Source organism: Oncorhynchus clarkii, chromosome 2 (genome assembly GCF_045791955.1).
Source record: "Oncorhynchus clarkii lewisi isolate Uvic-CL-2024 chromosome 2, UVic_Ocla_1.0, whole genome shotgun sequence".
Taxonomy (NCBI): Eukaryota; Metazoa; Chordata; class Actinopteri; order Salmoniformes; family Salmonidae; genus Oncorhynchus; species Oncorhynchus clarkii.
The window spans coordinates 31,081,544-31,225,722 of NC_092148.1; positions in this window are offsets into that span (position 1 = coordinate 31,081,544).

The following is a 144,179-nucleotide window of genomic DNA, read 5'->3' on the forward strand; positions in this document are numbered from 1 at the left end:
TTGTTCTTAACTGACTTGCCTAGTTAAATAAAGGTTAAAAAAAAATATCAAAGCAGTGGGTGAATTTTCTCCTCTAGTGCATTAAAGAGCAATCCACCAACAATCTGGAGTCCAAGCCGAAACCTTTCTAGAGGAAATCAAAAGAAAAAGCAACACTGTTGGATACTGCACACTGCACAGCAGTCAACAGTCGATTAGTTTTTGCTGAATAACACAGAATTATAGTTTTAATTGGCCGGTATCCTTGTTGGTAGAGGGATATAGCATTGCACACTCAGCAGAAATGATTCCAAGAACAACTCCAGCATCGTTGGACAATGCCTTGTAACTGTGTTGACAGGCAATGTCAATGTTTTTAGAGGACCGGTGGTAAAAGTGAATCTGATGGTCTGACATTCTTAAAACAAGAAAAGAGAGCGTTCCACACTTTTTAAATTAACAAAATGGTAAGCAGATGGTAGGACTCATGTCGTTCCAATAGGATTTCTGTTGCGTAGGTTGATTATTTAGTGGAAGATTTTGTACATGGAATGGAGCTTCCATCCTAGGAGCCTGTACTTCCTGCTGTGCACTATAGGGTGACATAAGACATTTTTGCTTGTCACAGTGTAACAACGGATGATAGCCAAGCCTTGCATGTAAAAATGTACTTCAATCAACAATGAAATGTCATTAGATCGCAGAGTCAGGCGAGGGAATTTACTAATTGAATTATATCCATCACACCACTCAATTCACATACTGGAATTTAAAGCCAATAATACGCACATTCCTTGAAAATGTAAATTGAATAGGTTTGCATTACCATAAGGACAGGTATGAGGAAAGAGAAACGTAATCCCGAAAACAACAAAAGAGAAACCTGTTCATAAACGCTCATTGATAATATCCTTCTGCAACATACAATAAGAAACTCTCTCATGCATACATAATCACATCTTACACACACACACACACACACACACACACACACACACACACACACACACACACACACTCACACTCACACTCACACACACACACACACACATCCCGTAATTAAGTGAGAGTCATTTCAATGTGAATGACCCAAACATATGTTTCCATGCCGATCCTCACACGCCAGCTCTCATCTTTAATCAGGTGTTTTGTTGTGCTAAATTACTCTGTACTAAAAAGCAAAGAGTGAACAGGGGACAAACAATGCAGCGGACCTTGATTGCTGTATCACCTCATGTCAGCAGCAGCCTTACAGTGGTGCACAATCACGGCAGTAGCCACTTTAGTAGTCAGCCATTACGAAACATCCACAATTACATAAATCAAAAGAGTCCAGATGTCGATTGCTTTTTGTCTACCAGAGACAGTATATAGCGAAATAGATGCATCCCTCTTGAGAGAACTTTTGAGTCAAAGAGAAATTACAATGTATGGTTTGAATAGAAAGGATCTAGGTTTGATAAAATGCTATGATTTTCCCTATTGAGGACAGCCGAGACAAAAGCGGCTTGATGAGCAACATAAACGTGGACTCTTTTCAAAAGCCTTTTCACAATTTCAATCGGTCCCACTTTAGACAAACTTAAAGTGGGAGCATTCAATTTCAAATCCGCCAGAAAAAATGCAGACACACAAACATCTAGCACAATGCCAAAACCCTAAACTATGGTTTGACAATATAAAACTTTACAGAGCCTATCATCTTTGCATTTCAACAAGTAGAACAATCAACAAGTAGAAGGGTGGCAGGTAGCCTAGCTGTTAAAAGAGTTTGAATAAATATCCAAAAGATCGCTGGTTTGAATCCCCAAGCCAACTTGGAGAACAATCTTACAATGTGCCCTTGAGCAAGGCACTTAACCCTAATTGCTCCTGTAAGTCACTCTGGATGAAGATGTAATAATCCATAAACAATAAATGTGTTCTCAAATGCGCAATAATTTAGTGCATTAAACACAGGCTCATAGGGGTTTAAAATATTCATAATTCACTTTTTCTTCCCATAGTTCTTTGCTGCGCATAATATTTCATATTTGAGAGTGATATGCTGTCAAGGGAGATTTCTGATGTGCCTATTCTATTCTAGGCTACAGCCTGAACACATGGCCTGCTTTACCCAGCATGCATGTGTTTTCTCTCTTTTTTGTGTGTTTCAGTAACAAGTGAATAACAACTCCAACCGAAACAATTCAAACAACAATGGGTTGATGTGCCAAGAGATTTCATCAAGCGAATGATGGAGAGGGAGTTTAGCATATCCAGGAATTAGTATGCTAAAGTGGAGTGCGAGTGTGTAACAAGCCGTTGGATGGGAGAAACAGTGACATTGCCTTCAAGTGGAGTTAATGTTGAATATTTCAGTTCCTCTTTTTACACTGAGGAGCGGGATCCTCTAAAGAGCCGTGGTGTGCTTTGATTGTGAATGGCTCCACCTGCCCTTCTAGATCAAGGTAAGTAAAGGAGGAATATCGATCAGAAGGAGGAATCAATCCTCCTCATAGCCTAGCCTAGCGCCTGTTGGTTCATTATTCATCATTCTCTCTGTCCATCTATCTTCCCATCTATCCTCTATCCATCCATCGTACCTTGTGATTTCTCCTAACCATATTTGAAAATATAGAAATATAACATGTTCTATGTCATTCTATTTCTGTTTGAAACCTTGTTAGATTTTTTTCATTTAGATATTGTGTACCCTGCATGGTGAACTCCTTGACGATGGTCAAGAGGTCATAGGGCAGATGAATATGTGTCACGTCCTGACCTTAGTTCCCTTTTTATGTCTCTATTTTAGTTTGGTCATTGCGTGAGTTGGGGTGGGCATTCTATGTGTTGTTCTATGTTTTGTATTTCTGTTTGGCCTGGTATGGTTCCCAATCAGAGGTAGCTGTTTATCGTTGTCTCTGATTGAGAACCATACTTAGGCAGCCTGTTTTCCCACTATGATTTGTGGGTAGTTGTTTTCTGTCTCTGTGTCTGCACCAGACAGAACTGTTTCGTTTTAGTTCGTTCTCTTGTTATTTTGTTTTCATGTTCAGTTTAAATAAATATTAACATGGACACGTACCACGCTGCATATTGGTCCGATCCTTCCTACTCCTCCTCAGAAGAGAAGGAAAACCGTTACAATATGACTGCGCTTCAGAAATGCGTCCTCTAATTGCTAGTCAGCAAGTTTGACCTTGCTCGAACCCAGCCTTTGGAAAAAACTGTGCCAAATTGTGGTGCCTGCGTGATGAAAAACAGGGACACCATAGAAATGGCTAGTTGCCAGAAGGCATCACAAACAATTTCAGCTGTTGCCTGTAATTGAACAGACTGGCATAGGTTTAGAATTCCAGTTAAAGATATGTATTATCTGCAACAATAATTTCTGGGATTTATTATTTTGTCCCTCAATGTCACGCCACGCCACGCCACGCCCCGCCCCCCCCCCCCCCCCCCCCCCCCCCCCCCCACATCTTAATCAAATCAAATCAAATTTTATTTGTCACATACACATGGTTAGCAGATGTTAATGCGAGTGTAGCGAAATGCTTGTGCTTCTAGTTCCGACAATGCAGTAATAACAAGTAATCTAACTAACAATTCCAAAACTACTGTCTTGTACACAGTGTAAGGGGATAAAGAATATGTACATAAGGATATATGAATGAGTGATGGTACAGAGCAGCATAGGCAAGATACAGTAGATGGTATCGAGTACAGTATGTACAAATGAGATGAGTATGTAAACAGAGTGGCATAGTTTAAAGTGGCTAGTGATACATGTATTACATAAGGATACAGTCGATGATATAGAGTACAGTATATACGTATGCATATGAGATGAATAATGTAGGGTAAGTAACATTATATAAGGTAGCATTGTTTAAAGTGGCTAGTGATATATTTACATCATTTCCCATCAATTCCCATTATTAAAGTGGCTGGAGTAATCAATGTCAAGCTTGGGGTTGCACTGTGAGTAACTGTCCCTCATTATAACATTGAGTAGACAGAGCGAAAGAGATCAAGGCACATATTCAAAAAGCATCTCAGAGTAAGAGCGCTGATCTCGGATCAGCTCCCTCCTGTCCACAAATAGTTACCCGGATGATCTGCTTTGACTCTTTTTGCACTAACGCTGCTGCTGCTGTTTATTATTTGTCACTTTATTCCTAGTTACAGTGATTGTACATATATACCTCAATTACCTCGTACCCCTGCACATCGGCTCAGTACATGTACCCCATGCATATAGTCAAGTTATCATTACTCCATTTGTGTTCAGTATTAATTTTATTATAACGTGTTAATACTTTTCTATTATTTCTCTATTTTCCTTCTCTCTGCATTGTTGGGAACGGCAAGTAAGTAAGCATTTCACTGTTAGTTTACACCTGTTGTTTAAGAAACACGTGACTAATAACATTGTATTTTATTTGAGGCGTACATGTAAGCTCAACCCTAATTGATGTGCTATCTGTCACCTGGAGCTGCATGGCAAATGGTCCAGGAACATAAGGATAGGACAATGCCCAAGGACTAGTGAACCCTTCCCTCTATGAGGGGCAAAAATGTGTAGACAGGGTTACTCTGTCCAGTGTGTGTGTTCTTTTGCCCATCTTTTATTTTAATTGGCCAGTCTGAGATATGGCTTTTTCTTTGCAACTCTGCCTAGAAGGCCAGCATCTCGCATTGAATAGCTTTAATTTCTCAGAACAAGAATAGACTGACAAGTTTCAGAAGAAAGCCTTTGTTTCTGGACATTTTGAGCCTGTAATCGAACCCACAAATGCTGATGCTCCAGATAATCAACTAGTCTAAAGAAGGCCAGTTTAATCAAAACAACAGATTTCAGCTGTGCTAACATAATTTCAAAATGGTTTTCTAATGATCAATTAGCCTTTTAAAATGATAAACTTGAACTAGCTAACACAACGTGCCATTGGAACACAGGAGTGATGGTAGCTGATAATGGGCCTCTGTAGATGTTCCATAAAAACCTGCCATTTCTAGCTACAATAGTCATTTACAACATTAACATTGTCTACACTGTATTTCTGATCATTTTGATGTTATTTTAATGGACCAAAAATTTGATTTTCTTTCAAAAACAAGGACATTTCGAAGTGACCCCAAACTTTGTACGGTAGTGTACATAATATACATTATATGCACATACCAAACATTACTCCACTATATGCAGTGCCAGTCAAAAGTTTGGACACACCTACTCATTCAAGGGGTTTTCTTTGTTTGTACAATTTTATACATTGTAAAATAATAGTGAGGACATCAACACTACGAAATAACACATGAAATCACATAGTAATAAAAAATTGTAAAAAAGTAATGAACAAAAAAGTAATAAACAAAACATATTTTATATTTGAGATTCTTCAAAGTAGCCACCTTGATGACAGCTTTGCACATTCTTGGCATTCTCTCAACCAGCTTTATGAGGTAGTCACCTGGAATGCATTTCAACAGGTGTGCCTTGTTAAAAGTTCATTTGTGGAATTTCTTTCATTCATAATAATGCGTTTGGGGCAATCAGCTGTGTTGAGACAAGGTAGCAGTGGTATACAGAGGATAGACATATTTGGTAAAAGTCCAAGTCTATATTATGGCAAGAAGAGCTCAAAAAAGCAAAGAGAAACATCATTACTTTAAGACATGAAGGTCAGTCAATCCGGAACATTTCAATAAGTCACAAAAACCGTCAAGTGCTACGATGAAACTGGCTCTCATGAGGACCGCCAAAGGAAAGGAAGACCGGGAGTTACCTCTGCTGCAGAGGACAAGTTCATTAGAGTTAACGGCACCTCAGATTGCACCCCAAGTAAATGCTTCACAGATTTCAAGTAACAGACACATCTCAACATCAACTGTTCAGAGAAGACTGTGTGAAGAAGCCATTTGTGGTTGAATTGCTGCAAAGAAACCACTGCTAAAGGACATCAATAATAAGAAGAGACTTGCTTGGGCCAAGAAACACGAGCAATGGGCATTAGACTGGTTGAAATCTGTCCTTTGGTCTGATGAATCCAAATGTGAAAATTTTGGTTCTAACCTCCATGTCTTTGTGAGACACAGAGTAGGTGAATGGATGATCTCTGCATGTGTGGTTCTCACCGTGAAGCATGGAGGAGGAGGTGTGATGGTGTGGGGGTGCTTTTCTGGTGACACTGTCTATGATTTATTTAGAATTCAAGGCACACTTAACCAGCATGGCTACCACAGTATTCTGTATTAATATGCCATCTGGTGTGCGCTTAGCGGGACTATCATTTGTTTTTCAACAGGACAATGACCCAAAACACAGGCTATTTAACAAAGTAGAGTGATAGAGTGCTGCATCAGATGACCTGGCCTCCACAATCAACCAACCTCAACCCAGTTGAGATGATTTGGAATGAGTTGGACCGCAGAGTGACGGAAAAGCAGCCAACAAGTGCTCAGAATATGTGGGAACTCCTTCAAGACTGTTGGAAAAGCATTCCTCATGAAGCTGGTTAAGAGAATGCCAAGAGTGTGCAAATATATTTGGATTTGTTTTACACTTTTTTTGGTTACTACAGGATTCCATCTGTGTTATTTAATTGTTTTGATGTCTTCACTATTATTCTACAATGTAGAAAATAGTCAAAATAAAGAAAAACCCTTGAATGAGCAGGTGTGTCCAAACCTTTGACTGGTACTGTATATAATCGTATTCATCATGATCTAAAAGTCAAAACTCCTAATTTGTGAAAATGGGCCTTGCAGTTACAGTAACAGCTGCAATATATATTAATTATGGTCAAACCCTAACCCTATGTCAATATGCAGAGTGGATTAAGACTGAACCAACCCTGCTCCTACACACATTTCAAATGCTCTAGCAAGGCTGCTTAAATCACTCACTTCAATAGAGGGGTATCATTTATTGATGTGGTGTGCTGTCACCTAGGGTATGCTTAAGCTCAGGGAACTAGGTCCCTTTGTAGTGCCTGTGATTGAATGCAAAACAACGACTGATTAAAAGCTCAGTCATTTAGCAATCAAAGAAGAATGGGCTCTCGGGTTAAATGAATAACATCTCAGGATCAATTAAAGCAAGTATGTCTTGATTAATTCATGGCAGATTAGGACTGAATATACATTAGGAAAGCAGGGTCAGAGACAGAACATATTGCATGGCAGACATGTAAAACATTGAATCTGCTAAGACATACAAAATGAGCAATTGCTGTAGAATTGATTCTCACACATCATCCCAAACGTTCTTATTTTACAGGGAGGAGAGAGTAAACCAATTAGAATCCAGTGAGTCAATTGATTTATCTTGCTGTGTTAACTGTTAACTTTCCTTTTACAACTCATCACCTTCAAGCTCTTCATTCTGGCCCCTCTTCCAGTCGAATTCATAGAAACAAAAAATACTTTGGTACAATATTCTCACTTCCACAACAATCAGAACATGCTTTGACTAAAATGAGTACTTTCCATGTACGTAATTTCTATCAACAATCTTGAAACATACAGACACATAACTTCCATGCTGTGACTACACCTTATACTGGCGTATACTGTACATTATCTCATTATAATTTTGAAACTTCAATGTAAGCGAGAGACTTTCCTAATGTGGACACTGTACTTAAAGCCTTTTATGTTCCTAAGCATATTTAAGATTATTTATCAACTGATTGGAGCTGCAGATGGGTACAGAAAAAAACTGTTCCTCTTGTTCCCTCATTATCAATGCTGTCTCAGTTGAAAGTAACAGCCAAGTCAGTCTCTGTGTGCTGCGCTGGTGCTTACTCTCCCTTGGCTCCCTCTGCTCTCTCTCTCGCTCTCTCTGTCTCTACCATTTCATCTTCTTTCTTTCTCTTCTCTCTCTTTCTCTCTCTCTCTCTCCCTCTCTCTCTGTCTCTCCGCAGGCTCCCTCCAAAGAAAGGCCTCCTGTCGTCAGCGTGCACACACCTCCATGATTTATGAGCCATCTGTCACGTCTGATGTTCCTGTCGCCTCAGACAGGATGTGAAAGGCTGGCATGCGGAGACGCTCTGCGCGGGCACCGCATGGGCACAGCATGGTTAGGTCCACTGTAATTAAATTACAACCAAATGTGCACCCAGAAGTCCCGATGATCCTAACCATCACAAAACAAAAGACATTGGTGGAGAAAATCAAATGGTTAGGAATGTTTGATGTTGTCAGAGATCCAAGATATTCTACCCAGAATTGGACTCGAATCTTTCAAAACTAATACCTCACTGACCAACACAATCTCACACTGCAAATATGTAAAAAAAAAAAAAAGAAAGTATTTCAACAGATTTCGTGCATTTATGTGTGGATTCATTTGTGTGAGAATTGTTGTGTGACTTCATTGATAGGAAAACACATTTTTTTGAGGGCAAACTTTGGAACAATCTTTTGAAAGTTATTAGAGCAATGCATGTTCGGCATTGGTGTTGTTCGACACTGACATTTTTTTGTATCCCACATTTATTTATATATACAGTACCAGTCAAAAGTTTAGACACACCTACTCATTCAAGGGTTTTTCTTCATGTTTATTATTTCTACATTGTCGAATAATAGTGAAGACATCAAAACTATTAAATAACACATATGGAATCATGGAGTAACCAAAAAAAGTGTTAAACCAATATATTTTATATTTGAAATTCTACAAAGCAGCCACCCTTTGCCTTGTTGACAGCTTTGCACATTCTTGGCATTCTCTCAACCAGCATCATGAGGTAGTCACCTAGAACGCATTTCAATTAACAGGTGTGTCTTGTTAAAAGTTAATTTCATATGTTTGAGCCAATCAGTAGTGTTGTGGCAAGGTAGTGTTGGTATATAGAAGATAGCTCTATTTGGATAAAGACCAAGTCCATTTTATGGCAAGAATAAGTAAAATAAGTAAAGAGAAAGGACAGTCCATCATTAAATCAAATCAAGTTAAACCATATTTGTCACATGCGCCAAATACAACAGGTGTAGGTAGACCTTACTATGAAATGCTTACTAACAAGCCCTTACGGATTAGCCCCTTTTTTCATTTTTTTGCCTAAAATGACATACCCAAATCTAACTGCTTGTAGCTCAGGCCCTGAAGCAAAAATATGCATGTTCTTGGTACCATTTGAAAGGAAACACTTTGAAGTTTATGGAAATGTGAAAGGAATGTAGTAGAATATAACACAATAGATCTGATAAAGGATAATACAAAGACAAAAGAACCGTTCATTTTAACATTATTTGTACCATCATCTTTGAAATGCAAGAGAAAGGCCATAATGTATTATTCCAGCCCAGGTGCAGTTTTGATTTGTGCAAAGTTTTAGACTGATCCAATTGAATTTCTGTTCAAATTGTTGTATCAAGACTGCCCAAATGTGCCTAATTTGTCTATTAATAACTTTTCATGTTCAAAATTGGGCACTCTCCTCAAACAATAGCACGGTATTATTTCACTGTAATAGCAACTGTAAATTGGACAGTGCAGTTAGATTAACAAGAATTTAAGCTTTCTGCCAATATCAGATATGCCTATGTCCTGGGAAATTGTCTTGTTACTTACAAACTCATGCTAATCGCATTAGCCTAGGCTTGCTCAACTATCCTGTGGAAGGGACACCAATCCCAGAGAAGTTTAACCAACAACGCAGTTCAAGAAAGAGTTAAGAAAATGTTTACCAAATAAACTAAGGTAAAAAATATTAAAAAGTAACACAATAAAATAACAATAATGAGGCTGTATACAAGGGGTACCGATACCGGGTCAATGTGTGGGGTTACAGGTTGTAGGTAGGGGTAAAGTGACTGTGCATAAATAATAAACAGCGAGTAGCAGCAGTGTAAAAACAAATGGGGCGGTAGACTGTTCAGCAGTCTTTTGGCTTGGTGGTAGAAGCTGTTAATGAGCCTTTTGGTCGTAGACTTGGCGCTCCGGTACCTCTTGCCGTGCAGTAGCAGAGAGCGGTACTTTAAGACATGAAGGTCAGTCAATCCGAAAAATTTCAAGAAGTTCGAAAGTTTCTCCAAGTGCAGTCGCAAAAACCATCAAGCGCTATGATGAAACTGGCTCTCATGAGGACCGCCACAGGAAAGGAAGACACAGAGTTACCGCTGCTGCAGAGGATAAGTTCATTAGCGTTACCAGCCTCAGAAATTGCAGCCCAAACAAATGCTTCACAGAGTTCAAGTAACAGACACATTTCAACATCAACTGTTCAGAGCAGACTGAGTGACTCAAATCAAATTGTATTTGTCACATGCGCTGAATACAACAGGTGTAGTAGACCTTACAGGGAAATGCGTACTTACAAGCCCTTAACCAAGAATGTAGTTTTAAGAAAAATAAGTGTAAAGTAAAAAATAGATGAGTAAAAAAATAAGGTAAGTTAACTTATGTGAATTGAACAGTTACAGAGGATTTTCTTCTGAATCTGCTGAAATACTTTTTTTTTTACATATTTGCACGAATTGAGTGGTCAAAGAAATGTAATATAAGGACCAATTTGAGTAAGTAATGAATGCTAAATGTTAAATTCCATTTTACTTACTGCAATTTGTTTATATTGAGAAAAAACAGAGCAGCATATACAGTGCATTCAGAAAGTATTCAGACTCCTTGACTTTTTCCATTTTTTGTTACATTACAGACTTATTATAAAATTGATTCCCCCCCCCCCCCCCCATCAATCTACACACAATACCACACGATGACAAAGCAAAAACAGGTTTTTAGAATTTTTGCAAATGTATTAAAAATAAAAAATGGAAATATCACGTTTACATAGGTATTCAGACCCTTTACCCAGTACTTTGTTGAAGCCTGTATTTGGTTTCTCCCATTCTTCTCTGCATATCATCTCAAGCTCTGTCAGGTTGGATGGGGAGTGTCGCTGCACAGCTATTTTCAGGTCTCTCCAGAGTTGTTCTATCGGGTTCAAGTCTGGGCTCTGGCTCTGCCACTCAAGGACATTCAGGCACTTGTCCCGAAGCCGGTCTTGTTCTTTTTTGGCTGTGTGCTTAGGGTCGTTGTCCTGTTGGAAGGTGAACCTTCGACCTAGTCTGAGGTCCTGGAGCAGATTTTCATCAAGGATCTCTCTGTACTTTGCTCCGTTCATCCTTCCCTCGATCCTGACTAGTCTCCTAGTCCCTGCAGCTGAAAAACATCCCCACAGCATGATGCTGCATCCACCATGCAACACCATAGGGATGGTGCCAGGTTTCCTCCAGACGTGACGCTTGGCATTCAGGCCAAATAGTTCAATCTTGGTTTCATCAGTCCAGAGAATCGTGTTTCTCATGGTCTGAGAGTCCTTCAGGTGTCTTTTGGCAAACTCCAAGTGGACTGTCATATGCCTTTTATTGAGGAGTGGCTTCCGTCTGGCCACTCTACCATAAAGGCCTTATTGGTTGAATGCTGCGTAGATGGTTGTGCTTCTGGAAGGTTCTCCCATTGCCACAGATGAGCTCTGTCAGAGTGACCATCATGATCTTGATCACCTCCTTCTCCCCCGATTGCTCAGTTGGGCCCGGGTGGCGAGCTCTAGGAAGTCTTGGTGGTTCCAAACTTTTCCATTTAAGAATGATGGAGGCCACTATGTTCTTCGGGATCTTCAACGCTGCTGAAATGTTTTGGTACCCATCCCCTGATCTGTCGCCTCTAAACAATCCTGTCTCAGAGCTCTACAGACAATTCCTTCGACATCATGGCTTGGATAAATAGACAGGTGTGTGCCTTTCCAAATCATGTCCAATCAATTTAATTTACCACAGGTGGACTCTAACCAAGTTGTAGAAACATCTCAAGGACGATCAATGGAAACAGGATGCACCTGAGCTCAATTTCGAGTCTCATAGCAAAGGGTCTGTATACTTATGTAAATAAGGCATTTCAGTTGTTATGAACTTTTTTCTAAAAATCTGTTTTCCCTGTCATTATGGGAAAAATGATTTTATCCATTTTAGAATAAGGCTGTAACGTAACAAAATGTAGAAAAAGTCAAGGGGTCTGAATACTTTATGAATGCTAGCCGTGAAGTATATATAATCTGCATATAATATCTGCAGCATTACAGAAGTTAGAATTTTCACAGAAGTTACTTTCACTGACCTGTAGACTTTTTACAGCTGTGCAGCCCAGGTGTGACATCCTAGGTGGAGGAGGGTGACATCAGCATGCAAGACATGGCATTAGAAACTGCAGAGAGCGAGAGAAACATAAACCCCATAGCGAGCTCACTGAGAGGAAAAAGTTAGATGATTCACAATGTACAGAACTGAAATAACAGTGTTCATAACAGTGTTCCCAGAGCTCCCGCCTGCATACCACGTCCTTGTCTTACCTTGTGTAGCCACCGAGAATATCATTACATTGCTGCAAGGTCACAGCATCGATTCCTCCGCCAAAATCGTTAGTGAAATGAGTGTTAGCCTTGAGGGGGTGTCACAACTAACCAGTGTAAATTGGCCCGCGGGAGCACGACTCGCATTTGTTAAGTGGAGGTGCTGCAACTGCAAACTCCTCGTAGGCTTTCTCGTGGTCATGGTGTCGAACATCTGGCAGCCATGTAAACAGGCTGAGGATTGATAGGCCCACCTGTACATCGTCAAAAACAATCCTCCCGAGACTCCTTCTCTGACTCAGTTCCACGGCTCTCTGTCCATGGAATTAGCTGGCACGGTGTTTACAGTACGTTGGATTATTTATTTTCCTCCACAAAATGCCATATGTTCGCTGTTACTTTTGCTTTTAATACATAGTTTGGAACATTATTTCACATTGGATGAATCAGTGATTACCTGAAATACAACACAAAATACTGCAAACCATATGTCTTGGGAATATGTACAGGTAACAGCCAAAATAATGGAAACACTTTCGTAAATGAGGGATACAAAATATATCGAAAGCAGGTTCTTCCAGACAGGTGTGGAACCTGTCAATTAAGCAATTAGCATCCCGTTATGCTTAGGGTCATGTACAGTATAAAAATGCTGGTCAGGCCATTATTTTGGCTACCATGGCTATTCCTCCATAAGATGACAATGCCCCCCATCCACATGGCACGAGTGGTCACTGAATAGTTTGATGAGCATGAAAACGATGTAAACCATATGCCATGGTCGTCTTATTCACCAGTTCTCAACCCAATGGAACACTTGTGGGAGATTCCTGAGAAGAATGGTGTTGCATCCCTCCAACAGAGTTCAAGACACTTGTAGAAACTATGCCAAGGTGCATTGAAGCTGTTCTGGCTCGTGGTGGCCCAACACCCTATAAAGACACTTTATGTTGGTGTTTTCTTTATTTTGGCAGTTACCTGTATCTCTGCCTGTATTCAGCATTGAATGATGAAAACTATCCCCTAATTTTTCAGAGTATTCCAGAGGTTATGACCACAATGCCTTTCTACAATGGAAAAACATATAAAAACTACTGACTGGCTACACGGCCAACTGATTCCAACCATTCAGAATCAGCATAAGCTATTTCTGCTCTCTTTTAATGGTTATTACAGCTTGTATAATGGGTTTACATCTACACTAAGTACAATACAGTGATATTCATTTTGATTTAGTCTTCCTGGGTATAGCCTTCTTGATCTAGGTCACAGAAACAGAATAATACTTTGCAGTGGTAGGAAACGTTGCGAACAAACTAATGAACAGGCCCACGACAGAGCTCCATCTCTGGGCCCTTGTTTGAGCTGCCCGAGAGGGCACATGGGAGGTTAGCCCTTTAAAATTCAGTCAGCCTGAACCGAGCTGGTCTCCACCACCCAGTGTTGGCTTCACCTTCTCTGTTCTGGTTATTCTCTGGATGACACCCTATTGATCGAAGATCACTGAGTGCTCAGATGGAGATGCTTCATTATTTTCACCTGAAACGCCAAACTGACTTTCTATTGATGCCATATTTATGAAGAAAGGTCGCTCGCGGGAGAGTGTGAAAAAGAATGATGCGAACGCGGCCCTCTCGCCCGTGCTGCCTGTCTCTATCCTTTTTCCTTTCATACAGACATTCACAGGTTTTTATGCTCTATTGTGAAACGGTGGTATAATATTTACAGTACTGATGTGCATCAGGCTACACAGTACATGTGAGAGGAGGGTGTGTGATGTGGAACTGGAATATTTACAATGTCTCCAGCAGCATACAGATGACAGCCATGCGTGGTGAGCGAGATAGTTACAGTAAAAACAGGCAGCAGCTTATTAGGGTCGACCAGATCCTTTCAGGGCCTTGACAGCTCCACTCCAAGGCAATGCCTGGTCGGTAGACCCATCATCCCCCCAGCCATGATTTCAAAGAGAGGTCCCATGGCTCCAGAACTCAACTCTCTGTTAAGAGATTGTTGCCCCGGGCAAACCATCCAACTCCTCACGAACCCAGAAGTGCAATATGACCTTCAGCGATCCGCCCACACATTCATTATTCATTATTCATTCTGATTGGCGATCGACAAACAAACAAGCCCTGGAAGCTCTACAATACAAGCCGAACTCTCAACAGAGGAGAGCAACTTTTAAAACTCTATTTGAAGGAATTTATTTGACAGGGACAATGCACATGAATCAACATTTCAGTGTTATATAAAAAACTATGTAAGTGTGCAGTATTTAGCGAAATAGCTACATTTGAACATTTTTGATCAAACATTGATTTAGATTTCAGGTTCACTATGCATGACTGTTACTGATTTCAGCTTACCCAGATATCTGCATCTTATTATTTTTGCTGGATAAAGGTAGTAGGCTTGGGGGGAACAGTAGGATTAACCATAGTCTAGTGCAATTGTTGCTTACTTTTAGGTTGTGTGTATTGTGTGTATTGTTGTGAATTGTTAGATATTACGGCACTGTTGGAGCTAGAAACACAAACATTTCGCTACACCCGCAATAACATCTGCTAAACATGTGTATGTAACAAATACAATTTGATTTGATTAGATTTTTTAACTAATACCACATTCAAGTGCTATCGGGGTTCATTCTGATACTTTAAAAGCAGGAAACTCTTTCCAAAATGAGTTGCCAAGTAAGAAATGTAAGTGTCCTAGGTCCGACTAGCACGAGAACGCAGCAAGAATGCAATGGACTCAAGCTATTTGCTCACACACTAGAGTACAGCAACTGCAATGTATTTAGCTTGTAAAATGCAAGAGACTAGCAACTGTTCTTAAATATGCTAATCTAATTTAAAGTGCCTTCAGAAAATATTCACACCCCTTGACTTTAACCACATTTTGTAGTGTTACAGACTACATTTAAAATGTATTCAATTTAGATTTTGTGTCACTGGCCTACACACAATACCACATCATTTCAAAAGTGGAATTATGTTTTTCGATATTTTGTTTAACTATTTAATACGAAATGAAAAGGTGAAATGTCAATGTCTCAGTCAATACACTGAGTATACCAAACAGCAGGAAAACCATCCTAATATTGAGTTGCACCTCCCCCCTTTTGCCCTCAGAACAGCCTCAATGTGTCGCTGCATGGACTCCACAAGGTGTCGAAAGCATTCCACAGGCGTACTACAGTAGACCATGTTGACTCTAATGCTTCCCACAATTGTGTCAAGTTGGCTGGATGTCCTTTAGGCGATGGACCATTCTTGATACACACAGGAATCTGTTGAGCGTGAAAAACCCAGCAGAGTTACAGTTCTTGACACACTCAAATTGGTGCGCCTGGCACCTACTACAACAGTCCATTCCAAAGCACTTAAATATGTTGTCTTGCCCATTCACCCTCTGAATAACACACATACACAATCCATGTCTCAATTGTCTCAAGGCTTAAAAATCCTTATTTAAACTATCTCCTCCCCTTCACCTTCACTCAATGAAGTGGATTGTGACATAAATAAGGGATCATAGATTTCACCTGGATCCACCTAGTCAGTCTATGTCATGGAAAGAGCAGGTGTTATTTTTTTTCTTAATAAGTATTCAACCCCTTTGTTATGGTAAGCCTAAATAAGTTCAGGAGCAAAAATGTGCTTTACAAATCACATAATAAGTTGCATGGGCTCACTCACTGCAATAATAGCCAAATACATTTAAACTCAGTTTTTCACAATTCTTAACATTTAATCCTAGTAAAAATCCCCTGTTTTAGGTCAGTTAGGATCACCACTTTATTTTAAGAATGTGAAATGTCAGAATAATAGTAGAGAGAATGATTTATTTCAGCTTTTATTTCTTTCATCCCATTCCCAGTGGGTCAGAAGATTACATACACTCAATTAATATTTTGTAGCATTGCCTCTAAATTGTTTAACTTGGGTCAAACTTTTTGGCTAGCCTTCCACAAGCTTCCCACAATAAATTGTATGAATTTTGGCCCATTCCTACTGACAGAGCTGGTGTAACTGAGTCAGGTGTGTAGGCCTCCTTGCTTACACACACTTTTTCATTTCTGCCCATAGATTGAGGTCAGGGCTTTCTGATGGCCACTCCAATACCTTGACTTTGTTGTCCTTAAGCCTTTTTCCACAACTTTGGAGGTATGCTTGGGGTCATTGTTAATTTGGAAGACCCAGTTGCGACCAAGCTTTAACTTCTTGACTGATGTCTTCAGATGTTGCTTCAATATTTCCACATAATTTTCCTGCCTCATGATGCCATCTATTTTGTGAAGTGCACCAGTACCTCCTGCAGCAAAGCACCCCCACAACACGATGCTGCCACCTCCGTGCTTCACGGTTGGGATGGTGTTCTTTGGCTTGCAAGCCTCCCTCTTCCTCCTCCAAACATAACAATGGTGATTATGGCCAAACAGTTCTATTTTTGTTTCATCAGGCCAGAGGACATTTCTGCAAAAAGTACGATCTTTGTCCCCATGTGCAGTTGCAAACCGTAGTCTGGCTTTTTTTATGGCGGTTTTGGAGCAGCGGATTCTTCGTTGCTGAGTTGCCTTTCATGTTATGTCGATATAGGACTCGTTTTACTGTGGATGTAGGTACTTTTGTACCTGTTTCCTCCAGCATCTTCACAAGGTCCTTTTGATGTTGTTCTGGGATTGATTTGTACTTTTCGCACCAAAGATTAATCATCTCTAGGAGACAGAACGCGTCTCCTTCCTGAGCGGTATGACGGCTGCGTGGTCCCATGGTGTTTATACTTGCATGCTATTATTTGTACAGATGAACGTGGTACCTTCAGGCATTTGGAAATTGCTTCCAAGGAAGAACCAGACTTGTGGAGGTCTACAATTTTTTTGGCTTGGCTGATTCTTTTTTTTTTTCGCATGATGTCAAGCATAGAGTTTGAAGGTAGGCTTTAAAATACATCCACCGGTACACCTCCAATTGACTCAAATGATGTCAATTAGCCTATCAGAAGCTTCTAAAGCCATGACATCATTTTCTGGAATTTCCCAAGCTGTTTAATGGCACAGTCAACTTAGTGTATGTAAACTTCTGACCCACTGAAATTGTGCTACAGTGAATTGTAAGTTAAATAATATGTCTGTAAACAATTTTTGGAAAAATGACTTGTGTCATGCACGAAGTAGATGTCCTAACCGACTTGCCAAACTATAGTTTCTTAACAAGAAATGTGTGGAGTGGTTGAAAAAGGAGTTTTAATGACTCCAAAATAAGTGTATGTAAACTTCCGACTTCATCTGTACATCTAAACCTGCTGAGGGAAACAACTGACTTAAATCAAGCTGTCACGTTCTGACCATCGTTCGTGTGTGTTTTCCTTGTTTTAGTGTTGGTCAGGACGTGAACTGGGTGGGCATTCTATGTTGGATGTCTTGTTTGTCTATTTCTATGTCTGGCCTGATATGGTTCTCAATCAGAGGCAGGTGCTAGTCATTGTCTCTGATTGGGAACCATATTTAGGTAGCCTGGGTTTCACTGTGTGTTGGTGGGTGATTGTCCTTAGTGTCCTTAGTGTTAGTTTGCACCAGTTTAGGCTGTTTCGGTTTTCATTACGTTTATTATTTTTGCACTGTTTGTATTTAGATTCGTGTTGCTATAGTCACAATAAACATGGATCGTAATCTACACGCCGCATTTTGGTCCGACTCTCCTTCTCATCAAGAAAACCGTTACAGAATCACCCACCACAAAAGGACCAAGCAGCGTGTCAACAGGCAGGAGCAGCGCGAGGAGATGCGCAATAAGGATTTCTGGACATGGGAGGAAATCCTCGACGGGAGAGGACCCTGGGCTAAACCAGGGGAGTGTAGCCGCCCAAAGGTGCAGCAGGAGAAGAGGCAACAGGAGCAGCCCAAAGAGGAGGTATGGACATGGGAGGACGAATTAGAAGGAAGAGGACCCTGGGCTCAGCCAGGAGAATATCGCCGCCCCAAAGAAGAACTGGAGGCGGCGAAAGCTGAGAGGCGCAGATATGAGGAGGCAGCACGACGTAGCGGATGGAAGCCTGAGAGGCAGCCCCAAAAATTTATTGGGGGGGGGGCTAACAGGGAGTATGGCTACGCCAGGTAGGAGACCTGGGCAGACTCCCTGTGCTTACCGGGGGGCTAGAGAGATCGGACAGGCACCGTGTCGGCCGGGCTAGATTGAGCGTCGAGCCTAATGCCATGAAGCCGGCTCTACGCAGCTGGTCCCCAGTGCGTCTCCTTGGGCCGGCTTACATGGCACCAGCCTTGCGCTCGGTGTCTCCGGTTCGCCTGCATAGCCCAGTGCGGGCTATTCCACCTCGCCGCACTGGCAGGGCGACCGTGAGCATTCAACCAGGTAAGGTTGGGCAGGCTCGGTGCTCAAGAGCTCCAGTGCGCCTGCAAGGTACGGTTTTCCCAGTACCACCTCCACACCCCAGCCCTCCGGTAGCAGCTCCCCGCACCAGGCTTCCTGTGCGTGTCCTCGGCCCAGTACCACCAGTGCCAGCACCACGCATCAGGCCTACAGTGCGCCTCGCCTGTCCAGCGCTGTCGGAGCCCTCCTCCTCTCCAGCGCTGTCGGAGTCTCCCGCCTGTTTAGCGCTGTTAGAGCCTTCCTTCTCTACAGCGCTGCCGGAGTCTCCCGCCTGTTCAGAACTGCCAGTCTGCAAGGAGCTGCCAGTCTGCAAGGAGCTGCCAGTCTGCAAGGAGCCGCCAGAGCTGCCAGTCTGCAGGATGCCGCCAAAGCTGCCAGTCTGCAAGGAGCCGCCAGAGCTGCCAGTCTGCAAGAAGCCGCCAGAGCTGCCAGTCTGCAAGGAGCCGCCAGAGCTGCCAGTCAGTATGGAACAGCCAGGGCCGCCAGTCAGCATGGAGCAGCCAGGGCCGCCAGTCAGCATGGAGCAGCCAGGGCCGCCAGTCAGCATGGAGCAGCCAGGGCCGCCAGTCAGCATGGAGCAGCCAGTCAGCATGGAGCAGCCAGAGCAGCCAGTCAGCATGGAGCAGCCAGAGCAGCCAGTCAGCATGGAGCAGCCAGAGCTGCCAGTCAGCATGGAGCAGCCAATCAGCATGGAGCAGCCAGATCTGCCAGTCGACCAGACTCTTCCAGATCTGCCAGTCGACCAGACTCTTCCAGATCTGCCAGTCGACCAGACTCTTCCAGATCTGCCAGTCGACCAGACTCTTCCAGATCTGCCAGTCGACCAGACTCTTCCAGATCTGCCAGTCGACCAGACTCTTCCAGATCTGCCAGTCGACCAGACTCTTCCAGATCTGCCAGTCGGCCAGACTCTTCCAGATCTGCCAGTCGACCAGACTCTTCCGGATCCGCCAGTCAGCCAGGATCCTCCAGAACCGCCAGCCAGCCAGGATCTGCCGGATCCAACCACCTGCCTGAGCTTCCTCTCAGTGCTGAGCTTCCTCTCAGTGCTGAGCTACCCATCAGTCCCGAGCTACCTCTGTCCCGAGCTGTCCTTCTGTTCCGAGCTTCCCCTCTGTCCCGAGCTGTCTCTTAGGAGGGTCACCTATCTAGGGACGCTAAGGAGGTGGACAAAGACTATTATGGAGTGGGGTCCACGTCCAGCGCCAGAACCGCCACCGCGGACAGATGCCCACCCACACCCTCCCCTATAGGTTTAAGTTGTGCGTCCGGAGTCCGCACCTTGGAGGGGGGGTACTGTCACGTTCTGACCATCGTTCGTGTGTGTTTTCCTTGTTTTAGTGTTGGTCAGGACGTGAACTGGGTGGGCATTCTATGTTGGATGTCTTGTTTGTCTATTTCTATGTCTGGCCTGATATGGTTCTCAATCAGAGGCAGGTGTTAGTCATTGTCTCTGATTGGGAACCATATTTAGGTAGCCTGGGTTTCACTGTGTGTTGGTGGGTGATTGTCCTTAGTGTCCTTAGTGTTAGTTTGCACCAGTTTAGGCTGTTTCGGTTTTCATTACGTTTATTATTTTTGCACTGTTTGTATTTAGATTCGTGTTGCTATAGTCACAATAAACATGGATCGTAATCTACACGCCGCATTTTGGTCCGACTCTCCTTCTCATCAAGAAAACCGTTACACAAGCACAGAGTTATAACCACCTAACATGATAACAGATGGTTAATTGAACACTGAGTGTGCTAATGACACATGCCCCCATGAAAAGTAAACATCAAGTTAGTTTTCAACTCTATTTCCTCTGCTCCATGATATCATAAATAAGTTAGATGAGAGGTGATCATCCTGAGTGTTCTTATCCTGAGCTTATTTAATATGCTGCTTGAAAGGGGCTCCTGTGTAAGCTTGCTTTCTGTTTGAGGGGAAGTCAAATATGAGGGATTTTCGAGATGGATCGATACTTCAAATTCTGTGTGGTGCACATTTTAGGACACTCTCAGCCAACAGTTGGAGGGTTGATGATTGACTCAAGGAGGGGTGAAATGTGACACTGGGGATGTCCTAAAATGTGCACCATACATTTGCCATCACAGCCACATGGGAGACAAGGGTGGGTTTGGTCCCTCAGGAGAGCTATCTACAACATGCTGTGAATGAACTTTAATCATAAATCATATTTCTGATGGAACACAGGCATGTTTTGCTTCATCAAATACTCTTTAAATAAAAACACACATGCAGGCGGTCACACATAGAAATATAAAAAATAAAAAGACACACACACACATTGATCAATGTTCACACACACACACACACACACACACACACACACACACACACAGTGTAAATGCGTGTATGTCATACATTCTTATGAGGGCCTGTTGAAGTCTGCTGGGTGCTAGTCTGCAGGGAGAGGTTCCTTTGCTGATATAATTAGCTGGCATTTCTTTGTCAACGTTGCTCATGCGTGACTAAACTAATTTCATGGGCAAAGGAAACAAATCACTCTCTCAAATGCCACCGTCACAGCAGGCGCGAACCTTTAGCATTTCCGAAGTCAAACCCTTAATTACAAATAAATCTGGAACAAATGACATTCCCTAACCCCTTACCCAAACCCCTTTCAATGTGTCTGATAGTGATGGAGGGAGCAGGGGTTCCCGCCTTGTTAGAGCATATTTGTTAAATACATCCGGTCATACAAATTGTTAAGGGCAATAGCTGATCACCTGTTAAACACCTGGGAGATGGTTTAGCAAAGGTGCCATGGATGATGTTTGTTCTCTCAAGGCCTTGTGCCTTGAAATTCCTTTACCAAAAACCCAAATATCTTAAAAATATTTTCTAATTTCTCTCCCTCATGAGGGAAGATAATAACAGTTCACAGATGTAACAAGTAAAGGTAGACCAATTAGTTATAGTGTTTTGACTGATATCAATTTTCTTTATGATTAATTAAGTGATTCAAACTCAAAAGTCTGTTAACAAATCGGTAATGGATTTCCCAAAAATCAGTAAAGGAATTTATGCAATTTAATTGGCTACAATGGGAAATCATAGTAGTCGCAGACCACAGTTGGGTTCACAAGTTTGGACAGTATAGTACAGTACAGTACAGTACAGTACTCTACTGTAGAGAGGGGTTCAGTACAGTACACAGTAGAACACACGAGTTGTGTACACTATAATGCACTGTATTGTACTGTACTGAACTCTACTGTACTCTACTGCACTGTATACTCTACTTTACTGTACTGAACTCTACAGTTATGTGCTGTACTGTACTATACTGTTCTGTACTGAGCTCTACCGTGCTGTACTTTGATGTCCAAACTTGTGAAACATTAACACCTATGATTAGTTCAGATTTGGTCCACTCAGGACCAACCAAATCTGGTCTTGTTTGGGAGCAGAGCTCATTAAACTAATAGCCAGTGTGTAGAATAATACCAAAACATTGCAAATATATGTGTTTGTGTACCTATTCAGGATACATCACCATGAAGATATAACATTCATATCCATAGTTATGCATTCATGTGTAGTACCGATCAAAGACCCATGATGAAATTCCATTACCGCAATTCCGTTACCAGGTGTAAATCCACTTCACTTACTGTAGTTCAATAACCAAAACGTTTTCACAGTCAATGTGTCGTGTCATAGCTGACACCCCATTCTTTCTGCAGACAACGTTGACTTAATTTGGAGCAGACATTTAACAGAGCAGAGTTTTTGGAAAACGTGGATACAAAACTGAGGGAGATTTGATCAAAATTCTGTTACAAAACTTTGCATCTGCACAGTTCTTCCAGTAAATGTGTTTTTGTCAAATGTCCTGTGTAAATTGCTAAAATGTAGTCCTGGTGCATAGAGTTGCATTGTTTGTGAAACTTTTATTGTAAGAGAAAAATCTGAGCCAGAGCGCAATTCCGTAACTGTGGATTTACCCGTAAATTGAACTATGCAAATACTGGTAGACTGTTATATTAGTGTGTATATTATGTGTCACCATTATCCAATAGGTTTTTTGAGCAGATTAAGTGGGGAAAAAAACCTTTAGCGACTACTCAAAATCATTACGCATGGAGTCACAAACACATTGTGACATGCACCCACAGAAGGACTAGCAATGTTGGACAAATCATAAGGCATATGACTGCAGGTATAACAGCTCCCAGCATGCACATGAAGCATTAAACATGTAATATTGCTCTCGGCCAAATATGAGCATAAATGACAACAGAGGAAAAGGTTGCCAAAAAAAACAACGCTCAACACTGAACCCTTTTCAAACGTGACATTCTTGGCACTTCCACTGCCACACAACCTTTAGTAATTTCTATTTACTTCATATTTTCTCAGCTCTTGATCTTGCTGACAGAATGGACCCACTCTGGAGGTGACTGTGTTCTTTCATATAGCGCACACTTTATGATTGCATCACATACAGCATTCTCATGATTCCAGAGAGGATCAGCGGGAGATTAGTATCACAGAAAGAAGCCGAATCCGCAATCAGAATGACACTTTGCCTTCTTGCCACCTGATGAGAACCTCAGCATGTGTGGATGCAGAAGTCATCTCTCACCACCCCCAATACCCAAACGCACACCTGCAGAAAACGCCGAAAACCCTGTGACTCTTGATCTGTGGTCTCAACTCTCCATACACCTGCCTCCCCTTGCTGTTGCTTACATTACCTCTAGATGGCAATGTGCAGCTGTTTCTAAAATGTTGAGAAAGTAAATAAGTGCAGCTTGTCAGTTTGGGTCCACTGCTGTGAGTTTGGACTGGGAGCCACACTTGAATGCCTCATTTCACTTATGCTACCCCTCTTTCAGTTATTTTTGGTTCTCATTACCAATTGTGCTAAGATAAAAATGGTCTGCGGTCTAAGGGGTCAATGAGAGATAAAACATTGCCCATAGTCGAATTTGGAGAGCACTCATGTCAAGGGCATACTCAGAATGTTTGTCAGTGTCAATACAATGATAAGCATTTTTTTACTCAACACGTGTGATGGTATATTTTTGAAAGAAGATAAATAGATAGATACATTCATGCAAGATGATGAACATAAGGTTTACCTGTGGGCATCACTCCAGTTAACCCCTAAACAACCCAAACAAGTCCTGTCAAGGTCACGTTATTTGTCCCTGATCCTTTTCTACACACTAAATTAAATCTCATCCTGCTTATTATACAGATATAGTTTAGCTATGACCCTTATGGATACATTAGTCCCTTTCTCACCCCTCTGTCCTCTCCTTTGTCCCAACGCCTCTCGCTCTGCACCAGGGGACAAAGAGAAGAGGGAACTGTGGCATGCAACAAAAACATTATTTTCAGACCTTTACAAACCGAAAATAAGAAGTCACACAACATTTTCTTTGACAAAAGTGCCTATTTCATATCTGATTTGAGAACGCGTGTAAGAGTGTCCATAAAATACATAACATGGCTTCACTACCCTATAAATCAGTCTGCAGATATTACAGTGCACATCATTCTGGCTTCATTTGACGAAACAGCGGTTGAATAAGAGCGCTCATGAAAGGGCTGAACAAAAAAGCCTCTAAAATGTCGTGGGCTAAAGTCCGGTGCTCCACTAGCCCTTATAACATCCCCCCTCTCTTCAGCATGTCCACCAGTCACAGGCACCCCTCTGGCCCCCCTGTTGAAGCTGAGCTAATTCTCCAATAACAAATTCAGTAGCTTACAGAGTAAGAGCTTCTGGTGGTAACAAACAGTCACGCTTCTTTATCGCAGCATCTCAGATTGCCAACTTATTAATAACATAGTGCTGTGATGTTAAACCATATTCCTTAGATTAGAGGCAGGTTTTGAGTGTGATATACAGTATCTGTCTTCATTCTACAATAGATGGGTGGAAAGCCCTGCAGAATAAAGCAGAAGAGACATTACAAACATGCTGCTTCATGCACATCCATCTATAGTGCCTTGAGATAGTATTCACACCCATTGACTTTTTCCACATTTTGTTGTTGTTACAGCCTGTGATGTTGTGTAACCGGCCTCCGCACAATACCGCATCATGTCAAAGTAGAATCATGTTTTGAGATTATTATTTTTTTTAAACAAATGGATTCTAAATTAAAAGCTGAAATGTCTCGATCAATAAGTATTCAGCCCCTTTGTTATGGCAAGCCTAAATAAGTTCAAGAGTAAAAAAATGTCTTAACAAGTCACATAATAAGTTGCATGGACTCACTCTGTGTGCAATAATGGTGTTAACATGATTTTTTAATGATTACCTAATTTCTCTACCCCACACATACAATTACCTGTAAGGTCCCTCAGTTGAGCAGTGATTTTCAAACACAGATTTAACCACAAAGAGAGGTTTTCCAATGCTTCGCAAAGAAGGGTACCTATTGGTAGATGAGTAAAAACAGACTTTGAATATCCCTTTGAGCATGGTGAAGTTATTAATTACGCTTTGGATGGTATGTCAATACACCCAGTCACTACAAAGATACAGGTGTCCTTCCTAACTCAGTTGCCAGAAAGGAAAGAAACCACTTAGGGATTTCACCATGAGGCCAATGGTGAAATTAAAAGAGTTACACAGTTTAATGGCTGTGATAGGAGAAAACTGAGGATGGATCAAAAACATTGTAGTTACTCCACAACAGTAGAGGCTACTGAAGGGAGGACAGCTCATAATAATGTCTGGAACGGCTGGACTGGAATGGCATCAAGCCATGTGGTGGCGGCAGGTAGCCAGGTATTGGGCCAGTAACCGAAAGGTTGCTAGATCGATACCCTGAGCTGACAAGGTCAAAATCTGTCATTCTGCCCCTGAACAAGGCAGTTAACCCACTGTACCTAGGCTATCATTGTAAATAAGAATTTGTTCTTAACTGACTTGCCTAGTTAAATAAAGGTAAAATAAATTTATTTGATACCATTCCACTCCACCCATTACCACAAGTCTGTCCTCCCCAATTATCGTGCCACCAACCTCCTGTACTCCACAATACTAACCTAAATGAAATTTTGAAAAGAAGAATGAATGCCTGTACAGAATACAAATGTTCCAAAACATGCATCCTGCTTGCAAGCATGGTCGTCGCAGCATCATGGTTGTGCTTGACAAGGAAAAGGGAGTTTTTGCGGGGTATAATTGGAATAGAGCTAAGTACAGGGGAAATCCTAGAGGAAAATATAGTTCAGTCTTCTTTCCAACAGACACTGGGAGACATTCACCTTTCAGCAGGACAATAACCTAAAACACAAGGCCAAATATACACTGGAGTTGCTGACCGAGACGACATTGAATGTTCCTGAGTGGCCAAGTTACAGTTTTGTCTTAAGTCAGCTCGAAAATCTATGGCAAGATCTGAAAATGGCTGTCTAGCAGTGTTCAAAAACCAACTTCACTGAGCTTGAAACATTTTAACAACAATAATGTGCAAATATTGTACAATGCAGGTATGCAAAGCTCTTAGAGACGTACACCGAAAGATTATCAGCTGTAATCACTGCCAAAGGTGATTCTAACATACATTGACTCAGGGGTGTGAATACTTTTGTAAATCAATAAAAACATGTTTTCACTTTGTCATTCTGGGGTATTGTGTGTAGATGGGTGGGAACAAAAATCGATTTAATCATTTGGAATTCAGGCTGTAACAAAACAAAATGCGGAATAAGTCGAGGCGCATGAATACTTTCTGAAGGCAATGCAAGTAACGTGAAAGTTGAGTTGAGTCCTAAATACACAAGTTCTCACCAACATAATGGAGGGATGATAGCATGTGATACCGGAAACAAGGCTCAGCAGCTTTCACACCTTACAGATACAACACTCTGGGGATGAAAAAAGCATGGTCCATTGTTCTTGTCAGTTTCCCCTGGTGTTGTGGCTGCGAAGGAGACAGATAAGAAGCCAGAAGAGACTCACCAACCTTATCTCTCTCTCACACACACTCCTTGTTCACATACAGTAGAATATTCCCCTTCTCCTTGTTTGAGCAACACAACGTTATAGTTGGTATTCTTAATTCATATAATCTGCCTTTGTTAAATATTGAAAAGAATAGGAGAACTTGGTTTACATTAGAAAGAAGGAAATCCGTTTCATGTTTACATTTTGCTGTGTTTTCTTCAATAGATTGCCCATGGACACTGTGGAGCTTTGCATCTGCATGAGGTCATCAAATATATTGTTACAGATTTATGTCGGTTGATAACAGATAACAGATAACAGTCGGTTGATAATAGTGGGCTCAATTACACTTGCCCAAGCATTCATTGTGCCATCTTAAAATGTAGACCACAACAACCTCACTTAATTTGTGAAGACTGATTTTAGCATCCCCTGAATTTTACAGCCCTGTGTTGTGGGTCATTAAGTCCACTAGAATAGAGAGCTGAGAGAGAAATGATGCCCAGCTGGGAGGGGGTCTGTAATAAATGAGTGGCTATAGCATAATTCCAAAAGACTCTCTACACACCACTGGACATTGGAGCTCTATTCATTATTGGATACTAGAGTGTTCACCATATTAGAGTGTTCACCATTTGATATTAGAGCTCTATTCACCGTGGGGTATTAGTGCTCTATTTATTGCTGGATATTTAAACTATATTCATCTCTGGATATTAGCGCTCTATTCACCGCTGGCTATCAGAGGTCTATCATCGCTAGGTATCAGAGCTCTATTAACCACTGGAAATTGGAGCTCTATTCACCGCTGGCTATCAGAGGTCTATCATCGCTAGGTATCCGAGCTCTATTAACCACTGGACATTGGAGCTCTATTCATTATTGGATACTAGAGTGTTCACCATATTAGAGTGTTCACCATTTGATATTAGAGCTCTATTCACCGTGGGGTATTAGTGCTCTATTTATTGCTGGATATTTAAACTATATTCATCTCTGGATATTATAGCGCTCTATTCACCGCTGGCTATCAGAGGTCTATCATCGCTAGGTATCAGAGCTCTATTAACCACTGGAAATTGGAGCTCTATTCACCGCTGGCTATCAGAGGTCTATCATCGCTAGGTATCCGAGCTCTATTAACCACTGGAAATTGGAGCTCTATTCACCGCTGGGTATCAGAGGTCTATCATTGCTGGGTATCAGAACTCTATTAACCACTGGGTATCAGAGCTCTATTAACCACTGGAAATTGGAGCTCTATTCACCGGCGGGTATCAGAGCTCTATTCACCACTGAATATTAGAACTCCATTCACCACTGGGATATTGGAACTATTTGTCTACAACGTAACTACACTGTTATCAAACATGCCAATGGTTTGAGATTCAGCATGGTTTTCGTGTTAATATAATTTTGGCCTATTAAAGCTTTGAGTCATTTGAGACATGAGCCTAAAGCAAATACAAAACTATTCCTATCAGTTTGAATCTCTCAACGGGGATGACTTTTAGTACGGTACACTACCAATAAGCACTCAGTTCTATTTGAAAGACAACCAACTTGCTTTCATTCGTTCCCCAACAGTAATACGGTTCTGGGCAATTTTTTTCATGCCCTCAACATGCTGAACATTGCGTCAGCTACCGTCTTAGCCTCGATGATAAGACAAATGTAATCATGGGTATAACAATGTTTTACATGTAAATCATTCCTACTGTCGATACTACCCTATGAAACATGTCTACTGTTGCTCTGGTTTTAGTTACAAGTACTACACTGAACAAAAACATAAACGCAACATGTAAAATGTCAGTCCCCTGTTTCATGAGCTTAAAAAAAGATCTCAGAAATGTTCCACATGTAAAAAAAGCTTGTCTCAAAATTATTTACATCCTTGTTAGTGAGCATTTCTCCTTTGTCAAGATAATCCATCCACCTGACTGTTGTGGTGATTAATTTATGTATTATCAAATGAGGAGAGACAAACTTATCACACAAGTCAGAGTTATACTTAAACTGAATCTTTATTAGTGAGAGCTTTGCAATAGCGATGGCTGGTCGACGAATCACCCTCAGATGATTCGTTGAGAGCCACAACACAAAGGCTACTGAGATATTTTGTAGCAAAGATCCACCCCCTAGTCTACATAACAAACCACAGATGTTTGGAACGGGTCACAAGGTGAGACTTTTTAAATGAGAAAGGAGTATCCCATAGCCAGATAGCATTCGCTATAAATTATCGTTCAGTTTGGCCCCTAAGACGAGGTTCCGATCTCGGTCCTGGTAGTTCATAGCACAAAAACACCAACTCATCCAATGGCGTATATAAATTGTCAACTCCAGATACTCCCATCTCAAGTAAAACCCCTTCTTGACCCCTCTCCTAGACAATCTCACTGAGGGGAGTGAGCCTCTAGGTCATGCACTATCCCAGGATAAGTGCAACATCAGAGATGACATACAATGGTTCCAGACACTACCACACACATCTGTTGTCTCAAACCTTATCTCCCCTAATGCCAAAGGAGGGAGTGACTGGCGCACAGACATTGTAGAGACAAGTTGCTTCCTCATTAATCACACCATCCCTTCACATGGTTTAAGAATAGGTAAAGACACATTCACATATGAAGACAATGCTCCCTCCTGTCCTCTTCCCTTTCCGATATTCTGCATAGCACGAGGTACATGTGAAAGACAAGCCTGACCTCTCCCCTCTCTGGGCCCCAGGTGACTGGGCCCCAGCTGAGTGAAGAAGTGCAACTGCCAACACCAGAGTCCGAAGGGATACATTCTAATAAGTATATATCATATAAGCATACTATGCAGATAAGACATCTTAGTTATCTATGTTACCCAACTAATTCTGAATCTTCCACCACACAGGTGTGGCATATCAAGAAGTTGAATAAACAGCATGATCATTTCACAGGTGAACCTTGTGCTGGGGGACAATAAAAGGCCACTCTAAAATGTGTAGTTTTGTCACACAACACAAATTGGCATGCTGACTGCAGGAATGTCCAGCAGAGCTGTTGCCAGATTAATTGGATGTTTATTTCTCTACCATAAGTCCCCTCCAATGTTGTATTAGAAAATTTGGCAATATGCCCAACCGGCCTCACAACTGCAGACCACGTGTAACCACCCTAGCCCAGTAACTCCACATCCGGTGTCTTCACCTGCGGGATCGTCTGAGAGCAGCCACCCAGACAGCTGATGAAACTGTGGGTTTGCACAACCAAAGAATTTCTGTACAAACTGACAGAAACCGTATCAGGGAAGCTCATCTGTATGCTCGTCGTCCTTACCAGGGTCTTGATCTGACTGCAGTATGGCATCGTAACAGACTAAAGTGGGCAAATGCTCACCTTAGGTTGCCACTGGCACACTGGAGAAGTGTGCTCTTCACAGATGAATTCTGGTTTCAACTGTACCGGGCAGATGGCAGACAGCAGGTATGGCATCGTGTCAACGAGCGGTTTACTGATGTCAACTTTGTGAACAGAGTGCCCCATGGTGGCGGTGGGGATATGGTATGGGCAGGCATAAGCTACGGACAACGAATGCAATTACATTTTATCAATGGCAATTTGAATGTACTGTACAGAGATACCGTGATGATTTCCTGAGGCCCATTGTCATGCCATTCATCCATTGCCATCAGATGTTTCAGCATGTAACTTTGGCCTCGCACAGATGGAAATATTTCACAGGCTGTGTCTAGGATTGATGTCTGAATTTATTTCTTCAGTGTTACTGAGTAGAGGGAGGGGAAACATTAAACACAATTCCCACAATGCCCTGTCAGTACTTGTCATCGAAACCCAGTAATTCTTGTTGATATGAGGTGCATTATTATCAGAATATGTAGTCTACTTTATCCTATTCAAATAGTAAGATATTGCCACATACCTTATTAATTTTATTATCGAAAGAGCCATGGGTATAAATGAACAACCTTAACTCCTCTGAACTTCACCATTTGAAGAAATTATTATTTAGGACTAATTTCATAATGAAGAAGATTAATGGAGGGTCATAGGGAAGGGTTCCTAGGATGGTATAGTGGGAACAGCAAACCCTTGTCGCGAGGACTGGTACACAATTTCTGGAAGGAGAAAATGTCTGAGTTCTTCCATGGCCTGCATACTTACCAGACATGTCACAAATTGAGCATGTTTGGGATGCTCTGGATCAACGTGTACAACAGCGTGTTCCCGTTTCTGATAATATCCATCAACTTCACACAGCCATTGAAGAGGAGTGGGACAACATTCCACAGGCCACAATCAACAGCCTGATCCACACTCCTACCTTTTTTAAGGTATCTGTTACCAACAGATGCATATCTGTATTCTCAGTCACGTGAAATCCATAGATTTGGGCGTAATGAATCTATTTCAATTGACTGATTTCCTTCAATTAACTGTAACTCTGTAAAATCTTTGAAATTGTTGCATGTTGCATTCATATTTTTTGTTCAGTGTAGTTACTAATGTTTGTTTGTCTGGAAGCTCTACTGCAGGTGAAACATTGTATGCATGCACAAACCCTGCATTAAGACTATGCTGTACACATACATCATAGGAATATATGTCTTATTCATCATCCATGCAAACTGAATGTGGTCTCATTTATTTGAGCCCAAACTGACATAGCAGTTAAGCTAAAGATGTCTGATGCAATGTTGAGTGACTGTTTCTACGTTAACTCTTCTCACAAAGATAGAGTTGGGTAAAGGGATATCTCTGTGATAGTCAAAGATGACAATTAAAACAACAACAACTGCTCTACAGGACATTTAGAGAAGCCATACTTACACCTCTGACAAATCCTCAACTGTCATATGCATTCAGTGGCACGTTGATGGTCATGGTAACAGCCATATGAAAAAACTTGGACACACTTGAAGCTGAATGAACTAAGTGGTGATCACTTGGAAGCACACTTAAAGTGTACCCTGTGGGGTCTGAAAGGAACTCTTCCTCTCTCACTAATAGATGGACAGACCTGAGATGTGATTGGCCGCACTGGCCTGGGGGGACGTGTCTGAAAGTGTGACATTCATTAGTGTCCCCATGTCCTTATCATTAAGATCCCATTGGCTGCCCACGCCAGTATGGGGTAAAGATCCATCTTCACGTGTTGCTACGATGGGTTGAGGAGGAGAATATGTCTCTCTCTCACTTCAGGGCAAAGATAGCACCAGTGAGACTTCTTGAAGTACTCCTCTACTACTCCTCCTCCTCTTTCAGTAGTTTAGTCTAATTTGTTCACAAGCAGCTGTCATAGAGCATCTGCTCCTTACGAGGGGTTGAATTAGACATCCGTCAATCAGCCCACTGCCACAGACAAACTCCCTGTAAAAATGCTAACACAGATATCCCAGGGCAAGCTGTAACTTTGGCCTCGCACAGATGGAAATATTTCACAGGCTATGTCTAGGATTGATGTCTGAATTTATTTCTTCAGTGTTACTGAGTAGAGGGAGGGGAAACACTGAACACAATTCCCACAATGCCCTGTCAGTACTTGTCATCGAAAACCCGTAATTCTTGTTTTTATTATGTGCATTATTATCAGAATATGTAGCCTACTTTATCCTATTCAAATAGTAAGATATTGCCACCTACCTTATGAATTTTATTACCGAAACAGACATGGGTATAAATGAACAACCTCAACTCTTCTGAACTCACCATTTTGAGATTTTTTTATTGGGGACTAATTTTATAATCAAGAAGATCAATGGAGGGCCATAGAGAAGGGTTCCTAGGATGGTGGAGTGGGAACAGCAAACCACTGTTGTTTACTGCTTCGTGAATGAGGTGGGATCCCAATAAATATGAATGCATCTCAACAACTATGAATATCATCTACGGCAGGGATCATCAACTAGATTCAGCTGCGGGGCGATTTTTTTCTTGAGTGGATGGTCAGAGGGCCGGAACATAGATAAGCAATAAGGCCCGGGGTGGGTGTGGTATATGGTCAATATACCACGGCTAAGGGCTGTTTTTATGCACGACGCAACGTTGGTAAACTGGTTACCTATTTCATTAGAACAGTAAAAATAAATATTTTGTCATACCCGTGTTATACGTTCTGATATACCACGACTGTCAGCCAATCAGCTTTCAGGGCTCGAATCACCCAGTTAAGAACAAATTCTTATTTACAATGATGGCCTACACGGCCAAACCCAGACGCCGCTGGGCCAATTGTGTGCCGCCCTATGGAACTCCCAATCACTGCCGGATGTGACACATTTTTTTTAGACTTCAAATTGACTGCAAGAAGCCCAAACAGCTATAATGTTTGATTAAAACATAATAATTTCAAAGCTTGCTCACATTTGTATCACGTGTCTCTCTATTATGCTTGGGAATACTTGGGAACAGATTTCTTAAATTAAAATCACTTGGAGCTAATTTCCTGGTGTTTTTACAGTCTTTTATGTCCAATAATAAATCAAATGAAACGAATTATACAGTATATATTTATTTTTGCTCAGAAAACTTGGGGGACCAAATAAAACCATGCAGTCCACCAGTTGTTGAACCCTGATCTACAGTGTACATTTTAGGACATCCTCAGCCTCACGTCTCGGGGTTGAAGCATGGCGCTGAGGGTGTCCTTAAATGTACACTGTTGTTCCATTTCACTATACACCCCAATCACCAGTTCTAAACTATAATGATGCTGCGATAACAGCTATTATTATTTTTTCGATGGGTCATTCCAAACATTAAAATGTGTTAATAATAACTTTGTTAAAAACAAGTGTGAAGGGACACCTGCAACGTCTCATCTGCCTCCCTGCAAATGAGAACTGTTCCATGTGTCGTGACTCGTGTCACATATCGTTAACCACGGATAACTGAACTGACTGGTCATCAATGGTCATATCAAACCCTACCACATATCAGATGATGAAGGAGGTGGGAAACGGGGGTAAAGCTTCAAGGCTTGAGGCCCTGATGTGAATTGCAGTCTCACAGTGACAGGGCGCTGAGGTCTCACTGTTGCCCTTCCCTGAGTTTTGAGCCGAGCCTGACACTTTATTGATCTCCCTCTGGTCTAATCAGTAGCTCTGTCACATTATAACAAAGGGGAGGCGAGACAAAATGAAAGCAATTTACTTCAGCAGGGCGAAGATTGCGAGCCAGCATCAAGGGTTTTTCCCTTTCGTGGGCAATGTGATATTTGTGGTGGTGGGGTTGGTGGGATTGAGTTTTGCAACCAAAACAATGCCTCAGTGCATTGAGTTCAGCTGGGTGAAGTCGGGGGCAAGACAACACTCAAAATGGTTGACTGTGTTTCATTCATCCATGAGAGACATGTCATAATGGACTGACACTCAAATCCTGCTTGTCAGGTTGAACGTTAACCTACTGTAAATGGATCACATAACAAGTGTTTGCAGAGGGAAAGTTTTCTCCAGACTTTTAGACATCACATATCTAAAAATGTTTATATTACCTGAAACGATTTAGTACTTTGTGGGAAAAAATGATGTTCATAGATGTTCACAGATGTGCATAATTTCTGTATCTCCTGCTAAACATAGTCAGGCTACTTACCTGGTGGAGCCCGGGTCTTCTGAGGGATTAAACATAATCATGAAGTTAACAGTTCCGCCTGTGTAGTAATGAGGATGTGCCAGTGGAGGAGTGGAGGAGCATCCTTGCTTGGAGCCAATAAAACTGCAGCTGGAGGCCCCTGCCCACAAAAAAAAGTCTCTCTATTACCATTTAGATTGTGCACCCAGACCGCAGGCTGGATTCATGCACAAATAAATAATTGAATTTGTACTCCCTCCCTCTGGAATGAGAAACCTGTCTGGAGACCATTTCTCCCCATTTCCCATTTCCACGTTGGCCTGTTGTCATGTTTTCCAGGGCCGTCAGTTTAGTCCTGCAGGCAGCTTAAATAATAATCAGGAGTCAATGCTTAGACTAAATAGGCCCTCGTTTCTCATCCCACCGCCTCTTCACCCATTTTTCATTCCAAATGAAGAGGGGCTTTCCGAATTAATGGGTATTCCTTCCCAACCAATGGACTACTTAAGGAATGCTCCTTTGATGTACAGACATTTTTCCATCATTCTGTGGCATCCAAATCAAATCAAATCCAATTCCATTGGCCACATACACATGGTTAGCAGATGTTAATGTGACTGTAGCGAAATGCTTGTGCTTCTAGTTCCGACCGTGGAGTAATATCTAACAAGTAACCTAAAAATTTCACAACAACTATCTTAAAGTAATGAATTAGAATATGTACATATAACTAACTATATGGATGAGCGATGGCCAAACGGCATAGGCAAGATGCAGTAGATGGTATAGAGAAACAGTATATACATATGAGATGAGTAATGTAGGCTATGTAAACATTATATAAAGTGGCATTGTTTAAAGTGACTAGTGAAAGTCACTTATTACGTCCAATTTTTAATTATTAAAGTGGCTAGAGATATGAGTCGGTATGTTGGCAGCAGCCACTCAATGTTAGTGATGGCCTTGAGATCCTGTTGTAAGTGTTATCTTACTAATCATGTACGGTATAGATCTGTAGGTGGGCCAGGTAAAAGAGGAATTGCAGTACACAGATTAACTAATTGACATTATTTGCAGACTAGACAGTACGTCTGAGGACAGATTGGTTTCCTTTCTTCTCCTGCTAAGCTTGGGCAATGTTCGGGCAAATTCCTTACATTCTTTTTGTTTTTACATTGTGTGGTTATGAATACGGAATAAATTATAGACTAAATGGTTAACTCTCGGTTTTGGGGCTTCTTTACAGTGACTTACAAAGTCATCCTGATCCTGAAAACGTTAGAAATTACATTGAAAAGCAGTCGCTACGCAACAGAGGAAATGGTGGTTTGTTTAACCTACTTGATGACATCTCCTTCTGGCTCGGTAAGCAGAAGTAAGCTGACATAGCATCTTCAAGTAAAGAAAAATCCAGCACAAAATCTCCCTCTGCAACATTCCTCTGCATTTGTCTGTGTCACCCTGTGTCATACACTCTATCATTAATAGCATTCCCTTGTGAAAATGTTGACCACACATTCCATTCATCACAGGTTCCTCAAAAATAAAAACATTCTCTCTAAGGCTTCTTTCCCTTCTTCAGATGTAAAAAGTAGAATCGATTTTGATGGTTTGCCCTTTGGTTTCACTGGAGCCCCTGCTCTCTTCTCCCCCACGGGAGCGGTATCTCCTTGGACTTCAGGTTCAGAGAGCAAACGCAGTGAGACTATGGTGGAAATAATAAAGTAAGAGAGGTGAAAGCTTTGAGTTTGATAAAAGCTACAGGGTCCATCGGTCACACACGGCTTTGTGTGTGTTGCCGGGCTTAATGCAAACCGACGGAGGAGAGAAGCTAAGGAGTAGAAACTTGAGGACATTTGGAGGGCATCACGCCACCCCTCTCAAGGAGAATGAATTGGCCTACAGAGATATGGCTTAAATTGCTGCTGTCAAGAAAAAAAAGAGGTATAACTATGTATTGATCTGAATCTATTGTTTTTGCATAAAAACATTTCAGTAACTTCCTCTAATCTTGGCGCAGTCATTTATATCAGCTACTGTGCATCTACACTACTGTTCAAAAGTTTGGGGTCACTTAGAAATGTCCTTGTTTTTGAAAGAAAAGCAAAAAAAATTGTCCATTAAAATAACATCAAATTGATCAGAACACAGTGTAGACATTGTTAATGTTGTAAATGACTATTGTAGCTGGAAATGGCAGATTTTTATGGAATATCTACATAAGCGTAAAGAGGCCCATTATCAGCAACCATCACTCCTGCGTTCCAATGGCACGTTGTGTTAGCTAATCCAAGTTTATAATTTTAAAAGGCTAATTGATCATTAGAAAACCCTTTTGTAATTATGTCAGCACAGCTGAAAACTGTTGTTCTGATTAAAGAAGCAATACAACTGGCCTTCTTTAGACTAGTTGAGTATCTGGAGCATCGGCATTTGTGGGTTCGATTAGAGGACAAGTACATTAGTACCTGCAAAACACCAGTCTCAGCGTCAACAGTAAAGAGGCGACTCCGGGATGCTGGCCTTCTAGGCAGATTTCCTCTGTCTAGTGTCTGTGTTCTTTTGCCCATCTTAATCTTTTCTTTTTATTGGTCAGTCTGAGATATGGCTTTTTCTTTGCAGCTCTGCCTAGAAGGCCAGGATCCCGGAGCTGCCTCTTCAATGTTGCCGTTGAGACTGGTGTTTTGCGGATACTATTTAATGAAGCTGCCGGTTGAGGACTTGTGAGGCGTCTGTTTCTCAAACTAGACACTCTCGTGTACTTGTCCTCTTGCTCAGTTGTGCACCGGGGCCTCCCACTCCTCTTTCTTTTCTGGTTAGAGCTAGTTTGCGCCATTTGAGCGTGTAATCCAACCCACAAATGCTGATGCTCCAGATACTCCACTAGTCTAAAGAAGGCCAGTTTTATTGCTTCTTTAATTAGCACAACAGTTTTCAGCTGTGGTAACATAATTGCAAAAGGGTTTTCTAATGATCAATTAGTCTTTTAAAATGATAAACTTGGATTAGCTAACACAATGTGCCATTGGAACACAAGAGTGATGGTTGCTGATAATGGGCCCCTGTACGCCTACAGTATGTAGATATTCCATTAAAAAATCTGCCGTTTCCGGCTACAATAGTCATTTACAACATTAACAATGTCTACACTGTATTTCTGATCAATTTGATGCCATTTCAATGGACAAAAATGTGCTTTTCTTTAACCAAAATGACATTTCTAAGTGACCCCAAACTTTTGAACAGTAGTGCAGATGCACAGTAGCTGATATAAAAGACTGCACCAAGATTAGAAGAAGTCCCTGAAAGCTTTGCATACAAAAAATAATAGATTCAGATTAATACATAGCCCACTGTAGTAGGTACAACTTTGTTTTCATGTATTTTGAAATACTGTATGTAATGGATATCTAAATGAATATACCACAATAAAATTATTCCTATACTAGGAACATTTGTGTAGTATATTTCGTAGACCTGGTCCACCTGTCGTCCTGCCAGATAAGATACCTTCCCAACCCCAGTGGGAATTGAAACACCTGGAGCTTTTCTCTGTCCTGAATCCATTGTGTCCTTGGTTCAGAGGGGAACATGCATCATCATCAATGTCACACACATTTTAACCATGGCAAGACTATTTCACTGGCAAAGGGCAAATTCAACATGTCACACTGTCTGATAGACAGAAAATAAGCAAGTTGTCATCTTCAGGAAGAGTTGACATTGTTTATTTTTGAAAACTAGGGGAAGAGAGACAGAGATTGAGAGAGGGGGGAGAAGAAGATAGAGGGGGAGGGAGAGAGAGAGAAACAGAGAGACAGAGAGAGAGAATGAAGGCAACTGAACATGCTATTCAAAGTTGGCCACATTTTTCCTTCGAAACACAGGATGATCATTTACTTTTAAGCCACTACCAATTTCACACGGTACATTAGATTTACCCCCGAGCTTTCTGATACATTTTCATTATAACCTCCTGTGCTGAACAAGACGCTGTTGATACTCCAATTCAATGATAATTGTTTGAAATTAGACTATTTACATATACATTTTACAATTTAGCGATAGCATGAGGCAGCAAGAAAAAAAAACATATGAATGGGATTTGTTGTGATGTTCCAGAGATGTTTCTGTCACTTTGTAACGTTTTGTTACTAAAGCACCTTATACCACCCACCACTGCGACCTGTATGCTCTAGTCGGCTGGCCCTCAATACATATTCGTCGCCAGACCCACTGGCTCCAGGTCATCTACAAGTCCATGCTAGGTAAAGCTCCGCCTTATCTCAGTTCACTGGTCACGATGGCAACACCCACCCGTAGCACGCGCTCCAGCAGGTGTATCTCACTGATCATCCCTAAAGCCAACACCTCATTTGGCCGCCTTTCGTTCCAGTTCTCTGCTGCCTGTGACTGGAACTTTTATCTCCCTCACCAACTTCAAACATCTGCTATCTGAGCAGCTAACCGATCGCTGCAGCTGTACATAGTCTATTGGTAAATAGCCCACCCAATTTACCTACCTCATCCCCATACTGTTTATATTTATTTACTTTTCTGCTCTTTTGCACACCAGTATCTCTACCTGTAAATGACCATCTGATCATTTATCACTCCAGTGTTAATCTGCAAAATTGTAATTATTTGCCTACCTCCTCATGCCTTTTGCACACAATGTATACATACTCTCTTTTTCTTCTTTTTTTTTCTACTGTGTTATTGACTTGTTAATTGTTTACTCCATGTGTGTGTTGTCTGTTCACACTGCTATGCTTTATCTTGGCCGGGTCGCAGTTGTAAATGAGAACTTGTTCTCAACTAGCCTACCTGGTTAAATAAAGGTGAATTTTTTTTTACAAATTTAATTCCCCCGCCCCTTATGTCCATCTGTGGTCATAATCCTGGAAATGTGTGAAGAACCTAATGAAGCATCTGCTCATCTCCTTTGGGGTCAAACTTAAATGAACTTCAGCCTCTATCACATCTTTTCTTATCGCAGAGCAGTAGTAGCCACAGTACTTTGGTGCTGTGATGTTCACACATAAGTTTCCCCCACATGATGAAAAGATGAATATGGTCATGTCTCAATCGATATCCATCAAGGAGCATAGCAATGAACATGAGTCTCCATCACCTCCTCTGTTGTCACTAGACAGTAGCCACAGAGCTGTGGGTTTTCACACCTCTGTGTGACAACCCTCATGAGCATGAAAAGATGAATACATCACAGTATGGATACAAATCAAATTAATGGATATCAATGGATATAAATCAGATGTACACATGGGTAGAAATAATCCATTACAATATGGACACATCTAAATCCATCTAAATCCACCTAAATCTTTAATATGAATAGTATTCATAGGCTGGATAGCCTGTTGGATATTTCGTAGTATTTTGTCAAATATTTTTGTATGTGGAGCTCTGTGTTTTGTGTGGGTATGTTTTCGTGCACATCTGATGGGTGCAAAAGATAATTATACAATCGACGACACCTCTTGAATGACAAATAGATGGATTAGAACAAACTGAGGCTCGAAAAATCCCTGGACCGTGAACAGGTTACAAAATCAAATGGAATGGAAGACAGGCCTGGGCGCGATACAGAGATGAAGGTTACAACGAGAAAGACAACATTTTGCACCTCATTTATGTAGCGTTGGAAACAGAATGGTTGTCAGGTCAAAGCCTTTAATGAAATGTGGTTTATAGCCACTCTGCTTCAACAACTGTACATTATTACTACGGTATTAAAACGTTAAAAATAATTCCCTGACTACACCACTCGCGTCGTGTGCGCAAGCGAGCGTTGCAAAATAAATGTAGGAATCTATGTTATTAAATTATTGCGCGTGTCAATGAGCGTCTGTGTTGCCAAGGGCTAAAATAGAAGTCATGCTAAGTCTTGCCTTTCCCATCTCATCATTGGTTTATAGAAGCAGGTACCCACGTGCCATCTCCTCATTGGTTATACCCACGTGGATGATCGAAAGACGAACTGTTGCCCGTTGTCGTGGTAATACTATGAAAGTTTAGATGCCAATCACCATATAATTAAACGATGATAAAGCCTGGAAGGAGGAGAGATGACTAGAAACGATTCAGTTGATCGTTTTTATGTGTGGATTAATTGTCGGAGTGGAGGACCTTGTGCATTTCAGGTAAAATATCAATATACCAGGACAAATTAGCTAGCAACAGCAAGCTAGCTAAATAGGACAAATTAGCTAGCAAGTGCAAGCTAACTAGTTAAATTGCCAAAATGTTTAATGCTTTTCGACCTGTCCCCAAATTAATGTAACCGGTTCAGAGGTTGTTTTGATATTTTAACCTGCGTGTCGTGATCGTGTTTGGTGTAGGGGGACAAAATACATTTATGCATGATGGCACACGATGGCGCAAGAGTGAAAAGTCAATGACCTTTAAGTTATTAGCGTGGTGAAGAAAAGGGACCTAAAACTAATTTTATTCAGATGTTTAACTACACGTTCATTTGGATTATATTAATGAATCAACGACTGATAGGCTTTTATATTCTTCTTGATGGATTTTATCAGTTTGATCTCATTAGTGGGCAATGTAATGGACTGTCCATATGAAACAATTGCTCAGTATTCATTCTCTGTCTGTTTCACAAATGAACCTCAATTAACTGGCATCCGCAAGCTTCTGGAACTACACCATAAATGATAGCAATAGAGTGACTCAAGTGGAAGGAGAACGTAAAGAATAACTGTCATCGTCATAATTGGCGAAATGTAATAATGGAGAATTTGACCTACCCTAGGAAAGACATTGGTAATGATTCGGCAGTGGAGTACAAAACAACTGATTCAAAAGAAGACCCTCAAAGTATTCACACCCCTTGGGCTCTATTGTCGGCTGGCGTTAAGGCGACGCTAGTGTCAAACGAACATTAGTATGCAATTTTGTCATGTAAAAACTGCCGCACTGGCATTTTTCTAGCCCTAACGCCAGGTTTGGCAATTTACCTATCTCACATCTGCATGCTTACGCTCAGATGGGAGGGGTTGGAAATATTTTAGGTGTTTCCTTATGATCCGAAGTGTTCATTTCAGGCAGCGCTGGTAGGGATATGTAAGACCAAAGCAGTTGGTTATGGCATGCATTTTGACAGAGGAAACACAGCCTATCCAGCCGTGAAACACTCTGCCCATATGCACATGGAACAAGAGTAGCCTAATGTGCTTTTGGTGCCTGTACTGTATACTTCGTATTTACACTCAAAACCATAAAAATAACCCAAAGAGGCAGAGATGCTAATATAATATAATTAATTTAATCCAGGTGAGGCATATCAAAAAGCTGATTAAACTGAATGATCCTTACACAGGTGCACCTTGTGCTGGAGACCACTCTGAAATGTGCCGTTTTATCACACAACACAATGCCACAGATATCTTAAGTTTTGAGGGAGCTTGCAACTAACTGCAGGAATGTCCACCAGGGCTGTAACCAGAGAATTGAATATGAATTTCTCTACCATAAGCCGTCTCCAACATTGTTTTAGAGAATTTGGCAATACGTCCAACCGGCCTCACAACTGCAGACCACATGTACCCACACCAGCCCAGAACCTCCACATCCGGCTTCTACACCTGAGGGATCGTCTGAGACCAGTCACCCAGACAGCTGATGAAACTGAGGAGCATTTCTGTCTGTAATAAAGCCCTTTTGTGGGGAAAAACTCATTATGATTGGCTGGGCCTGGCTCCCCAGTGGGTGGGCCAATGCCCTCCCACGCCCACCCATGGCTGCGCCCCTGCCCAGTCATGTGAAATCCATAGATTAAGGCCTGATTTATTTATTTCAAGTGACTAATTTCCTTATATGAACTGCAACTCAGTAAAATCATTGAAATTGTTGCATGTTGGTTTATATTTTTGTTTAGTATATTTGGTTATTAAAAACCTAGCATCCCCTCTCAATGAAGGCTTATTTTTTGTCCTGACCAATGAAATTGCAAAGTAGTCAAGACTTTCACTAAAAGAGTTTGGCTTCTGAGACCGCTTAGAAATATATCTTAATCACCAAAGCTTTATTAATATAGTATAGCAGTGAGTTGACATTCACTTTTTATCAATGCATTGTAGGAAGACTCCATTTTGGATGTGCAAAATCCCTCCATAGTATAAGTTGTGTTAATATTAAATTCCCACGGGAGAAATGATAGTGCCTTGATTCCAAGGCAATACATACAAGACCGTAAATATACAACTTGAAGCAACCACATTTTTCGCTATGAAGCACGTTCTGATTGGCCAGTAAGGGGCCAAGCCTCGACACACCCATAAGTGCAATAGTGACTACCAAAAGGCGAAAGGCTTTCTGTGGGGACGGGGGCTGAGTTAAAAATAAAAGTATATATATATACAGTATATAGGACAAAACACACATCATGACAAGAGAGACAACACAACACTACATAAAGAGAGACCTAAGACAACAATATAGCAAAGCAGCAGCACATGACAACACAGCATGGTAGCGACACAACATGGCAGCAGCACAACATGGTAGCAGCACAAACCATGGTTCAAACATTATTGGGCACAGACAACAGCACAAAGGGCAAGAAGGTAGAGACAACAATACATCACACAAAGCAGCCACAACTGTCGGTAAGGGTGTCCATGATTGAGTTTGAGTTTAATACTAACCTAATGGAAAGAGTGAAAATACAGAATAGAAATACTCAAAAACTTGCATCATGTTTGCAACAAGGCACTAAAGTAAATATGCTAAAAATGTGGCAAATCAATTAACTTTTTGTCCTGAATACAACGTGTTATGTTTGGGGCAAATCCAATACAACACATTACTGAGTACCACTATCCATATTTTCAAGCATAGTGGTGGCTGCATCATGTTATGCGTATGCTTGCAATCATTAGAGACTAGGGAGTTTTTCAGGATGAAAAAGAAATTAAATGGAGCTATGCACATGCAAAGTCCTACAGGAAAACCTGTTTCAGTCTGCTTTCCACTGAAGATTAATTCACCTTTCAGCAGGACAATAACCTAAAACACAAGGCCAAATCTACACTGAAGTTGCTTATCAAGAAGACAGTGAATGTTCCTGAGTGGCAAAATGGCTTAAGGACAACAAAGTCAAGGTATTGGAGTGGCCATCACAAAGCCCTGACCTCAATCCTAGAGAACATTTGTGGGCAGAACTGAAGAAGTGTGTGTGAGCAAGGAGGCCTACAAACCTGACTCAGTTACACCAGCTCTGTCAGGAGGAATTGGCCACAATTCACCCAACTTATTGTGGGAAGCTTGTGGAAGGCTACCCGAAACATTTGACCCAAGTTAAACAATTTAAAGGCAATGCTACCAAATACTAATTAAGTGTATGTAAACTTCTGACACACTGGGAATGTGATGAAAGAAATAAAGCTGAAATAAATAATTCTCTCTACTATTATTCTGACATTTCACATTCTTAAAATAAAGAATGGGGGAATTTTTACTAGGATTAACGTCAGGAATTGTGAAAAACTGAGTTTAAATGTATTTGGCTAAGGTGTATGTAAACTTTCGACTTCAACTGTAGATGCTGTTACCTGGCAGACTGGATGCACAGAAATAATTGAGGGAATACAGATCGGTGAGCATTCATCAGAGATATCCAAGTTTACTTTAATAAAACTATGACATGGAATTTTGCTATAGTAGTATGTTATACTGTTAAATATAACAACTTCTTGACATATTTGTTTAAAACCCATTATCTAGATTTACAGTTTTAAATTATTTTTTCATTCTTAATCTTGCTGTGGATAATCAAATGTGATTAGCAGAATACCACATTATCATTTAATTGAGTATAATTATAATGACTATAATTTACAATGAATATTATGCCATCTTTGTTTGGAAATCACTGTGACACAAAATTATTACTATTATTATATGTTTTTAATGTGGTATCAACTATTACATCAGCTTAATTCTATGCCTGAGATATGTACATTTCTAAATATTTATCTATTCAATCAACTAAATAATCTAAATCTAATCTATTTTATGCAATACAGGGCTTATCAACAAGACAGCGTCAATGCACAGCAGTAGGGGAAGTTTCACTGTGCTACAATTTGACATTTCACATGATTTAGTTTGATAATATGGACCTGTGGAATTATACTCAGTTCAATGCCTTTTCCAATTTGAGTTCAGCTGCCTTCCTCATTTTACCCTCATTTGTAAATGTCACTTTAGTTAAAGTGACAGAAATAATTTGCAGTATTGTCAGAAAAAAAGGAAAATGCCCCCAGAGGACATGGGCAGGTTGGCTACGTTGTCGACATAGATATGCTTCTCGCGTTGTCAATTCCTCAGGAAACAATTGAACTCTGATGGTGTTCACTCTGACTATAGTGAGGTCCCGGAGGAAATGCTCAAATTCTCAAGCATATGGCATAAGATAAGAAAAAAACATTGGATAATCACGCTACCATGAAAAAGTGTCGTAGGACGATAGGCAGGGATAACGCAGGACACCAAAGGCAAAATCATGTTTATTTAACAGGACGATCCTCAAATAGATCTCAGGGACCACTGTGAAGCTCTTTATAGACATAAATTATATAGCTCCTGGAAACAAATCCTTCCTAAGTGGACTGCCAAGCCCACTGCCTTTTCTGACACACGGTGGGCTCGGATTCAGTAGTTAGGGTGACGCATAGCCCGAGACAATAGTGGCACGTTCCCTAATGTTGCCTGTGCATCTCATCGCATGGCAGAGCCTAAAATACCAAATGAGCTGCCTGGCTGTGGCATAGTCGGCATGAAGCGTGACCTTCCATGATTAGTCTATTGTCATGATCTATCTAAGGCTCTAAGTTCATTCTCTTTTCACTCCTTATACCACTCCACTTTCCTATTTTCCACTCTTACCAGTGGCTACAGAGGGTTTCACTTTACCCCCAGTATCTTAGTAAGGGATGGGGTTAACACAGGGCCATTATGTGGGAGGGGGAGGGGGGTAATTGCACTAGGTCATGGTGGAGCTTTTCCAAATAGCGTAGCAGTGACTGTAGAGGTGGTGGTGGAGAATGTCATCCTAGGAGGGTGGAAATGCCAGAGTGAATAAAAATGCTCAGTCATAGCAAATCCTTCCCTCTTCTCTCTTCCCTCCCCAGAGCAGTACTAGTGTTTTGCATTTGAGCACCATTGTGTCCCTGAGCTGTCTATGCATATGTAAGCATGTGACAGACCTAGGGAAAAGAAAAGGGAAAGGGGGGGAGGTTGCTGTCGGGGGGTCATAATTGGTTGGGGTGCTCATTAAGGTTGTGTGGAGTCGGCTGGTGTGACAGGCAGTGGTTGAATGTGGTGCTGCAGGGATCAGCGGGCTGAGAGACTGAGTGACAGAGGGATGTTCCCTGAACCCTGTGGCAACTGGGGAGCTCTTAGTGCCAGTCACAGTGCATAGAATCAGTCAGCCTTCATAGGCAGGGAAGGCAGGCTAGGGTGGGTGGTTGAGAGGCTGGAAGAGTTCACTGTGGTGCTTAGCTGGTTGTAGCCGTAGGTTGCACTCTCACTACTCAGATTTAAAATACATTTTATATAAACAATACAAAACAATACACCTGAGTAATTATTCGGTAATCAACTACAATGCCCTAATGGTCAATTGTTAGGGGGAATCTATCTAAATGCTTCTTGAAATGTTGAAGACATTGTTTTGGATTATAGGTGAAGGCTTTAAAATTAAAGTGGAGGGCCATCCTCCGCAGTGAATTTCATGAAAATAAAAATTGTTGAACCATTAACAAAGGTTATCATTTTTATATAAAACTATTCTACAGTAGCATCAACAGCACACTGTAGGGGAGCACCATGGTGTAGCTGGAGGACAGCTAGCTTCTGTCCTCCTCTGGGTACATTGGCTGCAGATCAAACATGTTATTTTTACCCCTTCAGCCTTCGAGCTAGCCACTTTCCCTTGGGGGAATCCCCGTCGAACCAGATGCAGTTTAATTTACATACTAAGTGGAGGTCCAATTAACAAATGTTGCCCTATCAGCCCTCGATTTAGCTTGAGGGAACAAGTGAAGAGCATTGATCACTTGTGAGGTTGATTTGATCCACAATTCAATGCAAACTGTCATCATGTGTCAAACTCTGGTGGCCGCGAAGTGTCAAATTTAATCAGCACTGCTGCATTTTCGGAATGCCAGCTTGCTAAACAATATACATTAATGACATTGATTTTAGCGTTGGCAAATTGGCTTAGTCTCATAGTGAGGAGTCTATAAAACGTAGCTAGATTCATTAACATACTTTTTGAAATTCTGAAATGTATTAGAATAAATGAGAAAACTATAAAACTAGCTAGCCAGCTATGGGTAACTGTAGCTAACTATGTTAGCTTGCTACTGCAGGTACATTAACAGCTTAAGGTTGGTTCTTTTCAACTTCAAGATTTCCACCAAGGACGTTGTCTCTCCGATCATCACTCTCTCCCTCGCTTGGGCAAGGGACATTTGAGATACACTCGGATGTGACGATGTAAAACGTCATTCAAGGCCTGAGGATTTAGGGCCGAGGGCTGTCTACTTTTAAGTTGGACTGCAGCCATTGACTTCAAAACAAAACCTAGTAAGCTCGTAGTTTTCACCCCCTTACATAGACTTACACAGTAATTATGACAACTTCCAGAGGACATCCTCCAACCTATCAGAGCTCTTGCAGCATGAACTGACATGTTGTCTACCCAATCAAAGGATCAGAGAATGAATCTAGTACTGAAAACATAAGCTACAGCTAGCTAGCCCTGCCGGGTGTTTGAGTAGGCTAAAGTAGCTAGCTGCATTTACTAGCTAAGGGAAACTGGAAGTGAAAAAAACTGTTCAACTATTCTTTCTCTCTCTTTGAGTCAACCACTCACCAAATGTAGTTGACTCAAAGAGAGAGAAAGAATAGTTGAACAGTTTTTTTCACTTCCAGTTTCCCTTAGCTAGTAAATGCAGCTAGCTACTTTAGCCTACTCAAACACCCGGCTCAAACAGAGAAGGATGCTATGTTACCTAGTTGGCTATGGCTATCCAACACAGGAACTCTCCCAACTCAAGGTAAGCATTTTTTTTAAACAGGGGCCCGCCGGTGTAACTTGCTAAACTGCTTGCTAACTGTACACTGTACTGTATGAGGCTTACTATCTATGAGCAGGTTTACTATCAAGTTATTTCTAGTAGCTATGTTGACTTGACATTAGCTAATATGGTGACAACAATGTAGGCTGTGTGTAGCAATTAGTGGTTATGATTTGAAGTTTTGGCTTGGAAAGGTTTGTTTCCCTGGTAACAGACTGCTGATGTTGTCACGCCCTGGTCTTAGTATTTTGTGTTTTCTTTATTATTTTGGTCAGGCCAGGGTGTGACATGGGTTTTTTATGTGGTGTGTTTTGTCTTGGGGTTTTTCGTACGTATTGGGATTGTAGCTTAGTGGGGTTTTCTAGGTAAGTCTATGGTTGCCTAAAGTGGTTCTCAATCAGAGGCAGGTGTTTATCGTTGTCTCTGATTGGGAGCCATATTCTTTGAGTGTTTTGTGGGTGAATGTTCCTGTCTCTGTGTTTTGCACCAGATAGGCTGTATAGGTTTTCACGGTACGTTTGTTGTTTTTGTATTGTTCGTTTTTTCGTCATCATTAAACATGTATCATGAATAACCACCACGCTGCATTTTGGTCCGCCTCTCCTTCACCTAAAGAAAACCGTTACAGGTGTGTTGTGCACTGAAGTCCACAAGTGAAGGGAAACAGTGAAAGGGATCATGCTGTTTAAATGTGGCTGCTATGAAAGTGAACTGTGTTTGCGTGTGATCAGGGGTGTATTCATATAGCTGATTCTGTTGAAAAACATTTCTTAAACAGAAGCAAACAGAATGAAACGGGGATAAACATACCTGAATTTGTCCAATAGAAACTCTCGTTTGCAACTGTTGGACTAATGATTACACCCTAGATCAGTTAGATGCAGCCAAGATTGTGCAAGGAAGTATTGAATGGGTCAATGTCTGTCACCTTGATTACTCAGACCCACAGGCATGCTATGTCATTTCTATGTGTATAATTGGGTAATATTTGGTTGAGACTTTGATCAATGATATTACATCCTACATATTGCCACTTTTTCCTCGTTTTTCAAGCGAAGGTCTTTTAAGAGAGTATGAGAAGCACAGACGTTCACTTCGCCCAACCGAGTTCTGCTAGGAGCAAACCGAACCTAGTATGCAGAAGCCTTTAGTGTGTAGCCTAAACTGGTCGGATGTTACAGACAGAAGTCGACATTGGTGGTACCAACTTCAGACGAGTCCCCTGGCGCTTGTGGGGACCATTGAGCAAAACAGAGAACACCATCGTGTTCGTGAGTCTCATCTTTCCATAAACGGTACAAACTATTCGGACACTACAACCATTTTTGTGAGAACTCCAATTTCCGGGATGTCTCCTGGTCTGACTAACGCCGGTGTAGCTCTGTCACCTTCTACCGCAGATGCGGAAGGCCGACATTGGCGGATGTGGTGGATTGAGAAGTAGCCCATGCAAAAAAACAAATATCAAATCTAATTTTATTTGTCACATACACGTGGTTAGCAGATGTTAATGTGAGTGTAGCAAAATGCTTGTGCTTCTAGTTCCGACAGTGCAGTAATATCTAACAAGTAATCTAACAATTCCCCAACAACAACCTAATACACACAAATCTAAAGGGGTGAATGAGAATATGTATATAAGTATATGGATCAGCGATAGCCGAGTGGCATAGGCAAGGTGCAGTAGATGGTATAAATTACAGATGGTATAAATTACATTATTAAAGTGGCATTATTTAGAGTAGCATTGTATAAAGTGACTAGTGATCTAGATTTATTAAAATGGCCATTTATTAAAGTTAGTGATTGCTGTTTAGCAGTCTGATGGCCTTGAGATAGAAGCTGTTTTTCGGTCACTCGGTCCCAGCTTTGATGCACCTGTACTGACCTCGCCTTCTGGATTGTAGCGGTGTGAACAGGCAGTGGCTCGGGTGGTTGATGTTCTTGAGGATCTTTTTGGCCTTCCTGTGACATTGGGTGCAGTAGGTGTCATGGAGGGCAGTGGCCGGTGATGCGTTTTGCAGACCACACCACCCTCTGGAGAGCCTTGCGGTTGAGGGCAGTTCAGTTGCCGTACCAGGCTGTGACACAGCCTGACAGGATGCTCTCGATTGTGCGTCTGTAAAAGTTTGTCAGGGTTTTGGGTGACAATTTTTTTTTCTTCAGCCTCCTGAGGTTGAAGAGGCGCTGTTGCGCCTTCTTCACCATACTGTCTGTGTTGGTGGACCATTTAAGTTTTTCTGTGATGTGTACGCCTAGGAACTTAAAACTGTCCACCTTCTCCACTGCTGTCCCTTCGATGTGGATAGGGGGTTGATCCCTCTGATGTTTCCTGAAGTCCACGATCATCTCCTTTGTTTTGTTGACGTTGAGTGAGAGGTTGTTTTCCTGACACCACTCTCTGAGGGCCCTCACCTCCTCCCTGTAAGCTGTCTTGTCTTTGTTGCTTATCATGCCCACTACTGTTGTGTCGTCTGTAAACTTGATGATTGAGTTGGAGGCGTGCATGGCCACGCAGTCGTGGGTAAACAGGGAGTACAGGAGGGGGCTGAGCGCGCACCCTTGAAGGGCCCCAGTGTTGAGGATCAGCGAAGTGGAGATGCTTTTTCCTACCCTCACCACCTGGGGGCGGCCCATCAGAATGTCCAGGATCCAATTGCACAGGGCAAGGTTGAGACCCAGGGCCTCCAGCTTGATGATGAGCTTGGAGGGTACTATGGTGTTGAATGCTGAGCTGTAGTCAATGAACAGCATTCTTATATAGTTATTCCTCTTGTCCAGATGGGTTAGGGCAGTGTGCAGTGTGATGATGATTGCGTCGTCTGTGGACCTGTTGGGGTGGTATGCAAACTGAAGTGGGTTTAGGGTGGCCGGTAAGGTGGAGGTGATATGATCCTTGACTAGTCTCTCAAAGCACTTCATGATGACAGAAGTGAGTTCTTTGGGGTGATAGTCATTTAGTTCAGTTATTTTTGCCTTCTTGGGTACAGGAACAATGGTAGCCATCTTGAAACATGTGAGGACAACAAACTGCGATTTAATATATCCGTAAACACACCAGCCAGCTGGACTTCGCATGCTCTGAGGACGTTGCTAGTGATGCCGTCTAGGCCAGCAGCCTTGCGTGGGTTAACACGTTTAAGTGTTTTACTCACGTCAGCCACAGAGAAGGAGAGGGGGGCGCAGTCCTTGTCAGAGGGCCGCAACGGTGGCACTGTGTTATCCTCAAAGCGTGCACAGAAGGTGTTTAGCTTGTCTGGAAGCATGACGTCGGTGTCCGTGACGTGGCTGGTTTTCTTTTTGTAGCCCATGATTTCCTGTAGACCCTGCCACATATGTCTCTAACTTAAACAGATGGATTTTGATGGTTATACTAATTAGATTTCAGCAGACATTGACTCTAGGCATGTGGTCTTAGAAAACATCTATCAGAAATATGTAAAAACACAATCATGTTGATGTAAAAATGCCTGTCAACTGATCAACACTTATATTTAGTTGTGGATAAATGATTTTCCTTCTGTAAGATGAAGAAATATTACCTTGTGTAATTCAGTTCACAAAACCCCACATATCTTTAAGATATTTTCTAATTTCTCAAACTCATGAGGAGGGAGGATATTGAAAGTTCACAGCAGTAACCATTAATGGTAGACATACCAGTTACTGATTTGACTTATATACATTTGACTGAACTCAATTAAAACACGCAATTCCGTTACCAAATTGATAAGCAGTTGAAATTTGGTCAGTTTTCCCGGTTGTTGATGTTAATGTCCCAGACGGACCGGACTGGACCAAATCTGAACCTATCATCGACGTATATGTTTCAAATTTTGGATGGCACAACACAGCACATTAAAGTACAGTGTAGTGAGTAGAGCACAGTAGAGTACAATACAATACAGTACAATACAATACAGTACAGTACATTAAAGGAATGTAGAGTATAGTACTGTACTATACTCTAATGTACTGTTCTGAACTCTACTGTACTATACTGTACTCTACCGCAGTGTACTGAACTCAACTCAACCCTACACTACACTACTCTGCTCTGCTCTGCTCTGCTCTGTTGTAATGTACTGTACTCTGTGCTGTGCTGTGATGTCTTAACTTGTAAAACATGAGGAGAATGACATTCATATCCATAATTATTCATTTCTGTGTAGTAAAGATCAGGGACCCATGATGTAATCCAGTTACCGTAATTCCATTCCCGTGTGCAAATCCACTTCATTTACTGTAGTTCATTACCAAAATAGATTTTGTTTTCCATGTCATAGCTGACACCCCATTCTTTCTGCAGACATCTTCGCCCCAGATATTTAACAGGTTTTGGAAAACTTGGTAGCATCTGTACATTCATTTCACAAAATTATTTTTTGTAAAATCTTCAGTGGAAATTGTTAAAAGTAGTCAGTGTGCATAGAGCTGTATGGTTTGTTAAACTTTGAAATCAATGTTTGGCAGACATTTTTAAGTGAATAATAAAACTGTGTCAAAGTGTAATTCTGTTAGTTTCAGCCTCTGAGAAAAAAAAGTATAATCTTGGACTTCATGTAATGAAGGTTAAGTGTATTAAATCTCTGTTATGTTATTGTACACACTGACATTCAAAACTAGGCCACTGAGAAACTTTTTGAACGGATGTAAAACCTTTGTTTAACATCGCAAGCCTCTGTTGAGGGCATACAAAGTGGAAGAAATCCCACAAAAAAATTGCATTTGAAAAGGAGAGACCACAACTTAGTTACAACTTCATGCAGTAGTTCCCAACGGTTGAGACCTAACTTTCACTCTTATATAACATTTTAAGTACAACTCAGCCTTTACGTTATTGAATTACAATAATAGCATACCAAAAAACATAAATGACATCCGATGTTGTACACATTTTCCATAATGTACAGTATATTTAATGGTGGCTCATACTGTGACTGAGTTTTGCATTATGTTGAATTACTCGACACTCAGCTAGAGCCATTGCACGATTGAGTTTATTGATTTATAGCTCCTACATATCATGTAGAGAGCATAACAATGTCACTTGTCACGTCTTGATCTGTTTCACCTGTCTTGTGCTTGTCTCCACCCTCCACCAAGTGTCTCCCATTTGTCCCCATTATCCCCTGTGTATTTATACCAGTGTTTTCTATTTGTCTGTTGCCAGTTTGTCTTGTCAAGTCCTACCAGCGTGTTTCCCGTGTTTCCAATGCTCTAGTTTTTGACCTCTGACCTTTCTGCCTGTCCTGACCCTGATCCTGCTTTCCTGCGCCTGCCTGATTGATTTGGATTATGACCCTTTGCCTGCCTTGACCTACCGATTGCCTGCCTCTCCTATTGCAATAAACTCTGAGATGCGTACTATCTGCCTCCTGCGTCTGTATCTGGGTGTTAGCCTGAGCCGTGATAGTCACTAAGATTAGTCAAATACCATACTTCATTCAGTCTGCATATAGTGACATTATGAACATTAATTTAGGCATAGAGGTCTCTTGATAACCATTGCTCTGTGTGAATCTGTCCAAATGGACACCCTAACCATGAGTTGTCCAACACTTGACCTGCGTTTTTAAAACAACTACAGCTTTGTAATGCATATTTATGATGTATTATAATAAAATGCATATTTTACATATACACAGAAGGATGCCCTCCATTATACTTCATTTTAGATTTGTATGTTGTTGAACAGAAGGCTTTAGATGAGAGGGAAATGGGGAGAGGAGGGGGGAAGGGATATGCTTTTACAGATCCTTTCTTTCAGTTCTCCAGTGAAGAAAGTCTTTAAACCTAGCAACAAAGGCCCATTTCAATAAATATCTTTCTTGTGACTGAAAGAGCGACGCACTTTGATGCTATGCTCTTTGAGGATGATATTTATATAATTTTCAAAACTTTGAGATCAGTCATTAATCAGTCCAAATTAACAGAATGCTTGCTTTCCAATGCTAGTTTCATTAAGTTTTGATGTATGTTTAGGATAAACATCTCAAAGAAAAAGCATTACATTGATGATTTGTTTTTCCTTTTCATTTGTCTCTGAGTCAGAGGTTACTGAGCAAACATGACCCCATTGGCCTCATGTGGGGATTTGGTGGACAAGGGCTAGCCCACACAAAGCCCACAACAAGCCCACACCAGCCAAACATGGGCTAGCCTGTGCTGGGCTAGCCTGTGCTGGCCCAGCACAGGCTAGCACACAGCAATCCCACATCAGCTCAACACTGTCTAGCTCAGCACGGGCTAGCCCACACCAGTCCCACAGGTTAGCCTACACCAAGCACAATGCAGGCAAGCCCACACCAAGCCCAATGCAGGCAAGCCCACACCAAGCCCAGCACAAGCTAGCCCACACCAAGCCAAGCTACTTCATAATGTAGAGAAGGGGCTAACTTGAATATTTGGGTCGTGGTTTGCAAACACCCCAATTCATGTTGTTAAGTTAAAAAATAATACAATATAAAAAATTGCTGACACAATTCAAACCAATTAGGGTTTGGAAAGTTATTTGTGTGCATCCATTACTGAGAGAGGCATTCCAGATTAAGTGTTCTATTGTGTAATGTGTCAAAACATTTATATTGTACAATACAGATGATAAAGTATGTAAAAAAACAAATAAAGAGTGTATGTGACGTAAGATAAATAGTATTTACAGTGTATATATACAGTACCAGTCAAAAGTTTGGACACATCTACTCATTCCATTTTTTTTTTACTTTGTCTACATTGTCGAATAATAGTGAAGACATCAAAACTCTAAAATAGCACATATGGAATCATGTAGTAACCAAAAAAGTGTTAAACAAATCTAAATATATTTTATATTTGAGATTCTTCAAAGTATGACAGCTTTGCACTCTCTTTGCATTCTCTCAACCAACTTCATGAGGTAGTCACTTGGAATGCATTTCAATTAGCAGGTGTGCCTTGGTAAAAGTTAATTTGTGGAATGACTTTATTTCTTAATGCGTTTGTGCCAATCAGTTGTGTTGTGACAAGGTAGGGTTGGTACACAGAAGATACCCCTATTTGGTAAAAGACCAAGTCCATATTATGGCAAGAACAGCTCAAATAAGCAAAGAAAAATGTCACTCCATCATTACTTTCAGACATGAAGGTCAGTCAATCTGGAACATTTCTAGAACTTTGAAAGTTTCTTCAAATGCAGTCGCAAAAACCATCAAGCGCTATGATGAAACTGGCTCTCATGAGGACCACCACAGGAATGGAAGACCCAGAGTTACTTCTGCTGCAGAGGATAAGTTAAATAAAGTTAAAAGCCGAAGAAATTGTTACCAGCCACAGATATTGACAATTAACTGCACCACCTGCAGCCCAAATAAATGCTTCAGACTTCACATCTCAAATTCAACTGTTCAGAGGAGACTCAGGCCATCACGGTCGAATTGCTGCAAAGAAACATTGAATAGTCCCCGCGATATGCAACTTTTTAGGGAAGTCAGGAACCAATACACACAGTCAGTTAGGAAAGCAAAGGCTAGCCATTGTTGCAACCCCTATTACTAGTCTGTTCAACCTCTCTTTCGTGTCGTCCGAGATTCCTAAAGACTGGAAAGCTGCAGAGGTCATCCTCCTCTTCAAAGGGGGTGACACTCTAGATCCAAACTCTTTTCTCTGTATATATCAATGATGTTGCTCTTGCTGCGGGTGATTCATACGCAGACGACACCATTCTTTATACATCTGGCCCTTCTTTGGACACTGTGATAACAAACCTCCAAATGAGCTTCAATGCCATACAACACTCCTTCCGTGGCCTCCAACGGCTCTTAAACGCTAGTAAAACTAAATGCATGCTCTTCAACCGATCGCCGCCCGCACCCACCCGCCCGACAAGCATCACTACTCTGGACAATTCTGACTTAGAATATGTGGACAACTACAAATACATAGGTGTCTGGCTAGACTGTAAACTCTCCTTCCAGACTCATATAAAGCATCTCCAATCCAAAATGAAATCTAGAATCGGCTTCCTATTTCACAACAAAGCGTCCTTCACTCATGCTGCCAAACATACCCTCGTAAAACTGGCTATCCTACCGATCCTCGACTTCAACGATGTCGTTTACAAAATAGCCTCCAACTCTCTACTCAGAAAACTGGATGCAGTCTATCACAGTGCCATCCGTTTTGTCAACAAAGCCCCATATAACAACCACCACTGCGACCTGCATGCTCTTGTCGGCTGGCCCTCGCTACATATTCGTCACCAGACCCACTGGCTCCAGGTCATCTATAAGTCTTTGCTAGGTAAAGCTCCACCTTATTTCAGCTCACTGGTCACGATAACAACACCCACCCGTAGCACGTGCTCCAGCAGGAATATCGCACTGGTCATCCCCAACGCCAACACCTCCTTTGGCTGCCTTTCCTTCCAATTCTCTGCCGCCAATGACTGGAACGAATTGCAAAAATCGCTGAAGTTGGAGACTTATATCTCCCTCACTAACTAACTTTAAGCATCAGCTATCTGGGCAGCTCACATATTGCTGTAGCTGTACACAGCCCATCTGTAAATAGCCCATCCAATGACCTACCTCATCCCCATATATATTAAAAACTTATTGTTTTTATTTACTTTTTTTTTGTTATTTTGCACACCATCACCTGCACATCTATCACTCCAGTGTTAATTTGATAAATTGTAATTACTTCGCTACTATGGCCTATTTATTGCCTTACATCCTTGCTCCATTTGCACACACTGTATATAGATTTTTATATTGTTATTGACTGTACTTTTGTTTTTCCCATGTGTAACTCTGTGTTGTTTTTTGTCGCACTGCTTTGCTTTATCTTGGCCAGGTTGCAGTTGTAAATGAGGACTTGTTCTAAACTGGCCTACCTGGTTAAATAAAGGTTAAATATTTTAAATTTTTAAATTGTCTTTTAAACACCACTAAAAGACACCAATAATAAGAAGAGACTTGCTTGGGCCAAGAAACATGAGCAATGGACATTAGACCGGTGAAAATCTATCCTTTGGTCTGATTAGTCCAAATGTGAGATTTTTGGTTCCAACCGCCGTGTCTTTGTGAGACACAGAGTAGGTGAACGGATGATCTCTGCATGTGTGGTTCCCACTGTGAAGCATGGAGGAGGTGTGACACTGTCTGTGATTTACACTTAACCAGCATGGCTACCACAGCATTCTGCAGCGATACGCCATCCCATCTGGTTTGCACTTAGTTGGACTATCATTTGTTTTGCAACAGGACAATGACCCAAATCACACCTCCAGGCTGTGTAAGGGCTATTTGAGAGTGCTGCATCAGATGACCTGGCCTTTAGGAACCCCCCACTTCAACCGACTTGAGATGGTTTGGGATGAGTTGGACCACAGAGTGAAGAAAAAGCAGCCAACAAGTGCTCAGCATATGTGGGAACTCCTTCAAGACTTTTGGAAAAGCATTCCAGGTGACTACCTCATTAAGCTGGTTGAGAGAATGCCAGGAGTATGCAAAGCTGTCATCAAGTCAACGTTGGCTACATTTGAGATACACCATTGATGATGCTTTTTAGTCCAGCATTAGGATTAATCTGTGTCTGGTAACCCAGCCCTCATAGTGTAAACACAAAATATTGTCAAATTGTTACCAGCCCTCAGAGTTTATATTCCAGCTGGTATGTACCAACATATTTACTGAGTAACTGTATTTCAGCAAGCTTTACTTTATGGCAGATTTGTCAAATAATTCAACACATTTGGTACACTCAATCCATCCCAAGGAGACTAAAAGGTATTTGCTCATTTCTTAGTAACCCTAACCCTTTATGCTCATGTAAACAAATCATTGTGCAATAACATATAAATGTTCTCTTTTCTCTTCTACTTCGTTCCTTGAGAAGCCCCAAAACTGGTATCTTATTCTTGAAAATGTGATCTCTGTTGAAGTTAAATGGAGCGAGATTACACTCTGCAATCAGTCTGCAGACTTACTGAACGCTTTCATTGCCTGCCATTCATATTCAGTTGCTACCTTGTCTCTTGCAGTGATGAAATGTGCAAATTTTCCCTACATTGTGCTGGACTTTTCTACCCTCGTTGCCCTCTCCACTCTCTGCCCATTCTGTGCTTTTATTCATGGGACCCAGCCGCTGCTCTGGGGTCTGCCCTTTGGCATGTTGTCGCCTTTTAGACTAGCATGTCATTAACTTTCCCCTCTAAAAGGGCGCATGAGAAGACTTATGTCCATGCTTCCAGCTGTGTATTTGTTTTTGAGTGCGTTTTGGAACGTTCACCTACAGTACCCACACTCTTAAATCACTGCAGATGAGTTTGTCAGCAAATACATAAAATAGCAATGATACTATGGTGAAATGTCAAGTTGTTTTTCTTTCTGCTAAGTTAACAATATAACAAACTAATTTAGTCACTTTATGCAGCGAGGTTAAAATCAAATCACGCTCAATGGTCCAAGAGATAGAGTTGGACCTTGAGACTCGATGTCAAGACTCTCTGGGATCATTCCAGCACCCTACTCTCCATATTACTCTATTCCATGTCTTGGCAAATCAAAATGGCCCATTTAAAACATCTCACAAAGACAGCTTTCGCTCTGCGTGCCAAAAGGCAAAATAAAGAGGTCAATCCATACAGTAGCAGCCTGCCACGTAGCCGAGAGAGTGATAGCAAAAGGTGAACAAATGTCATCGCCATCAATCCCAGATATCAATAACTTTCTCCTTAGGCGCAAACATTTGCTCCTTCTCCCGTACCCCTTTAACAATATTCATTAGGAGAGAGCGGAGGAGCCTGGATGAGCTGTAAGTGAAGCGTGGGCTGTGTGTGGATGGCTGGAGCAGCGCTTTGGCACCTGGCCAAGGTGCCCTCGGAGGCTCTCTATCTTCGCTGCCCTGAACATAATCCACAGGCTAGGGCCCAGAGACCTCAGGATGGCATGCAGGGAAAGTCCAAGTTAATAGAAGCTGTCAGTCGACTACTCAGCTCAGCTTCTCACTCCACACTTTATTCTGTACATTCCCCCCAGCCTATAGGTTTACACAGGAAGACGGGAACTCAGAAACTGTAAAACCCACAGAAGGAAAGTTTGTGTGTGTGTGTGTGAGTAATGATATGTGTTCCTTTTTGAGTTTACAGCATGAGTAATGCATACTGTATTTATATAAGTGCACACCTATAATGTTTGTGTAGTATAATGTCAACAATAATGACGTAGGTGTCTGCTCCATCGCAAAGTCAAGGCGCTGCTTAAACCACAAACATTGCATGCATCTCCATGTAAGGTTGAATGCAAAGCGGACATTAGAGTAGCTGCCATTTATACTAACGAAACGTGTGTCACAATGACACAACATCCTATTATATTGGCCGTTTGTGATTTATAATTCAAGTGCTAGGGAAAAAAACTAAATGTCCATGAAAGGTCAGGCAGCCACATGCAGCTTTTAACCTGGCAGGTTTGGTGGTGGCGGCAGCTGCGGGTTGTTTGAAACTCACATCACGCAGCTCAATAGACGACTGCGTTCAGAAAAGGCAGCAGCAGATCATATCGCCGTTTCAGTAGGTGATTTCCAATTTCCATCAGCCAAGTATGAAATTACTGCGCTGCCAATATCACCTGCCAACTTGGAGAGACGGAGAACACACTACAACTGAATCTTCTGTTTGTAGTACGAGGAATGAAACCGTCACCTCTCTACATTGCTTAATCACAGAGATTAATTTAGAAGCATATACTGTAGAGGCCCAGGTTAGATGAGAGCCGGGTGGTGAAAACATGCATCAAAGTAGGTACTCTTCGAACCATTTCTCATGCATGAGTTTTGGCAATATGAGACTCCGCACGAAATGAAGAGCCTGTGTTTTGCTATTTAAACCGAGCGGTACAACAGAGGTAAACAGGATATGTCATTCCTTTTCAAATATTATGAAAACACTTCCATGGTACAACGGGAAAGCTAATATTTCAATGGTTTGAAATATTTAGAGGGATGATGAGGGTTGCTCATATTGATGCTGTAGTACAGATTTGAACAGAATAGAATAGGAGAAATCTTGGCACAAGCAACTGTGAGTAGATGTTCATAAATTAAAAGGCCCTGGTAAGAAATGCATAATAAATAAAACAATATAATTATCGCAGGGGTTCTTTCAGAAAGTCCTGAGAGAGGAAGAGAGAGACAGACTGACTGACTGATTGAGAAAGGCAGAAAGAGTGTTGGTTCAGCCTTCTGCTATAGGAGATTGCAAATTAATGGTTCACCTCATCCACTCCTATCTAGTTACTGTGACATTCCAGCCCATTAAATAGAATAGATTATTGATTTTGCTCTCTTCGCTAGCTCTGAGATTTTCCATCAGAGCCCCCGTGCGGTAAGACGAGTGCTGAAGAAAAGCACTAGTCATTAGGTGCACTGCCACTCAATGATGCAGCAGTTATATGGGGTGAGGGGTCATGAAGTGCAATGTCGCAACAATACTAAGCATGGGGGTACATGGGGGCATGCTGTCAAGGCATTATCAACCATGATGAGGAGCTTGCTAACCCACAGCTCTCTTCAAAACACCATAGTTGACGGTGTATCAGCAATACCAAACAGTTCACTTCACAAAAGATTCTCACATATAGGTTTAGATATTCATGTTTATAAGCTTGGCCATGTATCATGACACAAGGCGAGACCCAGATGCAGACACAGGAGGCAGATGGTTAGGGTCTTACAATATGTATTAATCCAATAAGGGAAGGCAAAAGAATTGTAGTGGACAGGCAAAAGGATCAAAACCAGTTCAGATTCCGAAAGGTGTGCAGGCAGAATCAAGGTCAGGGCAGGCAGGATGATCAGGCAGGCAGGAAAGTAGTCCAGAGACAGGCAGGGGTCAAAACCAGGAGGACTATCAAAAAGAGAATGGAAAAAGGCGTAAGGGGAAAAACACTCTGGTTGACTTGACTAACATACAAGATGAACTGGCACAGAGAGACAGGAAACACAGGGATAAATATACTGGGGAAAATAAGCGACACCTGGAGGGGGTGGAGACAATCACAGGAACAGGTGAAACAGATCAAGGCGTGACACCATTGGTATTGATGAACATCATGTTTTATTAAAGGAGAATATCTGGGAATTTTTGACCAGGGCGAGACCACCTGTGATCCAGATACAGATCGATAGCCGCAGTGATTATAAAGGCCCGGGAGATTTACATGTGCCGCAAGTTCATAAAAATGAATTTATTTAGAAAAATATTGTTCCAACAGTACATGGAATAGCAGTTATTCATTGTTGAATAAAACATGCAACTGCGATCCCCTAAAGCGGTCTTGCTTGCGTTCAAGGTGGGGAAATATTGATATCATGACATACATGCTGAGACATTGTGAGATTGCCAAACTAGGCCTTCCCCCAAGGTGATTATATTGACTGTACATGTCTTCAATGGGAGTTTTTGTGGCGTTCAGAGCTGGATATTAACCTTGGAGTCAGGGAGGGAATGCGCTCTAGAGGCTCTCTCTCCTCTCTGTCTTCCACAGATGGCAGTAGAACTCTGGGAATGAGGGTCTGGAGCACTGACTGAAGCTACATGGATGGTGTGGTGTGTGAGCATCAAATACTGTCTCAAATTCCAATCCCTGTTTGGAAAGTTGTGAACAACGTATACAGTACTGTTTGCATTGCTACGTTTATAAGCACATGTAAGCTTTAGGCTGAATTGCATGATTCTGGTACTCATTATTCATGATAATATTGCATTCTAGAATGCTGTAGTTATTACAACACAATGCCAGATACATCCACAGTCATATATTATGACTGTGTCTGAAAACTTTACTAACTGTTATTAAATCCTTCATTCCTCCAACCTTGTTTCCTCAGTTTCTCTCAAAGCTCATTGGAGGAGGTCTGAGGGAGGGACTTTTGACATGCTTTGAGAGTAATTGAGGAAACAAGAATGGTGAACGCAATAATTTGGTAGCTAATATGTTTTCAGGCAAACTTAGGTTGTGAAAAAATAGCAGCATATGTTTCCTTTTTGTGTCAATCAGAGGGGCTATGGAGCTACCTTACACCTTACAATCACTCTGCCACCTGACAGCATCCAAAGACCCAAAGATTTCAAAGAGGAGGCAAAAATAATTCACATTTTGGGGCCAATTTATTCACTAGGGCTATTTTTTTTATCTCCACATGCAACATCACAGCTGAGCATGGTGTTCAGAATGGGAAAACAACACCAGCATGTGATGAAGCTGTGGGTGGTGCTCCTCCCATCTCATTGACAGAGAGGGGATGGCAATGTTGATTATACATAATTAAAAACCAGGATGCAAATTAAAAGAGATCTCCATGGATGCCGCCTTCCCAAAATGCAATGCAGAAACTGGAACGCAGTATTAGTAAAAATGTCAAATAGGAGGGTGACTCATTTGGTTTAGCTAGGGAATAATCAATACATCTTTGCAAATTTTTTTAACCTTTATTTAACTAGGCAAGTCAGTTAAGAACAATGACGGCCTAGGAACAGTGGGTTGACTGCCTTGTCAGCTCAGGGATTTGAACTAACTTTTGGTTACTAGCCCAACACTCTAACCACTAGGCTACCCTGCCACCCCAGTAATCCATGTTGGGATACAAATATGTAGCCTACATGTCATATAAGAAGAAAATTAGCAACAACATAAAAAAAAACTAAAATATGTTTTGAAAGGTTGATGTGTCATACAGTCAACTGTAGACCTACAATTGAATGAATATCATGAGGTACAAAAGACATAGCTTCTTCTGTCTGGACCATATTAACCCTGTCCTTACTATCCATAGTGTATACTGTATGCTATATAAATACAATACACATATCTGGAATTGTATCTGTTAACCCTAGATTTATTCCACTTGTTAGACATGAGCTACAGTGCCTTGCGAAAGTATTCGCCCCCTTGAACTTTGCGACCTTTTGCCACATTTCAGGCTTCAAACATAAAGATATAAAACTGTATTTTTTTGTGAAGAATCAACAACAAGTGGGACACAATCATGAAGTGGAACGACATTTATTGGATATTTCAAACTTTTTTAACAAATCAAAAACTGAAAAATTGGGCGTGCAAAATTATTCAGACCCCTTAAGTTAATACTTTGTAGCGCCACCTTTTGCTGCGATTACAGCTGTAAGTCGCTTGGGGTATGTCTCTATCAGTTTTGCACATCAAGAGACTGACATTTTTTCCCATTCCTCCTTGCAAAACAGCTCGAGCTCAGTGAGGTTGGATGGAGAGCATTTGTGAACAGCAGTTTTCAGTTCTTTCCACAGATTCTCGATTGGATTCAGGTCTGGACTTTGACTTGGCCATTCTAACACCTGGATATGTTTATTTTTGAACCATTCCATTGTAGATTTTGCTTTATGTTTTGGATCATTGTCTTGTTGGAAGACAAATCTCCGTCCCAGTCTCAGGTCTTTTGCAGACTCCATCAGGTTTTCTTCCAGAATGGTCCTGTATTTGGCTCCATCCATCTTCCCATCAATTTTAACGATCTTCCCTGTCCCTGCTGAAGAAAAGCAGGCCCAAACCATGATGCTGCCACCACCATGTTTGACAGTGGGGATGTTGTGTTCAGCTGTGTTGCTTTTATGCCAAACATAACGTTTTGCATTGTTGCCAAAAAGTTCCATTTTGGTTTCATCTGACCAGAGCACCTTCTTCCACATGTTTGGTGTGTCTCCCAGGTGGCTTGTGGCAAACTTTAAACAACACTTTTTATGGATATCTTTAAGAAATGGCTTTCTTCTTGCCACTCTTCCATAAAGGCCAGATTTGTGCAATATACGACTGATTGTTGTCCTATGGACAGAGTCTCCCACCTCAGCTGTAGATCTCTGCAGTTCATCCAGAGTGATCATGGGCCTCTTGGCTGCATCTCTGATCAGTCTTCTCCTTGTATGAGCTGAAAGTTTAGAGGGACGGCCAGGTCTTGGTAGATTTGCAGTGGTCTGATACTCCTTCCATTTCAATAGTATCGCTTGCACAGTGCTCCTTGGGATGTTTAAAGCTTGGGAAATATTTTTGTATCCAAATCCGGCTATAAACTTCTTCACAACAGTATCTCGGACCTGCCTGGTGTGTTCCTTGTTCTTCATGATGCTCTCTGCGCTTTTAACGGACCTCTGAGACTATCACAGTGCAGGTGCATTTATACGGAGACTTGATTACACACAGGTGGATTGTATTTATCATCATTAGTCATTTAGGTCAACATTGGATCATTCAGAGATCCTCACTGAACTTCTGGAGAGAGTTTGCTGCACTGAAAGTAAAGGGGCTGAATAATTTTGCACGCCCAATTTTTCAGTTTTTGATTTGTAATTTTGTTTTGAAATATCCAATAAATGTCGTTCCACTTCATGATTGTGTCCCACTTGTTGTTGATTCTTCACAAAAAAATACAGTTTTATATCTTTATGTTTGAAGCCTGAAATGTGGCAAAAGGTCGCAAAGTTCAAGGGGGCCGAATACTTTCGCAAGGCACTGTATATGCACATTTAAAATAGTCAGTATAATTTCTCCAACAAGGTGCACAGACCTTGACACCCATACACAGGAGCGCATTTAAGCTTTGTGAACAAGCTTGTGATCCTCTCTCTCCCTCTCTTTCGGACTTTCTTTTCTTTCACACGTCTGTTTCAGATTGCCTCCGTACTTCTGTGCCCCGGAATTCTGTTCATTAACTTTCATTTTCCCTTCCTTCGCGGCTGTGACGGCCGACTCCTCTCCCTTCACTGACTTGTCTGATAGGATTTGGTCCTCTCTCGCCTGATGCAATCTCAGCAGCTCAGCAGCTGCGATCCCTGCTCGTCCCCTAGTGAAACACAACACGCTCCCTCACTGCACACAAGCCCGTCAGCGTTCTGCTGCTAACACCACTTTCATTAGAGCTAGATTAAGAATTAAAACATGGGCCGTACTCGCCACATGTTGACAGAACCAGAATCACATCATCTTTATTTCACTGCTGCAGGGTGCTTTGTGTGTGTCAACGCCGGCGAAGGAAACTACAGTAGAAAATCACATTGAAAGTCAATATAATTTGGGGTTCTGTGACTTATAATTTGGTTCGTACATATGTGTGTTCGTTTGTTTGTGTTTGGTATACAACAATATACTGCATGTTATCACAGGGTCGCCACTAATTGGCCCTGACATGTTGGCCCTACAACTCAAGCCACTCGTATACAAAGTATTTAATATTGACACATGCACAAAACATTTGTACAAACAAAGGGGTTTCCTTCTTCCTATAAAACTCTGTTTGCTAAAATACATTTTACAATCTTCGTGAATGTTATGTTTAAAAAATCAAGACTATGTGATGGATTGTTTACTGCAGCTTTGGTGGGAAACCAACACAAGTCATTGTCCAGGTGCAAGTCCCTCTGGGGGAAAACCTAGAGGTTTGCCTCTGGCTTAATGTGGAAAATCAGCAGTTTGGAGGGCTGTAGCCTCACCAACAGCTTCCAGGCTTTACAGCTACAAAGCCGTGCAAATCACATTTGTGTTTTTGGGGGATTGAGGAAAGGACTTTAGTTATTTTGATTCAGAAGTACTAAAATGTTGTTTTTCTCTGTCTGTGTTCTTGTTGGTTGGTACAATGATGATGTTCAGAAATGTTTTAAGTGTAGTTATGAAGATATATCTATCATTTAATCTTATGAATATCCGTTTGCTGACCACACACAAAGTTGACTCCAAGTTGTGGGCCTCAAAGTGCCATCACCAACCCTTTTGACAACTCTGTAAGTACCATTGGGCACTTTTAAGCCCTAATCTTTGCCACTTAAATAGTTTTGTACTCCAACTCCTGATCATCATCCACTCTTGAGTTCACTACAGCGGTAAACAAAGGAGGCCTTTATTATTTCCTCGACATTTCCTCTTCAGGTGTCACTTTCCCAGAAATTGTACATGCAAACAATTCAATTCCAATCTCCATAGAATTGGCTTCTGTTTACCAGGTTTTTAGGGAAATGGATTCACTCACAATGCACTCACTGTCAATGCAGCTGTGCTAATCCAATTCACAACACCGGGTGTCCCCTGTTGATTAAATGTCACAGCATTAATGTGTTCATATTATGTCTATTCAAATTGGAGAAAAGGAGTGAAAAGGGAGTGGCAAGTTTGGATTCTATTCAGCAGTAGCAATTGTTGCAGTGCCTTCAGGAGTTCAAATGTGCTTAACAAGTCACGTGATACATTGCATGGACTCACTCTGTGTGCAATAATAGTGTTTAACATGATTTTTGAATGACTACCTCATCTCTGTACCCCCACACATACAATTATCTGTAAGGTCCCTCAGTCGAGCAGTGCATTTCAAACACAAATTCAACTACAAAGACCAGGGAAAAGGATACATATTTAAAAATAAAAATAAACAGGCTTTGAATCCAACACAACACATCACTGAGCACCATGGGGAGGCAGGTAGCCTGCCGGGTAGGAGCATTGGGCTGGTAACTGAAAGGTTGCTGGATCGAATCCTTGAGCTGACAAGGTAAAAATCTGTCATTCTTCACCTGAGCAAGGCAGTTATCTCCCTGTTCTCAGGGTGCTGTGGATATTGATTAAGTCAGCCCTCTGCACCTCTCTGATTCAGAGGGGTTGGGTTAAATGCATTCAGTTGTACAACTGACTAGGTATCCCCCTTTCCCACTATTCATATTCTAAACCATGGTGTTGGCTGCATCATGTTATGGGTATGCTTGTCATCTGCAAGGACTATGGAGTTTTTTTTAAAGAAACAGAAGCACAGAAAAAATCCTAGAGGAAAACCTCATTCAGTCTACTTTCCAACAGACGCTGGGAGACAAAATCATATTTTAGCAGGACAATAACCCAAAACACTAGGCCAAATATACACTGGAGTTGCTTGACAAGATTACATTGAATGTTCTTGAGTGTTACAGTTTCGACTTAAAGCGGATTGAAAATCTATGGTAAGACTTAAAATGACTGACTAGCAATGATCAACAACCAACTGGACAGATCTTGAGAATTAAAAATTAAATAATGTACAAATATTGTACAATCCAGTTGTGCAAAGCTCTTAAAGGATTGCCCAGAAAGAATTACAGCTGTAATCACTGCCAAATGTGGTTTCTAGCATGTATTGACTAAGAGGTGTGAATACTTAATGTAAATTAGTTATTTCTGTATTTAATTTTCAATATTTTTGCAAACATTTATAGAAACATGTTTTATTTTGTTATTATGGAGTACCGTGTGTAGATGGGTGAATTAAAACAAATATTTAGTCAATTTTGAATTCAGGCTGTAACTGTGGATTAAGTCAAAGTGGTATGAATACTTTCTGAAGGTACTGTATCTTAAGTCAATCAGACGAGAATCCACAGGGCACTGGGCTGTGCATACAATCATTCCAAGATGAAGAATAATTGATTTCCACACCACAAACAGTAGGGTCAGATAGGATGTGTACCTAATTGCTTGCCTTTTTCAATCTTCTGTTACTTTCTCATCACACAAACTTCGGAGTGTGAACTTAAATTACACCTGTGACAAATGGGGATTTGTAATGGTAAGTCTCAACCTCCATATAGTCATCTGTCAAGCCGAATTAGACTAACAATTAATTTAACGTTTAGAGGCAGACATGCATGTATCCCATGACACCCTATCCTCATCTGCTACTGTGTAACACATTCAAGATATTTCACCACACACAAGATCTGACCCTGGATCCTCCAGATGGGCCCTCTTAGATGGTATTCAGTATCAATGTAACCTCTAAATTACATTATGCTGTAAAAAGATCGTATCACAATCTTACACTATCAGAATAAACAGCAAGGACATGACGTTTCAGTACCTGCAAATGAAAATATCTAGTCTTTCCCTTAATTGAAAGCGTAGATGGAACTGAGTGGCAGAGAAATTGAAAGAGAAATTGTACACAAAACATTCTAACTATTATAAAAAGGATAGGACAAAGGGGAATACTTTACTTGTATTTAATTGTAGGGTAAGCTCCTGTGTCTCAGTTTATTGTCTCTTTTTCTTTCCTACCGACTGTTGCGACAGTACTCACTATGCCCTGACAGCTTGACAAATGTCTGGAAAACATGCTGATTTAATTAACTGTTTTTTATCTAATTATTGTTGACTGTCAAGAACTGCTTCATGGGTTCTAGATCATTTGTCAAACCCTGAATCGTTTGTTTCCACATGGATAACAAATAGTTCATTGATACCGATGCCTTACATGCTTTATGAAAATTAATTTCAATCAGTGAAAACAATGCTCTGGGATGCTGGCCTTCTAGGCAGAGTTCCTCTGTCCAGTGTCTGTGTAATTTTGCCCATCTTAATCTTTTATTTCTATTGGCCAGTCTGAGATATGGCTTTTTCTTTGCAACTCTGCTTTGAAGGCCAGCATCCCGGAGTCACCTCTTCACTGTTGACATTGAGACTGGTGTTTTGTGGGTACTATTTAATGAAGCTGCCAGTTGAGGACTTGTGAGGCGTCTGTTTGTCAAACTACACACTCTAATGTACTTGTCCTCTTGCTCAGTTGTGCACCGGGGCCTCCCACTCCTCTTTCTTTTCTGGTTAGAGCCAGTTTGCGCTGTTCTGTGAAGGGAATAGTCCACAGTCCTGTACGAGATCTTCAGTTTCTTGGCAATTTCTCGCATGGAATAGCCATCATTTCTCAGAACAAGAATAGACTGACGAGTTTCAGAAGAAAGTTCTTTGTTTCTGGCCATTTTGAGCCAAAATTGGTACCGGAGTGCCAAGTCTAGGACAAAAAGGCTTCTCAACAGTTTTTACCCCCAAGACATTAGATTCCTGAACAGGTAACCAAAGGGCTACCCGGACTATTTGCATTGTGTGCCTCCCCCCAACCCCTCTTTTTACGCTGATGCTACTCTCTGTTTATCATATATGCATAGTCACTTTAACTATACATTCAGGTACATACTGCCTCAATTGGGCCGACCAACCATGTGCTCCAGCACATTGGCTAACCGGGCTATCTGCATTGTGTCTCACCCCCCCACCCCTCTTTTACGCTACTGCTACTCTCTATTCATCATATATACACAGTCACTTTAACCATATCTACATGTACATACTGCTTCAATCAGCCTGACTAACCGGTGTCTGTAGGTAGCCTCGCTACTGTATATAGCCTGTCTTTTTACTGTTGTTTTATTTCTTTACCTCCCTATTGTTCACCTAATACATTTTTTGTACTATTGGTTAGAGCCTGTAAGTAAGCATTTCACTGTAAGGTTGTATTCAGCGCGCCTGTTGTATTCAGCGCACGTGACAAATAAACTTTGATTTGATTTGATTTGAAATCGAACCCTCAAATGCTGATGCTCCAGATATTCAAATAGTCTAAAGAAGGCCAGTTTTATTGCTTCTTTAATGAGCACTACAGTTTTCAACTGTGCTAACATAATTGCAAAATAGTTTTCTACTGATAAATTTGCCTTTTAAAATGATAAACTTGGATTAGCTAACACAACGTGCCATTGGAACACAGGAGTGATGGTAGCTGATAATGGACTTCTTTATGCCTATGTAGATATTCCATAAAAAATCTGCCATTTCCAGGTCCAATAGTCATTTCAACATTAACAACGTCTACACTGTATTTCTGATAAATGTAATGCCATCATAATGGGCAAAAAATATGCTTTTCTTTTAAAAACAAGGACATTTCTAAGTGACCCCAAACTTTTGAATGGTATTGTAAACGTCCATAAATGTTTTCAACTGGTAACAGGGGACCTTTAGATGAGTCTTGTGAGGCCTGTGGGCATCTCACCTTTCCACAGAGGGGTCATATTAGTGTGTAGCCCAAACTGTTCCGACACTACAGACAGATGTTGTCAGATTGGTTGTACCGACTTCAGACGAGTCCCAAGACACTTGTTGAGGTCTTAGAGTAAAATGGAGAATACTATCGTGAGAGTCTCATCTCTCCATAGAAGGGTCTTAATAGTTTGTAGGCCAAACCGTTTGGATGCTACAGGCAATTTTCGTGATTGCTCAAGGTCTGTCAAACATTGCTCTGTTACCTTTCACTGCAGATGTGGAAGTGCGATATTGGCAGATTTTATTTTTAAATTTTTTATATATATTTATTTTTTCAGATGCGGGTGGATTGAGAGATATCCAATGTAAAATAACTGATATCTCTAGCTTAAATAGACAGATTTTATGGAGATTGTTGTATTATGCTAATTTGATTTCCACGGAGGCGCCGACATCGACTAGTGGGTTTTAACAGCACCATTCAAATAGTAGAACATTCAGTGACCACAAATACTCTGTGGACAAATCTAAGTGTAGTGTATCCTAATGTCGACACTGTGCAGGTCAAATAATTATAGGTGATGAAGGAGTACTCCTAAATACATGTCTAATAAACAGATAGAGTAAGGAATTTCATCAAGCAACAACATTTTAGCTTAAGTTTCCTTTCAACTCCCTTTAACCCAAAATGAAACCTTTAACAATAAACCAACACCACAACTGGCCAACAAAGAGTGGCAATGCAGCAGATCAGATGTTTGAAGATCCAGTTAAGTTGACTGCCTTTTGGTAAAACAGACAAAAATCTTCATGGTGTCCAGATTAGGACAGAGTCACATTCATGGAAGTTGTCACTCTGTCCTAATATGGACACGAAACATTCATCTGCATAAACACATTCAAGTTACCAAAATCACGCTTCGTAGACAGTGAGGCTGTAATCGTTTGGTTGTGGTAAGTGTAGGCAGTTGAACATATTTTCCCTTCTCTCCCTTTCAGTAAAAGGCTTTAGGACCTCACCCAGTTTCAACCGGCTTGCATGGGATATTCTGTGGGGTAGCGTGTTGCGTGCTCCTGATGTAGGTAAACCGTACCCGAGGTAATATATGCAAATTCTACCCAGAACCCCCTTTGAGCTCTCTCTCTAGAGGGGGCCTCTTTCTTATGACCTTGATGAGGTCTCCCATGCCCGCGCTCACCACTCTCCCTCACAACCCCTGGCACAGCACAAGTGGTTATATATAGTACGCTGAAAATGACTTTGACAGCAAAGGAAAACAACGATTTACTGCCTTGGTTTAATGGTATCTCAGAAACAAGGTTATGCTCATTTGCTCTTAGAAAGGAGAGGTAATTACAGACTTTGGGGGGGAAACAACATGGCCAGTTTCAGAGGATGGCTAAGTAATACTGTAGAACACCACTGGTAATTACAATAGCCAATTTTCCTTTCTTGTCAAGATTACTTTTTGTTTCCTGTGTGCTTTTCCCATCGATGGGCCCAGTCCCAACTCAATTTCCCTCAAGTGTTCATGCGCACAAATGTGTTAATTAAAACTGGTCTTAGAAGTTGGAGCTTTTGTGTTTTATATCTGAGATCCACATATAGTAAATCTACCATATAAATCATCAGGGAGTATTGTGAGTACGTGGAGCCAAGTCTAGCAACACTCAATATAATGGCAAGTTTAAAAAAAAAATAAACAATTGTGATTTTGGTGATAAATGGTTTTGTTGGGAATTGTGTATACAGTTAAATGAAAAAAGAGGAAGTCCCCTAAGATATGTCTCATCATCTCTGCTTAACATGCAAGGAGTTCTGCTCTGGGTGTTAATTAAACAATTATGCAAATGAGCTGAACACATGACAGGGCATTTTTAAATACTAGGCTAGTTTATAGTGGGGGGACACCCTTTGTGCTTTCTCATCACAGTGTAGTACTGTAGCCTATACTCACACATAAATCACAACATGGCAGTATGAGTATGTCAACGTTTCTATGAATACATATATACTATAATATACGTAACTTCACATAGACGCATATCATATATTTACATATGATATTTGTACCATCATTTATTTATTAAAAAGTACAAAATGCAGTTTCTGTCTTCCTCCCCTAATAAGCTAATTTCACATATTTCTAACCTGTTGGTTTCTTCTCTGTTCATGTGCTGGTGTTGATCTAACAAGATCATTGGCAGAATATACATTTGACATATAATTGGATTATGATTATGGTTTAACAATACTTCAGAGGGCACTGTCCTTTTCATATGTCCACAACATGACTAGATTATGTAGTTAACATATATCCTGTGTTTAAAACTACATGAAAAATAACATTTTTAATTGAATATGCCAAGGATATTTAATTTCCCAACATGCATGATTTGGGAATTATATTATTGTCGTCTCTTCCTGTAAGATGAATGGCACTAGGAAGCTACATGTTTCGCCCATGATATTTGTAATGAATACTCAGGGAGAAAAAGGTATGGCTTCACGTGCCGGGCGCAGCAGGTGTTTATTAAGCTTTCGCAGAAGACAGGAATCATGGTCACAGGCAGTCAAAAACAAACAATACCTCACAACCATACAAACAGAAAGAACTGAACTAAAAAGGGAGCTGATGAGACCAGGTGAGAAACAAATACAGGTGAAAGACAGGGCTAAGTTCCATAACACAAAGAAACAGGGCTACGTTCAAGAACACAAAGAAAAATAACACAAGGTTGACTAAAAAAAGAAAAGCAGAACCTTACAATATTAAACAGCTTGTCCTGTTCCTCTCTAGGGTAGTACAAAAGCAATATTCAATTTTTTTACAGGCCATATGCAGTCCATATGCAGAAAACATATCTCTGCTAGACTATACCCCGAAGCAGCAGTATGCATTCTGGCTGCTGGTATGAATTCCCTCTTGTCACGTCTCCCTCCTGCCTGCCTTCCCATCCCCTCCTCATTGACAGTCCAGTCACATTGGAAACAATCCTCAGGCAATAATTGCAATAAACAAAAAAACTGTTTATCTGGTAGGAACAGCAATCCCTGTGAATACGCTCGAGCATGGGGAGTGGAGGAAAAATGTTACAAGAATAAAACCTTGATATTCATGGAATGAATGAAATCAATTTGAACCACATACATATCTCATTTTTCCCTAGTCCTGTTTAAGTTGCTTGATGCTATGGTAGAAATAATGGTTTCCACAGTTTGGAGTGTGCTGCCTCCTACTAACTCTCTGTGTTTGATAATTGTAGATTAGTTGGTGCTGGAGTTATCAAGACCTGGGTAAGCTTCCGCTTGATTGCATAGAATGGGAGGGGGAAGAAGCCTTGTGCAGCAATTGCCACTTTGGTTGTCGAACCATTGTCTTTTAAGTGTAGTAGGTAAGGCCTTTGGAGCTTTTACCACTAGTGTGTACGGTTGTATTCCCAAATTAACTGCATACCATGAATGTTGACACGATCCAACACCAACATGTTTGGAGCCAGGGTTTTTATGGGGTGAACTCCGGAGATGCTACGCCTCTACAAATAGCACTAGTAGGTATCGTCAAATGAGAGTGCTAGCCAGAAGAGCCCTTTACGTGAGAGAGGGAATTACATTCTTGTGACATTTATTTCCCTCTCCAGTAGTGCACAGGGCCCATTTGGTGGTGCCGTGGGGCTTGTTTGGGAGACTATCGGTTCCCGCGTTGGGTCCATTAGAAAGACGTTCACTGCGCCTGTAGAGAAAAAGAGCCGGCTTGCCACCGCCACCGTTGTGAATTCCTCGGCGGTTAAGGGACAAGCTTCTGCGGATAGCTTAAAAGTGCACTTCATCACAACCTGGGGAATCGATGGAAATCAGTTAGTGGGGCACGATTGCTTGGCTTTCCTTCTCCTTTTTATTCCCTATAGTACGTGAATGGATAGAGGTGGAAGAGGATGCACATGAAATTACATGACACCATAAGGACATTAGCTCAGGTGTTAGGGTTTGTAAGGCCATGAGGAACGGGTTTGGTATTAGTCATGTTGCATTTGCCGGCCATGTTTCTCTGTGTTATCCAGAGGTGGCTGTAGACAAAGACAGGGAAGCTTAAATATGCATGAAATGGATTAAAAAAAATCTTGCCTAAATTCTTTGCATGCCTGTTGGGAGTATGAAGGCACAAGATATGAATTGCTCTGCACAATGAATACAAAAACACACAAGTCCCTTATTATTATAAGACTCCTTCCAAAGGGGCTGACACACTCAATGAGACCATACTACATTGCACAACACTTTCTAAAAAAACACCCACTTTGCATATTTACACTATGCTGCCCACATTTAACCCTCTAATAGTTGTCTGTGAAATGCATTCACCACACCAAGCAACGGAACAACAAGACACACAGCTGTGTGGTAGAATCAGTTCCATTTTGGTCACATTTGACCACATTTTCTGTCTCTCCTTCGAGGCGATCTCCTGCTCGGTGCCATCATTAGAGAACTGTCCTCTCAGCCCATGGAGGGGGTAGGCTGGGGCTGGGCTTCTGGGGCTGGGCAGACTGTGCTCCATGCCGGGGTTAGACCACTGCTGTGGGAGCATCTGACTGAGAGACACTGATGAATGTCAGGAGGCTGGAGACCCACTGGCAATCTGGCAGCCAGAGACACTGATGGGAGAGCACCATCGATCTGTGTCATGTCTACAGGGTTGGAGGAGCCCGAGACCTGGCCACTGACCAAGGAACACTGGGTCGAAGGTCTCCACTCCATTAGTTTTGGTGTCTTTATATTCTCTGATTATGCAAAAAAAAAAAAAAAGACTTATGTACATTTAAAATGAATGTAACCATCTTTTGGTGGACACTAAATTCACTCTAAAACTTTCCCTGTACATTTACAGCATTGTTCTGGCACCAGAGTTGCCAGTTTAATACTGTAATTTTGCTTTACAGCAGATATGCTGTAATATACTAAGTAATGACCATCTGGTTAGAACCCAGAAGCAGGACTGAGAAAGGATCGAAGTACTAGGACATAAGGACAATGGGAAGAGGAAAAAAAAGAGGATAAAACCAACAGAAAAAAAGTATTTTGAAGATTTCTGGAGGATTTTTGCCTTCAGACCAGCCTCAATTCGTCGGGGCATGGACTCTACAAGGTGTCGAAAGCATTCCACAGGGATGCTGGCACATGTTGACTCCAATGCTTCCCACAGTTGTGTCAAGTTAGCTGGATGTCCTTTGGGTGGTGGACCATTCTTGATACACATGGGAAACTGATGCCGGCACTAAGACCACACTCAACCAGCTGAATAAGGCCATAAGCAAACAAGGAAATGCTCATCCAGAAGTGGTGCTCCTAGTGGCCGGGGACTTTAATGCAGGCAAACTTAAATCTGTTTTACCTCATTTCTACAGTACTAGCATGTCACATGTGCAACCAGAGGGAAAAAACGATGTCCTCCTGATTCCTGCTTACAAGCAAAAGCCAAAGCAGCAAGCACCAGTGATTCGCTCAATACAGAAATGGCCAGATGATGCGGATGCTATGCTACAGGACTGTTTTGCTAGCACAGACTTGAATATGTTCTGGGATTCATCCAATGGCATTGAGGAGTACACCACCTCAGTCACCGGCTTCATCAATAATAGCATCGACGACGTCGTCCCCACAGTGACTGTATGTACATATCCCAACCAGAAGCCATGGATTACAGGCAACATCTGCATTGAGCTAAAGGCTAGAGCTGCCGCTTTGAAGGAACGGGACACTAATCCGGACACTTATAAGAAATCCCGCTATGTCCTCAGACGAACCATCAAACAGGCAAAGCGTCAATACAGGATTATGATTGAATCCTACTACACCGGTTCTGACGCTCTTCGGATGTGGCAGGGCTTGAAAACTATTACAGACTACAAAGGGAAACACAGCCACGACCATGAGGTGAGCCTACCAGACGAGCTAAATGCCTTTTATGCTCGCATCGAGGCAAGCAAAACTAAAGCATGCATGAGAGCACCAGCTGTTCCGGCCGACTTTGTGATTAGCACTCTCCATAGCCGATGTGAGCAAGACCTTTAAACACGTCAACATTCACAAAGCCACAGTGCCAAACGGATTACCAGGACGTGTACTCAAAACATGTGTGGATCAACTGGAAAGTGTCTTCACTGACATTTTCAACCTCTCGCTGACCGAGTCTGTAATACCTACATGTTTCAAGCAGACCACCATAGTCCCTGTGCCCAAGGAAGTGAAGGTAATCTGCCTAAATGATTATCGCCCCATAGCACTCACGCCAGTAGCCATGAAGTTCTTTGAAAGGCTGGTCGTGGCTCAAACCAACACTATCATCCCAGAATTCCAATTCCAATTCGCATACCGCCCCAACAGATCCACAGATGACGCAATCTCAATCACACTCCACATTGCCCTTTCCCACCGGGACAAAAGGAACACCTATAAGAGAATGCTGTTCATTGACTACAGCACAGCGGGCAACACCATAGTACCCACAAAGCTCATCACTAAGCTAAGGACCCTGGGACTAAACACCTCCCTCTGTAACTGGATCCTGGACTTCCTGACGAGTCGCCGCCAGGTGGTAAGGGTAGGCAACAACACATCTGCCACTCTGATTCTCAACACTGGGGCACCTCAGGTGTGCGTGCTTGGTCCCCTCCTGTACTCCCTGTTCATCCACTACTGCATGGCCAAACACGACTTCAACACCATCATTAAGTTTGCTGACGACACCTGATCACCGGCAATGATGAGATAGCCTACATGGAGGAGGTCAGAGACTTGGCAGTGTGGTTCCAAGACACCAACTTCTCCCTCATTGTGAACAAGACAAAGCAGCTGATCGTGGACTACAGGAAAAGGCAGGCTGAACAGACTCCCGTTAACATCGATGGGGCTGTAGTGGAGTGGGTCGAGAGCTTCAAGTTCCTTGGTGACCACATCACCACCGAACTATCATGGTCCAAACACACCAAGAGGGCACGTCAACACCTTTTCTCCCTCAGGAGATTGAAAAGGTTTGGCATGGGTCCCCAGGTCCATAAAAAAAATTCTACAGCTGCATCATCGAGAGCATCCTGACCGGTTGCATCACAGCCTGGTATGGCAACTGCTCGGCATCTGACCACTACAGAGGGTAGTGCATACGACCCAGTACATCACCGGGGCCAAGTTTCCTGCCATCCAGGACCTATATACTCGGTGGTGTCAGTGGAAAGAATTGTCAAAGACTCAGCTCATGTGACAAATACAATTTGATTAGATTTGAAACTGCGTGAAAAATTCTTGAAACAAACTTTTGCACCTGGCATATACCCCGTTCAAAGGCACTTAAATATGTAGTCTTGCCCATTCATCCTCTAAATGCCACACATACACAATCCATGTTTAAATTGTCTCAAGGCTTAAAATGCCTTCTTTAACCAGTCTCTTCACCTTCATCTACACTGATTGAAGTGGATTTAACAGTTGACATCAATAAGGGATCATAGCTTTTACCTGAATTCACCAGGTCAAGCTGTCATCGAAAGAGCTTAGTCAGTGTTTGAATACTCAGTGTATTTTCATTATAAAAAGTGCATTGTTTAAAAAAGTGCATTTTAAAAGTTGCATGCAAGCAAAGATAGTACACTTGAACAAACAGGGTGTAAAGGTATTTGCTAGGAAAGAAATTGCTCTGGGACACAGCAAAAATCTAAATAAGAGGAACTCTGCCATTCATTCTGCAAGATCATGACCACCAGCCCCCACCCAGAGAGACCAGTACCACCCTGCACCACCAGGCCCCATCCAGAGAGGCTAGCTCTACCTTACACCACCAGGCCTCATCCAAGAAAGGCCAGCTCTACCTTACACCACCAGGCCCCATCCAGAGAGGCCAGCTCTACCTTACACCACCAGGCCCCATCCAGAGAGACCAGCTCTACCTTACACCACCGGGCCCCATCCAGAGAGGCCAGCTCTACCCTGCATCACCAGGCCCCATCCAGAGAGGCCAGCTCTACCTTGCACCACCAGGCCCCATCCAGAGAGGCCAGCTCTACCTTGCACCACCAGGCCCCATCCAGCGAGGCCAGCTCTACCCTGCACCACCAGGCCCCATCCAGAGAGGCCAGCTCTACCCTGCACCACCAGGCCCCATCCAGAGAGGCCAGCTCTACCCTGCACCACCAGGCCCCATCCAGAGAGGCCAGCTCTACCTTACACCACCAGGCCCCATCCAGAGAGGCCAGCTCTACCTTACACCACCAGGCCTCATCCAAGAAAGGCCAGCTCTACCCTACACCATCGTTCCCCTTCCAGAGAGGCCAACTCCACCCTGCACCATTGGGTCCCATCCAGAGTGGCCAACACCACCCTGAACCATTGGGTCCCATCCAGAGTGGCCAACACCACCCTGAACCATCGGGCACCTTCCAGAGTGGACAGCATCCCACCACCCCACTACTCCCCAAGCTGACAGGACAACACCCCAATCAGAAAAGACCAACAGTCCAGCAAGACAGCTATGCAGAAGTGGCATGAAGAATAGAGCACCCTGCTGCTGCCGAGCAAAACCAGGTCAGATAAGGTCAGATAATGTCAACATCTGCTGAACGCTATCTGCATTTTTTTTTTAATTCCTTATTTGTTACATGTTATAAGCCCAGGACTGAAATTCCTACACATATTCTAAACAGATGTTGAACTGAAAACTATTTCCATTGATCGTTAATTCCCTATTGACCTCTAGTCCTCTGCGTTGTCTATTATCTTAAAATATTCTTATACTGCCCCCTAGACCATTTAAAAAATAAATACATTTCAAATGTATTTTTAGAAAACAATAGAAAACATGAAAAAATAGACAGTATAAAAAAACATTAGCAGTAAGCATAAAATCATTCACACTAAACATCTTGCATTTCTATAAAAAACAAAGGGCATATTTTACTTGCTATTGCAATATTAAATAGATTTCAAACAAACAGTATTAATAGGTGTAATGATGATGTCCCTGACGATTCCTACCACATCCTGTATTTGGAGGAAACTCACGAAAAACATTATTGTCTACAAGACATTAACCAAGTCCTTCAAAAGTGTCCAGCGCTTCCACACTGGTATCAGTCCCACAGGAAACTATTAGAAATTAGTGTCTGACAGTCTGCCGGTAGTGAGGAATTCTTCTTCCTTTCCACTGGTTGATAAGGACTTCTCTAATGAACACTTCACCGGTGACCATATATCATTTCAGGTACAGGCCTTGGGTCAAGGGATATTGCTATAGCTTCAGATGGTAGATTCTCATAACCTGTAACGAAGGAAAGAAAAAAGTGAATGTAACATGTCCTGTTTTCGAGAGACAATCATATTTCACTTTGATTTCCCGAAGTAAGCATGTCCCGATTTTCAGGAAAAAGTTGGACATTTCCCCTAGATATTCCTAATATGATTACTGCGGTGTACAACATAGAATCATATCAGGTTCTGATCATCTTACTATGCTTCTTCACCCGAGATTGGCTCCTGATTGCTAATCAATCATTTCCTTATTCTCCAGGCTCCACTTTGTTATCAAAATGGACAACCTTGCAATGAGTGACATGTATCCATCGTGATTTTAATAAAGACCTTCGCATTTTGGCCCTAATGTCTCTGTTACATATTTTTTTACCATCAACCATGATTTCTTGAATCAGAATTTTAGCTGTTGTTGTGCAGTTCCTTTCTTTGTAGGGTATGCTTCAACCCATTGTGAGAAACGATCAACAACAACCAGCACATCTTCCTGTCCTTTACATTTGGGCAGCGTGATGTAGTCAAGCTGTAGATGTCTGAAGGATCCTGGTGGGGCTGGTGCTCGTCGTGTCTGTACTTTCACTAGGCCCTTGGTGTTGTTTTCCATTCAAATGTTGCAACTCGCCACAACAGCCTCAGCCACTTTTCGCACACCATGATTCCACCATTTGTCCACAAAATTATAAACTATCTTGTCCACACCAATGTGTCCCAAAGAGTGGATCTGTGTCACCAAGTAGGGTAAGAGGGCATTTGGCGCTACACATCTCAGGTTGTATTTCCACACACCTTCTTGATTGAGTTCGCATCCTGCAGCCATCCATTCCCACACTTCATCTTTTGGTGCACTGCTTTGCATGTCTCCAATGTGTTGCAATGTATCCAATGTGTATGTCCTAATCAGTTTAGGTGACAGAGGTGTTCTCTTGGCAGCCGCCTTGGCAGCAATGTCAGCCAGGTCATTACCTATAAAGATTATTCCGTGTGCTTCCATTTAAAAAATTGCAACTTGACCAGGTAACTGGAGAGCATTCAGTAGAGCCATCACCTCTGGTCCATTCTTCACAGGAGCTCCCAGTGTTGTCATGAATCCTCTGTTTTTCCATATTTTTCCAAAATCATTGGTAACACCAAAAGCATACCTTGAGTCTGTGTAGCTATTAGCTGTTTTTCCTACAGCCTGTTTGCATGCTTCTGTTAAAGCCACCAATTACGCCACCTGTGCTGATGTTCCTGCAGGTAAAGTGCCTGTCACTATCACATTGTCAATTTTAGTAGCTGCCCAGCTTGCCTTCCTCACACCCGGCTCCACAATGCTTGAACCATCTGTGTATAAGATAAACTCAGTGTTTTCCAACTGATAACTCTTAATAAGCCCATCAGAGAGCTGATCCAAAACCAACACACAACAGTCGTGTTCAAATAATGTGGTATCTGGAGGAAGCATCAGAGTAGCTGGGTTACATGGTGTGTCACGTTGTATGATGATATTAGGAGCATCCAACACAGTTGACCATTTGTTCCAACGAGCAGCTGTGACCTGTGCAGCTCGATTCACTGTCAAAAAAGTATGAACAGCATGTGGACACTTGATGGTAAGATGTTGGTCGAGAACAAGCAATGCCACCATCGACACAGCGACATAAGTAGCCTGCATAGCTATCAGACAGGGACCACATCCAATAGCCACATCATCCAGTTTCTTCGAATAGTAGCCTACAGGTTTCTGACAATCACCATGGTTTTGTGTCAGCACTGAGGTAATGTAGCCATCTTTTCAGCCACAAAGAGGGTGAACGGAATGCCCAAAGCCGGCACTGATGACAGAGCTAGTTTAAGCTTGCCAAAAGCCTCTTTCTGTTCTTCCGTGAAGGCTACATTCTTTTGAATGAGGGTCTCCCCTTGAGGGGGTCGTTGAGGGGTTGTGCAATTTCGGCGAATGAGTCCACCCAGCATCTGTTGTAGTTGCACAAGCCCATGAAGGAGCAAAGTTATTTAATAGTAGCGGGCTCCTTGGCAGCTTGTATGGAAGCCTTACGACTTTGTGTCATCTCTCTTTCCCTGTAAAACCAGTTGACCAAGGTAGATAACCTGTGATTGCATGAGTTGGGCCTTCTTAGGGCTAGCTTTATGGTCTTTGGCATGCAAGTGGTCTATCTTCTGATGCCAACAATATATCATCGACATATTGTATGACAACAGATTCCATCTGAGAGAGAGATCTTGGAGATGTCTCCGCAGTGCCTGATGGTAAATCGAAGTACTATTACGATGGCTCATAGGAGTTCTAGTCCAAATGATAATGTTGACCATCCACAGAGAAAGCAAGACATGGACAGATCTCTGGATGTAAGGGTACCGACCAGAACCATATCAATGACGGAGAACACAGAGTGAGCAGGTGACAATGAGGAGAAAATGGTGTCAGTCACCAGTGAAGTGAGCTTGGAGATGGCTTCATTTGCATTCCTGTAGTCCACTGTCAATCGCCAGTCACCACTTGATTTTTTCCATTGGCAATACTGGGCTATTAGAGGCAAAATGTGTCTTTAATCGATCTTAATAGATCTTTAATCACTACTATAGTAGCGTCCATAGATTCCTTGCTAATGGGATATTGTTTTGTGCAAGGTGGGGCAACACCTGTCAAGCACACTGGTTCCATATCCAAAGTTCCACACTCACATTTCTTCGTAGCCCAAATAGGATGGTTCTGAACTGTAGATCCCTGCAGTTGTCTAATTTGCCCCGCCATCTTCCCTTCAGAGATGTTCAATGTAGAGTCAAGTTGCATAATAACATCAAGACCTAATATAGTTTGTTCAAAGGGGCCTATCCACACCCCTGTACTAATCTTCATTGGACCAATAGAAATTGATAATGGTTTGGTCTGTTTCATATCTGTCCCCCCCACTCCTGTTGCCTGTGTACTGAGGTCATATATGTTTTGTATAAGATATAGGCAATTATTTTTATATAACTAGGCAATTCAGTTAAGAACAAATTCTTATTTTCAATGACAGCCTAGGAACAGTGGGTTAACTGCCTGTTCAGGGGCAGAATGACAGATTTGTACCTTGTCAACTCAGGGATTTGAACTTGCAACCTTTCAGTTACTAGTCCAACGCTCTAACCACTAGGCTACCCTGCCGCCCCAACAATATAGCAAGGACACATTTTCGTTTCCGATGGTCTCGTTGCCAGTGACCAGAAATCCCGCAATAATGACATACACCAACCAGGTTTCTCTTCTGCTGAACAAATAATGTTGTTGACTTCACTCGGAACCTGCACAACTCTGATAACAGCCGGTTTATTATGTTGATTGATGTCTCTGTCCAGTATCGACAGCCTGTCGAAGATGTCGCTGTAGTTTTGTCTCTCCCAGTCAGTAGCTGTGGAAACAAAAGTTTTTTCGCAAATAACCATGTTTGGATTGCATCAACTGATGGGTGAATGCCCCTTTTGAGTGTATCTTCATCTTCCATGTCGGGTAACCCACTGTTTCTAGCCACCTGTGCTCTGAACCTTTCTTCCAGTTCAACAAACGGTTCTTTCGGTTTTTGGACACATTTGGTTATCTCTCCCCAGTTGCTGGTTGCATTGGTCAGACCCTTAAGGAAAACATGTACGGCTCTCCATCCATCAGCCACATCTTGCTCTTCACCATCCACAGCCCTATAATAATTTTCTTCGAGTACGCCATGTTCACGGTTGTTCAAAACAAAGGCAACAACCGTAACCCATCATAAGGATGTAGATTGTAAAGTTTCTTATAATGCTTCAAATTAGTTTTTGTGTGGAACACACATTTTTTCTGTAGGGCCTGGTTACCCATAAAACGTGTGTTCACTTCAAAAGCTTGTTCAATGCTCTCAAGGCTTACATTACTCACACGCGTTGCTACTCAAATAGCAACTCACTTATATGCAACAAGAAGTTTTCATACCCGTAATAATCAATTATGGCATATTTAACTGATAGAGCTTTAACAAAAGGACTCAAATGTTCAATAGAGCAATGGACTAACCTTTAACAAAAGGACTCAAACCGTTAATAGAGGACTCAAACCCCTATACATCACAGATACTTATCACTCATTGCATGCTCTAATTTTAACCTGATTTGATTATATTAAATTATATCGGTCTAGACTCACCCTGCAATATGTTAGCAGTCAATCGGGAGAGTGGTGGGTTGCGCTCAGCCCTCTCTCTCTTTTCCCTGGATCAACACACAGTTGATCCCTTTTTCCTTGTTAATGTTCAAAACCAATTGATCCGTGTCACGGCACCAAGTGTTAGCAGTTGATGTTACTCTTCAATAACACAGACCCCAGAGCAAATCAGGGGGTGAAAAATAGGTTTGTTTAAAGAGAACAAATCATGCTGGGAAGTAGATGGTCAATGTACATTCTCCCCTGTCCTCAGTGATTTTCTCCCCAGAACAAAGTGACAGGACCTAATTTATAACCCCCAACCCTAGCCTGTGGTTGACCAATTAGAATTCCTTGCTGTAACATTGGGCCAATGGACAAATAACAAGTATGCCGTTTCAGGCTCAATGTATAGATGATTTGGACCAATCAGAACTTGACACATGGCTATGTAAATCGTATGTAAATCAATTCATTTTTACAAAGTAATTAAGTACACTTGTATTTAGAATTCCAGTCTCCGACATGTCTTCATTGCCTATTATTTTGACTCAACTATAGTTTTTTTTCCCCATATTGCTATTTATGTTATGGAATCACATTGCACATTTAATGGGCTAATTGCATAGTCTTATTACGAGTCGCATGTGAGGTGTACATATAATATACCGTATGCTATTAGATAAAATATTACCACACTACAGCTGCAGTGACCATAACATTGTGACAATAACAAGGACAACCAAACGATTAAAGGCAGGGCCTAAAGCTATTTATAAGAGATTATACTAAATGTTTCCTCAAGACTATTTTGTTGAAGATATAATATATGTATGTTGTTCTGTGTGAGGGAAATCCAGATGCTGCACTTAGAGTATTTGTCAAACGAATCTTGCCAATTGTTGACAACCATGCACCTGTTATTTAGAAACTAACAGCGAGAACTGTTAGAGCCCCCTGGGTGGATCATGAATTTAAAAAATGTTATGGTTCAAAGAAATGAAAAGGGGCAAACAAGTCAGTTGACATACTGTCAACTGAGACATTTTGTGACTAAACTTTTAAAAAAGCTGAAATTATATTACCAAAAGAAGATAAATGACATAAAATACATTGGGAAAAGTCCTTGGAAAACCTTAAATTATATTTTGGGCAGGAAACCCAATTCATCTGCTTCGTTCATTGCAGTTGATGGGAAATTTATAACAAAACCTTTTGATATAGCCAAACATTTCAATGACTATTTTACTGGTAAAGTGGACAAACTGAGATGTGGAATGACAACATTGAACAGTGAACCATCATATGTGTGTATTTAAGATAATAATGAAAGAGAAGTATTGCCCGTTTGAATCTGGTCAAGTTTGTGTGGAAGAGGTGGAAAGACGGTTGTTATCCCTCAATAATGACAAGCCACCAGGTATATACAACCTAGATGGGAAACTATTGACAATGGTAGCAGACCGCATTGCCACTCCAATTTCCATGGCTTTAACCAAAGCCTAAAGGATTGTGTGTGTAGACAGGCGTGGAAGGAAGCTAAAGTAATTCCACTAACCAAATATAGTAAAGCACCCTTCACGTGCTCTGACAATCGTTCAATCTGTTTGCTGCCTGTTCTTAGTAAACTGATGAGGAGAATTGTCTTTGAACAAATACAATGCAACTTTTTAAAGAACAAGTTAACTACACTTTCAGCATGCATATAAGGAAGGGCACTCAACTTGTAGTTGTGGATCAGAATAGCTTCATCCACATGTTCTAACTGTGATATGACAATGAAAGATTGTACATTAAATTGATTCACTTCATAATATACAATCAGAAACATGATAGTTTCTTAGAAAATACAGCGTTCTACTCTGATTGGCTTTGTTATGCATATTATTCATTTTGTAACTCAAAAGTGCCTTGCCTTTAGCTCACATTGTTTATGCTATTCTTTGCATTTCATGCTATTCATTTTACTTGGAAATGTATGGCAATTAGCCTAATATTAAGCTGCTGCAGATTTGTGCAATATTTGTTAACGTTTCATATTTAAGATTTGAATAGACAGGATTATTACATAGAGCCAAATTATACTTTCCATATATGAGTGGGTTGTTTGAATAGAAAAATAGTGGACTTGATGAATAACATAAACTGTCTTGTTAAACTGACTGGCATAATGCAAATATACATATGTTGAACATACAGTGGTTCCTCAATTAAAAGTTTTGAGATTATGCCTCTGGATTTAGAGGTAATTTGTGCTTTAGTACGTTACCCTGCGTGACTGCTTCATTGCTTCAGACCACCACAAGGGGGAGGTAGAGCACTGATTAGGCTCTTGGTTCCCAAGGCACTAATCTGTCTCTAAGTGACAATGAATGGGCGACATAAACCAAATAGAAACTGATAATTGTGCACGACTTCAAAATTGAATTTCAATGAACTGAATGATGAAGATGTAGAAGGTTATTCTAAGAGAAACGAAAATGTTCAATCATATTCCAGTTAGTGCTTTGTGTACAGTATATTATTGGTTATACTGACCTGGATGCCATGTACAGCATCATAGTCTCTAAAAGGAAAAACATAACCACCGTCTCTTGCGCATGTTATTTTCCTTTCATAATGCATCCTTATGCATCCATAATGCATCCTTATTTACAATTATTATTGTTATTAGATATATTTTCACAGACCGGATTTGCACTAACATAAAATGCCCCTTAGATATGAATTTAGAATCCTCCAATACTCTAATTTTAATTATTGGCGGAGAGCCATGTAGATCGCAAAATAGTTGGGAATCGGCACATGGTTTATGAATTGAGACGCAATTTTCCTTTCCTCTGTCACGCCCTGACCATAGAGAGCCTTTTTATTCTCTATTTTGGTTAGGTCGGGGTGTGACTAGGGTGGGTGATATAGTGCATTTATTTCTATGTTGGCCTGGTATGGTTCCCAATGGCAGCTGTTTATCGGGGATCATATTTTGGCAGCCATTTCCCCACTGTGTTTTGTCGGATCTTGTTTGTGTGTAGTTGCCTGTGAGCACTTCATGACTTCACGTTTCGTTTGATGTTTTTGTGAATTTCCTCTGAATAAACATGTTGAACTCTATTTTGGCAGCCATTTCCCCACTGTGTTTTGTGGGATCTTGTTTATGTGTAGTTGCCTGTGAGCACTCCATGACTTCACATTTCGTTAGCTGTTTATTGTTTTTGTGAGCTTCATATGATTAAATATGTGGAACTCTACGTACGCTGTGCCTTGGTCCATTAATTCGTTAGACGATCGTGACATCCTCCTGTAAGCCCTAACAGTCAAATCCATTCTCTCCATCGCACAGGCACACTTTAAACATTTGGATAATAAATTATTTAAAGGCTGACATTTAGAATCCTCAAATCCTCTACATTTAATTATTGGGCAGAGAGTCATGTCATTGGTGGAGAGTCAAGCAGAGAGCGACCTGTTTAAATTATACTTTGTGCAAGGCAATTGATCAGCATTAAAAGCTTTGTGGATGGGACCTCCCAAGTGACGCAGCGGTCTAAGACACTGCATCACAGTGCAAATTGTGTTGTTACAGATGCTGGTTTGATGTTGGCTGAGACCCATGAAGCCGGCATGTCCTTGTCTAAAAAATAGGCACGGTGGACTTTTGGTTTATCTCCCTTTAAAAACAGAAAAAAATTATTCCAAATAACAAATTGGCTTTATTTACAAATTAGTAAGAATGTCTCAGCCCATGTTCAAGAATAGCCTTCCCCCCTTTATTTGGACTTTTAATGGCTCCCTTTCAGATATTTGAAGACGAAATCATCTCTAAAATATCGTTATTTTTTATACAAGCCATAGAAAGTTGGTAGCAATTTTAGTTTAATCCACCAGAAAAGACAGAAAAAACAATACAATAAATATTGTGGTTAAACTCAAATATACAAATGTATAAAATAAAAAATTAATTGGAACCTTTAAGAAGTTGAAGGGGAAAAAGTATTATTATCATTATTAAACCTGCATTACAGGCTGAGGCTTAATAGCCGTAATAGAAGTAATAGAAGTAGGATTTTTTTATTATGCCTACTTACAATTGCAACAGGTCAAAAATATGGCATCCTACATAAACAATCATTTAAATAAAAAATGACTGTGTCGGGTAGCCAGCTCTTGTATCGACAGAACAAACAGAACATACTGTCAGCTTGAGACGTAATTATCCCTGGATAAGCTCTCACAATAATATTAGTATTTACTAAACACAGTCATATAGGTCACTAAGTTACTTATTCAATGAGAAAAGTTGCACAATCTTGTTGATGTCGGGTTTGATGGATGGATGTGTGTCAGGTTGTGCACTACTGGTATAGAAGTCAGGTGCAGGAGAGCAGAGAGTTGATCAGGCGCACACTTTATTTGGCAGAAGCAACAACAGACGGACGCAACTGCATCAAAACCTCCAGCCAAATGGTAAAAGTGAAAAGTGCGACAACAGTCACAATAATGCAAATGTTTAACAATAAACATACTTCGGGTTAAACACGGTACCCGGGGAAAAACCAACCTGGCGCGTCACACAAAACATGTAACAAAACAATTCCCCACACAAAGACATGGGGGGAACAGATGGAATATATATGTAGTGTCATTGGGGAATATAAACAAGGTGTGCGGGGAAACAAGACAAAACAAATGGAACAATGAAAAGTGGAGCAGCGATGGCTAGAAGACCGGTGACGTCGACCGCCGAACGCCGCCCGAACAAGGAGAGGAGCCGACTTTGGCGGAAGTCGTGGCAATGTGATTTTTATGTACAGGCAGTACTCGATTGACTTATGTGAAAGCCGGTTCCTGTCGTGAGTCTATATTGCGTTAAGAGAGGAAAATTAGGACTCGCAGGTGTAAGTCGATCCAAACATTGTTAGCCCATAAAATGCCAGTTTCTTTATTGTGCTGTATTCCTCTGAGCATGCCACCTACAACGCACCCAGGGACTCGGCACTCCTGAGCGCATTTGGCTCAATGACTGGAATTCAATCAGCGAGGGTATCGTTTTCTTAGCAAGGGAGGAAAATTCTCCACCTGGGCAGACTGTGAGAGGATCATGTAAAAACACAATGATAACGCCACTGAACGTTCTATGCTTAGATTCATAATTACGTCTGAGATTGAACTATTTTCAAACAGCAATATTTTCATTGCAGATAAGAGACACTGGCTTGGCATTGGGAAAAGATGGAGAGATTAACTCATATCTCTCTGTACATTCTCCTCTGAAACGTCGATTTTCATTAGCCACCTTTCTTCTTGATACTTTTTGAGAGCGACATTTTATCTTGCTATCAAGCAAATTGTTCTGAACAAATGTTGACATTAAAAAAAGTAGTGTAGCCTACAGTAGTGTAGCCTACATAGACCTGTTTTTTTCTCACCAATCAACACACAGAGAAATAGACACAAATAATAATTGAATAGAGACATAGTGATTTTACGAGTGCAATCAGATCAAAATAATTATCTTATTGTCACTGAATGTATTGTTTACTAATCATATGTGTTAAACGTGTAGTGTAGGCTAATTAATTGTGCTAATATTATGTACTTATTTTGTCCTGGCACGCCCAGTATTGCCTCAGAAAAAATTGGGCCCGAGCCCAAACCCAGTTGACGAACCCTGACATATAAAATGTCTTACAGAGCCTTTCCATAAGTCCACTCAAGTTTCTTCAACTGTCTTCTGACTGTGATTAGAGCGATGTTGATGTTGTGCCGTGATGCCATCAGATTCCAGACTACATTTGCCACTCGCTCATCATCTTCAACCATCAGTGAGTCGATGGCTTGAATAGTCTCGCTGGAAATGGTATACAATGTAAAAATGTGCAGCATACAGTTAAGACCAGCAGTCGATTTATTTAAACATTATTTTTTGCATTATTAGGCCCACTTTACAGTATTGTGGCCTACTACTGTACCAGTTCATTTCCCTGGGCTTTCACGTTCGGCGTAACACAGGTAAATAGTACTTTCCGTGACCATAATCCCCAAGTCTAACAGTATTTTACTGACATGTTTCATTATTTTTGGCTCCTTTTCTCTTCTCTGTGCCGGAGTTCTTTTAATAAGAATACTTACTGGAACACCCACATTCACCCAGTTGTTATAATAGGATTTGAAGCAATAGCCTACCCAGGTGTGGTTAACTATTTCAGCACCGTTTCGAGCTGCTCTGAGACAAGCATGGGGACTGGTCTTGATAAATCAATGAGAATTGTATTTTCACTGAATCTCCGTTTGGGTATTGGTTAGCCTACAATTAGGGTGTGGAAACGGTCACATTGTACAGTGTCATGTTTTCCTAACGGAAATCCTGAGGGTTTAATTTTTCTTGGAATAAAAACGCCATAATTTGACTCAGATTAATTAAGCTATATTTCTTCAAATCAATCCCATATACTATGTTCTTTCAAAAAAAAGTTGTATATTGTCTAGTATAGCCAATATTGCAAAAAGTCAAATACTTCTCAAAGATGCCCTTTGGTGGTCAAACTAGCATTAATGGCAACACTGGCTGACACTTAAATAACGTGCCATAGAATTCTGTGGCAGCCAGCAATGTGTGCTGCGGTATGACACAACCCGTACAGGAAGAACCACTGTACTAGTGGGGGAGAAATGTCTTACATAATAAAAACTTGTAGGTTGGAGACTTTTCTCTTGGTGGAACATGGACCACAAAACATAAAGAAAACAATTGCGATACCAATATATTACATAACGTAACTGAGAAAAAAACACAGAAAATAATCATCTGTGTCCTAATCTTGAGGTCTTGGAACGCATTGAGAAATAAGCAGTTATTCCCTCATTGGATTATCATTTTATGTTGCTACTGTGTTAGTTCCCCACTGTTCACATAAAGTGGCAATTTAGGAAATTGTTCATGTGTTTTATTTTTATGATCATCACTTTCATGAGCCGGCTTATTTGCATTGCCGTTCATTTTCTTTTTGACTTAAATGTGTTTTCAACCCAACTGAGCTAAAATAAGCTTGTCTCGACTCAATCTGATTGTCATCAGATGGGCATACAAACATATAACATGTTTTTAATACCTCACCCCAATTTATTTATCTATATTTCTTTCCTTCATGCATTTATGGCAACGTTCCATGGCTCGCACCCCTGCCTTGATTTCAGGCAAAACACCATTCACTTTTGAAGTCATTGTACCACTCAAAGGTCATGCACAGTTGTATCACCCTTTACATATTTATTACTGTATCTCCACTTATGCACTAATCAGTAATCAGTTGATTATCGTTAATTATCAAAGGGTCACAATGGGATTGTGTTGTATAATAGTAGTCTTCGTACTACTAGTCTTGTTTCATAGTTAATACCTGAGCATCCACACCCGGTAGCTCTCCCTTAAACAGCACAGTGACAAACAAGATACTAATAGGACATCCAATACATGCTCTGAACCCCATTGCCCTTGGCAGTGAGAAGCCAGCTAAAAGTCGTAGCAAAGCACTTTTCTTTCTTTCTAAGAGTAATCACATACAAGGATTAGAGAACAAATTCCAGGAATAGCATTAGCAATTAGAAGTCCAGCGGCCATCAAGGTATGTAATTATAGGCAATGTGTTTGATTAAGGAAAGAGGTCCAATAAATTACATTAACATACTTTTTAAATCACAGAGGATAGTCTGCAAGAACCCTTAAAGAGGGGGGAGACAGAATGCACGTATCGATTTCACATCCCCAGATGGAAATTTATTTGGTGGTTACTGAGGAATAAGGGCCAGAGCAGTGCTCAATTTCTCCACACAAACAAGCCTAACTTTACATTGCAAATTACGGCTAAAAGGGGGGAACCTCTAGCAGACTCTAAAGGACACGATTTGGACAGACAAACAGTGTCGTTATATGTGTCGTAACATTCGTACATGTAGCATTTTTAGGGAAATCTCATCCTGAATCTGAAATTGAGAGTAAACACTTCCTAAAAAGAAATAAAACTTGAACCATTCACTTTCTCTTTATTAACATGGAGAATATGCTTGTCTCCTTCCTGTCTCTCCTTTAGTCTTCCTGTCGATAACCTACTCAAGCAATCCAGGTGTGCCTCTTTAATGAGCCATTAAGTTTGCTAAAGCATGAAACACTTACAAACTGCTAAGAAAGTCTGCACCAATTGATGGGACATGCCATAGGATTCCACCTCGGACTGATTTTGAAGGGTGATTAAGGAAAATTGCATTCAAGTCAATGCTCTCTTGTTGGTGTTCTGGACAGATCCCTAAGCTCCTTGATGTCAAGGAGGGAAGTGTGTGTGATGTGTGGTGCACGTGTGTGTGTGTGTGTGTGTGTCAGTCATAGAGAGAGGAATGCCTGGCAGAGCCTGAAACGCAACTGCTGGCTTTAATCAACTTTTCAGATGGGGGAACATTTTCTTGTCCGCAGACACACCTCCAAATCCGCTCAGAAGCTTCCTGGCAGAGTTAGGAAGAACCATCTCCATGGTCAGATGGCACCTTTCAACCCTGTCCGCTGATGGGCTGGCTCAAAGAAGGTGCTGAGGGTCCGGGGGAAGGGGGCTGGCAGCGCCGGTCTCCAAAACCCACAGAACTGGCAGCTGTCCACACCTTTCCCTTGAGCAAGCTTACTGTACAGGAGTGCTCCACTTGTATGCAAATTGCACTCCGGAGTCTGGAGACACAAAACAACGGTTTTCTTCATCTCGCCGCTCAACGATTTCTAAAACTTCACTGAAGTAGAATTTTGTCAAAGGCAACTTTTTGTGCTCTTGGCCAGCTTAAGATTTCATTAGCAAAACCACTCGGAGGGACCTAAAATCAGCAATATGGCTTTTACAGACTTGATAAAGGTAAATAAACGCTATGACAGTGATATTGCAATTATAAAGTAATGCATTGCTACAACTCTTATGTATCGCTTTGTGTCTCACAACAGATTGGGTCTTTCAATGGCTATAAATTAAACTGTATAAATGAAAACATACATTATATATTGTGTCGTGGAAATGTCATTTTCCCAATATTTTCTTTGGCGAGCAGGAGAACAATAACATGCCACGCTACAAATACACAGCTAAGGCACAAATACTTTGCTTTCTTTATGTGAAGAAGTACAAGGGAAACAAGCATTCACCTATCAACCACTTCACTAGATACTTAACAGTGTTCTGGAGGACTTGGCTTGGCGTGAAGTATTGCATTTGACAGGAAAATAAAGCCATTGTCATTGCCCTTGTCATTTTTTTGTGTGTGTGACAGCCAAGCATTTTTAGTCTTCACCCTCATCACCCCTCATTGTCCATCTTCTAGCCGTCTGGCAGCGGCCACTGACGCTACAGTACAGTAGCTGTTAACTGCTTGGAGTAGCAGTTTAAGTGGAGTGTCAGAGCCCAATGGTATCCATTCTTGAAGCGGAGGAAAGCACACCACATGACATCATTAAGTGGATGAGACCCTCAAGGTGATGTAGGCAGTCTTGGTGAAACTCCTCTCGACAATCAATCCTGCTTATGGCACCACTTACCTCTCAATGGCCCCCTAATCTATTTTTAATATTTGACAGATAAGTGCACTCACAGTGTCTTTAAAGCAGGGCCATTTTCTTTGAGTTGTTTGCCCAAAATATAGCCCAGGGGTACTGAAACATCTCACTTTTTTTATTTGTTCCCCCCCAAGACTAGAAAACAACATCAGTTTGGGTTTGAATTTATTTGTATTTTTACAGGGACAGCGCACATTGATCAACATTTTAGTAAAAGTGCCAGTATTAGCCAGCCGGCTAATTTTCAACCACAGTCCCTGGGTTGTGTGGATAGTCTGAAGTACAATATTGACAAGAAGTCAATGACAAAAAGATGACATTTCAATGTCACCACAGCAAAGTCAGGATGGAAGTCAAGCTTTTAATAGCTTAATGAGGTTAGCTACCAGTGAAATAATTTAATTTGAGAGGTTTTTTAAATGCATTACCTTGAAGCTAGCTTTCAAATGAATGAATTGGAGGGACTGTAGAACTCATCTTTGTATGAGCATGTGCACACTAGTCTACTGTTTCTCAATGGACCCAGAAGCAAAATGGGAATGTCTTCTCACTGAAACGTCATTACAGATCAGTTAAACTGAAAAGCAGAGAGTGGGTCTTGATATTACCCCAGTGAAGCTATACTTTCTTTGTTTTAAGTTGCAAATAAATGGGGGAACAAAAGATACCACATTGAGGAAAGAGTTCAAGTCAAAATAAATGTTCTCAAAGTCCCAAATACCTGTGCCGGCGAAATCCACATTAATAGTGATAGTCCTGTTCTACACGGCAATACATTCCCATCTCACTGCTCTCTACAATCAAGTCTGCCCATGTTTTTACCTTTCTCCCTTTAATTAGTGCCCCCCGACTGAGTGCAGGTGGCACCATTATTAGCAAACTCAAACGACCCCCTAATGATTGATGAGAGGCACGTCCCAATCAATGTGGGCTGCATGATGTGTTTACCGTGCAGATTATGGCATCACTTCCTCTCACAGAGTGGCTCCCCCTCTAGTTTTGAAACAATCGGCACCTTGCTGAAAAGCCAGTTGTCTTGGTATGACTCTTGGTACTGACCGTGATCTGCTAACTCATACATTTCTTTAAGAAATTCATCTGTCATACTAACAAATTCCAAAATGTAAAAGGGTAAACATTTTAGTTACTAAAGTTACTACAAATACTAAGGATGTGAAATGTTACACTGTTATCTGGAACACTTATCAGGGGTATACAGTGGGGCAAAAAAGTATTTTGCCAGCCACCAATTGTGCAAGTTCTCCCACTTAAAAAGATGAGAGAGGCCTGTAATTTTCATCATAGGTACACTTCAACTATGACAGACAAAATGAGAAAAAAAATCCAGAAAATCACATTGTAGGATTTTTAATGAATTTATTTGCAAATTATGGTGGAAAATAAGTATATATTAAATAAGACTTTAAGTGGGAGAACTTGCACAATTGGTGGCTGACTAAATACTTTTTTGCCCCACTGTATTACCTGACTAGGTGTCACGACTTCCACCAAAGTTGTTTCCTCTCCTTGTTTGGGCGGTGTTCGGTGGTCGACGTCACCGACCTTCTAGCTATCGCTGATCCATTTTTCATTTTCCATTGGTTTTGTCTTGTCTTCCATCACACCTGGTTCCAATCCCATCAATTACATGTTGTGTATTTAACCCTCTGTTTACCCTCATGTCCTTGTCAGTGATTTTTTTATTGTAAGTGTATGTGTACGTCTGTACTGGAGTGTGTCGGGTTATGTTACCCATTGATTTTTATTATTATGTTTTCTGGTGGGTTTTTTGTAAATTAACTGCGCCGTTGGAAACACAGTTATTTCTCTCCTGCGTCTGACTTCTCTGCCGCCAGTTGAACACCCTTACAGAATCACCAACCCGAACTATGGAGTCAGCAGGAAACGGTACCACGGCCATAGGAGTATAGGAGCGCGTCCAGGAGCATGAAGCAATACTACACCATCTTGGCACCACCAAGGACCGTGCTGTCCAGACAATGGACTGCTGGGAGAGACAGGGAGTTCTTCCAGTGCCTCCAACAGCACAACCAGTGTCTCCCCTAAGCGCCCCTTTCCCGCCTGAACCCAGTGGGATTTGTCTCTCCTTGCCCCAGGAGTACGTGCCAGGCGTTCCTGTTACAATTAAACCTCTACCTGGCCATCGTTCACCCGGCTCCATCGGGTCGTGAGAGGTTGTCCGCCCTCGTCTCGTGCCTCACCGGGAAAACCCTAGAGTGGGCCAACGCCGTGTGGAGAGAGGGAGATGTGGCGTTGGACCAGTTCGAGGAGTTCACCCGCCGTTTCCGGACAGTCTTCGACCGCCCGCCCGAGGGTAGAGCGGTGGGTGAACGCCTTTACCATCTGAGGCAGGAGACGAGGAGCGTCCAGGAGTTCGCACTGGAGTTTAGGGCCCTGGCTGCCTGCGCGGGATGGAAAAACAGGGCCCTGATCGACCATTACCGCTGCATTCTGCGCGAGAACGTCCGTCGGGAGCTGGCCTGCAGACACCACCCTCACGTTCAAACAGATGGTGGACCTGTCCATCCGGCTGGACAACCTGCTGGCTACTCGCGGACGTCCAGATCGTCCTGAGGAGAGTGAACGAAGTTTGTTACAGGTTACAGTTTCCCCCTCGTTACAGGTTACATGAACCCCTCGTTCCATGTGTCTCTCCTCAGGCCGGTGGTGGCTGGCTCGCTCCAGGAATCCGAGGTGCGGTAGGTTCCACTGCCCCCTCTGGACATCGAGGGGGCCCTGGCGTACACCGTTCGTTACATACTAGATTTGAGACGTCGGGCGAGGGGCCTTCAGTACCTCGTGGACTGTGAGGGGTATGTCCGGAGGAGAGATACTGGGTTCCGGTGGAGGACGTGTTGGATCCTTCAATACTGCGAGAGTTCCACCGTCTCCATCTGAATCGTCCTGCTCCTCTCCCTCCGGGTCGTCCCTGTCACCACTTCCGCCAAAGTTGTTCCCTCTCCTTGTTCGGGCGGTGTTCGGCGGTTGACGTCACCAACCTAGCCATCGTTGATCCATTTTTCATTTTCCATTGGTTTTGTCTTGTCTTCCATCACACCTGGTTCAAATCCCATCAACTACATGTTGTGTATTTAATTCTTAGGGATCAAATCTCGTAAACAGGATCGGTTTCACAACATCCGGTGAAAGTGCAGAAGTGCAGATCACTAAATTCAAATTTAGTGATTAGAAATATTTAACTTTCATACAATCACAAGTACAATACATCAGATTAAAGCTTAACTTCTTGTTAATCCAGCCACCATGTCAGATTTCAATAAGGCTTTACGGCGAAAGCAAACCATGCTATTATCTGAGGACAGCACCCCATCAAACAAACACAGACAATCATATTTCATCCCGCCAGGCGCGACACAAAACTCAGAAATAACTAAATAATTCATGCCTTACCTTTGAAGAGCTTCTTCTTTTGGCACTCCAATATGTCCCATAAACATCACAAATGGTCCTTTTGTTCGATTAATTCCGTTGTTATATCTCCAAAATGTCCATTGTTTCGGCGCGTTTGATCCAGAAAAACACCGGTTCCAACTCGCGCAACATGACTACAAATGATCTAATGTTACCTGCAATCTTTGTCCAAACATTTCAAACAACTTTCCTAATACAATTTAGGTATTTTTTTACGTAAATAATAAATTAAATTTAAGACGGGATAAACTGCGTTCAATAGCGGATAAAAACAAAGTGGATCGAGCTTTCAGGTCGCACGCCCCTAACAAACAGTACACTTGACTAATTCTGAACAGCCCTACTTCTTCAATACAAGGAAAAACATCAACCAATTTATAAAGACTGTTGACATCTAGTGGAAGCAATAGGAACTGCAAGCAAGTAAGTGCCTTAGAAATCTAGATCCACATAGAAAACCCATTGAAAAGAGTGACCTCAACAAAAAAAAAACATTCCTGGATGGTTTATCCTCTGGGTTTCGCCTGCCAAATAAGTTCTGTTATACTCACATACATTTTTCAAACAGTTCTAGAAACTAGAACTGAGAGTGTTTTCTATCCAAATCTACTAATAATATGCATATCCTAGCTTCTGAGCCTGAGTAGCAGGCAGTTTACTTTGGGCACGCTTTTCATCCGGACGTGAAAATACCGCCCCCTAGCCTAGAGAGGTTAACCCTCTGTTTCACCTCATGTCCTTGTCGGTGATTGTTTACTGTAAGTGTATGTGTACGTCTGTACTGGAGTGTGTCGGGTTATGTTATCCTTTGATTTTTATTATTATGTTTTCCGGTGGGTTTTTTGTAAATTAACTCCGCCGTTGGAAACACAGTTATTTCTCTCCTGCGTCTGACTTCTCTGCCGCCAGTTAAACACCCTTACACTAGGTAATGCTGTCATGTGTTTGGGATTTCATTTAAGTATTTCCCGAATAGTTCACGTTGCAGTTACTACCATTTCAATACCAATGTTTTAGATTTTGTTCATGTTTGTCCTGGATGAATGTCTTGTTGCAAAGGGTTTCTGTCTGTCTGGTGGATGCCCAAACCATGTCCAAATGTTGCAGTAATTTTAAACCCATCCAAATATCTGCAGCAACTACCAAATCTCCAAAAAGTAAAAAACCACAGGCACGTTTGCTGCCACGTATCGCTAAAGGCATCTGCATAGTAGGTTCGGTTTGCTCCTAGCAGAACTCGGCTAGGACACGTGAACGTCTGTGCCTTGCACACTCCCTTAAAATACCTTTACTGAAAAACAAGAAAAAAGTGGCAATAGTACTGTTTGTCCATTTTAAGACGCCATAGACAGTATAAACTTCCTCAAAAGTCTGAATTCATCTAAGATAATTTAAGAAATCAGTCAATTAATTTTGATGTTTTTGGCAAAGAGATCTTACTTGCATAAGTTTACTTCTAACTAAGCTGTTTGGTTCAGTATTTGTCAAGTGAAAAAATGTGCATGAAAACGAGTCGTCTCTCATTGAATAACAACAAACATTTCATTGAAGAATCCCTACTGTTGACCAATCACTGACGAAGGGGCGTAGACTTCCCATCCGAAACACAAACTTAAGTAGTTTTCAAAGTCAGGATTGCCCAGCTAAAGCTTTGGTGCAAACACATCCAAAGCATGAATGAATGCTGGCCCAGAATGCAAATGCCCTTGGTATCCCAATTGGAAACACTCAGAATCTTGGAAGCTGAGAGGAAGACCTGGAGAGTCTTTGAGTAAAGCCCTGTCAATCGCTCCCAAGGGAGGCGTGTTGGACACAGTCGGCATGGCACCGTTTTTCTCAGGACAACCTGGCATTGAGGTTTCTTTTGTTTTAGAAATAACGCTGCTGATGCCAATGGGACAAAGTAACATTGCATCACCCAAGCCAACAGTCATAACTAAGTCATTTCCCCACACAGTTGCAAACAGCAAGATCAACTTGGTCAGCTGGTGTGTGTATGTTACACTGCGAGGGATTCCTTGAGTTGTTTTGCTATTCCTGGTGTACAATGGTGTAAATTAGGACCTACAGCATGTATTACAAGGTAAACAGGTTAAGTAAAGCTGAATCATTAGAACAACAAGAGTATGCATGCAAATGTTTACATAACCAAGAAATTGGCTAAGATAGAAATGATTAATTCATTAAATGTGGTATACAGTGTTTTGTGTTTAGGCCCTGCAGTGTTCTTAGGAACAACCTCTATCCTAACTGCCTTGCAAATGTGAAGAAGCTATAGTATTAAGCTCACTCAAAAGGTAAAATCAAAAGCATTTCCAAAACACACAAACACACAAAAGAAACACACGCTAATGTAAATATGAATGGAACAATACAGAAAGCTGCTCTATGCAGAAATGGCTCCACCATTTCCTGGTAGCAACATTTCTAATAGTTCTCCTTTTTTCAGTTTATTTGACAAAACATGCAAGTATAGTGTAGAGACTCATTGTACCACCTAAAAAGCTGTGAATTATCTTTTCAATAGCCAAAAATATAGCATTTTCAGCTGTTTGAAGCTGGTGTGCAAAAATAAGTAAAAGTAAGTAAGTCAAATATCAAAATCCAAACTTAAGAATGGTAAACATAGAAATAGAGCACATAGAACAGATCTACCACTTCGTAGGTTTGCTTTCAATGAGAATGACTGATCTATATCTCACATTTTCTATGTTAATTTGGTTGAGTCGCCCAAAAGGTTACATATTGCAGCTTAGTGTAAATGTCCATGAGGATAGAATTAAAGTGTGAATATTTACAATAGCTGTGGACAAGAGCACACACAGCTAAAGGATGAATGGGGGATGCTCTCACAGCGTCTTTCCCAATAATAGCTCATCCTAATTAAACATTGAAGCACTGTTTATTTATTATTGCATATCCAATTGTGGTGTGTGAGGTATGCATTGTTAATACTGTAGCATTGCTGTAAAAAATAAAGATTGATATGTGGGTTTTTTCACTTGGTACTGTACATTATGCAAAACCAATTCTAAGTGCATAGACAACACAGGATAACGCTTACCTCTAGACTGGGTAGTGAAAGAAAACATTTTAAACCCTCTATCACATATGTTGAAACCCTCCATTCCCTATGTAGGAATCCCCATAACTCAGTTAATACTGTATGTACTGTAAGCAGGGGCACAACTTTGGTTTTAGAAGTGGGGGGACATATTATATATTTTTTATATATATGTATTTGTTATATATACATGTATTTTTTTATCCAGTTGGATAAACACTCAAAACAGCCTACCCAAACGCTCGGTGGCATCCACATGGTCCTAAAGCACACCGTTGCCTTGTTTTATATAACATTCCAATGATAAAACAGGGGTCGACAAAAATGCAATTTCAGAATGTGGTGTGTGTGGGGGGGTGGGGGGTGGACATGTCCCCATCCCCAGTGAAAGTTCCTTAAGTCTTATACTAGAAACAATCTGATCTATTCTGCCTCTCTTACTAATGTGAGGTAAGGTAGGTTGAATTTCGTGGCCCAATGACTTGAGATGAAATTGTCTTCCCTTTTTTTAATGCTTTCCCTGAGTAGAGGTACCGGCACTGGGATGTGTCCCATCAGATGCCTGCTGGAGAAAGCCACTCACCTTTGCTCTGTCCGTGACTCCATCCCGTCAAGGGCTCCAACCCACGAAGTGAGGACCCTGATTTCAACCCACCCTCCCCATGTTAACTCTCTTGGGTGAGAGGATTCTCACCAGGAGCCTTGATTACATCAGAAGCAACTGTCCAGTGTCCAACCCCTTATCTAAGCAGATGATGAAGTATATGGACCACAGCACAAATGCAGCACATTATTGCTGTTCTGGTGGACAGAAAATGACCTAGAACAATACAAAAAATGGGTCGTCTGCTACAGCATTTAACTACACACTTTTGTCAGAGTGGCTCAGCTCAATGTCATCCAGCTCAGTAATAGGCATCCCAAATGTATTACAATACGGGTAAATGGTAAATATACACAATAGTACTCAACATTTAAAGCTAATATCCAATTGAGCTGACATCTGCAGCATAAAACGTGAATGTGGTTACCTTCGAAAGCGGGAACATTGCCTCTAAATGATCCCTTTAAATGGTCCCCGGCCTGAATTCGGGTGAGATCGCCTTGACACTTTCTATCACTATTATCAATGTCAGACCGATGATTTAAGTCCTAATGTAAGTCCTACCTGGGCCTACATTATTTGGCAACTGTCACAGCAGTGTGTCAGAGTGTTAAGCAGTGAGTTCCTCGTGTTTATGTTATTCTTCACCATTACACCAGGCGATAGCATGATGATGCCTGTTATACCATCCTGTTAACTATGTATGACCTAAAGTGGCTCAATTCAACGCAAACACAGATGGACATCCATTCCATCTCAATAATATGATGATGTGGCCCACTCTCAACAGGGTTAATACTTAAATGTATGTTCCTATGCGGCGGTGGGAATAGAGGCATGTAATGTGTCGCCCTGTTGATGTCTCCATCTAAATGAAGGTGTCTAATAAATCACTCTCGGCTTGCTCCGGTCCCTCTATAAACGGGGGCTTCTCTCTTGGAGGCCAATTAAAACAATCCACACAGCACAGATTGGGCAGTTTGATAAGTGAATTATTGAACAAGGTGAATAAATATATATCACTGTTATTTAAAAAGGTGTAGAAACATGAATTATGGTTATAATATATTTTCTTCTCCCTGCGGGTTGGTGGGATGGGCTCAGAAGTGCTCTGTTAAAAAGGAAATATAGATGCTTTAAGATTCTCCTTGGGTTGCTTGGCTACTGTATCTAGGCTACTGTTGTATGAGATGTGGGCACAAAAGTGAACCCAGCAATGACATTTGCACTTAGCTGCATAATTCATAGAAAGGTATTGTTAAATTGCCACTCACAGGCCTTTATTGGGAATTATTTCAAATCTACTCACTCCACTATAGCTGCAAGTCATCTTCACCAGAGTTTTTATACATTTGTTATTTTACCAGGTAAGTTGACTGAGAACACATTCTCAGTTACAGCAACAACCTGGGAAATAGTTACATGGGAGAGGAGGGGGATGAATGAACCAATTGTAAACTGGGGATTATTAGATTAAGGTGATCGTTTGAGGGCCAGATTGGGAATTTTGGCCAGGACACCAGGGTTACTCTTACAATAAGTGCCATGGGATCTTTAATGACCTCAGATGGTCAGGACACATGTTTAACATCCCATCCGAAAGACAGCACCCTACACAATCACTGCCCTGGGGTATTTGGATATTTTCTTAGACCAGAGGAGAGAGTGCCTCCTACTGGCCCTCCAACACCACTTCCAGCAGCATCTGGTCTCCCATCCAGGGACTGACCAGGACCAACCCTGCTTGGCTTCAGAAGCAAGCCAGCAGTGGTATGCAGGGTGGTATGCTGCTGGCAAATAGAATGCATAGGTAGGTAGGACACTAAATGCGTTTGAATTATCATTAATTTCTTTTCAATAATATTTAGCAATGCTGTTATTTACAACAACAGCCTAGGAACAGTGGGTTAACTGCCTTGTTCAGGGGCAGAACAACAGATTTTTACCTTGGGTATTTGATCTAGCAACCTTTCAGTTAGTGGCCAAACACTCTAACCACTAGGCTAACTGCTGCCCCAAAATGTAACATGCATTGGATAGTCGACAATCTTACAAACAAGGTAGTTGTAGCCTCAATTCAAATTATGCATTGATGTCAATGGGACTTTTGACCTAACATTTGATTGTCAGAAATTATGATTATGACCTTAGAGATAAATGACAAGATATCCAGATCGATTGAGGGAAACATAAGCAACACTAATGCTATCCGTAAACCTTACTTTGCAAAAGAGCCTTGTTACTTCAAATGGGAACAGGCAGGAGTGACAAAGGCTCCCACTTCCAAATGTTTATTATAAACAAGTATTGAAAACATTTGCTCCATTTTATCCCCCCCATGGACTTGTCTACAGTAATCATGTTTTCCGTCAACTCATTCACAGATCATGAAGTTGTATTATGAGCGGCACCATTTTGCTTGTTAAATGTCAAGGGATAAGACTTTCATTATTCAAAGCACATATTTAATTAACTTAAAGAAAATAAATGGGCCCTGTACAATGTAATTAAACAGCCTCTTCTGACACATCCATTTCAATCGGTGTCCTTGTCACAGTGAGTAATACAGCAGCAGTCTGAACTCTGGGCTCGGGTGGGATGGAATGACTTACAAAGCTTACACCTCAGACTGACTAAAACAAGCTTTGTCATAAAAATTCACTCCAATACTACAAAATAGATCATGCAAAGTGTTAGGATACCGTCAGAGTGTGAATTAGGGGGGGGGGGGGGGGAGTTGGGGTCTCAGACCTCCTGAATGAGACATGAGTCCCCTTAAAAACTTTGGTTGTGCATCAGCAGTTTTTTTTGTTGTTATGTCAGTCACTGACAGTCAATCTATTATCCCATGTCAGCTAACATCTTTTAGATTGGTCATTTAGTCTAGCCACCTCTCTAAACTTGAGGTAATCATGATCAAATTACCAACATGAGAGCCCCCATTAATTTTGTTTGTCACTCTCACTCAGATATTGTCACGTCTACTCCCGCTCACCCTCTCCGGCGCTGGACGTTGCCGGTTTACTAACCACTGGTCCTGGCAACCCATCTTTACCCACACCTGCGTCTCATCATCAATCACACCTGGACTTCATTACTCCATAATTACTTACCCTTTATGTAGCACTCTTTTGTTATCAGTTATCAGGCAGTATTGGTTATGTTTCGTTGTCAGACGTTTCTCTCGTTTTGTATCGTTCTATGTACGTTAATATTAAACTCACTAACTGCACCTGCTTCCTGACTCCCTGCGTTGACGTTACAGATATCATATTCATAACTGCACTTTTTTCACCTGCCCCATGGCAAAATGAGTATAAGTAAATGACATTTGAAAATCTTCACATCGCAAAATGTGTGGAATTGCAGCGAACTTGCTTTAAAACTGAAACATTTTCTCTACGCCACATGGCAAAATGTGTAGAATTGCATGAAATGAACTAAAAGAGGGGCCGCTAAAATGTTTTGATGCAAGATGAGTACCAACTAGCCCCCTCCCCTGGCATAGACTGTTGCAGCATAGATACTGGAGACTGGAGATTGAGACAGGGGTGGGTCGGGGGACACTGTGGCCCCGTCCGACGATACCTCTGGACAGGGCCAACCAGGCAAGATATAACCCCACCCACTTTGCCAAAGCACTATAGGGATATCAACAGACCACCAACTTACTACCCTGAGACAAGCCTGAGTATACCTTACGAATACCTCTTCTGGCGCACGAGGTGGCGTAAAACCGAACAGGAAGATCACCTCTGTGACTCAACCAGGTAACATTTAGCCAGGCCGACACCACTGTTTGGAGGCTGGAATGTGTTGCTAGTGGATGAACGTGTGCAGGTAGCCAAGTAAAGGAGTCTTTTGAAGGGATTGTTTTTACAATCAGGTTAAAACATCAAGACCGGCTATGTTTATGCTACAACAAAAGGTAATGCATTTTAAAAGTTAAATGAGAAATCTTAACGACTAAGCCCACAGAGATCCTATTGAATTAATAGGGAATTTATAAGTAATTCTAGGACTAGGCCCATACTTTTTTGGGGTGCCAAATATGAGGAAAAATCTACTTTCACCCCTGGTCACAAGGAGTTGGTGTCAATGGCACTGAAGCTGTCCCAATATGGACACTGTATACCTGACACATAAGCCTCAAAACATTACTGAACTGACTATTGATGACAGATGATGAGACAGATTTATGTGATAGAATGACTTCTGTACTGTAAATAATTCTTAACGTTATCTACGTGGACACCGGTGCTGAGCGTGGCAAGGTCACCAGGGTGCCGGAATAAGGTATTCAGCACCATGCCAGCCTGCCTGCTGCTCCTCAAGGCTGACCTTGTCAAAGTCATGTGCTGAGCTGAGCAGCTAACGCCTGCACCCCTGAATAAGAGTTCCAAGAGGAGCTCAGATCACTGTTGGCATAAGGCAGAGTCTAGACATTAACGCTACTGATGAGGCCAATGCACATAATTGCCGCTGCGTGACTCCGCAGGTACGACTAGAATTTGGCTGTCGCTCTGTCTCTCTCTTCTTTTTTCATGTGGAGGGACCCCCCACCCAGTGGAACAGCTGGCTTGGATCCAGGCACATCAATATATTGTCAGGAACACTCTGTGCCCCCCCCATAGTCTCCCTTCTCAAAATTAACCTTTAAATCAAATATAGGGCCCTCTTTCTCCCCTTGCTGTCTCTTCCTCATCTTGTCCTTTGGGTGAATTAATTAAATCTTAATTTCCTCATTAGCCCCGTCAATTGGAGCAAGGACTAATAGGCTACTCTGGTGCATTGGGGGGGGGGGGGGGGGGGGGGGGGGGGGGAGATTTTCCCATTCAAAATGTTTCCACTCAACAATTAACTTCCTTTGGAGCCTTTGGGGGGGCTGGGATCTGGTTGCAAATGTGCTATTGTATCCAATCCACTATTCACCTCCACTACAGGAGGAGTGTATACTAAGGCCTTGGAGACCATAGTCAGTGAGTGACACAGACACAGACATACAGTGAGGTCTTTCAAAACATTAACCCATCCTTTTATGTCCCGACAGGACCACCATACAAAGGGTCAGCGTGAACCCTGAACTCAGAAGGGTATGAGAGGAAAATGTGTTAGTGATCCTAATCAAGTCTATACTAACCTTAGGTCCTCACTGGCAACCTCTAGAGTTTTTTGATAGGCTGTCTGACCACCTGACCACTCCATTTATTTTGCCCAGCGTGTGGTGTAGTCTGTGCCCTCGGAACGCCCCTGGACTGTAACCCTCTCGATTCTGTCATTAGTGTCTGAAATGTGGTGAAACACACCCATGTGGTGCAGGCTCAACCTCCTCAGCCAATTTGATGCACAGTGGCTATCCAGGTGGCTGATGGGAGGTGAAACAACTCTAAGCCAATTCATTACCTAGCCTTGAAAGCAGTGCCAAGGAAAACACTTGTCTGCGATTGCATGTTTCACGTCACGCTGAGTGTAGAGGTAGGGTGGACAGAAGAATCCAAACCCAATGTTTTCCAGTCTAGCACATTTTATTTGAACATATCTCCCTCTTTAATTCTCTCAGATCCATCTACACCTTTCTAGGTCTGTCTTTTCTAATCAGTGATACCTTTTTTAACCCCCCCCCCCCCCCCCTACATGTACAGTACAGCCCATGTCACTATCATGCCTGTGATGTTTGATATGGTCAGGCAGGTAAGTGTGACGAGAGACTCATCTTTGAACCCACTGGATCCACAATCCACTGGTTTCATCCTGCATTTAATGCTTTTCCTGTTATTCTGGTATTGTTTTTTATTTTATTTGAATGGTGTCAGTGGAGTCAAAACAACAACAAAAATATCCATGAATGGCACATGCAACAAACTGGAAATGGTCTGACAATCCTCTAAAATCCCAACCAACACCTTTTCCATGTTGAAAGCAATTGTCTGAAGCAGCTGCCGAGCTTTGCGCCATGCCATGTGTGCTGCTTGTTCACAAGGGTGCATGTGAGTGCGTGCACCCATATATGTGCACCGACAACAACCTTCCCCATGGTGTCCACCAGCAGTACACCCTGTCACGCACTCTCCAGCAACCCCACCAACCTCCCTTACCCCCTGCGGAAAACGTGGCTGACAGTGCCATGCTCATATACCCCTCTAATCCCTCCTGACAGGGCACATTGTGACTCACTGTGAGTCACGCGGGAGAAAATCTAACATGGGAGGAAAAAGAAAACCGACTTCAGCAGAGGTCCTTTAGTCAATGCTGGTGAAAGTGCAAACAATATTGTTTTTTAAAGAACCAATGGAGAACATGGACGGAACGTTACAGTAACGTTCCGTGTTTGCTGGGTTCAAACATAGGCAGGAGGATGACAGTTTCCTTTTTTCAGTGGTGAGAACCTCTTTGGTAGTTGAAGACATAATTTTGGTAGTTGAAGACATAATTTTAAATATGCTCAGTTAATAATGTCCAGTGCGAACAGAGACAGTCATTGTCATTGTCCAGAGAATCTGAGACAGACAGAGAGGTTGTTTTTGGCTCCGCATAACTGGGGGACTTGGTTGTGCCAGGGAAACCGCCGGAGCTGCTGATGTTCAAAGCTGGTGTAGAGTAAGGAGGTGGAGGAGGGTGTTACAAAAACCATGGGGTTATTTGTTGGGGGGAGGGATGGGGGTGTAAAGGGAGGATGGGAACCTTTGTAAGAGAGCATTCTCTCCATTTCAGCTCAGCAGTACTTCAACTGTCTTCCGATGTGAACAGCCAGCCTTCAGTTGAACGTTTTTTTTTTCACAAGAAACATCAAAAGCCCTTTCTACATACTGTCAGATTAATTTATTCTTATTTTCTCTTTATTAATTAATTAGCCTCTGAATTCACCAGCCCCCCTTTTTGGTTAACATGTTTTTCCGTTCAAAGCCAACTTAAGAGAAAGACTAACTGAATCTCTTAATTAAAATATAATTGTATTGTAAAACAAAACAAAGAAAATAATGTCTGCAACATTTTTAAACTGATAAAGAAGTTGACTTTGTAAAAAAAAATACGAAAAAAAGTGGTAAATATGCACCCATTCTGACCTAGCTCTACACCGCGGATTCAAATGATCAACTCATCACTAAGCGTTCGTTATTTGAAAAACCAAAACGTGCACCCCTTGTGGTACCCAGGACTGAGTTTGGGAAACACTGCATTAAACCATATTAACCTCCAGTTATTTTGAGTATGCCAGCTTCTGTCAACAAAGAGAGGGTAATGCATTTAGGCACAGCTATTGTCTGCGGCTGTCCATGGACCTGATCTGTCTGAGGCCTCTGGTGGTGTTACATAGACAGTGTCTGGCTTGAAGCTGAGGGTGTCCTAAAATGTACACTGTACACTGTACACTGTACACTGTTTTCTTCCAGCACAAATACTGAAAGTGGAGAAAGTGAAAGCAGAACAAATTAAGTTCAAGTTAAGTTAATTATATCAAAAGCAGACCAAAGAGATCTTCTACATTTAATAGTATGCTGTTGTTTGGTGTGTAGTCACAGAATCTTTCCTACAATCATGCATTAATCTACACCTATGACAACCTAGACAATTGAAAATTGTATTGGGCTTTGTATAATGTTTAGCACCGGGACACCTATGAGGAACTGCAACCGAGTGCCTATTTCCCCCAGTTTTTCTCTCTTGCTCTCTGTGTTTCAAAGCTGCAGTACAGTATGATGTGACAGTCTATCAAACCTCACAGAGGGTTTTATGCCATCCACGGCAGCTCAGTTATCTTGGCGGCATTGCGGTGGCGATAAAACAGAGAATCAATTATGAGTACTCAGATACGTACAAGGTTTAGTCAGTAAAAGAGGCTTCTCGACAGCTGTGATGATATGATGGCAGTAAATATTTTGCCTTTGCTTAACTAGGCAAACAAATTCTTATTTACAAAGATGGTCTTGAAACAGTGGGTTAACTGCCTTGTTCAGGAGGAAAACAACATATTTTTACCATGTCAACTCAGGGATTTGATCCACCAACCATTACAGTTACTGGCCCAATGCTCTAACCACTAGGCTACCTGCCACCCAACATAATCAGCATACATTTCCTACATGCTAAAAATACTATACCCTTGAGCCAATGGCTGCATGGGGATGGGCGCAGTGTGTCATGATCGCACATTTTAGAGAAACAACAAATGTTGGTACATATAGTAGATGTCTTATATCGGCTGGAAGCTTAATTCTTAATATAACTGCACTGTTCAATTTACAGTAACTATTACTGTGAGAAAATGCCATGCTATTGTTTGAGGAGAGCTCCTAACAACAAAACACGTTTTTCACCACGATAGGTTTGATAAATTCACCTCTGAAGGTGAAATGCGTACTTCCATTCTGAAATCTTGCTCTGATTTATCATCCAGAGATAACATGAAGTGTCATTTTGTTAGATAAAAATCCTTTTTCATATCCTAAAAAGGTCCATATAGCATGCACGATCGATTTTGTTTTTCCACTCGTTCAATTTGCAAAGAAAGGAATCTGTGAAAGTCTTACGCTAAACGTTGTTTCAACCAGTCGAATCATGTTTGTATTTATTCCTCAAAGATGCTAGAACGTAACCAGACTTCACTATATCATTAGTAGTGTAGTATATCCTATAGTACACCAAATGTGGTCAGAGAGCGACATCTACATGTTCACTTGATTGACTGTAACTTTGTCAAATAAGCACCAATTGCGGTCAAACAAAGCTAACTAGATAGCCAATGAGCTGGGCTTTATGGGAGTATGGAAACCCCATATCTGTCGCAAAATGTTGCTGCTAACCTTGTGCAACAGCAAGCCTTTTCCTTTTGGACACAAATGATAAGAATATGCAGAATTATGAAGTTCTGAAAACTGAGTGTTTTGCAAATGCTGGACTTATAATATGGCTAGTAATACTGGGAAAGCTAAATCAAAGTCCAAGTATACAGATTTGACAATATTATTGCGGAAAAAAATGTAATATGAATGTAAATGTCTCCTTTACGATTTGCCCAAATGTACCTGGGTGACTTCACACTAAATGTCATGTAGTTTGCTCATACTTCAAGTTATCCATCTGAAACTTTGCACATATGCTGCTGCCATCTTGTGGACACCATCAGAATTAGAGTGATGGCCAGAGTGATAGCTAGATTTGGGACCTTTCTGTTGCATGTCAACGATGGTGGAAGAATTATTATTTTTAAATGGTTGTTTCTTTGTTTGTATTTTCTTCTACCAGATCTATTGTGTTATATTCTTCTACATTCCACAAACTGTAAAGTGTTCCCTTTCAAAATGGTACCAAGAATATGCATATCCTTGCTTCAGGGCCTGAGCTACAGGCAGTCAGATTTGGGAATGTCATTTTAGGTGAAAATTGAAAAAAAGGGGGCTGTCCCTAAGAAGTTTAAGATAAAGAGAGGAGAACAGACCTCATAAAGCCAGAGAATGTTGAGTTAGTTTCTGGAAAAAGGAACAACAGTAATGAGAATAATGATCGAGAATACTCAAATGCTAACTGAATTTAGAGCAATGGCGTAAACTTGCTTTCTCTTTGCTCTTTCAATGTGTAGGCCTAGAGTCAAACGTAGAACGAAATGTTCCACATTAATTTGCAAACAACTGTTACAATTGTATTATTTAAGTTAATTTGGGTACTAAGTTGTGGCTGATCACTTGATGGAATTGTAAACATTGAGCTTATCGTACTTCAGTAATACTGAAACTGAGTTCTAAAAAGAGATGAGTTGTTTGATATCCGTAGTTGCCTTTTGAGTACAATATAGGAGAAAGGAAGTCAATCTTAGTTTAGCATACTTCCGTTCCTTATTCTCTTTCAAGCTGGAGGCATAACAGAACTTGGAAGATTTCAAGTTCGGGAGTGCAATCGTTTGGACTCAAAATAAGAAGAGTCTTCAAGGGTTTGAAGTGGCTATTGATGCAGTCCCATTCTTCCATTATTCTACATGTCTTCTCAGACATCTAAGAAAGGCATCCAGAATTTGCCTAGGGCTATGCAATCTTCTTTTATATGACCATTCTAAAAAGTGCAACAATGTCACTACTCTAACAATGGCAATGGGAATAGAATGGAAAATGCCTAAATATCTTATAGAAAAAAGTATCTTCATACTTCATCAGAGAATGCAGCCAAACATAAAAAGGCTTAAGAGTGTTAAGAGCTCGGTTTGTTTCTAATGTTCTTAACCTTGTTGTCACTGACCCTCATCGTTGTCTCCATGTCATGCTCTCAACCTCTGACAGATTGTTTTCTCTCCCAACTGCAGCATTTATGCGTAATTGAACAATAATAGGATATTGATCCAACTATCATAACCCAATGTGTTCAACATTTAAACACAAAGCACACCCAGTTGGTTCTCAATACTGATTCAGTCTGAAGCTTAACACATTCCTTTGTCTGCAGAGCTTCCAGTTTGAGCACGACACACTGTGGTGAGAATACACAAAATAATGGGCATGACAATGCTCAGTAGTCTGGTTCGAGCATCCAAACATAAAATAGTTAATGTCGTCTAAGCTTCTGTCTTGTGATTTCACACTCCATCCTTGTGTTATATAGGCTACTCAGTTCACCATTGCCACAGAGAATGAAACAAAAATATAGCGCCATGCTAAGTGCTAAGTGCGACATGCATGATAGGCCTACAACATAGCATCAGGCATGCTACTGCATATATGGCAGAGCACTACACTACTGTATGTCATTTTTGGAGATGTGCTTATTTGCTCAGTAAGTCCCACAGCTCTCCCTGGGGAGTTATTGATTCCTGTGGGGCCACCGTTTCTCTGACCCTGGCCAGAGGACACTCCCTCAAAGGGGGGACACGTAGAGGAGCTTTCCCTCTGGGCCTCTTCATAAGGCTGCTTTGTTGTCTGTTGTCTTGGGTCGTTTTTCTCTCTGAGCTGGAGATTCCTCTGGCAGGACACAGCATGGCTGAGTGTCTTTGCCCTTTGGGCTGCAGTTAAGATTAATAGACAATTCTCTTCGTTCTCCACCTCTGGGGCATAGGACAGGAGCGGAGCCTTGTGCCACCGCGCTCCTCTCCTCCTACAGGTGCGCAACGCTAGCGGTGACAAATGGGAAAGGGCACACAGCCTTCCTCCATACACCACACAGCCTCCCTCCTTCCCTGGTAATGGATTCACCTCCATGCAATCATCACCCTCTATTAGGGCGTGAGACGGAATCGATAGTTTTCTAAATATAGCAGAATCGTTCATCATAATAGGACTTGCGTCCTCTTTTTTTCTCCTCCTCCACCTTCCATCCCTCATACGTTTCATCTTCTACAGAACGCATAAGATTCAGAACAATTGAGTCTCTATTTGTGATGTCCCCGGGGGAAAGATCTTGATGTAGGTGAGTTGATGTGGTATCAGTTTTACCGTTCTGACAAGCCTAGCTGTGCAGATACCTTAGCAAGGTACCAGATCTTAAGACATCAGAAGAGTCACCGTTCGCTCGCTAATCTTAATTGACGTGCGTTAATCTTCCCCGGGAACATAGATTTTTTTTATACACATTCAAAACAATATCCTGAACCACATGGTTTCTGTCTTAAACAAATGTGTCTGTTAGAGATAAGTTATTAGCTCCTCAGTACCAAAACAGTGTATATATAGATAAGCGTATTTTCAGGGATTTACTAATCAAAGGACACAGAATTGTTTTGGCTGATCAAAAAGTCGTATTTAAATATGCTTTTCTACCAAATTTATCTATACAGTACAAAATTCCAGCATTATCAAATATGTACCTTTCATCTTCTGTGTAGTTGTTTATATTGAAACGGTTGGTCTTTGAGGAGAAATTTGGCACGCCAATTTTGGCCGGAGTTTGCCAGTACACCATCATGTTTCTCAAGTGTTTTTATTATGGTTGTGTTTTACAATAGACTATATTTTCATCATATTTCATTATCCACAAGTGGTTCATAGAGTTAGGACGCTTCTGTGGATATTCTTGTGATCAGTTTGCCACATTGAAGGATTGTCAATCAGAGGACATTAGGAACTTAAGTTTTCTTCAAAAGTGTTTTTGAATACAGGCCCAGAACGTAATTTCAGTTGATAGACCAATTGGGGCCCATGTGATCTGGGCAGAGGGTAGGAGTGATGGAGGCTTGGTCTTTCTGCTGCCTCTGCATAGGGAGGCCAGGCACTGGCTGTTAAGACATGATTAATTGGGGCAATGAAACTCATTATGGAGATTAAGTAATAGTTACAGGAACGTTATTGATTGTTGTCCCTTAAATAACCTTAAAGTTACTTGTTTGTGTGTTTTCTGATCACGACAGAGGGCATCTGAAGACGTGCGGAATTCAAAAATAATATCGCCCTAAATCACTTAATATGAGATATGGTTGCTTGATATGAGATATGGTTGCTTGTTTTACCCAGACCTGACAAAGATCATTTGGTTCTACAAAAACGGTATACCGTATGCTGAGTATTTGAGGGTGTATGCCCTATTCAATTATTGTATTTTTGCTTCTGTTGTTAAAATATGTGCTTGCTGACTTTTTATTTGACATTATCAGCTCCCTGATATCACTTTTGACCATATGCTTGTATGTCCTAATATGTAAAACGTGCATACGCTCCTCATACACATTTACTTGAAAAATCTACTTGTTGAACCATGAGTCATGTATGTAATGGAATTGCCCATTCTCCTGATCTCTCTCCAATCACGAAATAAATATATTTTCATACTTTCTTTCCATTATTCATTCTCCATCTTCTGGTACCCAAATCCCCTCTATAAATCCTCTTAGAACTGAAGAACATCCCTCACAGCTTTTGTACCACTTACATTGGTGATATCACCCTCAACCTTTCACTGATACATTAATCTTGCGTGTTTAAGACTGTTGATGCGATTTTGAGGAATTTAATTACAGTATCTTTTAACTATCTTCAAGTATCTTTCCTCAAATTTATACAGCATTAGTGAATTCTTGATGTTACATTTGAAGTCATGCTAAAATGAATACCACATTGGACTTTCCAGGCCAGTTGACCTTTTCTTAATGAGCAGCACAAGACAGCAGGGTAATCTCTTGTTAATATGCAAAAACATCAAGGGCTTCCCGAGTCTCAGCTGATTGGAACAATTAACCTGTGCGTAAAAGCTGCCCTGCTGTGAGCAGCGATCACCAGGTGAGGTCATTCTTTGCTGGAGGGAACATGTGCCAAGTGCTGTATAGGCTCTAGACTAGAGGATACTCAATTTAGGGAAAATGTATTTTTCCTCAATGCAGAATTCCACCTGAAATTACTATCTAAAAACATTTCCAAGTACATTCCAATACTCAAAGACTTTCTGTATCCCAAACATTCTACTTTTGATCCATCAATGATTTTTTCAACTTAAAGGTAAAGGTTGTAATGTTAAGTATTTCCATCACTCCTTTTGCATACGGTGTTTATCAAGGTCAATGCTTGGTTATAATGGCCCCACATATTAATTCGATTTAGAAAATAACTCATCTAAAAGGCCAACTGGACATCGGTTTCAGAACAGCACACCCCTTGTGGCAACAACAGAATCAACATCACCACATAGCTCCCGTGTATAATGCCACGAGCAGCCTAACCTGTATTTATAATGTTCAAGTAGCTCATAGTTCATTTGTCAAGTCAGCAGAGAAACTGGGCAAGGACAAGTGTAGGTAATCAAAGCTCACTGCGGTCACACTGTAGATCAAAAATCTAGGAAAAAACGAGTACTCAGTTCTTCCACAGACTCGATGTAAAATACCTTTATCTGTCTGTAACTGTACATGTTTATGTATACAGTATACTGTGGTCACACATTAAATATTGTGCTCACACCGTGCAAAAATCTGGTGAAGAAATTAGATATATTTGACCGTAAAACTTGTAGGACACATTGCTAGCTAAATATATATATTTTTAGCTCCAGGCAATACTGTGTAAATTACTGAGCCACTTCAGAACTCATCCATCCATAGAAATGAATTATGGGTGAGACTAAGCAATGTTAAGGCAGGAATTGTGTTTAGACTAGTAAATGAGGGAAACAGTGTAAATATAACTGGATAGATCTAGTGTGTATATCATGAAGGGCATTTTAACTCTCACTACCACCTCTAATATTTTCCATTAAGAGATGGACATGATGTCTAGTATTTTCACTTGATACGAGCCAGAACTTGCAATATGACTCCTCACGAGGAGGGATATGTCTAACTGGCAAATCCACAGTTGAATAAATATACAGCTAGTGATATACGGTTAGATATCAGAGGCCATCAGTTCAGGTCGAACTCCCTCCACCACTCTTCCATCAGGGCCGCGGGAAGTTAGACGAGACGGGCCAGTGGATCAGCACCTGCTCCTACCATGGGTGAGGGGTGTAAACCTGTCACTCACTTAACCTCCAAGTCCCTATGGTAAACTGCAGATCTTCTGCTACTTTCACATTTATTTAACCAGGTAGGCCAGTTGACAACAAGTTCTCATTTACACCCGCAACCTGGCCAAAATAAAGCAAAGTAGTGCGACAAAAACAACAACACGGAGTTACACATAAACAAACGTACAGTCAATAACACAAAAGAAAATAAAAATAGAAAAATCTATGTACAGTGTGTGCAAATGTAGAAGAGTAGGGAGGTAGGCAATAAATAGGCCCTAGAGAATAATTACAATTTAGTATTAATACTAGGGTGATAGATGTGCAGATGATGATGTGCAAGTAGATATACTAGGGAGCAAAAGAGCAAGAGGGTAGGTAATAATATGAGGATAAGGTCAGGTGTGCTATTTATAGATTGACTGTGTACAGGTACAGTGATGGGTAAGCTGCTCGGAAAGCTGATGCTCTTCTTGTAACTAGGGGGCAGTATTTTCATTTTTGGAAAAATAACGTTCCCAAAGTAAACGGGATATTTTGTCAGGACAAGATGCTAGAATATGCATATAATTGACAGCTTAGGATAGAAAACACTCTAAAGTTTCCAAAACTGTAAAAATATTGTCTGTGAATATAACAGAACTGATATTGCAGGCGAAAGCCTGAGAAAAATCCAATCCGGAAGTGACTCATGTTTTGAAAGCTCTCCGTTTCAATGGGTCCCTATTGAGCAGTGAATGGGCTATCAACCAGATTACTTTTTCTATGTATTCCCCAAGGTGTCTACAGCATTGTGACGTAGTTGTACGCCTTTATGTTGAAGAATAAGCGTAAGCAGCTACATTGTGTAAGTGGTCACCTGATGGCTCTCAGAGTGATTCTTGCGTAAAATACAGAGGTAGCCATTTTTCCTCTCGCTCCTACTGAAAAACCAATTGTCCCGGTGGATATATTATCGAATAGATATTTGAAAAACACGTTGAGGATGGATTAGAAACAACGTTTGCCATGTTTCTGTCGATATTATGGAGCTAATTTTGAATATTTTTCGGCGTTGTCGTGACCGCAATTTCCGGTCGATTTCTCGGCCAAACATGAAGAACAAACGGAGCTATTTCGCCTACAAAAATAATATTTTTGGAAAAAGGGAACATTTGCTATCTAACTGGGAGTCTCGTGAGTGAAAACATCCAAAGCTCATCAAAGGTAAACAATTTAATTTGATTGCTTTTCTGATTTTCGTGACCAAGTTACCTGCTGCTAGCTGGACTATCGATAAACTTACACAAATGCTTGTCTTGCTTTGGCTGTAAAGCATATTTAGAAAATCTGAGATGACAGGGTGATTAACAAAAGGCTAAGCTGTGTTTCAATATATTTTACTTGTGATTTTCATGAATAGGAATATTTTCTAGTAATATTTAAGTCCGTTGGGTTATGCTAATTAGTGTCAGTCGATGATTACGCTCCCGGATCCGGGATGGGTAGTATCAAGAGGTTTTAAAGTTAGACAGGGAGATATAAGACTCAAGCTTCAGAGATTTTTGCAATTTGTTCCAGTCATTGGAAGCAGAGAACTATAAGGAAAGGCGGCCAAAGGAAGTGTTGGCTTTGGGGATGACCAGCGCAATATACCTGCTTGAGCACATGCTACAGGTGGGTGTTGCTATGTTGACCAGTGAACTGAGATAAGGCGGGGCTTTACCTAACAAAGACTTATAGATGACCTGGAGCCAGTGGGTTTGGTGATGGATATGTAGTGAGGGCCAGACAAAGGGAGCATACAGGTCTTAGTGGTGGGTAGTATATGGGTTTTGGTGATAAAACGGATGGCACTGTGATAGACTACATCCAGTTTGCTGGGTATAGTGTTGGGGGCTATTTTGTAAATGACATCGCCGATGTCAATGATTGGTAGGATAGTCAGTTGTACTAGGGTATGTTTGGCAGCATGAGTGAAGGATACTTTTATGCGAAATAGGAAGCCGATTCTGGATTTAATTTTGGATTGGAGATGCTTAATGTGAGTCTGGAAGGAGAGTTTACAGTCTAACCAGACACCTAGGTATTTGTAGTTGTCCACATATTCTAAGTCAGAACAGTCCAGAGTAGTGATGTTGGACGGGCGGGCAGGTGCAGGCAGCGATCGGTTGAAGAGCATGCATTTAGTTTTACTTGTATTTAAGAGCAATTGGAGGCCACGGAAGGCGAGTTGTAAGGCACTGAAGCTCGTCTGGAGGGTTGTTAACACAGTGTCCAGAAAAGGGCCAGATGTATACAGAATGGTGTCGTCTGCGTAGAGGTGGATCAGAGATTCACCAGCAGCAAGAGCGACATCATTGATGTATACAGAGAAGAGAGTCGGTCCAAGAATTAAACCCTGTGGCACCCCCATAGAGACTGCCAGATGTCCGGACAACAGGCCCTCCGATTTGACACACTGAACTCTATCAGAGAAGTAGTTGGTGAACCAGGCGAGGCAATCATTTGAGAAACGAAGGCTATCGAGTCTGCCGATGAGGATGTGGTGATTGACAGAGTCGAAAGTCTTGGCCAGGTCAATGAATACGGCTGCACAGTATTGTTTCTTATCGATGGCGGTTAAGATATCGTTTAGGACCTTGAGCGTGGCTGAGATGCACCCATGACCAGCTCTGAATCCAGATTGCATAGCGCAGAAGGTGCAGTGGGATTCGAAATGGTCAGTAATCTATTTGTTGACTTGGCTTTTGAAGACCTCAGAAAGGCAAGGTAGGATAGATATAGGTCTGTAGGAGTTTGGGTCAAGAGTGTCCCCCCCTTTGAAGAGGGGGATGACCGCAGCTGCTTTCCAATCTTTGGGAATCTCAGATGACACGAAAGAGAGGTTGAACAGGCTAGTAATAGGGGTTGCAAAAATTTCTGCAGATAATTTTAGAAAGAAAGGGTCTAGATTGTCTAGCCCGGCTGATTTGTAGGGGTCCAGATTTTGCAGCTCTTTCAGAACATCAGCTGACTGGATTTGGGAGAAGGGAAAATGGGGAAGGCTTGGGCGACTTGCTGTGGGGGGTGCAGTGCTGTTGACAGGGGTAGGGGTAGCCAGATGGAAAGCATGGCCTGCCGTAGAAAAATGCTTCTTGAAATGATCTATTATTGTAGATTTATCGGTGGTGACAGTGTTTCCTATCCTCAGTGCAGTGGGCAGCATGGAGGAGGTGCTCTTATTCTCCATGGACTTCACATTGTCCCAGAACTTTTTTGAGTTTGTGCTACAGGAAGCAAATTTCTGTTTGAAAAAGCTAGCCTTAGCTTTCCTAACTGACTGATTATATTGGTTCCTGACTTCCCTGAAAAGTTGCATATCGTGGGGGCTATTCGATGCTAATGCAGAATGCCACAGGATGTTTTTGTGCTGGTCAAGGGCAGTCAAGTCTGGAGTGAACCAAGTGCCATATCTGTTCTTAGTTCTACATTTTTTGAATGGGTCATGCTTATTTAAGATGGAGAGGAAAGCACTTTTGAAGAGCAACAAGGCATCCTCTACTGATGGGATGAGGTCAATATCCTTCCAGGATACCCGGGCCAGGTCGATTAGAAAGGCCTTCTCACTGAAGTGTTTTAGGAAGTGTTTGACAGTGATGAGGGGTGGTCGTTTGACCCCGGACCCATTACGAACGCTGGCAATGACGCAGTGATCGCTGAGATCCTTGTTAAAGACAGCAGAGGTGTATTTAGAGGGCAGGTTGGTCAGGATGATATCTAAGAGGGCGCCCTTGGTTACGGATTTAGGGTTGTACCTGGTAGGTTCCTTGATGATTTGTGTGAGATTGAGGTCATCTAGCTTAGATTGTAGATTGGCCGGGGTGTTAAGCATGTCCCAGTTTAGGTCACCTAACAATTCAAACTCTGTAAATAGATTGGGGGGCGATAAATTCTCATATGGTGTCCAGGGCACAACTGGGGGCAGAGGGGGAGACTTGTTTCTGGAAAGTTGGATTTTTAGAAGTAGAAGCTTGAATTGTTTGGGAACAGACCTGGATAGTATGACAGAGCTCTGCAGGCTATCCCCGCAGTAGATTACAAATCCGCCCACTTTGGCAGTTCTATCTTGTCGGAAAATGTTATAGTTAGGGATGGAAATTTGTGGATTTTTGGTGGCCTTCCTAAGCCAGGATTCAGACACGGCTAGGACATCCGGGTTGGCGGAGTGGGCTAAAGCATTGAATAAAACCAAACTTAGGGAGTAGGCTTCTAATGTTAACATGCATGAAACCAATGCTTTTACGGTTACAGCAGTCAACAAATGAGAGCGCCTGGGGAATGGGAGTGATGCTGGGGGCTGCAGGGCCTAGGATAACCTCTGCAACACCAGATGAACAAAGGAGGAGTATGATAAGATTACGGCTAAAGGCTAAAAGAACTGTTCGTCTAGAGCGTTCGGGAACAGAGAGTAAAAGAAGCAGGTTTCTGGGCGCAGGAGAATAGATTCAAAGCATAATGTACAGACAAGGGTATGGTAGGATGTGGGTACAGTGGAGGTAAGCCTAGTGATGATGAGAGGGGTTTTGTCTCTAGAGGCACCATTTGAGACATGTGCTGTAACCGCATGTGTGGGGGTTGGAACATAAGGGCTAGCTAAGGCATAAAGTGCAGGGCTGGAGGCTCTGAAGTGAAATAATTCTATTTTTATTTTTCCTTTATTTATCTAGGTAAGTCAGTTAAAGAACACATTCTTATTTTCAATGATGGCCTAGGAACAGTGGGTTAACTGCCTGTTCAGGGGCAGAAAGACAGATTTGTACCTTGTCAGCTCGGGGATTCTTCCGGTTACTAGTCCAACGCTCTAACCACTAGCCTACCCTGCCGCCCCAAATAAGACAAAAAATGACAAACCAAAACAGCAATAGACAAGGCGTATTGACATTAGGGAGAAGCATGTGTGGCCGAGTGATCATAGGGTCCAGTGAGTAGCTAGGCGAGCTGGAGGCACGGCGGTTCAGACAGCTAGCAGGTCGGGGCAAGCAGCAGGCTAGCAGATGGGCCTCAGGGGAACATCGCAATGGGAGAGTCTGTTGAAACCCCCTCAAATGGTTACATCGGCAGACCAGTCGTGATGGATCGGCTAGACTCCGTGTCGGCAGCAAAGGTTCCAGGCCAATTGGCAGAAGAGGTATTGAAGCCCAGGAATTATCTGATGAAATTCTTCAGCTAGCTGGGAGAAGGGCCTAGCTCCAGGCTAGCTCCAGGCTAACTGGTGCTTGCTTCAGAACAGAAACCCCCTTGGATGGTAACGTCGGTAGACTAGTCGTGATGGAACGGCAGAGCTCTGCGTTGGCAGTAAAGGGTCCAGGCCAATTGACAAAAGAGGTAATTGAAGCCCAGGGATTTCTTGATGGAATCTCTTCGGATAGCCAGGAGAAACGCCTAGTTCGAGGCTAGCTCCAGGCTAACTGGTGCTTGCTTCGGGACAGAGACGTTAGACAGGAGTAGCCACCCAGATAGCAGCTAACTAGCTGCGATTATCCAGAGTAGGTTCAGAGCTTGCGGTAGGAATCCGTGTGTGGTAGAGAAAAGCAGTCCGATATGCTCTGTGTAGATATCGCGCTGTGCAGGCTGGCAGGAGTTTCCTGGGCTGACACTGACTACTAGCTAGTAGCTAATTAGCTGGGTAGCTTCTGAAGGGGGTTCCGGTTCAAAAGTCTAAAAATAGCAGATCCATACCACATTGGGTGAGGCGGGTTGCAGGAGAGTATGTTCCGTCCGTAGATGGAAAATGAGATTTTAAAAAATTACACAAATATATACGAAATATATAAGAACAAAAACAATATATACAAGGGATGGGACAAGACAATCAAACCAGACATCCCCACTTCTACGCCATCTTGGACAATTATAATTACTAGAACATTAGAAGCTAAGACGTCAACCTTTATGGTTTCCTTATTAGGACAGCCTCAGACTCAGGAGTTGGAGTCGTTCTGACTCTGATACCAAATTCTTGTGACTCTGAGGATGTCCTAATATGGACACCTTATTCTGTGCAAGAGTAAAAACTAATTTAGAGTGATGGCAGTGGCTTATGGCAGTGGCTGACGTTGGATGGCTTGCCTGTTGGATGGCTTGCCTGTCGTCGGCCTGTCGTTAGCATGTTTTTCACGTCCTTGAATAAAATACCCCTGTTCTTAACATGCTCATAATGCTACGCTCAGTGTGTTGCGCTTGGCGCTGGCATGGGGCGTTGTGAGCATGTCAGTGTGATAAGAGAATAGCAGGGTGCATGTTCACATACCTTATCATGCATTGCCAGGAGAGCCTTACGCCTGACTTTAACAATGCTACAACCGCAAAGACTACGACCACAAAAAAATGAACACGGTACAGGGGTGGGGGAGGTGTGTGTGTTCCAAATAGGTAAATTGTTACTATGTATTGAATTGCGCCTGTTTATTTCTGTTGGAGATAGACTTGACAGTGAGGTATTGGGGCAATGATTAAGGCTTGTGAGCTTAGTCTTGCTCCATGTTGTGTTCACACCTACACGTGCACACACACATGCACATGTACATGCCTCAGCACATGTGTACAATAAAAAAACACACACACACACACACACACAAAATCCCATCCATACAGTTACGAAAACAGACAGACGGCAAGAAGGTGGACAGCTTAAATTCTAAATGCAAGCAATGTATGTAAAGCATGTATTGGATCCAGTTTAGATGCACACCCTGGCATGATTTTCAATTAAATGTATCTCATTTAGAGTATGGTTGAAGTCCCGTTTCTACCCCTTCACTTAAGCATGGCCCCTAAAGCCCAATACCTTTGTCCCTGTAGGCCTACCTGCAGGGAAAATATCGGTGGTGACTCAACAGCGAAGGATTGAACTCTAGGGTGTTTAGTCTGGCACACAGAAACAGCGTTCCAATATCACTGATCTACAGGTGGGTTGGCGTCACATGGACATGCCTGTAGCTTGCTAGACACAGATAAGCAGATTCATTGACATTGGGGAGACTGGCATTGCTTCATTTTCAGATCTATTACACCTTATTGATTTGTGCCTCCAAGCTACAGCTTGGTTTCTAAAATCCCCAACACAAATAAGGCAGTGACTCCATGAACTCTGAATAAATCCAAGCTCAGGCTAAACATTCCCCTTGTGAATTCTCCTTCTTATCAACACCATCATTTGTAAGTATTTTAGGTTTGTAATTAAACTCCTCCTGGTGCAGTATCCCTATTAAAACAACTTTTGATCACCCAGTGGCTTGATATATGGAGTGGGTGGTTGCAGCAAGCGAGCAAATGTGAAATTTTGTCTCCAATCCACAGATGAAACGTTCAACAACATCAAGGAGTCACATTCCTTTATGCTCACCATCTCTACTTATTTCAATAAATATCCAGAGGAAACTTGTCAATTGATTAAAATGTCTTTCCTGCCATTCAAAATGCATTTCCTTTTTAAATATACTTTCGGTTTTACCCGAAACAAAGAATATGTCTAGCATGAAATTAAAACAATGGGGTTTGCAGATGCATTAATGGAACTTCTAGTGACAAATATGAACAATAGACATGGGCCATACATGTTTATTTATTTTATCTTTATTTAACTAGGCAAGTCAGTTAAGAATAAATTCTTATTTTCAATGATGGCCTAGGAACAGTGGGTTAACTGCCTTGTTCAGGGGCATAATGACAGATTTTTACCTTGTCAGCTCGGGGATTTGATCTTGCAACCTTTTGGTTACTAATCCAACACTCTAACCATTACATCAAGTAATATAGTCATGTGTTGTACTTTGAACTGTTAATGCTGGTACTTCGTGCCTAACCCTAATGGTGAACCCAAAACACAGACCTGATGCATCCGAGTTGGACTGTCTCTGTACTTCGTCCTCCTCTTCCCTCGCACTTTTCACTCAAGCTGTAATCAGTCAAAGGCCTGACAGTGTCTCTCTGTTTTCAGGGCCACGCGGGTCTTTGTCAGTCCAGATCTCTGGCGTCAGACAAGCCTGTATTGGATGCCGCCGCATCCCAGTCATTACTTCCACCTGTGTGACGACAGGCCGTCTTATCTGATCTGGTGTTATGAGACTAGCTGAGCTGGTGATTAATAGACACAGGGCCGTGTCTGGGGCTGCCTGGAGCTCTGGCTGGGTATGACACAGAGAGGGAGGAAGAGATTGAAGAGCACATTATGAAACAGGAAGATGTGTGTATTATCACAGTAATTCAGTGTATAAGAGGGCATTTGTAGGTGACAGACAAACAAATGATAAGGACTAAAGACTGGAGACAGACTCATGATTGATAATTTTGTGTAACCATATTGTGAAACAAAACACAATCAAGCATGCACACAATCGAGCATGCACATGTGCACATATACACACACGCATGCACGCTCACACACACCCTTTCTCAATCTCTCGCTCTTGCTGCTCTTAAAAAAGCATGAGTGACAATGTTGCCTCTTTCTTCCCCGGCTGTTTCAAATTGAACGAGAGATAAGAAATATATTTAGGGGACTCTTATCAAACTCATCTATTTACTGCTGGCTAATTCTTATTTTCTCTCTTGCAAGACAAAGACAATTTTTGTTCCATCTATTTTCAGACCTCTAAAGAGAAGGGATATTTATCCCCTTGCTCTCCATTTTTCTCTCTCCTCATCAAGCTTGTTGTACACTATATAGCCACTGTTCCTAGGCCGTCATTGAAAATAAGAATTTGTTCTTAACTGACTTGCCTAGTTAAATAAAAGGTTAAAAAAAAATATATATAAAAAAATATCATCAAACTAAAAAAAATAATAAATTGTGGACCTGAACAGGCCATTCCAACCTAGGCTTATGAACAGTTAGAACAGTGAAGGGTGAGCTCTATTAGACTTATATATATGCTTCCAGCCTGAAAGTTCCCTTTTCACTGTTTACCCGTTTCACTGTTTACCCGTTTCACTGTTTACTGTGGATGAAAGTCTTTCCTATTGTCCATAGTCTAGATGGGGCCCAGGATAGACTGTCATCCATAGCTACTGCTAACATGAGCTAACTTTAGCCACTGCTAAGCATAAAACAATGGGAGTGATAAGCCAAGATCACCATGTAAGAGCTGGCTGTGTTGAATAGGTAGTCGTCCAGTGTTATTACCATAAATTAGTTGATAATGCTGGCTATGTTGAAACTGGCTCAAACATCAGTCTATATCCCACCAGCCCACATTAGCTCTCTTATAATTGTGACACTATGGCATATGCCATTTAGCCCTGTATTTAACCTGGTTTGATCTCATAACAGTGTCAGTCTTAAATCCAGATTTACCCATGCATTGTGTAAGACCCACCTCAAATCATCCAGACCTCAAATCACTTTTTATTTATTTTTATTTTCTGAATCACAGTTTGACTTCACTTTATCTACCTCCCTTTTTCAGACATTCTGCCTGGGAATGTCATTTTTATATCTGGCTATAAGATTAGACTGAGAAGCCAGGTATTATGAAAGGCTTTACAATCAAGAAGCCGAAGCGATAGGAAATATGACATGCTCAGGAAGAACATCATGTCGCATTTGATTTCTTTAGCTTTGTCGACATATTTCTGAATGCGATCTCACATCAAAAGAGAGAGTGATTCGAAACATATTGCTTTTGAATTAGTTCTGCATTCTCCAATGCCGTCAATACACTGTCATACATAACCAAAGTGCATCTGTAAGCAAATTAGTTGCATTGTTTGCATTGGCAAACTTGCAGAGGGCAGACAAAGATAATAAAGCACTCCACAAAAAGCCATCCTCAGCTCCACTGTCCATATACTATATGTGAGTTCTGCATTGTCACCACCAGTGCTCTGTCTTCATTTAAACAGGACAGGTACAGAGATAGAATGCATTTCCATTTATAAAACATTTCCATGTTAAATAAATCAATCTACACCTCCATTGTCTGTCCATGAGTACTTTCTAATACTGTAATTTCTCAGGTAAGTTGGTGATCTGGGCTTGGTATTGTAGTATCTTTCACAATAAGAGCCGCTTAGTGTTCACGGAAAATGCATACATTAACATCCTGTAATACTTACAGTGCTTCAGCATTAAGCCTAGCTTTCATTACATTATAACATCAGTCATATTCCACTGCATTCGGCTTCCAATGGGATTTAATGAGACCCGAATCATCATATGTGTGTTACAGCTGTGTTTTGTTTGTATATCCTTGCCCAGGTCATCTGTTTGCAGTTCTTGTCCTGTGGGATGACAAAGTGGCTGGCTTACAATGCAGAATTTCAGAATTTTCTCCAACGTTCCTCCGATTTTTAAAGGAGAGATCTCTTTCTCTGTTATGGAGCTGCTATGGCGTTGTGTCCTTGAGGCTCGATCCATCTCTCCTCTCCTCCGATGCCTTTCCCCTGCTCTGTCCCCCAATCCCTCTCGATCGCAGCGGGCGGATTTTCTAATATCCATTACTTCCACAAGGGTCAGTGCAATCCCACTGGGTCCGCCAAAGACTTGGCAGGTGCCAATAAAGGCCTCTCTCCAGACACTGTAATAACTTAACAAATCCCTCTATGACCCAGAATCCCCTTCACCAGCATTCATCCACTATTTTCCATAAAGCCATTAAAATCTACCTCGTGTCATTTTGGGAGTCTGGAGTCAGGGGTCGCAATGCACTGCTACTTTTTCTTTATATGAAAGGGGTCCGAGGGTAAACTATAAATAGAAAATAGTGGAGGATCACGTTCCTAACCAGCTGTTGGTATACTGCTGGAGCTGATTCCATTGATGTATCTTAGAGCATGTGTCAGTATGTGTTCAATTCAGCAAGACAAGGCCGGCTTAGCAGTTTCGGGTGTCCGTTTCTCTCTCTCTCTCTTTCTTTCTCTCCCTCTGATTGTCTTTTATCCCTTCCACCTTTCCCTTTCTCTTCCTTTCACGCAAAGACGGTAGTTTTGATTGTGCTTCCCGGAGCTCTGATCCGACAATGATACCCGCCTCGCTGGGTATCTGACCCCCTCCCCGCTCCCTGCGTTCAACCTGCCAATCACGCTTTAGCCTCATCCAAGTGGCAATAGTGTTAATGATTAATTTCCCTTGTAATCCCTGCTCAGGCTGATACGCACATGATGGGTGTCGTTATTTGTGGCTGTTCTTCATTGTTTGCTGTGTTAATTTAAGCCTCTGCGATCCATCCGTTGAGCCTCTCCGAGCAGAGAAAAAACCCAAAGGCATGGGCTGGGGTAATAGATTAGCACTCGCTAGCTGCACAATGGAGACCAAAACATTGGGGGGTGATTAATACTGTTATAAGAGGGCCATCAGTTTTAAAGAGTTGGAGAAAAATGAGCTCCTACACCGATCACTCTGGCCTAAACTCAGAGCCTCCATAGGTCTAGATAGTGCTGTCATAGGAATGACAATACCAAGGTCATGAAACCATGTCAGCTTATGGCAACTGACTTGGCACGAATCATGTCACAAATTGTTAGCTAGGCAAGCTAGCTGGCTAGTGGTATGCCCTTGCCAATTAGCTGACCTGACCATTTGCTGACATCATCTGTCATGACTGTCTTGACTCTATGTCTAATGTCATCATTATGACAGCATTATCATTATTTTATGACAGAAGGTTCAACTGAAGCATTCCCAAAATGTTCACCCACCTTGAAATATAAAGTCAGGGGACTTTGCAATGCATAGTGTCTGGCTCAAAGGAACACCCTGTCTGACTTGAGTAGAGAGTCACATTTCACATTCGATCTAGGCTCTAATCGTCACATAGTCTACTGTCCGTCAGGGCAAGGTGAACAGCTGCTCCCTTAAAAAAGACATCAGGCTAAACATCAATGGTGTGCGGTGTGGGTAATAACAAGTTACATGAACCCTTAAATCTGCCTAATCTAATGATTTGGCTCACCATGCAGTATCATTTTGATGTGTCATGGTTTCTACTTTGTCATTTCAAGAGGAGGTGGCTGCGAGATGTCCCCGCTTCTTCAACTGGACAGATTTATGTGCATCTGTGACTGGTGCCTGGCTGGCTTTATGTGTTTTGGAGGGAAAATAGTGTTGAAATACTCTGTTTTACAGCTAAAGACCATTAGTAGTTGCCTAGAATTTAACCAAGAGACAGTGTTACTTGCCTCTGAAGATAACACCACATGTATTATTGATACGTTAGGTGTTCCCTTTGGAGTGCCTTGAACAGGTTTTGCATGCATGAGTTTGCATGCATTCTCAAGGCCACCAGCAGAATGGGCCAGTGTACCTATCCACTGCTTAAACAGCTCAACATGACATTACAGAAATGCCACCCACCCTGATAAACACTTTCACCAGCAATTTACAACATAACTGCCACCTTCACCAAAATTACCACTCTTAAATAAGACATAACAGCATTGGTCTAATTGAATGGATGCTGTCACAACTTTTAAAATAATGACCGCAATATGTCCTTAACAATGCAGCTAAATGTGGGTTTGAACAAACATTTCCCTGTCTACTGTCGATGACACTTCCCTCATTGGGTCCCCTGCCATAAAGGACCCCTTTACACCATCATAAAAGCCTGTAATTATGGGCTGGTGCCAAGTGTCCCTGAAAGTCACCTTAGTTTCTTGCTGTTTGCGAGATGTGGAGATATTAATAAACTCATAACGTTAATGTGGGGGTTCTGACTTTCCTTCAGCTCTTTGACATGGACAAACAATCAACCAATGACCTACACAAATATATGCACAGTGCACATACACACACCAACATGCATACAGTACATGCACTCACACATGTATGTTCTGTACATCATAGAGATCCTACAATTAATATATATATATATGTAATTCTATGCTGTACATACTCTCCATCAGCATCATGTACGGTATATTGTGATTAGCAACTTCATATGTGTTACCCATAGTTGTAACGGCTTTCTTCGGTAGAAGGAGAGTCGGACCAAAATGCGGAGTGGCTATTGAGATTCATGTTTAATAAAAACAACGTAAACACGAATCAATACAAAACAATAAACGTCACGCGAAAACCAAAACAGCCTAAACTGGTGCAAACTAACACACAAGACAGTTACAAGGACACTAAGGACAATCACCCACAAAACACTCAAAGAATATGGCTGCCTAAATATGGTTCCCAATCAGAGACAACGATAAACACCTGCCTCTGATTGAGAACCACTTCAGACAGCCATAGACTTAACTAGAACACCCCACTAAGCTACAATCCCAACACCACATACAAAAACCCATGCCACACCCTGGCCTGACCAAATAAATGAAAATAAACACAAAATACTTTGACCAGGGCGTGACAATAGTCCTATTCTGTTACTTCGGAACTCTGCTTGCGGGTTACTACATGCCACATCGCTAACTCTAAGCAGCCTCTAGCTATACATAAAATATTTGTTCTCGACTGAGTTTTCCCTAAATCGTGACTCACTGATTTGTCGATGGTAAAACATTATCCAGTATTTTCTTTAGACAGCTCAGATATAATTAAAAAATATTTTTTAAACTCATGTTTTGTACTTACCAGATAAAATCTCCAAACGATTAGTGCTGTTTGCCCATTCTCTTTTCATATTCTTTTCGTCTTTTTTTTTGTGTGAGTCTTATCAGTTCCTCTTTTTGGAGCTCATTTCTTCCAGTCAAAGTAAGGAAAATAATTACTTTCTCTCTGTACTTCTCACTTAGAAAACTATGATCACATAGTTCTGTTCTTATACTGCTGAAAGCCTTCTTCTTAAAAGGATATGCCATATCAAAAGGACAAAATCAAATCAAATCGGTGTGCTATACAGTTTAAAATGCAACACGTTGCCAACAATATAATACTATAATGAAAACCATTGCAATCTCAAAGTTGTTTTTAATAGAAAAAAATCCCAATTAGAAATGGAGTCATAGTTATAAATGAGTTACAAAGGGCAGTTTATACAATAATATTGTTTGTCTTTTATGAATGTTCCATAAAAACCACAAGATGCAAACACAAATGTGATTTGCCATATCGGAAAGGTCCAACTGAATTAGATTTTCTGACTGCTGCCCTTCACGCAGCTCTCAAAAACACATAAAAAATAGAACCTGTCTGTTCTCAGGCCTGTAGTGTACTCATGGACGTCCATGACCTCTGGAAATGATGGAACCGCTTGTATTTCTAGCCCTAATTTGAAAAAAGGACTTTCTGGGAGAGTTGTGGTAGGTAATCTGGCCCTGGAGAGATGTCTGAATTAGAACGCGGTAACGCTGACCCACATTGACTCTGATTCAGTTACGAGGCCGGAGGGCTCTAGTCCTTCCCTAACCCTACTCATGCTGCCAGAGTCACTCCAGAGTGGTGGGCATAGGCCCTTCTATTTCCTGCTTTTGTAGATACAGTATGTACTATGTAATGCATGCCGGGGTCCTATGGAGTCATCCCATTCTCTCTGTGAGGACAATGATGGACAAAATCACAGCTACCATGGTTTTGATTGGATTCCTGTATCCATTACACCTGACATCGAAGCCCATTAATACTTGTGTGCAGTACAAATCAAGTTAGTAGTTTCCTATCTGCATTCAGTAGCTAAATAGGACGATGTAAACACAGATATCCTATGAAATTCTATGTGTATGAACTAGTACAATTGAAGTTAAAGTGTACTGCATGCAGCAGACAGTGCAGGGGAGAGAAGGCATTGTATACTGAACAAAAATAGAAATGCAACATGTAAAGTGTTGGTCCCATGTTTCATGAGCTGAAATAAAAGATCCCAGAAATGTGCCTGTCAGGTGATGCATATCAATAATTCGAATAAACAGTATGATCATTACATAGGTGCACCTTGTGCTGGGGACAATAAAAGCCACTCTAAAATGTGCAGTTTTATCACAAAATACAATGCCACAGATGTATCAAGCTTTGAGGGAGCGTGCAATTAGCATGCTGACCTCAGGAATGTCCACCAGAGCGGTTGCCAGAGAATGTTATGTTAATTTCTCTACCATAAGCCACCACGAACTTTGGAGAAATTGGCAGTACATCCAACCGGCCTCACACCAGCAGACCACATGTATGGCGTTGTGTGGGCGAACAGTTTGCTGATGTCAATGTTGTGAATGGAGTGCCCCATGGTGGTATTGGGATTATGGTATGGGCAGGCATAAACTACGGACAATTAATACAATTGCATTTTATCGATGGCAATTTGAATGCACTAACATGGTGTGACGAGATCCTATTGTGAGCCCTATTTTTTTAGAGATATCTGTGACCAACAGATTAATATCTGTATTCCCAGTCATGTGAATTCCATGGATTAGGGCCTAATTTACTTATTTCAACTGACTGATTTCCTCATTGGAACTGTAACTCAGTAAAATCAATTAAATTGTTGCATGTTGCATTTATATTCTTGTTCAGTATAAATATACAGACCAAGAGTAAGGATTCTTTCTCTGGACAGGTAGACAGTTGGTATTTTAAGACAGAAGTTCACTTAGTTTTGACTCCCCCATAATTCTCAAATTTCTCACTCACTCTTTATCTTTCGTTTTCCCTCTCTCTCAGATGTCCTCTTTCTCTTTCCCTCTCTCTCAAATGTTTTCTTTCTCTTTCGGTTTTCCTCTCTCTCAGATGTTCTTTTTCGGTTTCCGTCTCTCTCAGATGTCTGCTTTCTCTTTCGCTCTCTCCCAGGTGTCCTCTTTCTCTTTCTGTTTTCCTCTCTCTCAGATGTCCTCTTTCTCTTTCCCTCTCTCAAATGTTATCTTTCTCTTTTGGTTTCCCTCTCTCTCAGATGTCCTCTTTCTCTTTCTGTTTTACTCTCTCTCAAGATGTTCTATTTCTCTTTCGGTTTCCCTCTCTCCCAGGTGTCCTCTTTCTCTTTTGGTTTCCCTCTCTCTCAGATTTCCTCTTTCTCTTTCTGTTTTCCTCTCTCTCAAGATGTTCTATTTCTCTTTCGGTTTCCCTCTCTCTCAGATGTCCTCTTTCTCTTTCCCTCTCTCTCATATGTTTTCTTTCTCTTTCCGTTTCCCTCTCTCTCAAATGTTCTATTTCTCTTTCGGGTTTCCCTCTCTCTCAAATGTTCTCTTTCTCTTTCTGTTTTCCTCTCAATTCAATTAAATTAAATTCAAGGGCTTTATTGGCATGGGAAACATGTCTTAACATTGCCAAAGCAAGTGAGGTAGATAATATATAAAGTGAATATATAAAGTGAAATAAACAATACAAATTAACAGTAAACATCACACATACAGAAGTTTCAAAACAATAAAGACATTACAAATGTCATATTATATATATACAGTGTTTTAACAATGTACAAATGGTAAAGGACACAAGATAAAATAAATAAGCATAGATATGGGTGGTATTTACAATGGTGTGTGTTCTTCACTGGTTGCCCTTTTCTCGTGGCAACAGGTCACAAATCTTGCTGCTGTGATGGCACACTGTGGAATTTCACCCAGTAGATATGGGAGTTTTTCAAATTTGGATTTGTTTTCGAAGTCTTTGTGGATCTGTGTAATCTGAGGGAAATATGTCTCTCTAATATGGTCACATTGGGCAGGAGGTTAGGAAGTGCAGCTCAGTTTCCACCTCATTTTGTGGGCAGTGAGCACATAGCCTGTCTTCTCTTGAGAGCCATGTCTGCCTACGGCGGCCTTTCTCAATAGCAAGGCTATGCTCACTGAGTCTGTACATAGTCAAAGCTTTCCTTAATTTTGGGTCAGTCACAGTGGTCAGGTATTCTGCCGCTATGTACTCTCTGTGTAGGGCCAAATAGCATTCTAGTTTGCTCTGTTTTTTTGTTAATTCTTTCCAATGTGTCAAGTAATTATCTTTTTGTTTTCTCATGATTTGGTTGGGTCTAATTGTGCTGCTGTCCTGGGGCTCTGTAGGGTGTGTTTGTGTTTGTGAACAGAGCCCCAGGACCAGCTTGCTTAGGGGACTCTTCTCCAGGTTCATCTCTCTGTAGGTGATGGCTTTGTTGTGGAAGGTTTGGGAATCGCTTCCTTTTAGGTGGTTATAGAATTTAACGACTCTTTTCTGGATTTTGATAATTAGTGGGTATCGGCCTAATTCTGCTCTGCATGCATTATTTGGTGTTCTACGTTGTACACGGAGGATATTTTTGCAGAATTCTGCGTGCAGAGTCTCAATTTGGTGTTTGTCCCATTTTATGAAGTCTTGGTTGGTGAGCGGACCCCAGACCTCACAACCATAAAGGGCAATGGGCTCTATGACTGATTCAAGTATTTTTAGCCAAATCCTAATTGGTATGTTGAAATTTATGTTCCTTTTGATGGCATAGAATGCCCTTCTTGTCTTGTCTCTCAGATCGTTCACAGCTTTGTGGAAGTTACCTGTGGCGCTGATGTTTAGGCCAAGGTATGTATAGTTTTTTGTGTGCTCTAGGGCAACAGTGTCTAGATGGAATTTTTATTTGTGGTCCTGGTGACTGGACCTTTTTTGGAACACCATTATTTTGGTCTTACTGAGATTTACTGTCAGGGCCCAGGTCTGACAGAATCTGTGCATAAGATCTAGGTGCTGCTGTAGGCCCTCTTTGGTTGGTGACAGAAGCACCAGATCATCAGCAAACAGCAGACATTTGACTTCGGATTCTAGTAGAGTGAGGCCGGGTGCTGCAGACTTTTCTAGTGCCCGCGCCAATTCGTTGATATATATGTTGAAGAGGGTGGGGCTTAAGCTGCATCCCTGTCTAACCCCACGACCCTGTGTGAAGAAATGTGTGTGTTTTTTGCCAATTTTAACCGCACACTTGTTGTTTGTGTACATGGATTTTATAATGTCGTATGTTTTACCCCCAACACCACTTTCCATCAGTTTGTATAGCAGACCCTCATGCCAAATTGAGTCGAAGGCTTTTTTTAAATCAACAAAGCATGAGAAGACTTTGCCTTTGTTTTGGTTTGTTTGGTGGTCAATTAGGGTGTGCAGGGTGAATACATGGTCTGTTGTACGGTAATTTGGTAAAAAGCCAATTTGACATTTGCTCAGTACATTGTTTTCATTGAGGAAGTGTACGAGTCTGCTGTTAATGATAATGCAGAGGATTTTCCCAAGGTTACTGTTGACGCATATTCCACGGTAGTTATTGGGGTCAAATTTGTCTCCACTTTTGTGGATTGGGGTGATCAGTCCTTGGTTCCAAATATTGGGGAAGATGCCAGAATTAAGGATGATGTTAAAGAGTTTTAGTATAGCCAATTGGAATTTGTTGTCTGTATATTTGATCATTTCATTGAGGATACCATCAACACTACAGGCCTTTTTGGGTTGGAGGGTTTTTATTTTTCCCTGTAACTCATTCAATGTAATTGGAGAATCCAGTGGGTTCTGGTAGTCTTTAATAGTTGATTCTAAGATCTGTATTTGATCATGTATTTGTTTTTGCTCTTTATTCTTTGTTATAGAGCCAAAAAGATTGGATAAGTGGTTTACCCATACATCTCCATTTTGGATAGATAATTCTTCGTATTGTTGTTTGTTTAGTGTTTTCCAATTTTCCCAGAAGTGGTTCATCTCTCTCAGATGTTCTTTTTCGGTTTCCGTCTCTCTCAGATGTCCTCTTTCTCTTTCGGTTTCACTCTATCTCAGGTGTCCTCTTTCTCTTTTCCTCTCTCTCAGATGTTCTCTTTCTCTTTCCCTCTCTCTCAGATGTTCTCTTTCTGTTTTCCCTCTCTCTCAGATGTCCTCTTTCTCTTTCGGTTTTCCTCTCTCTCAGATGTCCTCTTTCTCTTTCTGTTTTCCTCTCTCTCAGATGTTCTCTTTCTCTTTCGGTTTCCCTCTCTCAGATGTTCTCTTTCCCTCTCTCTCAGATGTCCTCTTTCTCTTTCTGTTTTCCTCTCTCTCAGATGTTCTCTTTCTCTTTCGGTTTCCCTCTCTCTCTCAGGTGTCCTCTTTTTCTTTCCCTCTCTCTCAGATGTCCTCTTTCTCTTTCTCTTTCTCTCTCTCTCAGATGTCCTCTTTCTCTTTCTCTTTCCCGCTCTCTCAGATGTCCTCTTTCTCTTTCTGTTTTCCTCTTTCTCAGATGTTCTCTTTTGGTGTCCTCTTTCTCTTTCCCTCTCTCTTAGATGTCCTCTTTCTCTGTCTCTTTCCCTCTCTTTCAGATGTCCTCTTTCTCTTTCTGATTTTCCTTCTCTCAGATGTTCTCTTTCTCATTCGATTTCCCTCTCTCAGGTGTCATGTTTCTCTTTCCCTCTCTCTCAGATGTTCTCTTTCTCTTTCCGTTTCCCCCTCTCTCAGATGTTCTCTTTCTCTTTCTGTTTCCCTCTCTCTCGGATCTTCTCTTTCTCTATTAATTTCCTCAATTTCTTTCAATTCCTTTGCCTTTTGTATGTCTCACCCTCGAATCATGCCAATGTTTCTCTTCCATTGCTTCCCTCTCTTTTCACTTTTCTCTCTCCTCTTTCTTCCCTTAGTCAGACACTCTCTGCCCTTCCCCTTTCCCTATGGAAGCAGACTACAGCTGAGAATCCAGACCTGGTGGCCACTGATAAGGCCTCTCCTTTAAACTCCTGGTCCATGGGCTCAGTGTGTAGGGAGGGGGGGGGGGGAATTATACATGAACACCACAACCCTGCAGTCAAAGCAGAGCCCAGCAGCCACAAACTGCGTTTTACCCCTAACCAGAGGTGCACTCAGATTATCGGGTGGTGAAATGTCATCTGACCTTAGGGCCCATAAACTTCAGAGTGAATCAGGTTATTTAAGGTTATTTAATTATTCAACGAAAGAAGAGCTATGAGGAGACTATGAGCAGGGTCCTTTTCACACTGTATTGAACTAGCAGATCTATGGCAAACTCATGTATAATTTCTATGTAATTGGTTGTTGAGCTGGTGGTCTTTTTGCATTATGCTCTGAAAAGTCAAACAGTGAGCCCAAGCGACACTGAAATGGATGGTGGTTTGGTTGAAATGTAATGGCACCATAAATGTAGGGCTAAAATATAATATTGACCTATCCCAAACTTAACATGATAGCAGCTCTTTGTTGAACGACAGAAAAAAGGGGAAAAAGTAATGAGGAAGTGTTCTTAAGCTGTCACCAAGGTAATTTATTTTTTATCATGCCAATCTCTTTGCGGGTCCTTATGTAAGCCATCAGCCGTCAGCAACAACACCTGTCAGCTCTGTAAGCTCCAACATTGGAGCCTCGCAGAGCTACAGATGCCCAGATATCGTCTCCTAACTATACTCTGCCTCCGAGATTATAATTTTTCTCTCTCTCTGTTTGTTTGCATAATGCAGATGGGTGATGGGTTGTCCATTAACGCTTTAGAACTGCACTTACTAATTGACGTTGCCTTTAAGGTGCACACAATATGACATAATGCAACTTTAGTTGCAGTGGCTACATACTACAAGCACAGAGACGTGACAAGAACTGTAAAATGTAACTTAATTCTCTATCCCACGGATAGTTTATACAATATGTCAATCTAAATCTGGGTTTGATTAGGTAGAGTAACTTTGAATGAGGGCCAGGTTATGGGAGTTTGGTTGGACACCAGGGTTTCCTTTATCACATTACTAAAACATCATTTAATTCTAAAACATGCTGTAAATAAGTTACGGACAGCCAAGTTGTGGTGTTCCAGCTTTTTGTAGAAGGCTAATCCTTTTATCAGGCCTCCTCGGGGCTCACCAATAGATAGCCTGGTCCAGGATATAGACTCTAGCCACTCTAGTCCATCCCCAAAATTGTCTATTGATTTCCCCTTTTGACAGTTGTTAGTGGGAAACTTAATCAGACTGGCCTACATTGTCATGTGAGGTTCACTGTTGTTAAACACAAGTCGCCCATTCCCCTTGATTTTGTTTTGGTGCTATAATTGCATGCCGTTGCTACTTGCGTAAAACATCGATAGAAACAGTGCATGCTCAGCCCTACAGGTACTCTGGCTGACGCGGTGATCTAAAAGTAATAGGTAAACTAAATACAATAACGCATCTTCAAGAGTAGCATATAATTAGCTAACTCAATTGAGGAATACAGTAAATTACGTGGATGTATTATAAACCCTTATTTGTGGATATTATTGAACACTGGTATACATTAGTGTGAAGAAAAGTAAATAAATTTGATCAAAAAGTAAACATACGTTTATATAATTTTTTAAAACTCACATTCATGTTTCTTGCTTTTCTTATTCCTACACTTACCAGAAACACTGGCAATAGGCAGTTCAGCAGTTATATTATGAATTCAAATGTTTCTAATTAACGGATATGGCCATTTTCTTAATGCGGCTTCAAAACAACAATTTCTTAAACAATGACTTGATCTCAAGTCATGGTAGTATAATCTCACCAACTTTGTATTCTCTTAGACTTCTGATTACTAACCTGAATTATTAAATGCTTTATTGATTGCACCTGGTAAATAATTCTGTTGCATATTGATTGTCTTGTTTGGTTATTCCTCTTGGGTTCTCTCTCTTGTAAGTCAACGTGTAAGTCTCATTTTCAATTGTTTTTTTTTTCCAAACTAGCATTTGAAATGTCCTTAGAGGACTCATGTAGTGATTTACCACATGGACTGTTAATTAAATAATAAACACTTAAAAATATACTATTCTTCGGCACAATTTATTTATAACATTAATTTAGCTTATACTTACAAATACAGTGCCTTGCGAAAGTATTCGGCCCCCTTGAACTTTGCGTTTATGAAATTCAATCCAGCAGGATTTTGACATTTTTAATATAGAGAGACATAATGGTTAGATATGAAGTTGGGCTGAACATACAGTATAATATGTATTAATCAGCCAATGTGGTCAAGAGGCCTTACTCAAAACTATCCAGGCACTATATCAGCAAATTATGTTCATGTTCAAATTATGTAAATTACAGTATGATTAAGCTTTAATTTAGAAAAAGAGAAAAAGGTGTTTCAAGGCATGAATTGTTGAATTGAAGATCTGTTGTCTTCTTATGCCGAAAAGAGGGAATCAAAGTCTAAGAGGAAATCTGGAGAGGCTTTATCTAACATAGAGTGCTTTGATCAATAGGTAAATCAATGGGTTTAAATAAATTACGTTTTTTTTTTTTTTTAAAGAAGGGGGGAAATGTTCTTTAGACCGTCTGAAACTCTTAATGATGGTTAATCTTTAATGGAGTTTCAGACACCAGCCCAGGGTCCATCAGTCACCGCTTAAGGCAGTTGTGTTGATACTTGCCTTGAGTCTTCCACTTATCCTCCCTGTCCATGTCTGTGTGTCTCTTGTTATCTTTCACTCTGTCTGTTTCTTCTCCGTTGACGACCAACATCCTTTTGTAATCATCTCACTCTCTGCCTAGTCTCTGCACAACACACACACACACACACAGTTGCACACGCACACACATATACAATTGAGTATCAGTACTCGAGGTATAACAGTCCGTTAGTCATTCCACTCAATGTAATGGTACATTCCACTCAATGTACCATTAACATTTCCTTCACCCAATAGTGTTAAAGCCTCTCGGCAAGTCATGATATGTAGAATTGATGGTTTTCTCCCCCGATGGATGTTATGCAGCTTTAATTACCCTAGGTGTTAATACAATGTTTGCTCTTCGTACTGAAGCTCAGTGGTATAATGGACTGCTAATTCTTCACACTATCTGACAGAATATCATTACACAAAGCTATAAAGGGGAGATGGCAAATAAGAGACTTGCATTCTTGCATTACTCTGCTACACAGGCTTGGGTAGTAATAATAATAATTATACCACCGGGAGGCAAAAGCAAGTGCAGATTTCTCACTAGCGCATTGTGGGGTCAATAAAATAGGATTTGTATAATGGAAATGCATGTAGGATTGCTGTAGATTTTGTGAAGCAAGCTAAAGATTTTGTTTGTCTTGAATGTCCATGGAGTATGTTTAAAAAGTCTGCTTGATTTGTAAGTATGTTAACTAGTTGTGTAGATTAGTGGCCTGTAGGTTTCCACATTTCCCATTTCCCAGCTCCAATCCATTACTATCACCACTGTAACTAACCTAATGTGAACCAGCTAATGATATAAGGCAACATGACAAAGCTTTCATGAGTCCAGGGTTGTGTTCATTAGGCATCAAACAGAAGAAAACAGACTGAAACAGGCCTGAACTTATTTCCAGTTTCTATTGCAAAACGTTTCTATTTTAAAACATTGTCTGTTGCATGCCTTAACACAGCCCAGTTTAAAGTCACCCGAAATGGTTCCTTAATTACAGACTATAAACTGTGTATTTGTCAAAAGCAGAGTTCTTAAGATCCCACATCAAACACCAACAGACATAGGCCAATATACAATCAAAGGTTCTTTATTAAATTCAAAGTTTACGAAAGGTGACAATAGCATACAAATAATGATCTGATATAATAATGGTCTGGTTGCTGGGCTCTCTTCTCCTCCACTCCAAGCCGGGCCAAGCCGGATGTGTCCCTGTGTCTGTAGCCACGGGGGACAAAAAAAATATACAATTAGAGCATGTACTGATCGACAACTTGGAATCACACTCACACTACAGCAAACGTTGTATGAGTTTCCTTATTGGTAGACGGGCTCATAGTTGATGGCTGGATGGATGCCGGCTGTCCCTCACTCAGCGAACGGGCCTACATGGCTGTGTTGGATGGGGCCGGATGGGGCCACAGTGTCTCCTGAGCCCTCCTGTCTCAGCCTCCAGTATTTATGCTGCAGTAGTTTATGTGTCGGGGGGCTAGGGTCAGTTTGTTATATCTGGAGTACTTCTCCTGTCCTATTCGGTGTCCTGTGTGAATCTAAGTGTGCGTTCTCTAATTCTCTTCTTCTCTCTTTCTTTCTCTCTCTCGGAGGACCTGAGCCCTAGGACCATGCCCCAGGAATACCTGACATGATGACTCCTTGCTGTCCCCAGTCCACCTGACCGTGCTGCTGCTCCAGTTTCAACTGTTCTGCCTTATTATTATTCGACCATGCTGGTCATTTATGAACATTTGAACATCTTGGCCATGTTCTGTTATAATCTCCACCCGGCACAGCCAGAAGAGGACTGGCCACCCCACATAGCCTGGTTCCTCTCTAGGTTTCTTCCTAGGTTTTGGCCTTTCTAGGGAGTTTTTCCTAGCCACCGTGCTTCTACACCGGCATTGCTTGCTGTTTGGGGTTTTAGGCTGGGTTTCTGTACAGCACTTTGAGATATCAGCTGATGTACGAAGGGCTATATAAATAAATTTGATTTGATTTGATTTGATTTGTTGTAGTGTAGATAGACTTTCAACAGCTGAGTTGAGTGTGTCCCCCATGTCTGCTGTCACCGGGGACAACGAACATACATCAGAGTATATACTGATCTACAATGGGAGTCACATTCACACATTCAAAATAAGATCTTTCCTTTACAGAGACCTTTGTAATTGAGTCTTTTTCCCACAGGCACAGGTGTTCAGCGGAGAGGGACAGTGGTCGAGGAGCAGCGAGGAGTAAGACATCCATCCGTGGAGAGGTTTCTGGCATTTAAAATATATATATATATATATTACCTTTACAAGGCAAGTCAGTTAAGAATAAATTCTTATTTTCAATGATGGCCTATTTGGTAAATAGTTTGAAGAGGGAGGAGTTGAAAGCGAATTGGCAACATCTATCTCTTAGTCAATGTAGCCCCTGCCAATCTGGGGAATCACAGCACATCATGAGAGCAAGCAAATAGTTCATGCAATACAATTTCACACGTGAGAATGTCAGAAGTTAAGCGAAGGCAATCGTTGTAACCAACACAGCACACATGAGTGAAAGGCACTTGTAAAATACGAGATGAAAGCAGAATAAATACTACAATAAACTCGCTGATAATATAAAAATACAAGGTAGAAAGGCAATCTCTAATTTAGCACGAGTCAGTGTCATTTGTGACATATTAACCCTTTATAAACCCTTTGGGAATGATACTTTAATGTTGCTTAATGTGCTGCTGTCCTGGGGCTCTGTAGGGTGTGTTTGTGTTTGTGAACAGAGCCCCAGGACCAGCTTGCTTAGGGGACTCTTCTCCAGGTTCATCTCTCTGTAGGTGATGGCTTTGTTGTGGAAGGTTTGGGAATCGCTTCCTTTTAGGTGGTTATAGAATTTAACGACTCTTTTCTGGATTTTGATAATTAGTGGGTATCGGCCTAATTCTGCTCTGCATGCATTATTTGGTGTTCTACGTTGTACACGGAGGATATTTTTGCAGAATTCTGCGTGCAGAGTCTCAATTTGGTGTTTGTCCCATTTTATGAAGTCTTGGTTGGTGAGCGGACCCCAGACCTCACAACCATAAAGGGCAATGGGCTCTATGACTGATTCAAGTATTTTTAGCCAAATCCTAATTGGTATGTTGAAATTTATGTTCCTTTTGATGGCATAGAATGCCCTTCTTGTCTTGTCTCTCAGATCGTTCACAGCTTTGTGGAAGTTACCTGTGGCGCTGATGTTTAGGCCAAGGTATGTATAGTTTTTTGTGTGCTCTAGGGCAACAGTGTCTAGATGGAATTTTTATTTGTGGTCCTGGTGACTGGACCTTTTTTGGAACACCATTATTTTGGTCTTACTGAGATTTACTGTCAGGGCCCAGGTCTGACAGAATCTGTGCATAAGATCTAGGTGCTGCTGTAGGCCCTCTTTGGTTGGTGACAGAAGCACCAGATCATCAGCAAACAGCAGACATTTGACTTCGGATTCTAGTAGAGTGAGGCCGGGTGCTGCAGACTTTTCTAGTGCCCGCGCCAATTCGTTGATATATATGTTGAAGAGGGTGGGGCTTAAGCTGCATCCCTGTCTAACCCCACGACCCTGTGTGAAGAAATGTGTGTGTTTTTTGCCAATTTTAACCGCACACTTGTTGTTTGTGTACATGGATTTTATAATGTCGTATGTTTTACCCCCAACACCACTTTCCATCAGTTTGTATAGCAGACCCTCATGCCAAATTGAGTCGAAGGCTTTTTTTAAATCAACAAAGCATGAGAAGACTTTGCCTTTGTTTTGGTTTGTTTGGTGGTCAATTAGGGTGTGCAGGGTGAATACATGGTCTGTTGTACGGTAATTTGGTAAAAAGCCAATTTGACATTTGCTCAGTACATTGTTTTCATTGAGGAAGTGTACGAGTCTGCTGTTAATGATAATGCAGAGGATTTTCCCAAGGTTACTGTTGACGCATATTCCACGGTAGTTATTGGGGTCAAATTTGTCTCCACTTTTGTGGATTGGGGTGATCAGTCCTTGGTTCCAAATATTGGGGAAGATGCCAGAATTAAGGATGATGTTAAAGAGTTTTAGTATAGCCAATTGGAATTTGTTGTCTGTATATTTGATCATTTCATTGAGGATACCATCAACACTACAGGCCTTTTTGGGTTGGAGGGTTTTTATTTTTCCCTGTAACTCATTCAATGTAATTGGAGAATCCAGTGGGTTCTGGTAGTCTTTAATAGTTGATTCTAAGATCTGTATTTGATCATGTATTTGTTTTTGCTCTTTATTCTTTGTTATAGAGCCAAAAAGATTGGATAAGTGGTTTACCCATACATCTCCATTTTGGATAGATAATTCTTCGTATTGTTGTTTGTTTAGTGTTTTCCAATTTTCCCAGAAGTGGTTCATCTCTCTCAGATGTTCTTTTTCGGTTTCCGTCTCTCTCAGATGTCCTCTTTCTCTTTCGGTTTCACTCTATCTCAGGTGTCCTCTTTCTCTTTTCCTCTCTCTCAGATGTTCTCTTTCTCTTTCCCTCTCTCTCAGATGTTCTCTTTCTGTTTTCCCTCTCTCTCAGATGTCCTCTTTCTCTTTCGGTTTTCCTCTCTCTCAGATGTCCTCTTTCTCTTTCTGTTTTCCTCTCTCTCAGATGTTCTCTTTCTCTTTCGGTTTCCCTCTCTCAGATGTTCTCTTTCCCTCTCTCTCAGATGTCCTCTTTCTCTTTCTGTTTTCCTCTCTCTCAGATGTTCTCTTTCTCTTTCGGTTTCCCTCTCTCTCTCAGGTGTCCTCTTTTTCTTTCCCTCTCTCTCAGATGTCCTCTTTCTCTTTCTCTTTCTCTCTCTCTCAGATGTCCTCTTTCTCTTTCTCTTTCCCGCTCTCTCAGATGTCCTCTTTCTCTTTCTGTTTTCCTCTTTCTCAGATGTTCTCTTTTGGTGTCCTCTTTCTCTTTCCCTCTCTCTTAGATGTCCTCTTTCTCTGTCTCTTTCCCTCTCTTTCAGATGTCCTCTTTCTCTTTCTGATTTTCCTTCTCTCAGATGTTCTCTTTCTCATTCGATTTCCCTCTCTCAGGTGTCATGTTTCTCTTTCCCTCTCTCTCAGATGTTCTCTTTCTCTTTCCGTTTCCCCCTCTCTCAGATGTTCTCTTTCTCTTTCTGTTTCCCTCTCTCTCGGATCTTCTCTTTCTCTATTAATTTCCTCAATTTCTTTCAATTCCTTTGCCTTTTGTATGTCTCACCCTCGAATCATGCCAATGTTTCTCTTCCATTGCTTCCCTCTCTTTTCACTTTTCTCTCTCCTCTTTCTTCCCTTAGTCAGACACTCTCTGCCCTTCCCCTTTCCCTATGGAAGCAGACTACAGCTGAGAATCCAGACCTGGTGGCCACTGATAAGGCCTCTCCTTTAAACTCCTGGTCCATGGGCTCAGTGTGTAGGGAGGGGGGGGGGGGAATTATACATGAACACCACAACCCTGCAGTCAAAGCAGAGCCCAGCAGCCACAAACTGCGTTTTACCCCTAACCAGAGGTGCACTCAGATTATCGGGTGGTGAAATGTCATCTGACCTTAGGGCCCATAAACTTCAGAGTGAATCAGGTTATTTAAGGTTATTTAATTATTCAACGAAAGAAGAGCTATGAGGAGACTATGAGCAGGGTCCTTTTCACACTGTATTGAACTAGCAGATCTATGGCAAACTCATGTATAATTTCTATGTAATTGGTTGTTGAGCTGGTGGTCTTTTTGCATTATGCTCTGAAAAGTCAAACAGTGAGCCCAAGCGACACTGAAATGGATGGTGGTTTGGTTGAAATGTAATGGCACCATAAATGTAGGGCTAAAATATAATATTGACCTATCCCAAACTTAACATGATAGCAGCTCTTTGTTGAACGACAGAAAAAAGGGGAAAAAGTAATGAGGAAGTGTTCTTAAGCTGTCACCAAGGTAATTTATTTTTTATCATGCCAATCTCTTTGCGGGTCCTTATGTAAGCCATCAGCCGTCAGCAACAACACCTGTCAGCTCTGTAAGCTCCAACATTGGAGCCTCGCAGAGCTACAGATGCCCAGATATCGTCTCCTAACTATACTCTGCCTCCGAGATTATAATTTTTCTCTCTCTCTGTTTGTTTGCATAATGCAGATGGGTGATGGGTTGTCCATTAACGCTTTAGAACTGCACTTACTAATTGACGTTGCCTTTAAGGTGCACACAATATGACATAATGCAACTTTAGTTGCAGTGGCTACATACTACAAGCACAGAGACGTGACAAGAACTGTAAAATGTAACTTAATTCTCTATCCCACGGATAGTTTATACAATATGTCAATCTAAATCTGGGTTTGATTAGGTAGAGTAACTTTGAATGAGGGCCAGGTTATGGGAGTTTGGTTGGACACCAGGGTTTCCTTTATCACATTACTAAAACATCATTTAATTCTAAAACATGCTGTAAATAAGTTACGGACAGCCAAGTTGTGGTGTTCCAGCTTTTTGTAGAAGGCTAATCCTTTTATCAGGCCTCCTCGGGGCTCACCAATAGATAGCCTGGTCCAGGATATAGACTCTAGCCACTCTAGTCCATCCCCAAAATTGTCTATTGATTTCCCCTTTTGACAGTTGTTAGTGGGAAACTTAATCAGACTGGCCTACATTGTCATGTGAGGTTCACTGTTGTTAAACACAAGTCGCCCATTCCCCTTGATTTTGTTTTGGTGCTATAATTGCATGCCGTTGCTACTTGCGTAAAACATCGATAGAAACAGTGCATGCTCAGCCCTACAGGTACTCTGGCTGACGCGGTGATCTAAAAGTAATAGGTAAACTAAATACAATAACGCATCTTCAAGAGTAGCATATAATTAGCTAACTCAATTGAGGAATACAGTAAATTACGTGGATGTATTATAAACCCTTATTTGTGGATATTATTGAACACTGGTATACATTAGTGTGAAGAAAAGTAAATAAATTTGATCAAAAAGTAAACATACGTTTATATAATTTTTTAAAACTCACATTCATGTTTCTTGCTTTTCTTATTCCTACACTTACCAGAAACACTGGCAATAGGCAGTTCAGCAGTTATATTATGAATTCAAATGTTTCTAATTAACGGATATGGCCATTTTCTTAATGCGGCTTCAAAACAACAATTTCTTAAACAATGACTTGATCTCAAGTCATGGTAGTATAATCTCACCAACTTTGTATTCTCTTAGACTTCTGATTACTAACCTGAATTATTAAATGCTTTATTGATTGCACCTGGTAAATAATTCTGTTGCATATTGATTGTCTTGTTTGGTTATTCCTCTTGGGTTCTCTCTCTTGTAAGTCAACGTGTAAGTCTCATTTTCAATTGTTTTTTTTTTCCAAACTAGCATTTGAAATGTCCTTAGAGGACTCATGTAGTGATTTACCACATGGACTGTTAATTAAATAATAAACACTTAAAAATATACTATTCTTCGGCACAATTTATTTATAACATTAATTTAGCTTATACTTACAAATACAGTGCCTTGCGAAAGTATTCGGCCCCCTTGAACTTTGCGTTTATGAAATTCAATCCAGCAGGATTTTGACATTTTTAATATAGAGAGACATAATGGTTAGATATGAAGTTGGGCTGAACATACAGTATAATATGTATTAATCAGCCAATGTGGTCAAGAGGCCTTACTCAAAACTATCCAGGCACTATATCAGCAAATTATGTTCATGTTCAAATTATGTAAATTACAGTATGATTAAGCTTTAATTTAGAAAAAGAGAAAAAGGTGTTTCAAGGCATGAATTGTTGAATTGAAGATCTGTTGTCTTCTTATGCCGAAAAGAGGGAATCAAAGTCTAAGAGGAAATCTGGAGAGGCTTTATCTAACATAGAGTGCTTTGATCAATAGGTAAATCAATGGGTTTAAATAAATTACGTTTTTTTTTTTTTTAAAGAAGGGGGGAAATGTTCTTTAGACCGTCTGAAACTCTTAATGATGGTTAATCTTTAATGGAGTTTCAGACACCAGCCCAGGGTCCATCAGTCACCGCTTAAGGCAGTTGTGTTGATACTTGCCTTGAGTCTTCCACTTATCCTCCCTGTCCATGTCTGTGTGTCTCTTGTTATCTTTCACTCTGTCTGTTTCTTCTCCGTTGACGACCAACATCCTTTTGTAATCATCTCACTCTCTGCCTAGTCTCTGCACAACACACACACACACACACAGTTGCACACG